The sequence below is a fragment of the Lichenostomus cassidix genome, chromosome 1Aa (assembly GCF_008360975.1).
Source record: "Lichenostomus cassidix isolate B80296 chromosome 1Aa, HeHo_3.0, whole genome shotgun sequence".
NCBI lineage: Eukaryota > Metazoa > Chordata > Aves > Passeriformes > Meliphagidae > Lichenostomus > Lichenostomus cassidix.
The window spans coordinates 28,530,645-28,674,823 of record NC_139480.1 but is presented as its reverse complement, the minus strand read 5'-3'; the positions used below and the strand labels follow the sequence as shown (position 1 = coordinate 28,674,823).

The window sequence follows — 144,179 nt, the reverse complement described above, 5'->3', positions numbered from 1 at the left end:
TTTTTTTTCTTGCAGGAAAGGAGTTTCAGGAAGGAGATATGGAGTTCTTCTTCTAGGAGTCAGAATGTGCTTCTGTTTCAGCACTGGATGTCTGTCGCTGTTGAGCAGCTAGCAGAGTAATGAATGCATCGGTTCTCAGTGGCAAGAAGGAATGACCTTTATTGTTTTGATTTCATCACATTTATAGAGTTCTCAAAAGTCACCCAGATTGGTCAGTCAGAAGCCTTCCCCCAGGCCTGATCGGCCAGGCCTGCACTACCCAAGTTCTGGGACACTGTTCCAAAAACATCCAAACTTTATCTTTATTTACAAAACACAAGAAAACTTCTCATGGGAAAAACTGTGCTAGCCACAGCTCCCCCTTTTTGTTTAAGAACAGAAGGCATTGCTTGTGAGCCCCAGTGGATCAGCATGAAGGATCTGTTTCGTAATGGCCAGTTGCCAAACAGAGCCTGGTTGAAACTCAAGGGGTCTGTCCGGAGGTGGCCAGCCACCGAACAGAACCCGAACCAGATGCTGATTAAGATGGTCAAAGAGGCCCCATGCAATACCCTAGATAAAGTATATATAAACCTAAATCTACATATAAATCTGTAATTCAACAAAACATGCTTTCAAAGTCCTTGCTTTCTGACTCCATGAATGAGTTTCAGTCTCTGCTTGTGGATGGACCGGCTTCTTGGTCATCATCAGCAGGATCACTCGGTTGGTGTCCGGTATTCTGGTTGTTATTTTGAGGTTGCTGGTTCTGTCTCGGGAGCCGCAGATCAGGGCGGACGCATTTTGCAGGCAGCCATCGTACCCCAGTATCTGTGGAGACGCAAGCATACCCTCGACCCCAAGCAATAAGCTCATGAGGGCCTTCCCAGGTGTTAGTAAGTAGGTTCCGTACCCATACCTTCGCCCGGGGCAAACGCAACTCGCCTGATGACTGCAATGAGAGAAAGTGGTTCAAAATCACAGGATTATTCGAGTTTGGTGGCACCGTAAGATGATTGATTGTGTACAAAGCTTTCTCCAATCGACTCTGTGGTGTTTCCCCATGCAGATGTCTGTGGGTTCCAAGGGCAACTGCAACTCTGATTAGTCCTGACACTCCTTGTGCCAGATTCCCTCTGTCCTGCCTGTGGTGTTCCCCAAGGAACTGCCCAATACCTGGGGCTGGGCCTGGCCCAGTGCAGGCTCTGGCCATGTCATGAACAGACAAAAGATTTTCTCTTCTTAAAACTCTGGTTTCAACATGCATGATTTATGATGCGTGCTGCAGCCAGACCATATAATGAATCTCAACACTTCCTTTGTAAAGCCACTTTCTTTTACACCTTGGAAATAATGCTTTTTAACTAAATGGTTGACAAATTATTAAACTGTGTAATTTAAAAAATCCTGAAAAACTACAGGGCAGAGTTCACCACTTCACACTGTCTGTAAGCCCTAAATCTTGGCTAGACACCTGAAACAGATAGTGCTTATCTTCTACCAGCATGTCCAAGGCAAAGAGCAGTTTTCTGTTTCACATTTTCACAGAAACACACACCTCGGGCAGTTTAGTAATGCCTCAAGCAGCCCATCAGTTGCTTTTTGACCCAGGATAATGTATGATATTATGTTAGTGTGAATGAACTCGTCTGTCTGTTTTTCCAAGGGAAAAAACCAACATACTCCATCAAATTATAAAGCTGTCTTAAAGATTGAAAGTAATTTACCTCTCCTTTACTCAGAGAGCTTCTCACAGCAAAGCTAGGGAAGTACATCTTGGGATGTGTAAAAAAGATAATTTTCTAGATAAAAAGGAACTTTTGGGGTGGATGCTTTCAACAACTCTTTTAAGAGAAGTGTGAAGGAGAGATATTTTGGAGGATGGGGTGACTGCTATATGAAAAGAGGTTATTGAGAAGATTGATGCTCTGTGGACTGGTGTTGGGAAAGGCGGGAATGGGGAGAGAGAGATGATCTGAGAAGGAGACAGTGCTTGTAAAAAGAATTGTATTGGGAAATGAGTAATACAGGAGAAGAAAGTCAATAAGAGATAAGAAATTATATATCTGTGTAAATTGCCATTGCCCCATTTCACTTAATATTTCTCAGCATATGTTCAGTGTGTCAGTTGAGAGTGTGATTTGTACTCACCCACTACGTTTGCTTGAAAGAAGTAAACCAGTCAGTTTCTGAAATAGCAGTTCTGTTAAAAGCTGGGTGGAGATGTTTGTCAGCTTGACTGACAGGAGCCAGCTGAGATACTTCAAGGAATATATAGTACAGTGGTGTGTGGGCTTTCAAGGAACACGCTGATTAAAGGGCAGTTTAAAATAAAATATAATCAAATGGAGAAAAAGCATGATTTTGGTCTGTCTCACAGGAAGTGGAGACTCAGTGTGATTATAGTACTCAAATTGGCTCTAAGATTTTTTATGCTCCTTGTTTTCAAAAGAAGCCAAAGGTTGTGTTCTGCTATTAGTTTATAGCTGCTCTTTAGTATTTTTTAATCAGTAAATAGGAGAAAAATATCAACCTTTCTCTTCTCTCCACGTCGTGCATTTTTGTGTTATTTTACTCTTTTATTTAACCCTGACTTCTTAATTTCTCCGTTTGTTTGAAGCCATTCCTCTCTCTGATGCTGAGAACCATCTTTATCATAGGAGCAGCAAATAACTTGTGCCCCACTAAGCCAGAACTGTGACCTTTTAATGTTAACCATCCCAGTCAGAGGACCTGCCATGGTCCTTCAGTGCCCACTCCTGCCTGTCCCTGCCCTGGGGACTGCCATTTAGCTGTACTGACATTTCTTTCCCTTCTTGCTGGTACAGAAAGAGCTGTGTAAAGTAAAACTGCAGGACAGAGGTTCAGTTTCACTGTAGGGACATAGGTTCAGAAAGTCACTGCCTCATTTTCTTATTGAGCTCAGCCCTTCAATTCCTTGAGAGCTCTCCAATAGAGGCTCGAGAGTGTCAGACAGAGCTAGCAGAGACCCAGTCACACCCAGAGCTTGTCCTACTTGAATTTACCCAGCAAAGACCTTAGCAAACATAAGAAAAATAATCTTGCAGAAGGCTGGTATATTGTCTTTGGCAAAGCAGCTGGCCTACAGCTGATACTTTTTCTCTGAGTACCTTTTTGATGCTGAATCCATTCAGGAACTGTGAAGTGATTTGTTATCTTCAAAGGAGAGGTTCGTCTTTAGTGCTTTTAAGGCTTAGTTGGGCAAACGGATGAAGTGCTGTTCCTAAAATGCAGTAAAAAGTGGTGCTCTGCTCAGAATATAAAAAATTCTAATGAATTGAAAAATGAGAATCAGGTGAATGTGAAAACTTTTCATCTTTGAAAACTTCTTTCTTCTGCCCCATGTATTAAAGCAATGCAGATGTAGAAGGTAAATCCCTCACTGTGTGGTACAACTATGTTTTATGCTGTAGTCTCTTAAGCTAACATCAGGAAATAATTGTAAAAATACTGTATCAAAGGTCTTTGCTTTGTCACATGCAGTGTTTTCTTTTTAACATAATTTTCCTCCAATGCTATAATGCTGAGAAAGAATACCTGAAAAGAAAGGATTAGCAGTTCCACTGTCAAAAGTTCAGCTCTCACTGGTATTTGCTAGACCCTTTTATGTTCTGCACTGTAATATATGAACAATTTTCTGTGCCTTACAACACTCCTGTTTTCAGACAGAAATTTGTGCAGGTAGAGGAATTCATAAGAGAGTTTATTATCATAATTGTCCATCAGAGGTAAAAACATGACAAGAAATTTGATTCTAGGATTTAAATTGCTTTTAGGCATTAGGAGATTTCCAGCCTATCATATTTTTAGCAATTGCGTAAAGAATAAAATAGCATATTGTTGAGGTTCTTGCTGAAAGACCATCATGTGGCTGTGAAGGAATGTTGAGGTAAAATCAGAGCCAGACAGACAAATTCATGAAAAGTATGTGTGTGGGAAGGGCATTTGATTTTATGTGCCATAGAATCTAACCAGAAAGGTTATGAGAGAGACCCATGTAGGCACGAAGTGCACTGAAACAAGGTGTTCAGTCAAAAGAATTGCTACTTTCCAGAGATACACATATGGAGGAGATACTGAAAATTGTGTCACGTTCCTGGTGTTCTGTGTTTTAAAAAGCACATTGGCACATGTTTGCTATGCATTCCTTACTCCTAGAACATTGGATTGATACAATTCATACAAATCAGATTCCGGTAGAGGCTGCACATACAGGCATACCTGCACATGCACACTTCAGAGGATCTCTCTGACCCATCTTTTGTTCCCCAGAACATCTGAGGCAGAAGAACTTCTGCAGAGCTCTTTTTTAGCTCTTCGTGGCAAGATGTCTGCGTTGGATCCCTACATTCATGTGGAGCTGCTTATCTCAACTACAGACAGATCATTCTACTGGAGTGTAACAATTTGCATGACAGTACTAATAGAAATCAGAATGTGGGCATAATTTACTGCAGTTTTTTTCTTCCTTTTAATGGCTTAATTATCTACTTAAAAACAGTCATACAGAGTTGAAATAAACACAAATCTATATTAATAGACGTTAGAAATAAATATGCTTCTTTTCAGGGTCACAGTTAGTACATCATACAACTTTATTCCACAGATGTTTCTTTTGTATCTCTTAGTAAGCACAATAGACTAAACAGAATTTACTAGATTTATTAGATTACTCTGGTACATTTTAGTGGGAAATGTACAAAAGACTATCTTACAGGGTTTTAGATATGATATAATTTAATGGATAAAGGGTGAGTTTCCAGGGCAAAAACCTAGTAGGAATAGCAACAGACAAAATAGAGAATACTTCCCTTTAAAAGCTGAGGCATTCCTGTTATTTCAAAACTGCTCCTGAAAATTAGGCCTGCCTGAAAGCCATCCATGGAGCTGGCTGCAGAGATGTCCCAAAGGAAAAGAAGGCTAGGATGTTCTAGATGCTTTAGAGTAGAGCCAAGCTCTCTTTTACCCTGTTCATGAGGGTCAGGTTATTCTGAGCCAAGCACACATACAGCCCCATCCACTAGCAGATACCCTGGGGCTGGCTTTTTCCAAGTAGTTTTAATGTTCTCAGCCAAGCTGCAACAGAGTCCACAGCAGATAATATGGGCAGTCCAGGCATGGCTTTCCCAGCCTTCAGCCTGTTCTTAATCCTGCTGTGTATGTAGAGAGGCTATGTGTGGACCTAATTTGCAATGCCACATTAAAGAATATTTTGGGTCTGTGCCTGTTTTTCTTGAAACCCTAGGAAATTGCTGGCTAGAAAGTGAATAAAAGAATATTATGGTAGCAAGAAAGATACTGGAACTGAAATTCCCTGTGCAACCTCAATTCAATCTTCTTCTGTGTTTCTGTTATTGCACAGCCCTTTATTAATTATTTTCCCACAGGAAATGTGAAGGATGGATAGAGTTCTGAGGAAGACTAGGAATTATGTAGTGAAAGAGGCTTTGTGTTGTGATCTGTTCTTATGATGGAGGGATCCATAGAGAAAGGAAAAATGGTCTTTTGTTTCAGGCAGTTGAATACAGGATTGTAAAATGTGGAATTGCAGCAGCTGAGTTCTGTGGGACTAGCTTCTGTCCTTGCCTCCAGTATAAAATTCCTGTGTAGTATTTGTCAAGGCATTTACCCACAGATTTTTTACAAATATGTTCTCATTTTTTAAGGAAAACTTTTTTGAGACCATATCTTCTGCAAAGTGTAAGCCATGAACTGTAATTGAAAGTAACAATACCCTGACTTTACTTTTTTTGAAAATTCAATGGTAAGGATCAGATTTTTTTCTCCAAATCAAATTGAGAATGTTTCCTTTAATTTCTGCCCCCCACTTGGAGATAAATGATTCTTTCATTTTCTGAAGTGTTTGAGAAAAAATTATTTACTGTTTGTGAGGCATGTATGGTACTATATAAGGATATATTCACAAGGAAATCAAAACATCTTCAGAGCAGGGCTTTAACTCTTTCATGGAGCCTAGAGCTGTGCACTGAATGGTAAATGTCAAAGGACACTTTCCATAGCTGTCTGTCTGGTGTTAATGGCTGTTCTATCCCTTGTGTGAGATTACAGACTCATGGGAAGAGAGTATATTACAAAATTATTAAAGTTATTTCCTAACACATTGTCACAATGGTATTTGGTGGCATTTTCTAACTCTGAATGCTTGACCTTAAGATTTCTGATGCATCTTTTGAACAAGCATTGATAGTCACAGTACCTTAACTTATAAATAAAACATCCTAAGGCATCTAAATAGTGCAACTCTTTTGCATATATGATCTCTTTTCAGCAGTAGCCCCAAAGGAGGAATTTATTTTGATTGAACAAGCATTTGTTACTCAGAAATAGTCTGAGAACCTGATCTAATCACCACTGATATCAGTGTTAAGTATTACATTTGTTCACAAAAGGTGAGGGAGCTGACTGCTATTATGTGGCCCTCAGTTCACAGTTTAATTTGTCTGAATGTATATAGTAATTATCTCAGACAAAGAACATGCAGTCATAAGATGCCAACATTCATTTACTGCCGATTTGAACACAAAATCCAACAAATACACTGAAATTTCTGTATTTTTCCATTGTTCTGTAATTTTTAAGCACCTGCAATATCTGTTTAGATGTGCTTCAAATTGTGAGAGATAATTGAATGGAAGTGACAGAAGCAATGGGAGCTAAATGCAGAATTCTGAAGGTAAAAACACTCTGCCCTTGGTCTTTTGATCCAAATTGTGTCTTTGTCAAGCAGAAGGTGATTCAAGAGAATAAGAACTCCTGATTTGACTAAATTATAAGATAAAATGAAACAGCAGGTGAGGAAACCTCCATCGTTATGAAAACAATACCATTCCTTTTGTGTACACTACAGCTGTCTAAATCTCCAAATGAAGGTATTAACTCAGATCAAAGATATTCATACAAATGGAAAAGGAAGGCCAAAACTCAAAGTAATAAAGCAGGTAACTGTAGGCATTGACAGCACAGTGGTTTGCATTTAGATCAGCAATAGCACTGGAATCATGTTTCTGGGGGTTATAGCACCATTCTTTCAAAAGGATTTTCTGAAATATCCAGAAAGGAATAATTTCGAGTGGTTGAGCCACTGGAAGGCTGACATAAGGGTGCAGCACCCAGCGTGCAGCAGGGTGCCAGGTTGCCCTGATACAGCCTTCTTTGAAACCCATCCTGTTCTGTGAGATACAGAAAGGATGAACTGCAGGTTTGCACTGGCACTTAGGAGATGCACGTTCCTGAGCGTTACTGCTGTGACCTTTGGCAGCTCTCCTAAGTCTCTCTCAGTGCCCAGCATTTAATCTTTTAGCACCTGTGTTTCCTCTTCTTCTGTGTTTCAGAGGTAATAGAAAGCCTGTTCTCTTCACAAGGTGGAAAAGATGGAAAATAGAATCAACATGAAACTTCAATCCGTTTAGCATTAAGGAGTGCTCAAGCCACAAACCCTGTGATTTGCATAAGGTGGTCATTCTGAAGTGGAAAGTCAAACTAACAGTAGCTGCCTGTGAAAAGAAAGAAAAAGGCGAGAAAAGACAGACAAAATATTGAATACCAGCCTGATGGTTAATGAACATGTTGTCAGTTCTCTGGTTTGTGTGCCATTAGATCTGAGAAAACACTGCAACTTTTTGAAGGAGAAGGAAATTGTGGCTGACTGAGCAAGCCCCTGATTCAAAAGTGAATGATGAAGTAAACTGTGCATCTTAATGTAGATGACTCAGAAGATACAGCAGCATTGACTGGTGCTTGACAAATTACTTTGTTAATGCAAACTATTTCTTATGGATAACCTTGAACTCATTTGATAATAAGTTGATACTATTTTCCATTTTCTGATTATTAAGAGTAATACAGATGATAGTGAGCACTGTGGGACTTCACAACACAGACCAGTTGTGCCTGAGTGAGCCCTTGGAGCACCATATGCCCTGCCAGAGGACAATCAAGTATCTCAAAATGAGGTCCATGGAAAGCAAAACTAGAAGTGTTTGGAAGATCCATGTCCTTTGGTAATTTTGGTACCTGATTTGGGGCTGTAAGGTGACATGCTGGGCTTGACTTTATTGTCTATACTCTGTGTAACTTCTATCAGCTGCCTACATGGCTCCTTTAAAACTCATGGATCGGCCATTCCTTTCCTTAAGACACTTAAGAAGTGTGTTAAAAACACAGAAGACAAAGAAATGACCTAATATATTTGTCCTCAGCTTGAGACCATTCAGTTCTGGAATTCCCCTCTGCTAATTACTGTGGGGTGGATTTATCCTCTGTTTCTTTGTGAAACAATGCCACTCTGCTAATAAAGAATTCACAATTCATTGTAGTAATGTATGGCAGCAAGAGTGAGCACATTTTTGTAGATTGATGACAAGATATTCCTCTGGAAGAGAGGATACCTGCTAAAAAGCTTGCTTCTTAATTTCACCAAGGGATTATTTAATTACAAACAAAATTTATTATCTTATGCAGAGTGTGGGAAGTAAAGCAAGGGGATAGGAGCTATCAGATTAAGGTCACTGGTTTGATGACTTGTTTAGCTGCAGTGATGGGAATGGACTAGTTTATCATCCAACAGGATTAAAGGGAGACAAAATAATGCAGAAGAAAATGTAGAAAGTAAATTTAGGAATAAAAAATAAATCATTGTCTGGTCAGAAAGATGTTAGAAGTCAGTTTTCTTTGGCATTTACTTAATGTGAACCCGTTACTTTGTGGAGGGAGTAGGCGTAGGTTAAAGCCTAGCAAGTTCTATTCCCATGTAAACTTAGAGCAAGATAATAGAAATCACATATTACAATTCTTTTACTAGAACAAAACCCTTCTTAATTTCATGGCAATGGCCATGGTGTTACATTATTGGAGGAATTATTCTTTCTAAGTAAAGTACTTGGCTTCCAGTGCCTGGCAGTCCAATACCAGGGCATCAAGGCACCCTGCCAAAGCATCAGCACACTTCAGCCTGGCTAAGCCTGAATCAAAGACACACTGCAACAGAAGACCTTTTGACCCTGTCTGCCTGCCAGTGCTGCAGTAGGTAGTTGATAAAAGGTCTGGCTTCAAGTCAGCCTTTGGCTTTGCCTTTGGTATCACCATTATCTAGGCAACATATTGAGAAACTGTTAGGAAGATGTCCTAGCATCCATCAAGGAAATGTGTTTTAACTCAGCAGTCTGAGAACTTGAGCACAAGATGATTATATCCTCTTATGTCTGAATTTGAATTCTTGTATCTGGCTCTGAAAAACTACATTTGTGTCTGGGGTTTTACACTGTAAAACACAAAGATTCCCAGAGAAGATACTCAAACCAGAAATGGCACTAAAATTACATGGTAGGAATGCATAGCAAAAGACCGATATTGCTGAAATGGTAAATAGATAGAGGGATATTAAACTGCTGCAGAGGGCATGGAATGAGATTTCTAGATTGCAAGATATAGCAAGTATGTACTTCAAACAACCATCCACAGAGCTGTGATGTTTGTGCAGAAAGTGATCTGCTTGTGAGGCAGTTTCTTGTAAGAGTTTTGGATTTAATTAGGAGTGCAAAGAGCAGCTGAAAGATTTGCACATACAAAGTACTCCTGCAGAAATAGAATGGAAAATAAAAATAGAATTATTTTAAAACCATGGAAATCTTGGAAAGATTAAAAGTATGAGATAGCAGTGATCATAAGCAAATACTGCAGGCAGCTGCAAAGATTTCTAAATCAGAAACTAGGAAAATGCATTCTAATTCTGCAGAACTGAAGAGAGTTTCAGTCAATTTACCTTCATGATGTCAATATTAATATATTAATATATTTTTTGTACCTATAAAACTTCATGAAAACTGCCTGTTTTGGTAGCTCAGATGCTATGTGGTCTCCACCCTTGCAATAAATGTCTGCATTGGGGTAGAAACAATTTGTGGGTCAGGATATCCCTTGACAAAGATACCTTTTTCTTCTTTTGCCTCAATCGAGATGTGTTTGCTTTGTTCACTTTCCCTGGAGGAGCTAGAGACTTTTATCATCAGAAACATGTTGTGGCACCAAGTCCTCTAGCTCCATGAAGCTGTAAGCAGTGTGAAAAATGACCTTGTTTATTGTGAGCCTCTCTCCCTCGTTTGAGGCCTCATTGTTCTGTGCTGGAAAAAGCAGCAGTAATTCCCTATTCACCTTATCTAGGCCTCTTAAAGTTTTGTAGTCCATATCCATATCAATCCTTGGTCATGTCCAATCTGAAAGTTTTTGTCTGCCTAGTTGTTTCCCATAAGAAAGTTGTCCAACAGCTTTGAAGATCTTTGTTATTCTTCTATGACCCTTTCTTATTTCAGTCTAGTCTGAGCAGAGCTACTTGTCTCCGACTGGCTTTGATTCATCAAGAAAACAAAAATTAGCTGTTGCTATTCACTGCGGATCTAAATATCTAAAAAGAAAGGATTTCTACTCCCTTTTCCTGCCTTTTCATATAGGCATTCAGCCATCATTGTTGTTATGAAAATAATTAGTTGCTTTCTAACCAGTTAAAAAAAAAATCCAGTTGGTATTTACAACTGCTTCCCAGTCATCTGTTCCAGAGGAAGTCAGCTGTCACCAACCATAAAACATCATAATTTACTTTTATTGTTTTTCAAGTTATATATTTTACTGTATTGCAATAAAATTTACTAATCAGCATTAAAAAATACAGTAAAACAATATACAATAGCAGGAAAATTGTTAAATCCCAAATATTTTTTCTGTATTTCAGCAGAAATGAAACTAACTTTTCCAATGGCCTTCTTGAAAGGCTGTAACTCATAATTTTTTAAGATTCTGCATCAGGATGCCATATAAAAGGCCATGAACCTCCTCCTTTTGGCTTTAATTTTTTTAATTCCTAAAAAAATGGCTACCTCCCCTTCTCTGCTTCAAGCATCAGAAGCACCAGGGTGGTGTCTCTGGAGTGTCCATGGTGCAGCCAGGGCTAAGGTCCTGGAAGAAAGGCAGCAGAGGGATGGAGGCACCACTTTGCATATTTTGATGTTGCTCTGTGTTGCCTCTGACAGGACCAAGGGTCCAACTCACCAACCTGAATTGCACTCTGGGAAGCAGATGCTGAAACCTAGTGATAGCAAAGTTAGCAGCTGAGAAGTTTTCTCACAGTTCAATGTCCAAGTTCCTTTTTGGATCTAGCTCTCTCCTAGCATATAGAGTGCAGGGTAACACTTACCACATTCATCCACAGAGGCTTTGATGTATGTCTTGCATCTTGCTTAACAAAGGACAGGGAGTGGGAGGCTGCCTGGCCTTAAAGGCTTTTGAACTATCTCCATTTTTAACTCTTTTTTTTTTTTTTTTTAAAAATTAATGTCCAGGTATGAACGATCACCAAAAAACAAAAACAAGACAAAAAACCACACATTAAAAAAAAAACCCCAAAACCCAAAGAATTCTATTATCTTAAAAGAAAGGATAAAAAATTGCAATTCATTATTTCAACAGATGAAAAATACTGGCAAGCAAAGAACAGACTCAATTTTGCGTAATGTTAATGTTCTTTTCCTCTGATACTGCCTTTAACTGTTCATATATCATGCCTCTGAGGAAAGGTGGTATTGCAGCTGCTGGTAGTAATTATTAGATAAAGGTTGCAATTGTGTGCTTACTTTCCTCCCCCCTCCCCAAAAGGGCCTGATTTTTAAAACATTCTCTGAAGAAGCTGTTTCAAGCTTTTCTGCCATGCTAGACTTCATCTGTGGTGATTAGCAGCCTCCTTCCTTTGAAGATTTAGTGCAAGCAAACTATACTTCTGTGACCTTTCATTTATGTTCTGAACTCTGAAAATTCTTGCTTAGCACAAAAGAAGAAATGCACATGCCAGCCTGACAAAAGGAAAAGAGCTTTCTGAAATGGAAAGATATAAATCAGGAGGCAATTCCTTATCCTTGCCTATTTAGATATTCACTTTTTCTTTTTCTAGCCCAGGGAATATAATTTATCTTTAGAAATTGCCATTCAGAGTTTGCCCTCCAAGTTGAGCTTTGGGCATGACACAACAGAAATTTATTTTCAGTTTGTGGCTCTGATTTAGATGTGCTGTACAGCCTTGGCAAGTGACTGGCGACCAGAGAAATCAGTCCTAGCAGAGAGCAAAAGATTGACTTTTAAATCTGAGTGAGTCACTGTCAGGCTGCTAATCTGAATGGGACGCTCTTTATAGGTACAGAATCATTTTCTCATTATGCAGACAGCTAGAATAGATCAGATGAGTTGCCTTGTGACAGTGCTTATTTATCTACAGTCCATATTCCCCATGGAGGGACGGCAAGGTGACTTAGCAGTGGCCTTTTAAAAATAAACCTTTTGGTGAAGACTCCTACTTAAAATCTCTCCAGTGCTATCTGTAAAAATGATGATAGTACCTTTCTATTCTTTGTTTGCTTTTTCTTTTCAAATAGGACTGTATTGGTGAAAAATATTGTGGTGCCTGGCATGGCTGGAGGGTGGAGGGGAAACAGATTGAGGCAGGGTTCTTACTTCTCAAAAAATACAAATAATAAGCCATGGCCACAGACTTTAATGGAAATAACATTTTCGAATATGATGCATTACAAAGACATTTGTAGTATTGTTAAAGGGTACCAGGAAAGATCACAATTCTCCAGAAAAAAATCCTTATGGCTGAGAACTTTAAATACTAAACCTTTGGAAACCTTAAGAGTTCATCAGTAAGATTTGTGTCCCTTTGTTTTTCTGAGGTCAGAAAACTGACCTAACACCAAATATATCACTGGAGAGCAGTTGATGAAATTAGATTTTTGATTTCCAGGATACAGTTACTGGAAATGTAGGAGAATTACTCAGTTGAAATGAGCTTACCTCTTGCCATAGGTAATCCATAACCAGCTCTCTGAAAATACCCTGCCATCTCTGGTGGGCAACCAGAGTTATTCAGTAATTATTTTCCTTTTGGGATATCTTTGTTTATGGCAAAATATTTACAAATGTCTACTTCACTTTTTTGAGGTCTTGTTCATTTGCCATAAAATGTTGAATCCATTTCTGGTGATTTTGTACAGCTTTCCGTTAATAATTTTTTCCCATTAACCTGCGTAAGTCTTGTTACCAATCTCCAGTTTTGGAATGAATTTAATTTTTCACAACTACTTGCCAAAATAGTTTTATTTTCTATTCTCTCTGGTGGTTTATAAATATTTCACAACTGCCTGGTGAGATGCCTGCTGCTATCTACATTTTTCCTTATGGAGAACAAGCGGAATACTACAGTTAATGAGTTTTCTTTGACACTATTAATAAACTGATAAATCATATAAATTAAATCCATCTGACTGTCTCTCATCTAAGAGAAAGCATAAGGCATAACTCAAAATATTTGTAGACAATTAAGAGAGTGAAGTTACTGAAGTTCAAACACTTCTGCTGTTTGCCTCCATTATAGAGTTGAGTTTAACTGGTCCAGGCCAGTCCTGGTAGAAATAGTGTGTGAGAACATGCAGGGTGGTTGGTTAATGTGGTTTGATAGAAAATATGCCTTCCTCTCAACAACAGACGTTGTCCTTTCTTTCCTAAAACTTCACTCTCAGAAAATAAAATGCTGTGGAATGATAATTCTGGTCCAGCAGGAGATGCTTGCTCATGATGTTGCAGCTGATGCAGAAACAGTCATTTTGACAAAAGAAGAGCTCTGGGAAAAGAATTTCAGCTGGTAAAGAGGGAGAAGTTTTTTTAAAAAACAAAAAACAAAACCAAGAGATAGAAATGGAGAAAGAGAAGGTAGAGAAAAAATTAACACTAATGTTCGGGAGTGGAGTGACATAGAAAGGAAAGGACCAAAAAAAATGAGCTAAAGGGAGAGCAAAACATAAAAGTTAATATGTAAATATTTTGAAAGGCTTTTCAGAGGGAAGACATGGAAAATAAAAATACAAATGAATAAAGGAGATTGAACCATGTGTTCTGAGGTATTTAGAGGTCATAGTTTCATGCGATATGATGGAAACCCTTTATTTAGAACAGCACACTCTGCCATCACTTAAATAAGTCTGAGCTGATTCCATTGACATCAGTAGCTTTCCATGCAAAAATTTTCAAATTAGAAAAGTCAGAAAAGTCAGATGACTCCCCTGAAATTCATGGGATATGCAACCATATGAACTAAGAGCAGAATTTAGCAAAGTAATTTGAGTCAGTGCCAGTAATAATAATTTGCTTTGCTACTTTGGAATTAGTGTCATAAAGACATGAGGTTTGTTCAAACCTTACTTTGTGGTGTTACTTTCAATATCCTAAGAGGTATATTTTTTTAAAAAATTGTAAAAATGCAAAAAATAAACCCAAGTCTGTCAATTTCTGTTAATTATGTTAGTAAAACAATCTAATATGCACTTACTAGATAAACATTTATTAATCATTTCTCACTCAGCTAGTTATATACATGCATATTTGAAGATATAAGCTACTTTTTTCTTCACATTTTTAAAAAATACTACTCATAAAAGATTTTCATTTGTGCTTTTCCCAAGTTTTTCTTCTGGAATCAATTGTGCCCTGAGGATTACTGTGCTCAATTTGTCTTTCTTGCTGGAGGTTGCTGCAGGTCCTAGAGACCATCCCTCTGAAGTGGGAACAAAGGCAACACTTGAGCATATCCTTTCTAATTGAAACAAAACAGTGGGAAAGAAAATTGCAGGCTGTGGGACTGGGGTGAGAGGCTGGAGTGTAGAAAGAGTGTAAACTTCTCTTTACATTCTTTGATACTCAGAACAGAATAAATAAAGAACAGCTATTGTCCAACAGATGTACTCTGAGCTAAGCCTTTATCAATCCAATCATCATTGCATTAATGAAGTGGGATAAAGAGATTGCCCCCAAAAAAGTGACATAAGTCACTTTTCCCAGCTCCCTAATAATTTCCTTCCTTGGTTTTCTTTTATTGCAGTGTCCCTATTATTAGCTGCCAAAAGTTCAGAGGATTTGGCAGGCTGCTGCTATCATGTGGAAACCCCCTTTGGTGCGGGTAGATACGTTGTGGGTTTACATTGTGTATGTCCTTTCCACATGCTTGAATCAGAGGACCCTTTTTATCCCATATAATGCTGAAACATTGCCACAAAACTGCAGCTGGAGCTGTAAAGAACACCATCAGCTTGAAGGGCAGCCCTCAGAGCAACTTTATTGGGCAACAAGGCAAGAGTTTAAAAAGAAAGGAACTAAAAATGGCAACAAGCATAGCAGGCTTTTTGATTCCATTTATCAAAAGTGGAGTTTTCCAGTGGGGTTGCAGATTTCATTTACCAGTGTGCTTTGATATTTTGCCAATGGCAAGCACCTGAAATACCTGCAATGTGACTATTAGAGGTTCTATTCAGTATGTGTCAGATTCTATTACTGTAAGAGAAGATGGAATCAGCTGTTCTCCAGACCCTGCTTGGAGGGATAATTTGACTGTTTGCAGTAAAGTGACAAATCACATCCATCAACTGTAAAATCTTCAAGTGAGGGATCTTCCGTCTTACAGCATATCTGTTAAAAAAAACCCCAGGAAACTAATAAAGGAAAGCACTAGGAAAATAATAAAAACCTATTCATACATTTAGTAATAGAAATACTTAAAAAGCTGAGGGCAGCAGGGTGTACAAATCCTTCTCTCAAAGACAATGTATTTATACTTTAAATGAAGTTGATAGACAAATCCAGCTGTGAGCATGGATAGATTCTTATTTATTCTATTATCATCTAGAGAATAAGATACTTTCTGTCAGAATTAATTTAATGGATGACTGGAATCCTCTATTTTCATCTCTACAGTTATTATTAATTTAATCTTTCCTAAAATTAAAAATAGATCTGTTTGCAGCTGTGTTGTACTGGAAGAGGACTTTTGAAAAAAATGATTTTTACCTAAATGAAAGTCTTTTTTGTCCTTATGATGTCATTACATTTCTTCAGTCTTGTTCTCTTCGTACCTGAGAAATTCAGTAAATTCAGTTTCCTACAGGCATGAAATCAATGAGTTTGCTGTAGCACAGTCAGGTAATTGCATTCTCTCACTTTCTTTCTGGAATAAACAGCAACTAAAGGCAGACTGCAAATTTGAACACAGGCTGAAGGTGTACAAAGTCAGATTTTAAGAGGAAAAGTATAAATTAAATTACAATGCTATAATTGTTATAATACAAAAATATGTGATATTAAACATTATTTCAGAGCACTCCCAGTGATCGAATCAGCTTGACTCAGCAGATTTTTGAGTGTCACAAGCAAACATTTGACACTGGCAAATATTTCTGCAACAGGAGTTATTATGTCAGATCTATTTTTGAGGTGCCCATGTCATAGAACTGAACTGTACCCCTACAAATGTTCTATTAAAAAATACCTGGGTAGATAACTACTCAACAGATTTAATTCTGCCTATTTTTTTTCTGAATCCTATTTATGCTGAGGATACACAGAACTTACTGCTTTACAAACTTTTACAAAATTCTCACTTTTAGATTCTGTCACAGCTAAAGTATGGTCAAATTTTATGAGTAAATATTTCTCTTTTTCCCTTTAATATAAATGAGTTTAAGATGTCATGCCTGCAATGTGCTGGTAGCTTTCAACTCTCTCTAAAGTAGAAAGAAGTCTCACTCTGAAGGAGTGGAGTCAGAATAGCTGAACATAAGCTCTGGAAGCTCAGTCTAAGAAGATGATGGGATGGACTCGAACCTTCATTAAACTAGTTCTGTCCTTTACAGAGTCATGACTGAGATCAGAGTCTGACCTGCAGACTAAGGAAAACACCATCTCTCCTGGTGGGAGCTGCTTGGCTAGAGGGAAGTTGTCTACACTGGCAATAAAAGGGAAGTGGCCAAGAAAAAGCATAGTTGCCAGGATTAAAAAGGTTTCAGAAAGGGCTAGAAAAACCTATGGGGTTGATAGATTTTGAGATAAAGCCAGAATGTGCCCTGGTGTTTTCTACTATAATAAGAGATGATGGAGGTCTACAGTCTGACTAAAGGTGTGCCTGAAGAATCTGGACTTGAAACACTTATTTTCACACAGTAGGAGAGGATCCTATCCAAGAAGGAAAACTCTGTGGGCTTTCCTTCGTTCTCCTTAGTTACCACAATAGAGATGATGTGATCCTTCTTCTCCTCACACCTAGGATCACCTTGTGTTTGTGGTGGAAATATAAGTGAAAGTGGATTTTCTTCTTCCCCTTCTTGGAAAGGTTTGTAGAGTAGCTTGCAAGCTGATGAAAGACATGCAGATTGCTATTCACAGAAAAGCAGAAGAACATCAGGATAGCACCTACAAAATACTGAACTACCAGAATTCCCTAAAAAATGCTGAACAAGATCTGGAGGCACTTTTCAAAGTGATCATCTTTTATTTTTCTTCTGCTTTAGGAAAAGAAAGAACTAAAAACTCCAGGCTTCTATATTCCCTCCCTTCAAGTCACTCTAAGACTCCCAGTCTTGTGGTTAACCTGGACACCCTGTACATAGGGAGGTCCAGGATGGTAGGGTAGCCAAAACCAGTATGATGTGTCTAACAATCAAGGATCATGCAGGAAAAAAATTGAAAAATTGATTAAAAAACAATAGAGGCTTAAGGAGACCAGTTAGAACTATGAGTGTGTGACCCAAGTCACCAACAGAAGAGCACAATTTATATTTTCAGCCACTAACAGATGCCAGTTGAGATTTTATCTTATAAAAATTTTAGCTTACCTTAAAACTAAACATAGAGAACTGCATTATGAAAGTCCAGAAAAAGAATACAAAATGACAGAATTGTTTGCTCTGTGAAGTGCACTGTAACAGATAAATAGGAGAGTATTTATTCAGTGTCTTTCAAAGCCCTTCAAAGACCCCATAATAAAGAGCCAGCCTAAACAATTTCTGGAAATTGAGATTCCCTTGTATCTGACTTGCCATCTGACTCTACAGAAGTTCAGCTAGAATAAGAGTAGATTCTGACGTTTATATTGCGTGGTGTCTCTTTGAGTTCACTATGAATTAATTCTCATTTTTTACTTTCAGTGCAAGCTTAGATGGTAATGTGAAACATATTGAGGGGAAAACCTGCATGAGTTGTACAAGCATAGGAGCTATCTAGAAGCTTGGAGCTCAGAATTAAAATAAAGTTCAATACATCATATAAAAATTCCTTGATTTATTTGAAGTCTGTTATTGTTATTGTTAGTATTACTTATTTGAAAGGGTAACTGCATGCTTGATATTGCAGAATATGTAAATTGAATATTAGTGAGAGATGTGACACTGATATAACACTTCCTAATTATTTCCTGATGACATGTTGTTGTGATATCTGAAATAGTCATTATTTGTATGTGTTTGGAAAGGACATACCTCAGCAATACTACAAACAGTGAATTGATGTTGTGTTTTGCTGGCAATAACCCCCAAATTTTCCAAGGATGCTCACTGGTAATTGCAGTAATTGTTTATTCTGGAATCTCATTCACCTAGGCTACTGTTTTTAAAATGCCAAATTACAGCAATGTGGAGGCAAAAGTTCCACTAATCACCTATTTATAGAAACCTTAACAGAGAATTAATTGGAAATAGGGATTTTCTGGAACTGAATGGTGGAAGAAAAGGTCTAGAGTCTTGTGTGCTGGAACAAAGGAGTTTGGGGACAAACTGTGTGAGACAGAACTAGTAGCTGAGGATGAAAGAGAGGAGATGAAGGAGAAATAGAAGGACTTGAGAAGGAATTTCTCAGCACAAGGCTGGAAGGAAGACAGTTAGAATAGTAGGAAATGACTGGGAGTCTGGGCATTGTTCTTCAGTCAGCTCACCACCACCATGGTCCCAATAAAGCTCCTCCTGAAGATCACCAAGAGGTAGGCACAGGAAATTTCCAACCAAATCTTCCTCAAATTGTTGATCTGGAAAGCAGCTGTAAGTCACAGGTGTGTTCCAGAATGATCCTCAGGATGGATCCTTCTTGTTCATTTTGAGTCAAAATCCAGTCTTATCCCTTTCAATTCACCAGGACATTTCTACCTTTGGGTTTTGAGGACACTGAGTGAAAAGAGCAATTGCTTCTGACTTGTTTCCTCAGGCACTGTTGGGCACAGAGATATCCAAAAGGAGACTATTTTTTTTTTTTGTGATCTTGTCAGAGCTGAATCCTTGGGTCCACTCACCCTCCTCTTCATAGTTGGCCCTGATTGCCCCTCTAGGAGTGGGGATTTTCTGCAATGTGGCGACCAAATACAGATAAAACACAACAGATGCAAAGCCATGTAATTCCTCAGTGTAACCTTCCTGAAAAAAAATGTAATAATCTGTGTACCAGTAAATATTTTAAGTCAAATCCTGGCCTTGTTGAAAAGAGAAAATCCCTGGTGAATTCATGAAGCCAGAATTTTTCATCCTTATGTTGTCTTATGGGGGCATAATATAAGGAGAATTAATTTACTGCCATAGAGTTCAGAATAGGTCTTAACATGATTCGAGTTAAAATTATTAAAAGAAAGGGAAAGGAATTCTTCCCCTTTTTTTTCCTTACATTTCAACCAATCTGGCAATTTAATAAGCCAGATAATTTTGATTTAAGAAAATAATCTGTTTTAAATAACAGCTCATGTATTTTTTAATAATAAATGGGGTAATTTACCATCTGAAGACACTAAAAATACACTGCAAAGTCTGTCAAATGGAATGACCCAAACCTCCAGAAGTCTGGAAACTGTTGTTAGCATGCAAAGCTGTGTTCGTGAAAGTATTTTTTTATACTTGCCTGGAGTTTTAGTGTATGTAATACTCATCCATGGAACAGTAAAGAATTTAGTTAACAATTTGTGTTAAATTGAAACAATGTGTATATAAAAAACTTGCACATTCAGTCACTAAGAAATACAACCAACCACTTTCAAAAACTGGCATTTCAGTCATACTTGGAGTTTAAAGTTTGGAAACTGTTCCACGCGACTTTATTATCTGCAATGCCATTCTTTGCTAATAGTTTGGCTCTGTTTTGCTGTAGCAGATCTGCTCAGGTGAAGAACTGATTGGCACTGATTTACATTACCTGTAGTAAACATGAAGCAAGGGAGTGCTGAATGTGAACAGCTTTAAGCAGAATTGGATTGGTATTTGAAAACCAACTGGGGTGAAATGTATGGAAACTTGGTTACTGTGCAGCATATTTTGCCATTTCATTGTAATCAACTGTACATCCTTTTTCACTTTTCTTTGAAAGACTTGGTAAAAAATACAAATAAGGAAGACAATCTCTGATTTAAAAAAATAAGGCCTTGAAAAAGAATAATTAAAAGACACCTGAGAACATAAAAGAGCAAAAAGGGTGTTGTCAGGATAGATCAAACATTGTTGCATTTTGCTTCATTTAAAAGATCTGTGTCCTGTTCAGTGAGAGCTGCTGTCTTTCAGGTCACAGCCCTCTGTTATCCTATCCCTCACATAGGTTTTGGTTCATAACCAAACTCTTCAGACATGGGCAAACGTTGATAAAACATAATCTCTTGCTATCAGTAGCACTTGCTAGCTTGCTATCTCATTAACTCTGGCCTATAATGATATTTACTTATATTTCTCTACAGTACGTAAGTGAATATCAAACCACTGAGACAAGTAATTACCTCAAGAAGAGCTGTATATCTGACTTGCAAGAGACTATCAATTGCTTCTGCCATATCATCACCACCCATGCTTTAAGTACATTTCAGAAGGGCTGCTTCTTCCACAAAAATGCAATGGCAACATTGACAGCAAGAAACAGGAATTCTGGTCATATCCTCTTGGCTTATCTTTTCTGTATCTTTTGCAGTCATGAAAGTCTTGCAGTAGAAGCATAAATAGTGTTTGTCACCTTCTTTGCATGTGCTGTTAGAGCTGAATAATTTCAGAAAAGAACTGAAGAAAATCTAAATCTGTCAGAGGAATGAAAGACTGAACTGTCAAAACTGAATGACATGACAGCTGTGAAGTTCAGTAAGCACCATGAAAATAAACTGTTCTCAGGAAGTACTAAGTGCTGTTTCCAGAAATTAGTACTGTTAGAGCATATCAATATAAGTCTATGTTCCTTTAGGTCAGCAAAAAACAGAGACTCTAGAATAAATCAAAATAATACTAGCAGAACTGAAAGTGATGTCACCAGAAGCAGAACTGTCTGCATTTCTTAGAAACTGCTGAGATTAGTGAAGGCTGGGAATAAGGACAATTTCTTGGAAATGGCAACAGTAAAGAGAGCTACAGCCAAGAGTCAGTAGATTTGGTAACCTATCAGAAAAAGGGCTCTGCTCTGTCCCCTGATTTTCTTTGCAAACTGCATTGCAGTGTAATGGATCAAAGTCTCTGTTGCACTGTAGCTTCACTCAACCAGAAACACAAGGGACATTTCCATGCCAGTACAAGTCCCAACTGCTGCAAAGCCAAGAGCTGCTCTAAAGCCTGACAACTTCCAAAAGCTTTACGGGAGCAAGGCTGGCTGCAGCAAAACATGCCTTCTTCTCTGTGGAACAGTGTGTGTCCAGCTGTGTGATCAAGCTCAGACTGCAATTCAGTTAAATGTAGTTTAGAAAGGGCATCAATTTTTCTGAGCATGCAGACAGCTCTAATACACTAAAGTATTGCGTTAGTGAATGAGTGAATGACGGGGGAAGATGAAGGAAACAACACTTCCTCCTGCACACACATGCCTCTCATATCAAAAGAGACAAACCCATTTTTGTTCAGTTCTGCACAACTTAGGTTTCCACACCTTTTTCACAACAGCTTTAAACATTATAAACATTTTAAGCATTTTCACCTAGAGGGTTAAAAAATGTTTTCACTTTTCTGCTGTAACTTAATTAGCATATACATGTTGCTTTGACAGCCCTGAAGAATGAATTCTGATCATCTCCAGAACAGGTACAGCACAGTCAGAAATGCTGCATTTTTTTTTCCACATTGCTGTGCCAATAAATTTCAGCTGCTGTTCAAACAGAGTACTTCTAGGAACAAAAGGACAGTTTAATCTCCATGTTCATTCAGTTTTTGGCCTCTGTAAAGAGACTGCCAAAAAAGTTGCCAATTAGTGCTAATTGTGGAGAAGGTTTTTGTGATGTGTGATGTGCGATGTGCACCCTTCTCCACTGAAAATTGGATTACAACCATCAAACTCATTTCCTATGCTGCTGATATATTTTATTCAGGTCATCAGCATTTCTGCCGTTAGCCTTTTTAAAAGTAGTGCCTGATCAGACACAAAGAGAACAGAGGTTGGAAACTCATCATTATAGTTAAGTCTCTTTTCTCTCAATGTGTTAGATTTATTTGGGGGGTTATGTTAGTTGAATTTTCTCAACCACAATACACAAAACAAAATAAGACTTCAAGAGTCTTTCAGTTCTCATGTGGTTATGTAATAATACATTAATATAAAGGATTTCCATTTTTAGACATCAAACCCCTGACAGATGTTTTTGGATCTAGTTGCATTTAGTTAGTCTTCATTGTTATGGCACACTTTGATCTGGAGAATTCCTTGTCTGTGATCAAATGTAAAATGAACTTAGATTCATTCCCTTTCATCTCATGTGAGCAAGACGTGTGAACCATTTACTTAGCCCTGTGACTCTGTATGATGAGTATTGTCTTTTTCACTGGTTCCTGGTGAGATTTTTTTCTTTTTCTGGTAGATGAACCAGCTCCTTTATATGATCTTACAAAAGACACAGGCAGAATGTCACTTCACATTTGTCAAGAGCAAGCCCCACAACCTCTTTAACAAGTGATGTTTTACAATGTCTTGCAGGAGATTTTTACAAACTGATGTTAATTAGCCCAGTAAAAAAAATATATAGCAATTAAGGCATCAAAACTGTCTTTGGAAAATCTGAAAGGTTTTACTCAGCCTTGGAGAGGTAGATATTATGAAAGCTAACATGACAAAAGACCCCTTAACTCATCTCCTTACAACTAAGCATTGTAGTAATCAGACAAGAAAGATTACCCTTGTTTAGGAGCCTTTGCTGCCACTATTAAGGCTCCACAAAGTGTGCTGAAAGAGTTTTTCAGTAATATTAGTTTCTTTGTTTTCACAGGTTTGCACCATGTCATTATCAGAGCTGTGTGTTATTGTTATTACATATATTGTTATTACAAAGAATATGGAAAAGGCAAACAGGTAAAACAAAAGTACTTTTCCCCTCACACTTTTACCATCAGTAGTGTAAAATAAAGTTTTACCATATGTATTGGACACTGTATGTCAACCATGTAAATTCTGAACTCTCAATTTGCCCATAATATTTTCTTTAACCTATTAGAAAAACTAATGCTCCTAGAAGCTTTGCAGAACAGGTTCTTCTGTATTTATTTTGTACATATGATTTTCGTTACCCATTTCTTTATAAAATTATTTCACAACTGACTCTTTTGCCTTAAGCCAACATCTCTAAAAGTGAGATACTATCATGGACTAAAATTCTCCAAGCATGTAAGAGTGCACATAATTCAGGAATTTAAATAGTCCCCTACACAACATAAGGGGTGCCTGCACGGCACTCGCAGGAGAGACATCTTTAGGCAGAACAGGATAGTTTTAAATTAGCAGTCCTTGGTTCTGCAAGCAGTTCAGCTTCATCTGAGACTGATCTCAGTAGCCAAAGCTGAGCCTGGCACTGCATGGCACCTTTGTCATTGTGGATTTCCCAAGGGGGTTTGGTTATGTCCTTTCCATGATTGTCTTGCTTACAAGGTGCTCCTTCAGCACAGGCTGTCAGCCCAGTCCTCAACTCTGCAGTGCTCCTTTGAAATCGGCATCTCTGCCAAGCCTGTGGAGTGTAAATGGCAACAATAAAAGCTCCCACATCTGCCCATCACCAGGCACCCTCATGCCCCTGGCTCATGCCCCCAAGGTGGATGACTCCCTATTTGAGCTGAATCTCTTAAACTGAGCTTTAGATGACCCTAGACTGTTGGAACTGTATTTTGCACTTCTGGGATTGAGCTATTGCAGTATGCCAAATATCAGTACCAAAATGGAGTATAATTTCAACTTTAAGATTCATTTTTTCCCAAATTATTAACCCTTAATTTAGAAGTATCAAATAAAAAGGATTACCTTCTTACTGATAGTAGCAGTTATTTACTTGAACATCTATACAATGTTTTAGCTTTAGTCCCAACCTATGTTTATGACATCATTGCTTGTTTTTATTGTCAGTTTAGTGCATTTGAAATACTTCTTCAAGGAAAGCTACTTTATTGCCATATTATATTGTAGGTTAGAAAGGAGAAGTAAAGTTTATTAAATTCTTGAAAAGGTCAGTGAAAGCAATAATTGCTGAATTGATGCAGTAGAAAAAGCCTGTGGAAGGCTAACCTCATTTTTTCAGCCCTTTTATATATGTGAGGAGCCTGCTTCCTTAACAGAAAAATTGCTGGACAGTCTTCTAGAGTGAAAAGATTTAAAAAGTAATTGTCACAGCTGACTAGACTGCACAAGCAGAGGCCAGGGGTGCATTGTGAGGGAGAAGAAGCAGTTTCTGTAAATACACTACTAAATAGAAAAATGTGAGTTTCCTTTCACAAGTAGAAAGATAAAAATAATATAAGCTCTCTTTTGCTGTCCTTTTGGTTGATTGGAAAGGGCAAACAAACTTCCAGTCTGAGTGAGACGAGACAACAACTATGGAGAATTCTGTTAAGTTTTGAAAATCTGTTGTTTTTTCAAAATAGGTGGTTAAAAATACAATGCAAAGGAGCTGATAAAATCACCATTTTCCTACTATGCTCCAAGAAAGCTCCCACAGTGTATAGTTGTTGCTCATCTTACATGGAAATATATCAAGCCATGGTAGCTGTGTCCCTTGCAAATGCATGGGTTTCCAGTATCTGTCCAAGGAAAAGCTGTATGGTCTCTTTCTTACTATTTTATAAAACTTTCTTCTGTTTTGGCAGGAATTCAATTCTGTGAGTCCTTCTCCCCAGGCTAACATTTCAGCAGGGGCGCTGAACAGCACACATTATATGTAGGGTAGTGTGCAGCTAATACTGATGGCAATACTTAAGCATAAAGGAATAAAAAGATGCATGTGGTATGTATGACCTGAAGCTCTCATTGGCATGACTGAAATACCTTTCATAGGCTCTTATTTATTTCAGTTAAGTGAGCTGGTAAAATCTTAATGTGAAACCACCTTAATCTTATCATTGACTTTGTAGCCATTTTCTGTTAGAATGAAAATTCCATATGTCCAACACATTCCATCATTTCTATATGCTTTCTGATTGGCTGAAAAGCCTTGGCTGATTTTATTCTTCAAACTTTTTTGGTCTCTAAGGTGGGGTTTACAAGTACTTGATATGAGTAATAATATTAATGTTGGTAATTGATTAATGCCTCTGGATGGCAGTAAAGAGGCTGATGTTAGGGAGACTTTTTCATGTAGGATATTTGCATGCCACATTGTACTGAACATTACATCAGGCACTTTGAATTCCCACATGTTGCAGTTCTGGGATAATAGGAAGGCAAGGAATCTCTGTCTCAAACTGAAATGTTCCAGCCTTCAAGAATTATTTCTGGCCCAAATTTTCTCCCCATAAATCACAACCTTTCTGGCTTGCACACAATTCCTAGGTTATAGCCAAAAGATTTAACACCACTTGAAATCACTTAAATGTCATGCATGCTTTCTACAGCAGTACGTGTACAGAATAAATTGAAACAACCTGAAAATTAGCCCCTGAAATGGTGGATATGCCTACTATATCTTATAGCTTAGGTAACTAATGGGATATTTCAACAATCAAATTAATGATCCAAGAGATCAATCATTTAAATTAAAAATGAGTTCTGCATTTTGAGTAGCATAACATCCTGGAGAAATGAATACACAAAGGCTACTTTGCAGCTGCGGAAAAGATTGCAAATAGTTTCGTTCTGCCAGCAACTGCCAGCCAGAAAGGGCATGCAGTGTTACTGGTTCTTGTTCTGCATGGCCATGGTGAAATTTTTTTGTGCATAACAATAAAGCGTTATGCTTGTACACAAATTTCATTCAAAATAGTAGGGCCCACAGAGGGCCCATAGTTTCATCTCATAAAGGGGGATAACAAGAACTGTGGGGCAGGCAGACAAGGAGCCTTTTGGTGCTCATGAGCATATTGGAATTAATTTCCTATTTTCTTTCAGTTTCAGGATGTTGGGATTTCCCCTTCCTTGCATTTTATGGGGAAGAAGGAAGTTCAGTGACTGTCAAGTTTTATCAGATTAACCAAGGAGACCCCCAGAGAGCATCAGGGCTGTTGTGTTGAGACTAGAAACAGTGAAGTGTGCAGCTTCTTCAGAGATACCTGCAAGAGGCAATGTCAAAGGCCTCTCAGGGATCCTGCTAAGCTTGAAGAGAGAGTTGTAGCAGGCAGGCATCTTACATTTCTGTGTTACAAATCTCTAACAGCAAACCTCTGTTCCCGATGGGAGGAATGATGCATCAGCTACTGCCAGTGAGTAATTGTCTGATAGCATCAGCCATCCAAGCATCCACTGCACTGCACAGTGTAGGGATTCAAAAGGCAGTCTGGGATCTATCTCAGTGTTGTTATTGAAGTAATTTCTACCCAGGAGAAATTACTGGAAAATTCTTCCAAAGAGCACATTTCAGAGAAATCTCAAAATTTTTACAAATAGTATGCAGAACTAGACTTGTCTTCTACTTAGAATTACAGCTAGGCAACCCTTCATTTCTTGTTGGTTGGCTTTGGGAGAGCTTGCCTTTTAGAAAAAACCCAAATCAAACTAGGGAGAAATACATGTAAGCTGAAGAAATTCTCTGATCCTCGTTTTTGCAAATCTGTTTATATTACTGTGTAATCCCCAGCAGCCATGCTTCATAATCTTGCTAAGAAGGCCCTATGGAAGAAGGTTATTGTCCCTATTTTCTTTAGGCCTGGTCTGGGTTCACCTGTGATGTGTGTGTGTACATAGTCATACATTAATCTTTTTCCAGATGGTATATCTGTGATGGGATGTAGTAAGCAGTTTCTCTACAGTCACCTGTGAAGATTGGTTCATTAGTTGTCAGTGTCTGCACGAAGGAAAAATTGGGAAATGGTTTTGTCTGTTTACTCAATGATGTACTCAATACATCAGTACTGAATTTGAATTTACTTAATATGAGCTTCTGACACAATTTCCAGAATTACTTTCTTTCATAAAAATTGAGAGTGCATCAAACACATACAAACATTTTCAGTATGGCAACTTCCTGAGTTTATTCACTGTTACTGGTTCCTGCTGCAAACATTGCCAGGACAAGATAACTCTTAAGTGCTGTTGGAGTGGGATCATTATTTCAATTCAATATAGTGTTCTTTGTCTATTCCATTTTATCTTTCTGCTGCCACAATGTGGGCAGCATGATCTCTCTTATATGGATGCCTCATGACAAGGAGGGGAAACATGAGCATATGCCAGTGTCTTCTGGTCAGTCCCTTAAAATAATGGTATAGGAAAGGTGTGACAAGGTATCTCATGCTTATATAGGCAAGTCTGGTTATACTATTGCCATTAGAAAAATGTGGAAATTCTACCAGAATTCCAAGTACTTTCCCAATGTTTTAGTCTCCAGCATTTCAGTCCTCAGCTTTTCAGAGTCTCTTAACATTTACTCTTTCCTAATGGGAGCAGCTACTCAGATGAAGTAACAGCTACTTGGAAAAGAAAAGGCTTTGGGGGGGTCATAATTGCAGCCTTCCAGTACCTGAAGGGAGTCTACAAGATAGAGGGAGGGAGACAATTTACAAGAGCAGCTTGTAACAGGACAAGGGGGCAATGGCTTTAATCTGAAAGAAAATAGGTTTAGATTAGATATTAGGGGGAAATTCTTGACTGTGAGGGTGGTGAGACAAAGATAGCACAGAGAAGGTATGATGCCCCATCCCTGGAAGTGTTCAAGGCCAGGCTAGAATGGAGCTCTGAGCAACCTGGTCCACTGAAAGGTGTTCTTGCCCATTGCAGGGGGATTGCAAGTAGATGATCTTTAAGGTCTCTTCCAAATCAAGCCATTCTATGATTTTATGATAACAGAATTCAGACAATGATACTTCAGGACTGGAAACTCATATTTGTTCTGAAAGTCATTAAATAAAGCACAACATCTCTGGTAATTGAAGAATACTTCTTTTACATATGCCTATTTCTAGGCAAATTGAAGCACATTGTTAGTCAGGAAAGAAAATGAAAGCAGCACACTATGACCCCTCTGAGTGTTTAGACAGCATGACATTTTGACTAGTCTTGGGTATTTTTCAACAGAAACACTTCAGGATTAAATGAACTGTCTTGCTACGGGTTTTATCCTCTGCATTTGGAAGATGTAACTAACTTTGTACCCGTCATACTGGAACACAGAATTACAACCATAAAAATCACGGGTTTAGATCTCACTGAAGCACATTCCTCCCCATCATGCGTGCCCCACATAACCTCTGGCACATTCAGGGGGGTGTGAAAGTGGTCTTGCTCAGGCTGGAGGTACAAACTAATACATCTCTCTAAAGAATGTAAAACCACATACTTAATTCCTTCTTTAACACCATTTCTAAGATCCATGCACACTGTGGTAAGTGATATAGTAACAAGGTGTTGATGATTTCGCTAAAGACATTTGTGGGAAAGGTATGTTCATCTTATGTTCAAAGTCTCCAACCATGTGAACAGTGTTCTCTTGCAGGCCACATAGCATACGAACAGTAAGGCTTCAAATTGGGAGTTTAAATTAAGTTTGAAGTTCTAGACAAAGATCAAATGCAAAAGCATGTTGCATTTAAAGTGTAAGACTTTAGACTGACAGTTTAAAATGTGAAGTCCTCATATCTAGACACATTTCATGGCTCTGCTATGGATTTCTTGAGTGGAGCTAAGCAAGTAATTTAAATAATGAAATGTTACAGTGTTTTCATCTCTGAAATAAGGATAATGACACCTGTTCATCAGGAAGGTTGTGATGATTAATATTTCACTGAGCCATTTTGGAATCTCTGGATGGAACTTGATATATAAATATGCAGTGTGATTACTGTTGTAGCTGGGTAATTTATTTACTCTCAGGGCATGCTACAGTTATCGTTTAGGTACTACTTTTTACCTTGTGTCTTTGTTTGCAGTGGCTTTTCCTGATTATTTTGGACTGCAAACCCTATCTACCTTAACACAGAAGTTTGAAGGAATGCCATTCAGCTGTTATCAGAATACTTTTTAAAAAAGATTCTTTCAGCTGTTGGAGAAATTGAGCAGGAGTATTTGGCACTTGGCTTCTAGTATGTATGTGCAGTAACTGCCACCATGAACTGCTCCTTTGTTAAAAGTAGTTTAAGATCCAAATTCAGTTATCTTTTTCATAACAAAGCATATTCTCCTTACCTAAAGGGATAGAAGATGTAATGTACACATGCATTCGAAAAACTAACAATACATGAGCACCTGCTGTGGAAATATATTAAAAACGTAGAGGTAACAGTGAAGAAAATCGGGTAAAAATAAGACACACTGAGTCTTTTATGTAGTAAATTTTAAACTACAGCCATTGTGAGAGCCAGAAGTCCTAAATCTTTATCAGCTGTCTGCTTCCCTTAAGATTTTCCTTAGAGGGTGAGTGTATCTCAGTCTATGGATGTCTTGGCATTACACTGTTTTTACTCCAAGTTTCTAAAAATGGAAAGGAAGTAGGGTTAGAGCAGGTCTGTGATTTGGCATCTTTAAGTGATGCCTTTGCAGACATCAACAACTCTACCCAAGAGGGATAGATATTTTCAAAGAAAGGTACTTTTATTCTAAAAACAAACAAACAAAAGAGAAAGAGAGGGGGGAAAAGGAAAAGGAAAAGGAAAAGGAAAAGGAAAAGGAAAAAGAAAAAGAACAAGAAAAAGAAAAAGAAAAAGAAAAAAGAAAAAGAGAAAAAGAAAAAAAAAGAAAAAAGAAAAAGAAAAAGGAAAATGAAAAGAAAACAAGAGTTGTTTGAGTTTTTTTTTGTTTTTATTCAAAAGTTATTTTCACATCACAAGCTATAACAGTATAAGTTTGCTCACTAGCATTATCTTTTTTTCATATTTCCTATGTCTACTCTGTTGCTTAGGTGAGGCACCAGCAGACAAAGGTCAGTCCCAGCAGTCAAACTGAATACTGATATATACAGCTTTTCAGTGCCTTGTTCTTGACAGATCAAATCAGTCTTTTGGTTTGTGAAGATAAAAAAAGAGACAGGTCTGGCTTTTATGTCCTCTCATAAGAAGTGGAAAAGAACCAGCTAGTACAAGTTTAAGAAAAAAATACAGACAGCCATGCCTTCTTTTTTTTCTTTTTCCCTAGAGCTTCTGTCAATCTAAAGTTCCAAAGTATCAAATACTTCTTTACTTACTTTCTGGTAATGTATGCAGCTGTGGTAGGTAGACCTTCTATGACTGCTTAGTATTGAGATTGTTCAAGGCAAGCTTTGCAGGATCCTGTTGCCATTGTTCTTAATTTTACCAGACTTTGGGCTGATTATATTTGAAAAAGTTAAAAAAAAACATTGTATCCATCTCTGATAATTTGATTTTAATAGAAAAAAACTCAGGTCTCTTAGGAATTATCAATTCAAATTGGAATGACTGTAAGAAATTCTCTTCACAATGTAAGGTGATTTTTCCTAGTCCTGGTTTCTGCACCACTTGGGTGTGCAAATTCCAGTCAGGCTCACGTGGGATGAGGCAGTTTGGGTCTGCTCTCTGCAGCAAGCAGTGGCTGGATCAGTATTTATCCAGAAAAGTGGGTTCAATCAAGTTAAGGAGTTATATCCTCTGTCACAGGGATCAGCAGCCTCTCTCTAGCATAGAGTCTGCTGCATGAGTGCAGGGATGGGGAATGCTGCCTGATCTCTGTTTCTACAACTCTCTTATGATTCTAAGGCCTAACAAGCCAACACCAGTGTTTGACAGTTCTTCACAGACGTCAGCATCCTGTGCAGAGCTCCTATACCTTCAGCTGAAGGCACCAATGGAGATGCACAGGACTGCCAGGGATTATAAAAGCAGCCAAATACATCCTGCCAGTGTTAGGGAGTCTGAAACCAGACTGGAGCATAGGAGAGAGTGTCTCTGGTGCAGTTCCCTGACGGCAGAGGGTCCCTGTTGTCTGCTGGCCAACAGATCTGATGCAGGAACTTCTGTAGCTCTTCATCTGGCTCTGCTCTGAAATTCTTCCTCCTTTCTCTTTCTTCTTTTGCCCTTTCCAGAGACACAAGTAACTTGCTCCTGGATTTTTAGGTGGCAAAATTTAATTTTGCTTCAAAATTGTAAAAATATTTGAGCTGTTTTCTCCTGCTCCAGGAGAATAGGAAAATTTAAAAAATTAATAAGATTAGAACAAAGCATGTATCACTAATTAAAGACTTAGCCACATTTTAAAAAGCAGAATATTTGTAATGAATGCTCTTATGCATTTATCCTAATATATTTCAACACTTCTAGTTTATGAAAACCAGTTTTAGTAGATTTGGTGGTTAATTAAAAATCATAGGTTGTATAATTTCATCTTTTCTACAGTGCTGCAAGTAATTTTATGTCTTACCCATGCTTTTTTGTGTCAATCAAAATGACAACAAATAGATGTTTTAAAATAAGAGATATGCTTCAATAATCAAGTTTTAGCAGCTTTGGAAGTCCATTTTAAGCAAGTGTAAAGTTATGTTCTGGCACTTCTTCAGGACACTGTTTCTTCTTGATAGTGTTTTATTTTACAGAAGTGTAAAAGAAGTGACAGGTTATTGTGTACATAATCATGGCTAATTTTTAACTTCAAACACTTCTCTGTGATCTTAAAAGCTTTTCATTTGTTCATAGGCACAGGTTTGTACAAGCCCTGTGCAACATCTGTATGCTGTTTTAACAAATAGCTGTAGTGGTGGCTCTCGCTCTCAAAAAGTTTAATTAGATCTGAAAAGTAGTTTAAGCTCTTATATGACTTTAACATGTATGAGCACCATCACAAATGTTCCCACTTTAAATTGCAAGGTGTGTTGGCTTTCACAGAAAAATGCTGCATCCCCAAATCCTGCTGAGATGGGTAGGTTTCAAGGTAAGCAGCATCTCAGATGTGGTCAGTTGAACAGGGAGTACCTGGGAATTTGGAAGTCTAACAGGTAAACCTCTCATGCACCCTGGTGCACTTGGTGAATTTTGTGCTCAGATACTTAGCTGATACTTGAATGATATTCAAGATCAAGAGAACAGAAAAACGTCATTGTGCAGGACCTTGTTACCAAACACATATTCCCCATTACCACAATGTTCTCTATATCACAGATACTCCTCCTCTGGAGGTATTTTTCATTAAAAAACCCTAAACTCTTTTACTAAGAATGTCATACACATCATCACAGATGAAATGTATTGTAATGTCTATATATTATCATGCGTACAAAGTAATTTACTTTTCATTCAACATAGATAACTAAATAAGACTAAAATTAATTGCATTCATCAGTAGTATTTTAACTTTGTGGTCAGCTTAATGACATTTGAAGAAGCCATAGATCTATTTTAAAGTAATTTAAAATTTGGTAAAATATATTATTTAAAAATATATATTAAAATACCAATTTTTAGAAATTCATGTAAAATTCCATGCCTTCAAAAACACCTTGAAGTAATAAACCTATTCCTTTGTATTTAATATTTAAACCAGTAGTATGATTTTAAAGAGTTCATGATGTACAATTTTGATAATTACATTTACACCGTGGTAACTAATTTAACATCTTTGTAAGAGCCTATTTTGAAACAATTCTATTTTCAAAATTTATATCAGAAGTAAGCATAGGGTAGTTAGTAAGAACAGAGTTAATTTTAAACAATGATAAAAATTTACTGCTTCAGTGAAACTATACCTACTTATGTCAATTGGTAAATTTGATACTCAGTCTGTTCAAGCAGAATTAGATTATCACTCTGAAAAACATGTGAATGTTTTTAGGATTCTTTCCCACTTAATTCAATCCCATAGTCCATTATGTTAGTTGTAGAACTGCTGCTGTGCCAGTAGCAGCACTTAGCCCATAAAATTTCTTTTTGTGTGGCTTCTTGTTCAGATCTGTCCCACCCAAAGCACAGAGCAAGGGGTGAGGCTTACAGTAATGCCTATTTATAGTTCCTGCTTGCTCTGTGAGAGAGCAAGCAGAGAGTGAAATGGGATACATCTGTTGTAACCTTTAAATGAGACAAAGTGAGCATTGCCTGGGCTATTGAGAGGGACACAGTGCTTGAGTCTCCAACAGACCACCTGAAATGAGATGGGGACTCCTTGCAGTCCACACCCACTGCCCACTGTCACTTGATGTTTCACATTTATTCAGTCTTTTGAACTGGTAGGAGTATGGCAGTTTTTGATAAAATGTTTAATTTCCAAGTTTTTTCTTTCATCTCCCCTTACTCAAGTGCTTTTTGGCAAATTCCAAAAGGAGCAGTCTTGCAGATCAATTTTACTGCAGATGAGCCACTACCAAAGGTACAACAACTATGATAATCTCCCTCCCTGCACTAAAAGGCTAGGTAAAAGCAGATATTAAAAAAGTAGTGGTTTAATGTCTATTTTATATGGTATAGCTCTCTTGTGATTGGAAGTCTATAATTTAAAAAACCTTTCAGTGATTTAGGAAAATGCACTTATTCAACATACATGAAGATCATCTTATCAATATTTCTTCCTAGATGCTGAGACAAGTCTTGTCATTCTTCTACAAGTCCTATAGAATATCTGAGGGAATTGTAATGATGTTCTTTGGCTATGCTGTGAGTCATGACACTATGCACCAACCTAAAACTGACTTGATTAAACAACATATATCCCCTCTGGTAGGATCTCATGGCTGTTGCTCACTGTTGCTGCTTTTAGTTGGCACTATAGCTTGCTGTCTCTCATGCCTTTCTGCGCACCGAGAGTAATATGTCATACTGCAATCCTTCTGGCTGCTGCTCTTTTTGGTGGCATTAGATTGAAGATCCCCCAGCATCAGTGTTTTCCCCCTCCATTTTTGTGTATATAGGAGGATGTTTGAGAGGAGAACAAAGTCCTTCAGTTTGGCATGACTGTGGAATTAAGTGCACCCAGTAGAGACAGTTGCATGTCACTCCTCTATCTTGATATCTAAAGAGAGAGCTTTCAAAGTGCCAGTGGGAGTTTTTTTAAGGGCAAAAATAACTCTGAGTATTTTCTTTGATGCATGCTCATTGCTCACTCACTTTGCATGAAGGATTTCACCACCAGAGACTTACTTTTCTGCCTATTTCCCCACGGCAAATCAAGGAAGTTCCAAATGAGAAAAAAGTGCACACATTGAATTCAAGTATCTGAGAATTTGGAAAGAAATATTCACTGCATTCAGCCTTCTCTGCCTTCTAATAAGGGCAAGAACAGTATCCTGTTGTCCTGCCTGGCCTCCTGCCTTCTTGTCTCTGACATGGATGGCCATTGGCTCTGTGCCTCATTTTCACCTCCACCCTGATGCCAATCCACCTTACCAGCCTTCTGTCAGGTCACTGGGGTAACTGCTGATCCCTCTAATCTCCTGCCAGGCTATTTTCTTGGCAAGAACCCATACTGGATACATGACATTTGGTCTACTTTTACTTTTAAACTGCTCTTAAAAGGACACCACTTTGCAATCCTCTAACTTCAGGATCATTCTTTTTCGTTGAAATTTGAAGCCTTCTGCTGCAACCTCCATTTTTATGACATCCAATTATATAACAAGCACATTAACTGAGGTCCAGAGTATTTAATACAATAAAGCTACCTAACATAGTTTAAAAAGAAATTTCACATAATTTATTTTTTCATAAAGTTTTTGTTTTATTTTATATCTTGATGTGTTATTCAAATATAAAACCATTACAATATAAAAAAATGGCTATACTGTGGTGAATGTAACTTGCCAGTGTACAGGCAGAGGCATTTTCAGAAACAGGAAGATTTTATAACAGAAAATGGAAAACTACAGGAAGTGAGTTGAGTAAAGCTGAAGCAACATGATCCATAATACTATACTGTCGCTGTTGAGCCGCTAGCAGAGTAAGAAAACCTGAGTTCAAAAGGTGGCATCCAGAAGAAGATTTTATTATTTAATTCCATCTTATATAGACTTTTCAAAGGTCACCCAGATTGGTCAGTTCAAAGCCTCCCCCTAGGCCTGACTGGCCAGGCCTGAACTGTCCACATTGGAGAAACTGTTTTTTAATAACATCCAAACTTTATCTTTGTTTATAAAACACAGAAAGAAGAGAGAAAAAGTTCCCATGGGAAAGGTCTGTGTTAGCCACACTATACTGCTATGTGTATGATGAACAGTTCTTATGCATAATTACTATACCATATGAGATTTCCTAATATATCCAGATGTATCTGCTGCCCTGTAGACTTCCCAGTGGTTACAGAGATCATGTTCTAGCTATTGTATTGCTTACTAGAAGGAATGACCCAAGTGAGGTAGATTTCTGATTGTCTAACTGTCTGTCACAGTCAGTCTTGACAGCTAATAGTTTCCACCTCTAAGACACTGTAATAAGGTTACAGATAATTATATTTAAGTGTTCCTCTGCAAGGTATCAGATATCTGTCTGTAAATGAAAATTATGTCAGACAAAGGCAGGTCTTAGATCACTAGGCAGGTATGGTACAATTCACAGAAAGGTTTAGTCCTGTGTGTTCTTTAAATGTATAAGGAGATAAATATTTTCCAAATAGGAATAAGATGCAGTAATAATAGCAGCATTATGCAAGCAACACGGTTTAGTTTCTACTTCAAGATCGATAATGTGCTTGCCATATTCCTGAATGAGTCTTTTACTACACCTGAAATATTATATAATGCATTATTGAGTGAAGACAAGAGCATATTGTTAGGGCATTCACTGATGCAAGCTATCTATGTCCAAGCACAGTGCTAAAATGTCCAGAAAATGTTTCCATGTATTATCAAAAATGATCTTTTAGCAACTGAAGAGAAAAATTCTCCATAGTATGCTTTTGCAAAAATTGGATGCAAAATGTTTCAAAAATCAGAATGACAATTTATGAGTAAAAGAAAATCAAATACTCAACATAGTGTACAGCCTTGAGTCAGCTATGAGAACAATGTGTGTGTGTGTGCTTGCTAAAAAACCACTAAGAAGAGTACATTTGTCAGCAAAATCCTTTAGAAACAGAAGTTTAAAGGAAATTCATTATTGAAAACTAAGTTACTTTTTTGGAAAATGCATTATATATAAAGAACTCATAGAGATAAACCTATTGCATTTAAAAGACCTGTTTATTTGTATATTTACTGAAGTACATGAGTATTTATCTTAGTACATGAACTGCAAGAAAGGAGAAAAATATAAATAAATATAAAATAAATTCATATAAATATAAATAATAAACTAGTGTAAGTATAAAATTGTTTAGTAAAAGGGTATGACAGAGCAAATGACATTACTTCATTGAAGAAATATGATTGGAAATTTTAAAGTAAAATTATCTTGTAGCAATGCATGTAGGAAGACGAGAGTTACCAGCATGGTTCTCTATGGCAATCTGAAAGCAGAAAAATTTGCAGGCACAGACAGTACATGCACACAGATCCAGTAAATCTAATGACAGAACAATCACGGGTTAATGGTCATTAGGCAGTATTTATGCTAATTTTAAAGAGCAAGTCATAGTTTGAATATTAGGAAAAAATCCTAAGGAAAGTAGGTAAATAACACTGATATGTATAGTGACAACTCTATGAATTAGGATTGCTCCCTCACTTGTATATTTTTGAGGCACCATAGCTAGTTAAATTATTTGTGAAATAACTTACTAAAACACAAGCTGAAGAGGAATGGTATTTTTCTCTGTTAGTGGTAAACTCTCTGATGAGGACAATTTGCTTTTTATGAAAATTCTGACTGATGCCACCACCTGCTAACTCGGGATCATTGTATCAGATGATTTCCTTCTACCACCTGCTGTATGGAATAGAGATGGAATCCAGCTGATGTTTTGACATACTGGTGACAAGATTGTAACTGTCTCTGTAGCTGGTGTTTTAATCTAGGCATTTCCCTGGAATATTCTTCTAATTTGAATTAGTTCTACATGCTGCAATTATGAATTTTAAAAAATGGAATCTGATGACTCTGGTTTAAAGAATTATGCTTTTGTTACTTATAATTCAGTTTGGTTCCATACCACATCCAAATACTGAATTTACTTTCAATCTTTTACTTTTTTTACTCAATTTGTACTTGTTTTGTATAGGGTTAATTACCAATAAGTTGCCAAGCCATGGAGGATGGCAGAGTTTCTCTAATAATAATATCTCATTGTGTATAAATTAGGATGTAGGTTGTTCACGTCTTCTAGAAACAGAAAGAAGCAGTCATTCAGAAATTACTGTAAGTACTATTTTTGCCTGAACAGTTTCAAAGGAATGCAAACATGGCAGAGCCATGTGTAATTTCTCCCTGTGAGCCCTGATTTGATGTTGACAGTTTTAAAGAATGGCTAATTTCCAGGTAATTCATTTTATACACTTATCTACAGTTTCTCACTTTATAGCAACACTTTTCAGGAGGAAATGTGCATGTGAGCAAAGTACACATTTTCCTGTAAGAGGTCTGACAGCCACTTTAGCCCCTTTGAGGCCTCCAGGTTATTCTGTGCCTTGGGAACAGTCTTACAATTTCATTAAAAATCAATTAAGAATATTCATTATTGTCTCAAAGTGTAATGAGAACTTATTTTTATACATGTGTGGGAGACGTTAAAATTACAGTGGAACTAAGAGTTTCTCATTCTTCAGTAGTAAATGCATTACTGAGTACAGAAGTTTAATACTTCTCTGGTTTTTGAAATACAAATCCTTAAAAAAAGAGGAAACTAGTCTTGGAAAGATAAAATGGGGAATGAAACTGTCTTGTTGACTCAAATTCAGAGTACTTTTGTTTAAATTATTGTTATTTAAATATTGTCCATCTTGTGACTCTCCAAGATCTGAAATCAAATGGCCAGATGATTTTGCTTCAGTGTTTAGCAAACAGGGTCTAGAACACAACATCCTTTGCTTGACAGGAAAGTCTTGGGATTGTTAATGATGGTTATTTGGATTTTACTAGTAACATTAAAGTTTGCGTTCTAGGTTACAGAAAGCACACACATGCTCTCTCAACGCTGGTTTTAGACAGATGCCTCAGTTTTGTAACTCTTGCTGGAAGTTGCTTCATGGGTCTTACATGAAGTGAAACAGTGGCATCTCAGGAAACTCTTATTAAATCAGTTTTTGAAGCACTGAGGAAAATATCCTTGTACTGCTACACCGAATTCCCACAACTTATAAATGACTTGGTGACCTGTCCATTCAGCAGTCTGAACTTCAAATCTGTTTAGGACAGTAAGTACACAAGACATATTTTAGGTCCTGCTTGGCACTATATAAAGTTATTACCTTTTTGTTCCATGGCTAAACCCATTTTTTATTTTAGTTCTTTTGTTCAAACCTAATCAAATTTTTTTTTCCTCAAAAGTTTTGCGTAGAGGATGTAAAAGAGTTGGAAAAGCTTTCAGCTTGATGCTATTTCTTTCAAGCTCATGAAGTTTTGCCCCATAACTCTGACTTGGAGACCTCAAGAAGAATGATGCGGGATCCTTGTGTTCATTTTCTTTTGGTGTCTTAATGAGATAAGAAGCCATGCATCAGAAAGCTGGTCTAACTGTTACACATCTGTATATATCTGTTAGACAGATTTTCTGATAGGGAAATAGCAAGTTTGCAGTGTATAGAGGAACATCATCAAGAAACAGAGTAACAAGCATGCCCAGTTTACTCTATGGAAACACAAGTTCAAATTTTCTTTGGAAGAAATAGAATTAAACATGGATTTTCTTCTGAAGGAATTCTGTAAAACTGCTGGAGGGCATAAAACGACCCTCCTTAATTAGTTTTGTGAATCTAAAACTAAATTCAGATGAAATCTCCTGAACTTGTATTTATTTATTAGAATAACAATTTCTCTGTAATCTCCTTGTGTAGTTAGGGCAGCACTATTTTCTGAAAAGTTAGCATGTTCATTTTGGCTATCAGGAGGTAATCTTTCAGAGTTACTAAAGATGGAGACAGAACATAGTTCTTTACATATAGCTTTGTATTGCTTTGCCATGAAAGTCCTCATCCATCCATCATATTGGTGATCAATTTGGTATTTTTCTTGTGAGTGTCCCAGCTGGGAAAAATAGTGTCTGAAGGAAGACAAAAAAATCCCATAAATGAGAAAAAACCCAAAATTAAGATGATAGTCTCTGGAATGCTAATTCAGTGACTATCAGGTAGCAGAGAGCTGACAACTCTTTTTCTAGAAGTTCCTTGCAAGACATGAAGCATATACTCTCTCCAGGAACAGCGTGTTAATACTATAAGTGATTCCCCTCTCCTTTTGTCTTCAGTAATTTCATAGTCAGAGTTATGAATTCTTACACAAGAATAGTGTTCTAACAATGAACAAGAATATTTGGTCCAGTAAGATATTGAAATGATCCCTGAATTTGTGATGTTCTCACATTTGTGAGAACAAATAATAATATCAGAACAGTGAAGTTAGCGCAAAACAAACATCTCCTTTTGAAACACAGCACTGGGATATGAGGATGTCTTATGATGCTAGTGTGGTGCTCTAAGGAATCCTTTTCATCCTGCTACAGAACCACATCTAGCAGAGTGATTGGAGTTCAGATGCCTCTGGATTCTCCTGGTCTTTGTGCAGTTCACCACATGGACATACACTTTAATGCAAATCTCTGGTTTGAGGAGTTTAATTCCTGCTAAAGCCAGCTTTTCTAAATGGCACAGCACAACACTAGGCAAACACAGATTTGAGTTAGCACAATTAGGAACCATTTCACTTGCTATTAATAATTTGATGCTCAATTTTATGACTGCTGTTAGTGTCCTGGAATGTTAAATTTATATTCTCTTGTGGGCTAATTTTAGATACTACCCAGACTGGGACTCTGAAAAAGGTTGGTAGCTAGGAGAGTGCTATGTGATCCAAACTATCCTTGGCATAACTAACAGTGTTGATATGAGAGATGAATTGGGCCCTATGTCTCTTTACTTTCTCTCCAGCCAGAATAACAGCTGCAGTGTGCTTGTGACTTTAAAAAAAAAAAAGCATACTTTTTGGCAGTGAGAGCACATGCCTTTGTCTTCACACTACAGTAATTCTTATTTTTCTGAATTATTTGTATGGAATCACTTGTACATCTCAGGTTAGAGGGTTTTTTCTCTTGTGCATGCTTCTCTAAGAGTTCGTGCTGGCCTACATTTGCCTCTCCTTGAAATTCCCCCATCCAATACAACAGGTGCTCTGTGCTGATGGAGCACAAAGACAGGGTGAAGTTCAGTGCAGAATTCCTGACCCAGGGTGAGCAGAAGGCACAAATCAGTCTGCTTCTGTCCTGGGACACTGAGCCGCAGTACATCCATGGCACTTGCTTGCACAATGCTGGCTGTTAATACCTTGTAGCTAGCATAAGTCTCTTGGCTTTCCCTCCCAGGGAATTTGTGAGGATATCAAGTGCTTGTCTTCACTTATAACACAAAGGAATAATATTAATCAATCACAAGCTTTTAAATTAGTAGTTATGACTGCCTGGTATATGTCTGTCTGCAAATAATACTTTTTACCAATTAGTATTTGATAGACAATACTACAAAATTATTCATATAAAAATAAGACAGAATGTCAATAAAACTAAGTGAAGCAAGTTTCAATTACATGGTAAGGTATTCAGTATCTTTCACTGTCTATGTAAACCTATATTTCACAGGATAAAACTTGGCAAACAACTTCATGTTAAATAATATAAAAGTAATGAACCTTCTGTTACTTTTGATTAAGGAAAGAATAAATGTACAGACATTAATCTTAGAGTAAGTCACCCTTGTTGAAAATCTACTATAGTATGAATGGAGTTAGTAGCAGAAATGTATACATACTGTGGAGAAAAAAATTATCTTTTTTCCCCCCTAGCAGTGTGTATCAAAATCACATGGCTGGTCATGCAGGAACAGCCCAGCTGCCAACACACAGAATACTGACTGACCCACGCAGACACCTCTCTCCAAAACCCCAGCTCCCACAGCTCACTGCAGATGGAGCTGTGCAGGAGGCATGGTGGGGCACAGATGGGAAGGGCTATGGGATAGACATCGAGCCAGGCTCACTGCAAGGCTCAGAGTCTGGACAAGGCCAGCCTGCTCCTGACAACAGTAGCCTTGAGCAACAGGAACTCAGGCCACTCTCAACCCTGTGCTGGAGGGCAGGTGGCTCCATGGTGTGTATATACATATGGTATAAATGTCAGGTTAAGGGTGAGACAAGTGGATGAATAAGAGAAGTGACTGCAAACTGGGCAGATTTGTGTAATGTGCTTGGTGTCCTGACAAGACCAGTAAATAAGAGCCAGAAGGTCTGGTTTAAGTAGTGTTTCACAAAACAGAAAAATGCCAAGATATAATAATAAAGAAGTAAAATATATATTTCATGCAGTCTCCTTTTTAAAATAAAATTTGTTCATAAGTTTTACTTTTTATAACAATTTCACTTACTTGGGCAATATTGTCTTTGTCTTTTCTGAATGACTGACTTTTATAACTCTATTTTCCACTTTGTGATTCTTAGACAAAACCACTTACAAAAGACCTCTTAAATAAAAAAACGGAGCCAAAAACAGGTGAAAGGATTTAATAGCTCATCTGTGGTCCTAAGGAAGAAATGTCTTAATTTTTCAGTATGCATTTTTACAAATCCTAGTGTTTTAGCTGGTAAGCCTTATGTCCTGTAGCATGTTAAGTGCACAATGCAAATATTTGAGTAATCATGACCTAATTGCAATTCATTTTGTTTATGAAATACTAGAGAAACCCCAAAGAAGACAAGTGATTTCACTATCCTTCTATTTCATTGACTTGCAAAGTAACTGGTTCAACATACTTCATTCCAAACATATCCACTGAAAGAGATAAGTGAAAAGAAGAAATACTGTAAATAGATGGATTTATTGCACTAATGTAGGAGGCATTTTAAAGACAAGTATTCAATAGCAAGCTTTAATGTCAATGCAGATTTAATGAAGTCAGAATACATTATATCTCTGAGGACTGCATTTACAGATGCAAACCAGCATAGTTCCACTGCCTTAGCTCAAGCTTTACCAGTCAAAAATTTCTAGCGTTGAAAAATCTTATTAAATATTCTCAGTTGTTGTCTCCATTCTTCTGTTTCTTTGCTTCTCTTTCTCCACTTCAGTCTTTTCAGCTTTCTCCAAGAACCTTTTTTTTTTTTTTTTTTTTTGCTTTATTTCATAGAATCATAGAATAATCTGGGCTGGAAGGAAGCTCTGGAGTCACCTAGGCCAACCTACTACTCAAAGCAGACTAATTACAAAGTTAATTCAGGTTGCTCAGGGCTTCCTGACCAGATGAGTTTTGAGTATCTACAGGGATGGAGACTGCAAAACCTCTTTGTGTCCTTGTTTCTGAACTTACCCCTTTTTTAAAATTTAATTTTAATATTTCATTTTGGGTTTTTTGCAGTTCTTCTCCTTTGAACAGATTCCATAATTATTCATCTTCATTTCATCCTTATGCCTGTCTCTACCCTTCTACGTCTAAAAGTTGTAGCAAACATACTATTTCCATAGTTTCTGAATTTTCTGATGTACTTATAATTCTTTGTAATAGAAATATACCTCTTCCTTTGATATACAGAGTTGTATTTGCTCCTCACAAGATTCAAACTGATGCCATATGGGTAGAGGTCAAATGACTGACTGCAGCTTATTGCCCAAAGCCATTCACGTAACATGAATACTACTAGAACTGCCTTAACCCCTCACCTTATTGCCCTTTGCTCCTGCACAGTTAACCCATCTTGAATTTGAAAATCAGACTTGTGCCTAATACCTGTAGAGCTTCAGCGGTTTTTGAAGGAATAGCGGCTGCTAAGTATAAAAAGGCGTTAAACAATCAGGCCTCACATTGCCTGAATCACCAGAGTCATGCTTGGAAATTTACTTTTTGTCTCAGTTGCAAATTTGGAAAAGAGGGAGATTAGCTGGCACTGGTTTTTGTCCATGGCACTGACAGGAGCTACTGGAACATCTGTCAATCTAAATGAAGGTTGTCAATTTTAAATTGTTTTAAACAGTCGGTCTTCAGGGAGAGGTAAACCTTCGATGTTTACCATAGAAGAGCTGGTGTTCAATTCTCATGAAAAATGCAGTGAAAGTTAAACATGCAATTTTATTAAAATATGATTTAATAAAAGTAATTTTATTGCTTTTTAAATGTTTGCATTTGAAGTAGGTGTTGTCTTTCCTAAAAAACTGAAAATACATGCATTGTTTAAAAAATTGAGTCATCTTGCTATATTTGTTTTGAAGTGGTCTACAACAAAGCTTTGTGCTTGAATTGGGAACACTGAAACTTTGACTTTCCTGATGCTTAGTGTTTCTGTTTATTTTTAGAACAAGTAATTTTGCAAGTCATAAACAAGTGAAACATCACATCTGAATCAGATATTTGCTTACATTTAATGAAGTAGTGCCCATTTGCTTCATCACTGACTACCAGTTAAGTTGACTGAGAAGAAGATAACTTGATGCACTGTGATTACTGCTTCAATGAGTAAGATCCAAGAAAAGGGAAAATTCTCATTTGCTGGAGAAATCTAAAGCCTGTGCAACAATTTTTCCTCTCATTTTAATGTCTTACTATTGCTTGTACAATTTTACACCAATATAATCAAAGCCTTTATCCTTTAACTTTGCTCTACTTTTGCTCTACTCCACTTTTCCCATGTGTTTTCTGCAACATCTAAGGGCACTGAAAGGAGTCTTGTATCTTCATACTTCTGTGGTGGGGAGAATGGACCTCTCTCCTCCCACCTCCTATTTTTTCTTGCACCCAGAACTGGAGTTTTGTTTACCTATCATGATCCGTCTTCTCTAGTGGATGCAGTTTAAAAGAAATAGTTCGGAATTCTGGCTTCTTGTTGGATTTTCTTTTGATATTCATGTTATTTGGAGACATAAACTTTCTGATTGCTTTCACTTAGCAAAACTCTTCAGATTTCAAGTATTTATTTTCATATGACTGGGCTTATCAGTGACCCCACACAGAGAAAACAGTTTTATGTGCATCTGAGCACTTCCATCTTCTGAGTATTCAAGAAGAAATTCAGTATTCCCAACAAGACTCAATATTCTCAAGATTAGGTTGAATACCAATGCACATTGGAACAACCCAGATATTCCTTCTATGATCCTGGACTCTGACAGGGAATGTATGATTTTACACTAGCACTGAGGGCTGTTCCAGTACAACACAGCTTCACTCAAAGCCCGATTAGCCCATTCCCTCATTTCAGGAGAAAAGTATCATCTCCTTAACCTGCTTTCAAGTAAAACAGATAATCCACACGCTCCACGCGAGGGATGCCGGGCTCCCTGAGTGCTGGGAGAAGCAGACAGAACAACCGAAAGAAGGGGACCCGGAGCTAGAACAAGTCCTGTCCGTCGACACCGCGGTGTCAGGCTCTGCCTGGACATCCCCTTCCTTCGAAGCTGCGTGGGGAAACGGCTTCACCCCAGAGCTGAGGTGATCGGCGGGGACTCGTGTGGGTGACACTGAACCTGTGGGACACTGACACCCGTGGATTTCACGGCGCGGCCTCTGCCGTTCCCCGTGGGAATGCCAGGCTTCTCGGCAGTCCGTATTTCTGCTGGAGCGGCACCTCTCGCATACGGTAACGCCGCCCGCACCCGGGGCGAGGGGCTGCGGGACAGGGCCGAGACCCCCGGGCCACCCCTGTGCACCCCGGGGCGGCGGGGCTGCGGGACTGCCCTCCGCCATTGGCCAAGCTGCTCGTGCCCCGGGGCGGGCCGGGCCGGGTCTGCGCCCGCTGAGAAGTGCGGGGATGGCCCCGCCTGGGGGCAGCGGGCACCTCCGCACCGCCCCGCCGGCCGCGGGGGCAGCGGCACGGGAGGCGGAGGCACGGACGGGAGGGGAAGGGCCGCCCTCGCCCACCCCGGCGGCGGAGAGCGAGCTGGGGGAGCGGAGGCGAGGGGCGGGAGGAGAGGCAGCGCGGGGCGGCTTCCCGCGGGGGCGCGGAGGCGGCGGGACGCGAGGAGCGGCGCGGGGCGCATGGAGGAGCGGCGCGGCGCGGCGCCGGCCCGGGCCGCCGGCGGGCGCTGAGGCAGCGGCGGCCCGGGGGCGCTGCGGGCACGGCCGCCGCGGAGCGAGCCATGCGGGGGGCGAGGCGGCTGGCGGATCTACTGTGCCCCCTCTCCCTGCTCGTCACCGCGTCGTGGGGAGTCCGCTTCCACCCCGGACAAGGTAAGCGAGCGGCAACAAAAGCGGCGACCGGCCCGGGGGTCCCGGCCCTGCGGCGGGCGCCGTGCCCTCCGGGGCAGCCGCCGCTTCCCGGCGGGCGGGAGAGGGGAGCGCTCCCTCCCGGGGGCAGCGGGGCGGCCCCGGGCCGGCGGGTGGCGGGGCCGGGCGGCCGCCGCGGGGTCTCGCCGGGCGTGCTGGCGGCAGCCCCCCGCCCCCGCCTGTCACCGGACCCCGGGCTGGCGCCACGAGCGCCGTGCCAGGAGCCGTGCGGATGCCAGCGACGGGTTGCTGCTGTGCTGCTGCGTCGGGCTGAGCCTCCTGCCTTCTGTTGCAGAGACCTTAGTGAAGCAGCTCTCCTCGTATGAAATCATCACACCTGTCCGAGTGAATGAGTTTGGAGAAGCTTTCCCGCACACGCATCACTTCAGAAGGAGGAAAAGGAGTTTGGAGGCACCGCTGGAGCCCGCTGCTTTCCGAACGCATTACCAACTCAGTGCATACGGGCAGGTCTTCCAGCTCAACCTGAGCGCTGATGCGGGCTTCGTAGCCGCTCAGTACACGGTGGTGCACGTCGGGGCCCCGCAGACGCAGTCCTCCGCTGACTTGCGCCACTGCTTCTACCGCGGGCATGTCAATGCCCAGGAGGCGCACATGGCTGTCTTCAGCATCTGTGGTGGCTTGGTAAGCATGTTGGTCACTGCTTCCTGTCTCCATTCATGTTCTTCTCGCTGGAAGAAATGTAGTGCGATGCCTTTGCTGGAGAGTTAAGTTGGAAATTCTTGGGCGTCACTCCAAGTAGTTGGTCATGAAATATCTTGGCATCAGCAGTGTGCAGTCATGATGATACTGTTCTGGTGGGATATACAAATGCTGCTTTCAAAGGATCTGTTGCTGGCCAGTAATACGGTTGGTTGATGTAGCTCATGACACCAAGAGCATTATAATGGAGGAAAAAGGATGCCTTAGAAATACAGTAAGCTATTGATTTGATAAAATGATGCTGTCAGTTGGCATCAGTTATGTGTTTGTAGTTTAACAGATATGTGAGTGGGGAATAACGGTAGTTGAGATGATGAGAAAGGAGCTGGTGTTGATCAATTTCTTCTTCAGCTTTCAGCAATGTTGTAGACATATGTTATATTCTAAAGAGTGTGTAGGTGTGCTCTCTAAACACATTTCTCTTGAAAGGGAATAGGAAGCTTCCTAACTTCAGTGGGACAGTGTCTGTGAAACCCTTCTTTTAAGAACTGAATTGAGCAAACAAATCAAAACTCCAATGATACGCATTCTGTTCTTATCCCTTGATAGCATTTGTTATGTCTTCCAGAGTCATAATGGAGAAATAGTATCACACAACTGTCTATGGAAACAGTTGTACTGTGTTGCTAAATTTTATAGTTTTGTGCCTAGAAGCTTGAAGACTGGTACCTCGTGCTTTATCACATTGCTGCTTAGTGAAATGCCAAGAAAAAGTTGTGTGACATGCCCACTGTAGAAATGCAGCATTGTAAATATTACTGTGAATTTAAGCTGGGGTTTTTCCCATCTTTTTTGGTAGTCACTCAGGAAAGTAAAGTGCAAGAGATTTTTGAGACCTCAGACCTCTGTTATTTTTGAGACCTCAGAAAAATCCAACTTCATATACTAGGCTCTTTCTAGTAGCCTACAGAAAATAGAATGGAATTGGCTGGATGGATTTAGGACTGTTTAGTGTGTATTAAAAGAAGGCGATAAACATGATGGAAAAGAGAACCAGAAATAACTGCTACTTGAGACAGACACTTCTTGTGCTTCTTGGATATTTAGATGTATACCATCTTGTCTTTGGGTTGATGTGTGTAGACTTCAGGTAATACTTGGAAATTGCTGGAGAAGCAAGCATTTGAAAACAGTAATTCTGTATTCATCCTAAGTTTTGTCTATGTATCTTGCTTTACGAACAACCATTTTTGGTTCTTGACTACATTATCAAAAAGCCAATTCAAAACTCTACCAAATACCTTGATCTGTTTACTGACTCACAGATGGAGTACGAAAGATGAGGGATCACAGATATGGTTGGTTTTATTTTATTTCTGCTATGTTTCAGTAGATGCTCAAATACCATGTCATTGAGAATAGTGGCATACTTTAAGCAGAATAAATACAAGAAGTTTTAAAAAATTCTGCTTTCATAACCTTTGTTGCCTGTTTAAATTCTATTCCTGTAAACCATTGCATTGCATTACTTGAAGGGACCGTGTGCATTGAAAATAACTTTTCCGCAAAACATGTACTTACTGCTGTTAAAAGTTGTTTCAACTACCTTATTTATCAGTTCTCAAATTCTTCATCACCAGACCATCTTCTTTCCTGTAACAAGCTGAATGTCTCACTTTTTGTTTCTCTCCCCCTTCCTCCTTACTGGTACATTACTGTATCATTGTGTATTTGTATGGTCAGAAATCCCTGAGTGCCTTAAAATTAGGCCTTTGCCTCTTCTGGATGAGCCTTGTGAACTTTCACTGTAGCTTCCAGCTGTACTTCATGTCCTCAGTCGTTGCATGGATGACAGAGTGCCCAGTCTAAACCACCAGCGAAGACCTTTCTGTCCTGGTGCTCTCAGGACCTTCTCTCACCCCTCATTTCACCTTGTGCCCAGGCAGACACAGCCTTGGAGGGTTTGCAGCATAGCCAGTGTTGTGTCTGCTTTCCCCTCAGTGGTGGAGGTTTTCAGAAGAGGAAGCAGAAACTCCATGGATGCTGTTGCACTTCTGTGGGATATGCTTATAGCTTGCCAGGGAGGGATTGTGTGGTGGTCATAGCCAGCTGCTTGCTTTTAACTGCACAGAGTGTCCTCCAACCTGACTCAGAACCTTCAATATGGTGTTCTTCCTCATCCTCATGGATTCAAAGAAAATGTTTTCTCCCTTGTGTGACTGCCAAAGGAGAAAACTTTTTTGGAGTTTAGAGAAGAATGGATGTGAAAATAGCGAACCACAGACCAGGTGGAATTGTCCTGTGACATCTTGTCCTCTCTGAATGCATTCTGCATTCCTAGATGGGACTACCCTCAAAAATTAGTAAAAAGATGTTTTTATTCTCAAAGTTTTTAAAATTTCATGGGTTTGTGCATTCAACAAATGTACCTGCAAAAATATATTGGTCAGTTATTATTCTTTTACTGAACAGTCCCATGCTTCATGAGCGCATCCAAACATTTAAACTCTGCTGCTGAGGTAAGATACTGTTTATTATGAGCAAGACAGTAGAAACCAAACTAGTAGCCCTGTAGCCTTGCATTATATTTATTTTAAGTAAAGTCCTTTCTCTTTGTAGGATCGTTGAACTTGAGCTTAGTGTATGGAAGTTAAAAAGATACTGCTTTGAACTATTAGAATAGTTCAGAATTTTGTCTTTCAGCTTTGCATATATAAGACAATTGCTTATATTTGACCAATGCTGTAAAAGCTAGGGAGGAAAAAAATGACTTGTACTTAGGTATAAAGGTACAGGAGGTGTAACAATGGAATTTTTAAAATTGCTCTGGATATGTGCCTGAGTCAGGTGAAGTGAAACCAGGTACTTATGTTCACTTTATCCTGTAGGCATCTATCCCCAAGATCTGACTGTATTCATTCGCAGCTTCGTTCCTCCTTCTCAAGTTTCTCCTTTTCTTTTTTTGCATTTTCAAGTGTGTTCTGCCCCTCCACTCTGCTTTGCCATTTCACCCTCAGTTAAACCTTTTCCTGTGTGTGCTAAGAGCACGTACAATGCAGAGTACCCATGGAGCATTGCTTAATGGCTCCTGACACCCTGTATGCAGTTTTGTTGTGTTACATTTCAGAGCATGCCCTGGGTTCAGGGGTGCAAATGGCCCAGGGAGGTTAGGAGGTCAGCGGGGAGTCTGTAGTAATTGCAAGGAGGGAGTGTATAATTAGGGAACTTTGGGATCCATCAAAGGCAGAAGGTCATTTGGAGTGATGGCCAGGGTGCCTAACTCAACATCTGATCACATACAGGCATATTTCTTGCATCTTTAGAGTAGTTTTTGAGATTTCATGCTTTATTTCACTTTATTTTCTTAAGTTCTATCTTGTTTACTTTTACTGCATTAGTCAATTATAGCTGTCTACAAACATGGGAAATGAGATCTGCTCAGGATGTCCCTGGATGCATGTAGTCTAAAGAGACCTTTCAAAAGTTATCCAGACATCAAAATCAAAGAGGTAAAACCCCAAACACTTAAAAGTCATTTAACTTTTGAGAACATACAGCTTACAAATTTAATGACAAATATAAGCAAATACCAGTGAATGAAGTATCTTAGAAATGATTATGGCTTCCATACTTTAACTAGAATGCACCTGCAATTCCTAGCAGGACCCCGTCTAAACAAAGGAGCTTTATTTATTTTTTTTCATCCTGAATGAATGCTGTAAAAACAGTTTGTTTAGTCTTTTGACAAGCCTGGTATTCTTTCTCAGGGGTTAGGAGGGTGTTGACTGATGATGAGAATAGTTAAAATCACTTTTTGTGAGCTAGAAGAATGCCTAAGTGCCAAAGATGTTTTATGTGACTACTGTGAGAGAGGAAAAGGTAAGAAAGAAGGAGAGAATACATTCTTTTGGGTGTATGGTCTCTGGTGTGTAGAGCAATTTCACATGGTCACTGACTAGCAGAATTTAGGAGTAGAAAAGTACATATGAATCTCTTTTTGCCTGGATTTGCCAGCTGTCAGCTGCCTGTAGTTCAGGAAGGCGGGACTGCTTTCCTCTAGTGTAGCTTTAGGAGTGTGACAAGTTTCTTCTTCAGCAGCTCAAGGAAGCCCTTTGGTAACACTCCCTTACTGCACATCAGACTTACTTTTGTCTGGAGAATGACAAGAGTATGAACCTAAGTGTGGATCTTCACAATCCTCAGTACAGGAGGTTGTGTTTATTTTTTAGTAATACGGGTCAGTGAATCACCTTTCTGAGAGGTTTTGAAAACAGCTCTCTATGCTGCTGTGGATGGGGGTAGAGTGGCACCTTTTGAAGAGAAGTAGGCAATCCTGGAATTTGTCTTTAAAAAATGTGATTTTTAATTATTTCGTTAAAAACCCAACAATCCAAGGCCCAAAAACTTGCTAGAAGCTACTGCTACTGTAGCCAGCATCTAGTCTCTTGTGGAGATCTAGTGCAGGTAACGGACTCCAGATATTTGCTCCCTGGTTTTGGGCTCCTTAGTACTAACAACTTCAATGAGTGAAACTACATTATTTTTTCCAAAAAACTTTAACACTTGTAACTGGAAAATATGCTTACCTTGATTTAATTTAATGCTTTAACTTCTAAGGTGTCACTTCAAAAAAGTTACTTTCTAAATCTGGAAAGCACAATAGTTTCAGCATTCAGGTTACATTTTTAACGCCATGAGCATTGATAAGACACACACTGGGTTTCACAGTTTATCCTAATGTACTGATTCCATCATAAGCTAGGGAAAAAATCCTATTAAAATACCAACTCAAGGCAGTTGATCCTTGTTTGAGCAAACAAAGTCTTATTGCTACTGGCTGGGTGATGTGAAGACTTGCATTTAGTAGTTCTGGTTTCTCTTGTCATATGCGTGTATAAGGTGAGACTCCAGCTCTGCAAAGCAGGAAAAATTTCAGTGCTTCCAGTATAACCCTTTGTATTTGCTCTGTCTCTGATCAGCGCAAAGTGGTTTTAAGTAAAAATACTTGCTTTGCAAGTTTAATATAAAATGTTCTCTCTTTTTCCCTTGTTATAAAATCGTAAGACAATTTAGATCCCCCCTACAGCTGTTCCAAAACCCTGAAACTTCTCCAGTATGTTTTCCTCAGGCTCTTTACATCTCTGCTTTTCCTGAAAATATTTCTGCAGGTGCTATACCTTCACATATGGGCCAGCACAGATCAGCAAACACAGGTAGTAATTGCAGTTGTAAACGGAGATAATACATGGAGTTGTGGGGTGTGCAGCTGAAGGTCTGTCACAGAACATGTTTTAGCAGTAGGGCCTGGGTATGTGTCTACCTGTTCACCATCAATTCTGCAGGACTTATCCTTTAGACAGACTGGGACATGCCTGTGTTGTGTTTTATGTCAAGGGTGCTCAGCCATTGCTGGCCTGCCTTCTGCCCATGTACTGTGTCTAGCTGCCTTCCTCCTGGTGTCTGCTTGGGCACGTTCTGTTTGCCAAATAAATTGTTTTGATGGCTGCAGCATGTTCTTAACTGCTACCTTTATTGTTTGGATCTGTGTGAGACAGTGAATTTGCTGGAATGCTGTGGGCAGCCAAAGGAGCTTTGATTTACTTTCATTTGTGTGTATGTACACACACGCACACACGCACACACGCACACACACACACACACACACACACACACACACATACATGTTCATTAAACTTCGAGGAAGTACACAGAAGTTTCTGTGCATGAGTGTGAGTGATAGAGTGTCAGGGGAGGGCAGAGTACACAACATATGGCCCTTTACTGTCACTAGGTAAGCTAAATTACTGGTGTGCAAACAGATGGCTTTTTCTGTTTGTTTGTTTTTTGTTGTTGTTGTTGATGTTTTTTGTCTGAACTTAACGTTTCCAGCCACAGATGACAGTCAACAGCTGTCATGGATCTCAGGAAACTTTGTACTTTTGGGGAATAGATAGGCGTCCCACATGAGATAGTGTATCTGCAATAGTCTCAATTCTCATTCCATTTCAGACGTACCCTCATGTAGAAAATGGCAAGATTATGGTAGCAAAGCCAGACACTGAGAACAGTTAATACCTTCTGGGAATGCACATATTGACAGAAGTACTCAAGGTAGGTTACTGTGTGGCTGACTAAGGTGAAAATCTAGCCATAGCTTGTGTGCTCTTGAGTGATAACTGTCTGTGATGGTGCTTATGAGGTCAAAAGGACTGTATGGAGCTATTCATCTCCCAGTGAGAGAAAAAGGTGCTTCAGCATCTATTAAAGACATCAAAACTAGGAGGTTCTCTTTAAACAGAGATAAGTTGCAAGTGTAAATTTGCTTGACATTTTCTGAAACAGGCAAGATGATATGATGAAGTTTCTTCCAAGATAAAGTGTACAGGTCCCCTAGGTCTGTGTTCTGTCAGAAAACTTATCTTGATGATAGTTTAGGTATAAAAACCAAATCCCCTAAAAACCAAAACTGAAAGCCAACAACCTACTCCCTCCCAAAGTAACCCCTAAACAAACAAGAAAATCCCTTTATGTATACATACATTTTATTTTGCCAGTTTCAACTGGCATTGCAGGATAACTGCCTTTCTGTAATGTAATCTCCGTGTATATATCTATTAAAAAAAGTTGTTATGCACATTCTTAGTTGACTTGTCTAGCTTGTTCACTGTGAATTGTATATAAAGGTAAAATAAATAAATGACCCCTTTCTCTTCCTTCCACTCCAATGAATCTTGCTAATTTCCATGATTCTCCTCTTACCAGATGGCTTTGAGGTTGTTAAAAAGCATTCTCACAAGTTGTCTGCTGTTTAGTCCCTCTGGTTTTGCTACAAATTTTATTTAGAAATTCCTGGAATACACTTTTCACCAGACTTCAGCCAGACTTTCTTGCATAGAATAGCTTCACAAAGTAATCCTCAGGGTACCTAGTGCTGGATTTTATACTTCCTGCAAGAATAATTTTTCCCCTGAATGTTCCTTGTTCCTGAGTGGAAGTAGCTTGGCAGTAAGCCCACTGGATCCAGTGCTGTGGTTTATTCTATGGTTATTGGTAAGGTGTGGTCTAAACATACAAATAGGTAAAATCCCTTTAAACATTTTGCATGGAACTTAAATTTCAATCTGGAATTAAGGAATTTTATCTAACCAATTATTAGGTGTCTTTGCAGATCAGGACACCTCCAAGCATAGGCCAATGCCCCATCAATTCTTTTAATGGTGTGATTGCTGTCAGCTCATGCAATCTTAGCATCAAAGAATTTGTAAGAAGTAATTAGATGCCTTTTACAAACTTACAGCATTTTATTCTCTTTCTAAGAACTTCAAATGTAATGCTGCTTTCAATCACTTCTAGAAAGGTGTTCTACCAGAAAATACTCATTTCTAGATATTTCTTCCCTGCTGCTTAGCTGGTGTTATTATTTATGATTTTATTATGTATTAGCTCTGATCTTAATACACTAGCTTGAACCACTCTTTCTTATTGTGTTTCTAGCTGAATTACCTTCTAGTAGAAATACTTTTTCCAGGTGTTGGCAGTGTACCATCATCACTCTAATACTTTTTTCTTTAATTAAGCAATGTGTCTTAAGTCTTTCATTACAAATATTGTAACAGTGAAGCAGAAGGAAAAAGGTGAAGGGCTTCTTATGTGATTCAAGAGCTTTGAATAAAGGGGGAGGGATAGGAGAGGGGAAGAGAATAATATAAAAGGAAGGGATTTTGTAGTTTACTTTTACCATTAAAGTCTTCTTGCTGTAAACCACTTACAGGTTTCTAAGTGAATTGAGAAGCCATACCTTCAGGGCATGAGAAGTACTTGAGCACAGAAGTGGAGCTTACCTGGGAGGGAGTCTGCCAGTTTAGAGTCAAGCCAGACTTCAGTTCTTTTAGAGTTTTTATGAAACCATTCCAAATGTGCTGTTGGTCATATTAAGATTAATTTTTCATTTCTGAAACTTGCTATATTTACCTTATTTTTACATGTGTTCTACAAACTTTATAGACAAAGATGTAATTTGTGTATGGGTATGGTACATTCTTTAACCACAATTCTGCAATATTTATTTCTATAATTCTTGCAATAGAGTTAATATTGGTTAAGACTACGCAGTTTTAAGCCACTTTAAACCACTAAGTCATACCATATAGTGACAAGCTGTGTTGATCCCCTGAACTTTGATGTAATATAAAGTGCCTAGATCATCCATAATATTTTGAATCCAAAAAATAAATTATCATTCTCATGTGGGTTTTCTCCTATTTTCTTAAATCTATGCATATGCATAGTTCTGGGTAATGCTCCCTCTTTGGACCACTTATTTATGATGTGCAAGAGACTGTTTTCAATTTTGTACTCCTCTTCTGCTGAAGAGATCTTTTAAATGTATGTTTATCTCTTTATCTGAGAACAGAAATAGAATGTTTCAGGCAGATTTCTTGTTAGATTATTTGAGAGGCATCTATAGATGATAAGTAAATCCAGTTCATTTCTGATTTAATTTCCTACAAATACTTGGGCTCCTGTTTTAGTACCTGCCTCTGCACACCTAAGTGACTTTTCTTTATTTCATTTTACCAAAAGTATTTTTCATTCGATTCTCACAGCTCTTTTCCTTGGGCATCCAAGATGCAGCAATAGCTTCACTTGTATCAGCAGAATCTCACCACATGAAGTATCACTTTCCTGACTGAAGGGCTATTAACAGACAGTGTAACTGGTGACTGAATTTTTGTAGCTGCATGCATTAGGAAAATGAGGAGCTAACCATGTGTTTTTGTAGTGAATTTAAGGATTGGAATGGATGGCTTCAAGTTCAATGTCTTCTTGAGCTTTGAATGACAAATATCAATTACCTTTCTTAAGATAGAGCACTGCTTGCATCTCTTAAATTTTGCTCTTTCTGATATACAACACAGTGAGGTTTTTTCAACTGAGATAGATGTGCAAAAATTTGTCATAGACTACTGATGGGAGGCCTTCATAACTGCTCAGTGGTAGTAATTGCTTCTTTACCCATACATACTTGAAGAGGGGAGAATTCATTGAAGAAAGAATGAAAGCTTGTTGCGTTACAGATTTTTGCTTGGCTATTTCTTGTATATCTAAGCAGGCCATGTGTCCTGGGATACTGTGTGGTGAGAATCAGTGGACCAAAAGTGAGCAAGAGAGAGGAAGCTTGATTCCATTTTTCTAAAATGGTTATCCCAAATATCTGTAAAGGTGGACTCTCCAGTCTTAAGGACATGATTGTACCATCTTGTGTTAATCTTTTGATTTAAAAGAAAAACCTAAGAATAATTCTGAGACCATGAATCATGATACACTATTCTTCCAGCTGTCTGTCCTAACATTTTGGCCTGTAAGTTTGTGGTCTGTTACTACAAATTTTTCAAAGAGAAGAGATTCAGTGCAAAACATCTTAGTGTTTGGAGTGAGGTTTTTTGGTTGGTTTGCCTTGAGGCTTTTTTTTTTCTTTTTTAAGAATGAAATTGTACAAAAATAATATAGCCTTATTCTTGCAGTTAATCTTTTCCAATGGAAGTCTGATATTCTGGAAGTTGAGTTTATTTTAAAATGTAGTATGAACTCTTTCCTTATTAATTCTGGGGTATTGTTCTCATAATCTCTGTGTTATAACTGAAACCATTCCTTTGTAAAATCAAAAGTCTGTTTGTTGAGAAAGCCACCAAAGAAACAAATTCAGAATATCTACTCTACCTGTTTGAAAGAATAGGAGGGAATTAAAATGTATGTGTGAAATAAAAGAGGAACAATAAAATTCTTGCTTAAATCTAGAAGATACTTTAAATATCTATTATTTAGAAATAGGGTTTATGGTATATCAGGAGAAAAGAATTAATTAGCATGTTAGTGTTCACAAATAGTATGAGGTCAGATTTATGCTATTTTGTTAACTGGGACTTTAATAATATGTGTATTAAAACATGAATCTTAACAGCAAGAATTGATGCTTTGTCTCTGAGTGACAGGTTCTTGTCTGTCCCTGTCATTTACCCAAAAGGTCGTGCCTTAAGACTAACTGACAAGCTGTGGCATGTCTGTTTTCCTGAGGCCCTTTCCAGGGAGACACAAGTGTTCTTGGTACACTCAATCTGCTGTCCTCTATAAATTACATGCCCTGGAAACCCTGGATGTGAGAAGGCTAAACTGAGTGCATAAAGGATCCAGCTTGAAGACTACTTGCAAAGAATTTAAATTAAACTGAGGGAGAAAAGTGCTTCTGCGAGTTATACAGTCTTGAAATTAAAAAACTATTTAACTGTGTCTTTTTTCATTCTGTGACAAAGGTAGTGCAGAGGATCCATCCACAGTGTGTTGACAATAGCTTTAATAATGTTATGTATCAGGCAAGATTGCAGATAGGCTTCAGGCATGTGTCAGACTAACAGACTCTTAAACAAAGACAACTGATAACTGCTTAGAAGGATCCCAAATTCAAGGGGATATTATCACTCCAGTACAATACCCTGGACATTAAGGTAGTTTAAAAGACTTAGTAGGTTGTTTGAAAAAGCCCTATTGCTTGTGTTCTCATTTATCCTGCTCTGCTGCTCTCTCTATAACCCTGAGTTTCAAGGTTGACATGAATACTTAATCTCTTAAACCATGTTATGTAGATTATTGATATTATCTTATTGGTCAATCTTATGCCTTACTGGCAAAATATCTATCAGGATGCAGTGTCCTTACTTACTCGATGTGCTTAATTGTCTGAAGTGAAATGTTGTAAAAAGTTTGAAAATAATTAAATGAAATTCTTACATGTTTTTTCCTCCTCATAATCTCCTGAGGTGAAGTACTTAAGACGTAGGAAATTATGAATTTGTTTAGAAGTGCAGTGAGAAATAAGAATGTTTCAGGATTTCATAATTGAAAGGATTATGGGGCAGGGGGCTAGGGGAAAGGAGCTTAATTTTTGTTCTTTGTGTATGTGCCAGTGCTTTTGTTAGTAATCAAGTTACTTTGGTTCCCATTACATAGTTACCCATGTGTGTTTGTGATGGCTGGGGATGTGGGATGTGTTGGGGGAATCAAGGAGAAAAACTTTTTAATGTTGTCAAAATTGAATTCCTGGTACTCCTTTCAAAAATCTTTTAAAAGAGTATCATATTATCACTGTTTCTAATCTGTGAGGAAAATGCAATTTTAGAAGAAGTTATATAAATTGTGCTAAGGACAGAAGGCAACAAATCAGTCCAGAATTTGGACAGCACTCAAATTCTGAAGTTCTTGATGGTCTCTGCTCTCCTTTGCACAGCTCCGTACTGGTCCTGCTTGGTCATACCTAGTTTCTCTTTATTTTTGTAATTTTCTTAGTTTCATAACTTTTACCGTGGTTACCTTTGATACATTGTTAATATGCAAAGTAAGCTGAGTTATTCTGATGAGGCAAGTCTCTGAAAGCAAATTTCTCTTGCCTTACCTTCCAGCTTCCACTGAAGTTTCCCCCGTCTCATGTGCATATGTATGATCATTGACTTCAAAATATTATCATAAATAGTTTTTATTTCAATGGAAATTATTTATATATCAGTATGTTTATTGGAAAATAAATCAATTACTTCTCTTACTCTCAGATGGGCACCTTTAAGGCACATGATGGTGAATACATTTTAGAACCTCTGATGAAAGCGGATGGAGGTGAACATGAAGATGAGCATAAAAAACCACATCTTATATACAGGCATGATGAGCTTAAAAAGAAGTATCAGAAATACCATAAACCTTGTGAAGTTTCAGGTATAGTCATACTTTAAATTCCATTGTGTCTTTTTTTCAAATGTCAGATGTACTAAAGAAAAAAAAAAAATTAATTTAATAAATAATTTTTCTCCACAGTGTTCCATTAGAACCTATGAATTTCTTTCACATAGGCTTGTCAGATGTTCCTTTGGTTTTGTGACGGTGGCAAATTCAAAAGTAGGACAGAACGTGCATGCAAAAAACCCAAAATCTATGATATTGCAAGAACTTTGATGTGCATTTGCTTTTATACCTACACTGTCCTGTGTGTAAACACTGAAAGAGTAGATCCACAGGGGTTGTTGCATATATTCACAAAAGATAATGAACTTACTGCAAGCCTAGCAGATAATACATGTCATCTGTCTTCTATAATAATGGAAGTATCTATTAACTTATTATAATCTAACCTTGCCCATTAATGTAGATGTTTGTCCTTAGGAGTATTTTAATAATTTGTTCACACTACATATTAATAATATTTAGTTTTGTTTAAGGTTAAAGTAGGGGTGTCAACAGAACCTCTGCCTTGGACTTTCAGAGGGAGGACTTTGGCCTGTTTGGAGCACTGGTTCAAAGTATCCTTGGGAAACAATCCTTTATAACAAAGGGGTCCAGGAAAGCTGGACATAATTTAAGAAAGAAATTTTAGAGGTTCAGGAATAGGCCATCCCTATGTGCTGAGAGATGAGCCAGCATGGAAGACCAGCTCCTTGATCAGTTCCCTGGCTGAGCAGGGAAGTTTTGCTGGAGCTCATCTTGAAGAATAACTGTCCAGATGTTTAAAAATACAAAGATAAAGTGTAGCATGGGTGACTAGTGTTATTAACTTTGGAAAATTCTTAAAATGCATTTTATACTCTGAGCCATTATTTTTTAAATTCTCCTTTTCCGTAGATACTACGTTAAACTCCATATTTATTTAAATACAATGTTATGTGAATTTAAAAGTCAGTAGATGCTTGAATTCAGGAGCTGGACCTAGTTTGTTTTTATTTGTTTTGCTGGTGCCAATAGTTTGCTTGTAAAGATTTGTTTTGTTTAACTGACTTGCTTCCTTTGCTGTACTGATTACGCTGTAGTGCTTATCTCCTTCCAGCCTTCCTGTTTGGATTTTACACCATTCTAGGAATTGTGTAATATTGCTGTCTCTTAACTAATTTGTAACAAAGAGACCATTTATGATAGAACTATATAATAATATACAAGACATCTCATATGATGTTCCTATTGCAGTCATCTGTGTTTCATTTTTATTTATTTTATTTATTTTTTTAGTTCTTGCACTGTTTCTCTTGGAAATAAGATCATAAATATAAATTTGTCTGTTTTCGACAGCCTTTTTGCCTTTTTCTGTTCAGCAACTGCATTCAACTGTAAATCTTTTTTTTACTTTACAGAAAAGGAGTTGAAGAAGAGCACTTTATTACATCCAACCTTCAGCAGTTTAAATGAAGAGAGCAGCATTTTACAGAAGTCTCTCAGTTTAAAGTATGCTTTAAATAACCGCTCTGTAGAGGATGGTGGCAATCCACATTCCAGGAAAAAACGTTTTCTTTCCTATCCAAGATATGTAGAAGTGATGGTCACAGCTGACACGAAAATGGTTCGTCACCATGGACAGAATTTGCAGCACTATGTACTAACACTGATGTCAATAGTAAGTAAGTTCTTAAGTATTAGCAATTTTAATTATTTCTGTTCTGTTTTCTTTTCTGCAACTTTTCCGTCTTCTGGTTTGATCAAATTCTGTATTAAAAAAAAAATAAGAGAGAGATTCCATAAACATAAATAAAAAAAGTTGGGCCAAAATTTCAGATTATGGATCTTTTCAGTTTAATGCAGTGTAAGGTGTGTAGGTGAAATTATATGACGCATTTCCTGATTTTCTGTTGCTTTAGAAGAATTCTTAAGGTTCAGTGAGTGAAACATATGGATTAATTACAGCAGACAGATGTTAAATGGCATTGTGGAAAAAATAAATGCTTGGTTATAGTAATCCTAGTTCTTCAAATTTTCAAGAAATTTAAGATTAATATGGGTCAGACTTTGAGTTGGTATCATTTATTTGTGATCTTTATATGGTAAATTCTTTCCTGAACCAGAATTCATTACTTGTATTGATTCAGAATATAGTACAGTAAGCTCTAAATTCAAAAAGTTTACCATGACACCTGTTGAACCATCTGTTAGGAAAAGGCATGCTAACATATTCTGCATTGTAATAATTTCTAGATTTCTGTCCTTACATTTATTCAGGAAGCTTTATCTGTATGAAACTGCATCTAGCTTGGGGGCTAGCAAATTAAAACATCTAAGATGTATACCTTGCGTCTTTTGGCAGCTCTTATTCCAATTATATTTATATTTGCAGAAGGTAATCCTGAAACAAAAGTTTTTTAAGATGTTATTTTTAGCGATGTTGAGCTTTTATAAATACAGATATAAAAAACATGAATTCAGATCTTAATTTTAAAAGATTTTCTTTAAAGTTCAGTTAATTCCACACACCCTTCTTCCCCTACCCCCATTTCCCCCAAAGAATACATACTGCAGCTCATATCCCCTCTCCTTGAAGCATTTCAGCAATGTCTTGGAATCACAGAACAATTGGAAGTCATCTGGTCCAGCCCTGTCTTGACATATATATGATTTGTCAAACAAATCAAATAATACATATGAATATACAGCCTTAACTCTCTCCTTCGCCATTCAGTAAACTAGTGAAAAAAATTGTGAAGCATAGGAAAACAAATGACTACCATTCTTTGCTATGTAATCTGCATTAGAATTTGTCACTATGCTGGAGGGTCATTTCTTGACCCACAGCCACTTAGTATTTGAAATAGAACCATTATTAGTCTTCATTGATTTCCCATAAAGGTAAGAAATTAAACTTTTAAATTTTATCCTTTCTGCCATTTTGCAGATAGCTTTGATTATTAAATTTAACTGGTACTTGTGTCTGGTCAGGCAACTTCTTCTGTTATCAGAAATCGTCAGGTTGCTGGCCTTCTAAGTGAATCAAGCATTGTACATTACTCTTGTAATAATTCTGAAACTTTTAAGGTTATTCAGTTCTGGCTTAAATTTTAAAGAAACCTAAAAACTTTAAGCCTATAAATCGCATTAAATTTAAATGAAACTTAGACATCTAGCTCCCAGAAGAACCTTTGAAATCCTGGCCCATTTTTCTTTTAGTTTCTTTGGGGCTTTTTTTAGCATCAACAAAGCCACCAAAGTAAACTTGCTGCTGTTTTATGAGTGGAAAATAAGAAGTAAAATATACTGCTAAATATTTTTAGGGTTTTAAGTGTCTTGTCACTCATCCAATTCAACCTGAAAAGGCTTAGCTCTCAGCATGCAAGTAATCCCATTGAACTGGAACTGGAATGCATTTTCTCATTTCTTTAAAACTGCATAAATGTTGGCAATATGAGTATTCACATTATTTACATTATGTCTTGGAAATACTTACCATTCTGATTGAAAAATGTACTTCAAGATAGAAGGAATACTTTTGAAATAGGATTTTATGAAAAACTTTGTGTTGAAAGACAGTAAAAAGTGGCATTATTTAAAGTGAAACAATAAAATAACAAAGAATGCTATAATTGCTTAACTTGCACTGTTTCTTCTTGCTCCTCCAAGCATTGTATCAGCAGTGCAAGCAGTAGGCACTACCTGAATAGATTTAGTAACTGGAGGACTTCATCTTAGACTTCTTAAAGTTCAAAGCCCCAAACATGAAGGTTTGATCTTAGCAACGGAAGTAATTCATTATGACAGTGGAGTTTACTGTAAAATTCAAAACCACCTCAATTTTGGTTCTATGTGACATTTTGAGGTACTATCCTAATTTTCTAGATCAAGTACCTGATTATTGGCATACTTTTAAGTACTATACTGCTTATATAGTTAGTTTGGTAGTAAAAAAACTACTTGGTATGTTCTTAGTCTGCTTGCAGCAAGAACTTTGTAATCTTGCCTTTCTGAAAAGAAATCACGACATGTAAAACCACCTGTGGTAGGGCTATGATGGCCAGCTCAGATTGTGACCTTGGCTGACTGCCTAGTCATGTGAGTGCTAAAGATGGAGCATGGGAGGCGATGCAGCAGCCCTGCATTCAAGGAGAGGGTTGAGACAGCATCAATTTAGATCATTTAACTTGCATTGAGACTGTGAAACCATAAAGTAGTGTTGTGTCATGGTGAAACAGTACTACTATAATATGGTGTTAAAAACTGGTGGTTTTGTTTTCATCAAGATGAGTTCCTGACTTGGACTGCTCATGATTGGCTTTGACTCTTGTTTTGTTCTTTGAGTAGTCTTTCAGATCTGTGCAAATCAAGCTGCCATCCAAGTACCTTAAAACAGTTACTGTCACTTTACTAAAGTTTTGCGGCTACAATAATTTGCTGACATGTGAAATGGAAGCTAGTGAGTAGTATATCTTAACAGCAAAAAATTTCTCTATTTATAGTCGTTTGTTCTTTTTTTTCTATTGTGACAGGTCATCATCAGCATTGATCATGTAATATTTTCTATATAGAAAGATCATGTGCACCAATGTGGTGCCCCCTCATTAAAACCAAACAAATTATTTTATCCTGATATGTATAGGGTGAATTTAAAGAATGCTTTTATACTTTCTTTGCAGTTTATACTGTACAATAGTTAACAGTTCATCTTTTCATAACACACTGGGAAAACATAGATGCGTCCAGACCTTTAGGAATGTTTGGCATTACCGATTCTGCCTGTAGTCATCATTTAATAATAGTCAGTAGACTTAAATAGTTTGTAGGTTAATAATTTAATTTGTATGACTACCATCTGAAAGGCAATGAATATTGTTACATTCAAAATTTAGAGATTAATACATTGTTTCTTGTATCTGTTCCTTAGACTGCTGAGGTTCTATTTTGCCCCTGTTTCATTCAGATCAATGTATTAGTACTAATGCTACAGGAATGTTCAGTGCTTTTTATCTTTTATCCAGTAAAATCAAGAAAGCCAGCACAAGGCATTTTTTTTCTTGGCATAAACCAAGAATATATCTTATTATGTTTCTTCTGTGTCTATAAAACCCCATGATGTTGTGCATTTGACATGGTTAAAATGAAAGTGGGTATTTGTTTATGCACTGATGGATATACATAGCTGGAAACAATTATTTTCAAAGTATCATTCATATAAATTCTCTGAGCTAGCCTTCTTACTTATCTTGACATATAGGTATCTGTAGGGGTATAAAAGCCTACTATTTTTTTTTAATTGTGACTCCTTGTATTGCAACTCTAGGGTGCCTGTATATTAAATGCCATAAGAATACCTCACTACATCTTGAGGTCCACCAACTAATACAGAGGTGTTAGTGTGCCAAGGTAGCCAAGACGGCAAATAACATCCTGTCCTGTGTTAGAAATAATGTAGCCAGCAGGACCAGGGCAGTGATTGTACTTTCTTGTTTATTAGCACCTTTTCTAAATAGGGCATTTTGCCACTATTCACAGTCACCCTTCAATGGACAGTTGCAACAGGTATGTCAAGAGAAACTAAACTTTGTGACCAAGTTGCTTCCAGTCAACTGGCAGCCACAGCTGTGGTGATAACAAGGTCTGACTTAATCTTTGAGAATTCCATGAAAATAAAAGCTGTGATCCTTCCACTAAAGGGTATCATTTATATATTTTTCCCCCTTCTTTGTTGGTGTACTCTGGTGCAGAGGCTGGCTTTAAGAGTTTGAAAAATCTCTTGAAACTAATTTCACTTTGTCTTGGCTATTACCTCTGACTTCTCTGAAGCCTGTATTTAGATCACTGTAAAGCAAGTAGATCTGGAAATTGCAAAGAAGTTGTGTATTCTATTAAATTCCTATCCCATTTCATCATCCTTTTTCATGAATGCTTTCAATATGAGATGATTGAGAGAGGTATCCTTAGAATACAGGAGCAGGGAGTACTTACCCCTTAATTTTTTTTCACTAAAAATAAGAATATTGTGTTCAAGATATTTCAAGTCTCGGTGGATTATTTTAGTCTGCCCAGTGTCTGAGGTAAATCTTCGAGTTTGGTTTGTGGTTGTCAGCTCTCAGGATATTTCTCTTCACATGTGTTCAATCAGGCTGAGAATATACTGAACTTTTCTGGTAAGGGCATCTTGTTATCAGCATAGAGTCTTGCTCTTTGATTTTTTGAAGGCAGTGGTAATAACTTAATGTTTGGAGGCCATGAAAGTGCTCATGAAGCAAAGGATCCGTACTTTGTCTCAAACATAGGGTTAATGAGAGCAGTGTTATTTTATATTCAGCATGAACTTACTTTCTCTCATAGTGGAAACAGGTATGATTCAGATTTTGGCAGATTTTTGCTGACTTCTGGCATCTACATGACATTATTTCAGTCCTCAGATATTCTCTAGAGAGATAATCAGTAGATAATTCAGATGGTGATAGATATGGTGTTGATAGTCCTGCAATAAATTCTCTTCAGGCGTGCAATAAGATATTCTTCTCTCATATACTTCACTCAGTCTGATGCATCTCCTCTGGGATATGAGTAACTAGTATTCGGTTTTGAAGATATGCTTTTGCTCGAATATTTTAAATGGACATTGGGTCAACAGACAGGAAAGAGGATTCTTGACTCTGTGTTTTGTGTTGGTTTCTTTGCCTCCTCTGTGTTTCCAGATTTTGTTAGCAGGATAACAACAGAAAGCAGTTGCACAGCAGTAAAATTTTTTTCAAGGGACTGTTAATGTATATGAGGGAACATCCATCAACTACAGTGTAAGTACTACTGCAAGCATGAACTAGAGCTGCTAAGTTTTAATTACAAGAAGGTTCCAGCCTCAGCTCCTTGGCTGTATGATTCTAATCACCGAAGGTCAGAAATTATTTCTACTATAGTAGAGGAGGCATTTAAGAAACTTAAGGCTAATTTTGCACTGAAGATTGAAAGTCACATTTTAGGCTCTCAGGTATTGTCTGGTGTTAGCTGAACCTAGTTGACTCTCCCATTCAGTTCTCAATCTCTTTGCCTATTCTACCTGATTTATAGCCTTACAGTACTGGACAAATCTTGTATTGGTTTTTGTTGATTATGTCATTACCTCAGCTCTCTACTTGACAGACAATAAAATGCATCTGTTTCCTGAGTTTCTGAGCTTTCTGTTCCAAAACCAGACATTAACTAGACTGATTTACAAGTTAATTGGGAGATGTTTCTGACTAATCTAGTGGCATTGTATGATGGAATAACTGCATGAGGGACAAGGAAAGAGCTCTACCTGGTCATCTGTAAAGCCTTTGATACAGTCCCCCAGTACAATCTGGCCTGCAGAGTGGAAAGATACGGGTTTGATGCATGTTGGATGGACTGTTGGATGGATAAGAAATTGACGGGATGGCCAGTCCAAGGAGTTATCAGCTGTGGCTAGCACAGGTCTTTCCCATGAGAACTTCTTCTGTGTTTTATAAACAAAGATAAAGTTTGGATGTTATTAAAAACAGTGTCTCGAGATTTGGACAGTTCAGGCCTGGCCAATCAGGCCTGGGGGAAGGTTTCTGACTGACCAATCTGGGTGACCTCTGAAAAGTCTATACAAGCTGAAATCAAAATAATAAAGTCCTCTTTTCTTGCCACACTGAGAACCCGGGTCCTTTTCTCTGCTAGCAGCTCAACAGCGACAATCATCAATGAGTCAATGTCCAAATGGAAAACCAGTAATGAGTGTTGTCCCTCAAGGGTCCATATTGGGACTAATACATTTTAATATCTTCATCAATGACACTGACAGTGGAATTGTGTGCACCTTCAGCAAGTTTGCAGATGACAGCAAGCTCAGTGATTCAGCTGAGTTGCTTGAGGGAAGGGATGCCACCCAGAGTGACATTGACACAGCTTGAGGACCTGTGTGAATTTCAAGGCCAAATGCAGCAACCATGTCTAGTGAAAGATGGTTCTGTTAATGCTATACACATGTAATCTTCTTGTATAAGTTTATGCTGTAACAAATTCTCAGTTGTAAGTGGCTCTTATATCAGCTTAAATGGTATGAGAATAAATCCTTGGAACAAGCATCTTCCAATCCTTGGAATAAGCCAAAAATGCTCACAGATCTCATTTCAGATTCCTTGCTGACATGATTTTGGAATACCATATGAACCCATCTTCATATGGTATTCTTGAAAAACTTGAAAGGGCTGGGCTGGAATTAATCTGCCTTATCCTCATACATCTGAAAATTAGACATCTTGTCTCCTTCCATAGTAAAGGGAGGAAGAAATGAAAGAAACTGCTCTTACTGTCTTGTATGAAAATACATGTTTAAATACATAGCTTTAGATACTCACATCTACAGAACAGTTCGTTCCTTTCTCCTTCTCAATTGACCATTGAAGGAATTTGCGCACTGTTAGTTACATGAGCCGAGATGGATGTGATAATGGTGTCTTCTTATTGTAAGACAGTGTTTCCTACAAGAACATACTTTGTGGGGAATATAAACATCCAGAAATATCCTTTCTAAGTTTATCAAAGTGGATCTCAAAGTATAAGAACACATTATGAGCTTGACTGTGGTAATTTTGATATTAGAAAAATTATAGTTTATTCCACTCCAGTTCTGCCTAATTGTGCTTGAGCATTTCAGATACCTTTTCTTTTATAAAGGATTCTGAGTTTGTCCATGCCCCATGGATTCAGCTCTTCAGTGAGTATTTGAGAGATGTTCCTTATTCCCACCTTTAACTAATTGGACACTTGCTGGTTAGTAACCAAGAAAGGAGTCGAAATGGAAAGAAGCAAACAATAGCCGTACTGCTCTGAAATGTGTTCTCCAGATGGGTTCTGAAAGTCTGGCTTCTTCCCCACCCTTATTGAATACTTTACTTCCAGCTTGTTTGTCAACAAACGAATGAAGGACCGTGCTGGACATTGTGTTCTCTCCAGTTTAGAGAAAGGTGGGGCATGAGTTGGGAACCAGTGCTCTGTCAGTTCCAAGTTTTAGCAGGATAACTTGATCTCAGGTAAATAGAATTTATATACTACAAGGCTGTGGTTTCACAAGCAATTTGAGCCAGTTCAAGTGTCTCAAAAGCATTTTAAAAGAAGTCTGTTCTTCTTCCCCTTTTCTTCTGTCAGCACTTGTGTTGGAGACTGCACCAGAAATTACATCATATTGTTCAGTATAAAATGATTAAAATTTTTTTTTTTTTGCAGCTGGATCAGTTTCTTGATCACTTTTGTAGCCTTGCAGCCTTAGCACAAGCTTGAAGGGAGGAAAGCCAGTACTTCTGTGTTTGGTGGCAACTCTTATTTACATAAAGCTGTCATTTAACAACTGCTTTAAGCCAGAATTCATATGGGTGAGATATCTGAAGCTGTTACTGAGAGTGCATAAACTGTTTTACTGCTTTTATGTAGAATAACTTTCAGAGTAGTTCACTTTGGTGTATGGAATTGACTCAGGATTTTTACTGTCTGTCTGCAAGACTGTATAAAAATGCCTGCTGGGTATATAAATAGAAATTTTATGGGTGAGGAAAGATACTTTGTATGTGTCGTGTGTATTTTCAATACAGTTTTACAACTCAGTCCAGCCTCCATTAAAAGCAAGGCAAAAACTTACTCGTTCAAAGTTGCTTTTTAAAACTCTCTAATATTTTAGGTATTGATTCTACAAATCACCCACATAAACCAGCCTCACAGTCACCATAATGTTACTTTTTTCTTTCTTCAATATTTATCGGTAAACAGTGTATAATAAGTGTACTTCTTACATTTGCATTTCAACATGGTGTCTGTGTGTTTGAAAGTGAATATAAAATTGAAGCTATTTGGGTATTAAAAACTGAGCAACTCTTTTTCTTTTTTGTCATGGTGTCCTTGAGTAGAATGTACACTTGGATGCGTGAGATGCTTATTTTGTAGTGGCTTGGGTTTCTTTGGTAATTTGTTTGTTTCATTAAAAAAGATGTGGTTTACAAGATGAGTTTAATATTCTAATCATCTTTTTTTCTCTTTAGGTTGCAGCGATCTATAAAGATTCAACTATTGGAAATCTTATAAATATAGTTATTGTTAAATTAATTGTAATTCACAATGAACAGGTAAGAAAAAGCATTATTTAAAATATTTCATTCTTATATAAGAAACAAAATGCATGAATTTGCATTGTAACTACAAAGTTAATTTTTTTTTGTTTAAACACAAAATATTTTCTCTAACTATGTCATTTTGTTATGAAATAGGAAACTAAATGTCAAATGGAAGCTTAACTTCAGGGCCTGCATTTATGCCTGTGTTTTCCTGTCTATTAGCACATCCAGTTGACCTATATTACATAAATCAGACAGCATATGAAAGCTTATGGAAGCATTACCCAAAGTGTGGTTATGCTCATGGAAATGTGACAGGAAAATGAGTTTTTATTGAGGGCTTTGATGGAAGTCTTTCAGCCCTAATAACTGTAATATTTTAAGATTGTAAGGAAGTACGTGCTTTTCAAATACATGAGTTTTATATTTATTTATCATAAATGTCTTGTCACTATATTTTTCTACTATTTAATACATGGTAAGTGATCACATACATTGTTTAGAATAAGGGGTTCTTATGACTTGTAGCTAAATTCAGATCTGATCCTTCAAACAAATCTGCTGAGGGAAGTCTTATGTGGAGTCCTGATGACTTCCTTTCCATGCTCAAGTCATTACTTTGCAGATTAGCAGCAGAAATGATAATGCAATAAATGCAAGTGCATGAAAATTAAAGCCCTTACTTGATGTTTGTGGCCATTTCTTGCTTAGGAAGGACCAGCTATCACTTTTAATGCAGCTACCACTCTTCGTAATTTTTGCTTATGGCAGCAAGCACAAAACACTTTGGATGATACTCACCCTTCTCATCACGATACTGCTGTTCTCATCACTAGGTACAGTATCTAAAATAGCTGCAATTACTGAGCTAGGTGAGACAAATGCTTCATTTTTGTTTTTACAATGCCATCTCTTAACTGTTCCATGGACATTGTTCATAGGTAACTGAAATGAATAATGCTGTCTTGCACTCCCAAACCACTGATTATCAATATGTGAGCCATTACTCTGACATTGCTGTGTCATCAGATAAGCATCTGATGATCCTTCCATTAAAAATGATAGAAATTAATTAAACCTGAAATTGTTGCAAGGAAATGAAGTCTTTAGCTATAGTACATACATGTGATAGGGGTGGAGTGTTGTACATAATGGAGTCAGCTGAAGGATGCAATGACAGTCAGCTCTTGATGGCCCTGACATAATCAGAACTGTCGAAAGTTTAAAAGTGAAACCAAATAAATATTAGTATGTATTCTTCCTGTACACCAATCACCTCAGTGAGGGTTCTGATGTTCCATTATTGGAATAGTCTCTTTTCCACTCTTCTGTTTCACTAATTTTTCCCCTCAGTGTTAAAGTTTAAAGTATACTGCAATTTGCATGTTTTTCAGCATTCTTTCACACCATCTGCTTTGTAGAGAAAGAACATAATAAAATTTATTCTTTGCATGCTAGATCGAAAGCAGTACTGTGAGCTTTGTCTGGTGAATTTAAATTACTTCTTTCACAAGAATACAAATTGTTTGAAGTGCCTGTAACATTAAAAATTGAGAATGAGAATTGCAATTGCTCTTAACTAGTATAGCAACAGTGAAATACTTTGAAAATATTCTTTTATATGCTGTAATGATTTGAATTAATCTTTTCCTTCAAGGGAAGATATCTGCAGAGCTAGAGAGAAGTGTGATACTCTTGGTGAGTTATTCTTTTATTATCAGTATGATTTTATAATAGAAAATACATGAGAATATCACTGTAGGGAGAACAATCTGTTAGCAATAAGTCAGAAAATAGATACAAAATTCAAGCCACAGACAAAAATAGTGGTTTCTCATTTCTTATTGCTGTTCTCTCCTGGCATGTACTTTGGTGCCAGCGGGTTGTTTATTTTGTGTAAATTTGCTGCATACTTGAGGCACGACTTCCAACTTGAGTACCATAGTATTCACTGTAATACTTGGCACTACTTGAAAATTCAATCTCTTAAGCTTTTATATAAGGATTCAATTTTGCAGGTTTAGCAGAGCTAGGTACAATGTGCGACCCACTACGCAGCTGTTCTGTAAGTGAAGAAAATGGATTGAGTGCTGCTTTTACTATAGCACATGAACTTGGACATGTGTAAGTACCTATTTCCTGGCAAGTAATTTTTTTCTAAAATTTTCTTTTAAATATGACCAATTTTCAGCAGTGGGCTTTGCATTTCTAAGAGGGCGCAGTCTCATACGTCCTTTTAGAAGAGTCATTATTTTTGCCCCTTGCAGTGAGCCAGATACAGAATTTGTGAATTTTATAACTTGGTTGGTATTCTGAATTTTAGGAAAAACTGTCCAAAGAGATGGTTTCCATCCTTTTGTCATATGAACTGGTTGGGACACTGGGACTTATCCTAGATAGGGCTACATAGTCCTGTTAACTCCAGCTGCATTCTAGCCCTGTTAGGAATTTACCTTTAAGAAAAGACAATTGTTAATGTAACACAGAAATATTCTTCCTTGTGTTTGATCCTTTCAGAATACAGTAGAGTAACACAAAGAGAAATACTTTACACTGAAAAATAAGAGGAGATGACAGCATTTTATTTTATGAAGCATACCTCATCAGTGATGGCAGAAAGGTGCTATACTCTAGCTCCATGAGCATGCCACAGTGTAGGTAACAACGACGTTACAGAGCTCAGTAGCTAGCTTGTTCATTTTCATGTGCCTGCAAGTTCACTTAGACACGTGTTATTTGTCATGGTACTTGAACTGAGATAATAAAATAAGATGATGTGTTAGCTGCATTAAGTGTGACATTGATATGCTCTGGTAGTTTTTGTTACTGAATAGTAAGAGTTATGATGTGAGTATTGGGGTTGCATGTTGTGGACAGACCAGCCTGTATATTCAGTTGAGGCGATGGGTCGTTCCTTTAAAGTGGCATACTCCTAAAACTGCAATTTCTCTGGTAAGCTGAAGAATTACATGAATTGTAAAATTCTTCCTGTACCCAGCACTATACAACTAGGAGCATTTGGATAAGGAGATAATTACATAAGGCATTTTAAAGATACCTGTTGTCATAATGTCAGATAGATGTATTAAGTGAGTCCCATTAAATTTTAAGGCATTTTCAAACTCAAAATTCAAGCATTTGCTACAGCAAAGAGAGTTTCACTTAATTATTGCTGAATTTGTTTTGGAGTCTATCTGTTTTGCTTTTTAGGTTTAATGTGCCTCATGATGACAGTTTTAAATGTAAAGAAGCTGGAATTAAAAATCAGTATCATGTGATGGCTCCAACTTTAAATTATCATACAAGTCCATGGACCTGGTCAAAATGCAGTCAAAAATATATCACTGAATTCCTTGAGTGAGTGTCAATATAATGCTATGGTTTGGAGTGAGGGGTTTTTTTTGTTTTTTGTTTTGTTTGTTTGGGTTTTTTCCCAAATTCCATTTATTTCTTAGAAATATTTTACATGTATTGCTTAAATAGAGTTTTTGTGTTGTTCTTACGTTTAACCACTGACTTGTAGGGCTTCAGTCCTCCATAAAAATACATGTATTTAAATCTTTTGATGATTTATGACTTCTTTAAAGTTGCACTGAACATGCAAAGCCTAGAAGATTTTTTTTTTAAACATAGCGGTATTGTTTATTGAAAATACCTTTAGTATTATTTTAGTAGGTAAGAATAAGCACCCTTTATTTTCTAAAGGTTTTATGTAAAAAATAAGTGATGGGTGTAATTTAGGCAGTACCATTTTTCTTTTCCTTTTTTAAAAAGTGAGAAATATCTGTCAGAAAAAAAATTAATTTAATTTTCTTTGGTGGATCTTAATGTAAAATACAAAAAAGGAAAATCAAGTGACCTGGTTAATTTCATTATTCAGTAATTTCAATTAAAGTCATTATATAGGCAAGTAGGCATGCAAACCCATAACTCCGCTGAGATTAGTGTTTCAAGTGTAAGTATTGTGTGAGTATTGAGAAGGTTCCCAATTAATTAGGAATGATTTATTCACATTTTGTTCCTGTTTTACAACAGTACTGGTTATGGTGAATGCCTCCTAGACAAACCTAGTGGAGGAATGTATGATCTTTCCTCTCAGCTGCCTGGGTCAATGTATGATGTCAACAAGCAGTGTGAGCTTACGTTTGGTGTTGGGTCACAAGTATGCCCTTATCTGGTGAGTGAAAACCAAACAGAAAAAACCATTCTTAATCTGTACTAAAAAAAGAAATCACTGAAAATTACTGGTTTGGGAATATTTTTTTCCTGAAATAAGTAAAATTTTAGATTATATTATTTTGAAGGGGGAATAGTTCAGTAGACAGCATTGCAATTTCACATGTGAGAAATCTATAGCAATAGAAAGTAGGATACATTCATTTTGATTTCTGTATCTGTGAATGGGGTAATTGCTTTAAAATATCTAAAGCTGCATAAACTAAGTTTTCCTGCAACAGTTAAAAGGAGATTATTTCAACACTTCCTGCAAATGTTTTCACATTATAGGTCATATCTTATATTAGCAGGTCTTGCTTCTCTACTTAGTTTAATATTTTTTAGAAAGTTATAGCGTAAAAATAAATATGCTATCTCAAACATTTGTTACAAATGTTTGTTGCAGCAAGTAGATTGCCTCTACTTTGTCAGAGTCAAAAAATATTTTCGTGCCTGACAAGAGTGTATATTTTGTATACAAAACTGAGATATGGAAAGAAAACTTGATCAATATTGAAACTTCAGTTGTATTTTGAAAACCTAATGTGGCCATTGCAATATAAACACAAATTCAACATTATGACTTTATTATTGCTGTCAGGATGTCATGTAGAGTTAGATTTTGGACCAGCTTGTAAAATACCTCTACCGGTATTGTATATCATGTTGGAGCTGTTTACAGAAGACCATTTAAGATCAGATTCTGACTGAATTAAGTGGAGCTTTTGGTGAGGTAAAATTTTGTTTTGGAGGAGTCAGGATTTATGAGACTATTATAGGACAGGAAAAGGGGGCTTCAAAGACCAGAAGATGGTGTTACTGAAGACTACTTTGTAAATTTTGTAATCCCTAAGGGTTATTTGTTGGTTAAGACTCCTTTAGTAATTTGAAAATGAGGCTTTCTGCATAATTTTGTCAGTGCATTTAATTCTTTTTAAATTCAGTTAGAGTCTTTTTCTGGACCATTTTATGGAAACTGTGCTGCTTAGTATTAACCGTAACCTCTTACGTATTTTTAAATTAAATTTTCTACTGAAATAGATAATGAAGTTATCTGTTAATCTGATGGGATCAGTTTCAAATATTCCACATTCCTGCTTGGCCTTAAGCAAAATCCATTTTGGTTTTGTGAGGTTTTATCTGTGAAAAATGGTAGCATAATAGCATACACAAAGCCTGCACAGCGTGAGAAAATGCAAATATCACAGTTAATGTCTAAAATGGTATTGCAGGTGCAACAAAAGTAATCTGGTTTTCTTTTTAGAAACAATGCAAGCGCTTATGGTGCACAAGCACAGAAGGTGTTCACAAGGGCTGTCGTACCCAGCACATGCCTTTGGCTGATGGAACAGTTTGTGGTGTAGGAATGGTAAGCCTTGACTTGTTTCTCAGTACTTGCTACTTTGGAAGTGGGTAAGAAAGATCAGTGCTTGCTGTGTGGCAATACTGTGCCTTTAGAATACTGGTTGTGTGAAGTGTGTCTACCTGACCTTACCTGTAGTTTCTCTTAGTTCTGTAATGTTATGACATAAAAAACCACAGTTTGTCTTTTCAGAGTACTTATTAAAGTTTACAGATGCCATGCTGTTTAAAAATAGGTGAAAGAAGTCACGGGAAAGTTGACATCTTTCCTTCTGTTTGAAATGTTCAGATCACGCAAAGTAAGTTGTTTTTTTCCTCATCGGTAGTGTCCAAGGTTGAATTATCTGAAATACGACATCCCTAAAGCGTGTTTCCCCCAGTTTGTCTTGTTGAGGCTGTTTATTGAACCAGAAAAAATGAAGTATGAGTCACTTAGGTACAGGTGTATGCTTTTTTGAAAAGAGGTAGTCTTTGGATTACTGTCTAGTCTCAGTAATTATTTGTATTTGCCTTGTATCTACTTCAGAGAAAAGATGAAATTATGTGTCAGTACCTCTTCACCTACTCCCGGAAGTGTGTTAACCACGCATAACTTGTGTTCATTTTCTGTCTTGCCTATTGTAGCATAATTCAGGATACTTGGATCTGTTCAGTGCTAAAAACAGGAGCACTTCTCACTTAAACTCTAATGTGTAAGACTGCCTGGCTGCTTGAAGATTGAATGCTTTGACAAATAAAAAAAAGCAGGGGAAGCTGCGTTTCCTATATTCTGCTCATTGGTTTATTTGGTAGAGAGTGTTTGGGTGATGAGGTGACAGCTCACAGCTTCCTCATTTGCAAGTTGTGTTTGAGTGCAGATCTTGATCTGTAAACTTGGACAGTGTAACCTTTCTTGGGCTTTCCATAAGGGCCATGAATATCTAGTTAATAGACACAGCCAGGGCACTTACAGAACTTTGGCACAAACAGAAGTAGTGCTGGAGGCTAGTTGTATCCAGTTCCCAGTGAAGATTTGAGGCTTTTAGTTTTGGATATGCATGTCATTTTGGAAGTGAACAGAAATTAGGTGCTGAAGTTCTTTACTGGTGTAGTATTTGGCTTCTTCATGTCTCAGTTCACCACCAGCAAACAAATGGTTTCTTACTTGTCAGGGTATTGTGAGAATAAATATTTTTGAGACTTTTTACATGCTCACGTATGACAGTGATTATCTGAAGCATGGGTGGTTCATTATGTTGAGCTGCTTTTATATAGTAGTGTGTTTTGGCAGCTTCAGGGGCTGTGGGAACATTGTTAATTTTTTTTTATGATTTTATATGTTCAAAGATTATTAAAAACTCTAGTTTAATTTCTTTGTGTAATAAGCTGTTATATTTCACTCAGTTATTTCTAAATTACCCCCAATAATGTTTAATCTGTGTTTGGTAAAACAGTATTAGTGAGGAATTTGAACATAGGGTCTTAATGGATAACAAATGTAGTGGGTAGACTGTCTCAAATGGCTTCTTTCTGTCTTGTAAGATTAGAAAAAATATTTGAAGGTTGCAGTGGAAGCTTCATTTGATTATAGCCTATGTCTGCTGGTGGTGCTACAATATTTAACCCATTTTTCAGTCAGTCACTCATCAGAAAAGTTCATATTTTATGTAAACTTCATATGTAATCTTCAGCCAACATCAGAGGATTTCTTTTATATAAGAATACAAAAACCTATTTTATGTAATTAGTGCAGTGAAACCATTTTTCTCTAGGAAGCAAAGAGCTAATTACAGTCATTACCTCTGAAAGATGTAAGAAAGAACAGCAATTAATTAATCAATCTGACAAATTATCATCTGTTGCTGACTAAGGGACAGCTCTTTTCAAGCTCAGTCTTCAAGTTACTGCTGATGTTAATGGGCATAAGACATGGTGAGTGGTAATTGTAATTAATATTTGCCAGCAAGCTAAATCTATTTGTATTTGGCATTTGTGACATTATTGCTGTGATGGATACAGAAAAGATTCATTTGAGGAATTTGTTATTTTAGTATCAACTGTTTAGGCTGAGATTTCAAATGTCATGTGTCTGATTAGTGGATCTTGCTCTAACAGTTGGAATTAGTGATGCACATCTGAACCAAAAAAAAAACCCACCTCCAAAGAAGAAAAGTTGTTGAAACCATCTATCTTCTAGGAGTGGCATTCTCAGAACAAATCTATGTTGCTATGAAAATAACATCAAAAATGCCCAATGAAGTGTGAGTGGTTTATAATTATTTTTCGAGGCACTTCAAAGGGTTGCACTCTGATCCTTCCTGGATTCTTGAGGAATATAGAAATATGCCCATATTCCACTGATTGCTTGTGCACTGGAATGGAGAGGTAGGAGGTAGCTATATGATTCTGATGCAGACTTTTCCATGTCCTGGCAATATCCCAGTGTTCTGCATAATGCCAGTTTTCTACTTAAACATTGAAAAAAACCAAATGTCACAGAAGTTTGGAAAAATCTGTTTAACAGCAAGAAGGAATTCACATGACACAAGTAACAGTTTGATTGGAAAGCATGCGCCTTTGTGTGTTTTAGAGACATGTTAGTCAATTCTGTTCCCTGTAGATATAAAATGTATATTGCGCTAGTATCTAAAAATATCTAGAATAACTATGAAGTAAATTAAGATTTCATCCTAGTCCTTTTGACATAACAGACAGGGATGTGGGAATGACTGAGAATGGGGATGCAGAGCAATGAAGAAGTGCTTTGAATAGTAAAAGAAGTACCTGTCTAATTCTGGGGTATGTTTGCTGTTCTTCAGTTGTAGATTACTACCCATTTATTGATTACTATTAAAAATTGTTGCATAGCTTGACTACCTCATGAATGTAATACATGAAGATACTTAATCTGAAAGAATAAATCATTTTGTGTGTATATATGTAAAGTAAGTATAAAAAAATCAGATGGATTTTTATCAGGATTGGGTGATAGGGGGATATGTTCACCATCTGGAAAGCAGCAGTGTATCTTTTGAACTATAACTGTAAAATTTGGGCTCAAACCATAAATTTTTTCTATAAACTGGGATTTCTGTGAAATACTTTTCTATGGGATATAATTTCAGGAAAAAAAGTTTCAAGGGAGAAATAAAGTGTGAAGAAAGAAGACAAAAAGAAGAAAAAAATGAAGACATTGAAAAAATTCAAATATTGTGGGTTTTGTAGATAATGTCATTTGAGTAATAAATGTGGACTTATCTGAGCATTCATGCTACAGTGATAAAGACCTGAGATGCCATGGTTATACCTTCAGTTAGACATCTTTCCAAGCTCCATTTCTTCTGCCTTGCATGCTCCTTTTATTAACTACTGTGGTTTTGCTCCTTTTGTGTGCTGTAGGGTCCTGCTTTTCATCTTGGTTCTTTGAGCACTGTGCTTTCTGGACTGTGTGTACTATAGGAGGTAGATGGAGAGCAGGCATAGGTCTGATGTACAGCAAGAGGTTTCCTTACCTCCATTTGTAGCTGGCAGGACAGGCCTATAGTAGTACATTCATCCAAGGGAGTGAACAGGAACTCCGTTCACAAGCCAACAAGAGCAGGAGTTTAACATTCGTCTGAGTGGGTGTTCTTATCTTCTCTCCCTGCTCATAGGGTTGTGTTCTGAAGCTGTGTAACTTCTAAGATTCATATTCCTTTCCCAGCTCTCCGTGATTGGAATCTGCTGTGAGATAGTTCATGCTCATTCTTCAGCTACAGGCCAGATGTGTTACAGTGCATCTTGTGCTGCGGCACTTTTCAGTGTTTTTCTGTTTTGTGGTTCCAGCTATGCCCATTTTCCTTTTCTTCATTCAATCCAGTAGAAATTTCTCTTCTTGTGCTATTCACAGTCATTCTCAGGGCACTTTTTAGATTGTATTTTATAATGCAAAAAAAATTTCAGAACAATAAAATTGATTTTTGACATGCAAAATACAGACCATGGTGTTCTCTTTTGCAACACTGTCTTTCTCATTTTCTCATCATACTGAAGTGTTCAGTCATCTTGTTTCCTTTTAGAAGCACCAGCAGCTACGAGTAACGTCCATGAAAACATTTTGGTGTCTGGAAACAGGCACAGGAAAAGCTGTTCATCTCTTTTTCTGCAAAGTTGTTAGGGACTTCCATGCATGAAATTGTGTCCTCAGACACTGAGCATCAATGTTTCAGTCTTTGCTCAAGATCTTCAAAAACCATGCGTACCTCTGGGGGCTGCCTGGAAAATACAGGCAATAAGAGTGAGCTTGGAGTCCTTTTCCAGGCTGTGTGGGAAGTACTTGATTTCAGATGAGCTCTAGTTCTGTTCTGCATGCATCTACCACTCTCCTTGATTCAGTCAAAATTGAGCATAGCCTGGCAAGTAATACTTTAATAATTTCTTTCAAGGTTGCTTTCCTGGAAATTTAGCAAGTTCAGTAAAGGATAAATTGGAGGTGCGCAAAATCAATTTATTAAGTCATAGGGTTGGTCCATAGGAAAGATGCAAAGCATATAAGCAGATTATTAATAAAAATAAATTTGGGTGCCCATAAGTTTATTGATTCAAAATTTGAACTATTAACCCTCCCTCTCATCTCTGAAGATATAATAATTTGATGTGGATTTGGGTCAGAATTTCTAGATTTTTTGACAGAAAACCAACTGTTGATCTTGGCTAGAGCAGCATTGTCACTTACTGCAATCTGTATTTTTTAAATTATGTGTGATACTTTACATGATGCATATGTTATATTTGCCATAAAAATGTAGGAAAAAATTATTAGCAATTATATTTAAGTTTATGAAAGCTCTGTATATCATAGTATTCTCAGTGAAGCAATGATTCAAGCAAGCGCAGAGGAACATCTGGAACATGTCTAGAGTTTTCTACCATGACTTCATCATGTTGCTTCTGTAGGAATGCAGCAGAATAATAGCTGAGACAAGTTTGTTGAATAAGCTATTAGAATCCCAGATGTGAACATGTGCTTTGCATTTCTATGGATCAAAATAATACTGTTGTGGATATAAAATTTCATTTTACGACTCTTTCCTTGAAATCTCCCTTCAAGTTATTGTCAGTGTTTTTCTGTATGGAAGAAGAACCTAAATGGTAGGTCTCTGTCCCATAATAGAATGCAGTGTTCATTTTGTGAAGGGGAATTTAGACTCTTTAGCCTATCATGTAAAATATTATTTCCTAAGATGCTAAGGACAGTTCTTGGAAAGGCAAGTTCTTACTGTTCCTCATTTACCTTATGGCTGCACTATGTAGAAAGTCTGCTTTTGATTGCTAGGGATTTGAAGTTAGGTACTAGAAGGTTTGGATGTAAAGGTGCCCTAAGGCCATCTTGAAAAAAAAAATTTACAAACAGTAAACACTCCAGTGAGAAATCACACTAAGATATGCAGTGAAATAATGGTGTCATTTTGGTTTTAAGTTAAATCATTAGTCTTAGCATCACGTAAGCGATGATCTAGCCAATTGACTGGATCACTTACACAGTTGCCAATACAGCTTTTGTTCTGTGTTTGCTTTGGGTTTAAGACTCACCTGGAATGATCACATTCTTAGGGGAAGGCATTCGGAGCTGAAAAGGTATGGCTTATATGCAGGGGTTGGTGTGATGAGGAATTATGCAGGTAGGCAAATTTTATCATCAAATTGGATTAGGAACTCAGGCAGAAGCCAGAAAAGAGAATCTAATACTGTTACAAATTTGCATTTTTAGTACAAAATGGCTGATAGCTTAAGTATCAATATAACAAAAGTGTATACTAATTAGGAAAAATATCATCTAGGAATTATTTTGGGCAGTGATAAAACCACTGAAAAAGGTTTAAGTTTTGTGCCAGTCACCTGTATTCAGAACGATTGCACACAGTTTTTGTGTGTTCAGCAAAATTTATGTAAATTTATAGTTTCTACAATAAATTTGTAATAACTCTTGAGAAATCCTATGTAACATTTAAATTAATTGTAAAAAAAAGTGGAGGAATGCTTGAGTTATTTTATCTTTTGTGTATCAGAGGGTTCTTAAATTGTTTTATGTGCCAGAGACTTTATTTATCAATATCCTTTTAGACTTAAGGTAATTCAAGGCTGTTTTGTATTGCAGAGACGCAAAGCCTAAGCTTTAGAAATAACAAGCAATTGAGTTGATATAACATGCTCTGATGATTCTAGTGACTGATCCATATACTGTACTTAGTGCAGTGAAAGATAGAATGAGCCACTCCTGTCAATACGCCTAGGAGAATCCCTCCTGACAACAAACCCAGTTCATGACCAGTCTAATCCTGAGTCTGCGAACAGGCATCTAAAATAAAGAATTCTCTCTATTATGTATGAGCACTGACTGCCTGTATTTAGTCCTGGCCAGTGTCTTGTCTCCAGATGTGGGCAGTTTTTGATGCCTCAGAAGGTGTTAGGAGTCAAGGACAAAGTTGACATGTTATCCATACAGAAGTCAGCAGGATATATAGCGCTGAAATTATTGTATCTTGTAAATATTCTATTTTAGTATGTAAACTATTCCACTATGCTGTGATCAAACGTACTACATGGGATTTTCTGAAGGATATAAGTGAATTAGAATTCCACCTGCCATAAGTCATCAGTAGGATTAGTGCTGATAATTCCTGTAGGTTCTTTGGAAAAATCACACATGCACCAATCATAAGATTCTTATTTAGACTTTTTAGTCATTTACTTACTGAATAACCACTGAAGTGGATACATATTTACGTTCAGGAACAGGGATAGTAAATACTTACAAGCAAGAGATTGATGCTTTTGGAAAAAAGAGGTAATTACTTTCTATAGATAGTAATAGTTTACAGTTATGGTGTGGTGAAGTCTTAGAACTGACATGACAACAACAAAATAATCTTGCAATATTTGTCTTAATAATGTGAATCCCAACAGATGAAATGAAAATTCCTTCTTTATGTAAATTTTTAGTTGGAAATAGGTAGATCTTGACCAAGAATAAGATCTAAAGTAACAGAATAGGCATTGCAGTGTAGTATCTTGCTCTAAGAATTATTATTTCTTTAACTGTTAGGTTTTTTTAAATTTAATTATTCATTCAATTTTAATGGCAATAGCTTTCTTTGTTAAATTAGTAGTAAATAAAAAAAATACAGTGAAATAGAAATAAATTAAAATATTTCGCACCTTTTGTTACAGGTGTGAGAGTTTGAGCTCAAAAATGAATCTATAGCATCATCTTGCTTTACATAATCAATGTCTTAAATGCGTGTCTGCTTTTCCCAAACAATCACACTAGATAGTTAGCTTTTGAGATGTTCAAAGCATCCTCATTTTCTTGGTGGTTTGTTATAACTTTTCATTTTTTGTATCAGCACAAATTCCAAATTAAACTGAACAATCTCATGCATAAAAAACAGTTATAAATCTATTGTTGAAGTTTATGCATGAAAACATATCAGGAATTCAAGCTCTTTTAGATGTATTTGGATAAAATGACAAGACTTACATATATATATTCAGCATCCAGTAGATCTCCTAGCAATCAAAGAACTCTAGACAGCATTTTTAAAAACATGACTGCAGGGTAGGTTGTATTAAAGGAAATTGGACATTTTAGAAAATATCCAGATCCGGATAAAAGTAGGGAGCTCTTAAATTTTACTCTTTTTGTGCCTAAAATATACAGTAAACTTTTGCTTGAATTATAAATTTAATTTTGTTTGTCAACTGTGCAGCACTGCCGCCATGGAATTTGTGTGAGCAGAGAAATGGAGATGCGTCCTGTAGATGGAGAATGGGGAGCATGGGGACCTTACAGCTCATGTTCACGAACTTGTGGAGGTGGAATCAAGAGCAGCACCAGGCTGTGTAATCGACCAGAGTATGTTTTTTATTGTGTTTTACATTAGTGCATAATGAAGATAATTAAGAAATTACGGATTGGTTCAAAATTAAATGGAGGTGTAGTGAGCTGTGCAAATTAGTTTGAAGCACCAGTAACAAAATGCTTGCTTCAGCCATGTTTGGAGATAAGTCTACAGACTAGCATGCAGAGGACTTTTAGATTGCTGTTGTCTTTCAACAATATTATCCATTCTTCGAGATGTTTCTAAAAACTTTTTTTGGCAGGGTCTTTTTTTTCTAGGTTTACTCTAAGTTTTGAGGTTTCTTTTAACATTAGATGCTTTCTTTGGAGTAAGAACTGCAAAAATAAATATATGTATTCCTTACTAATCTCTGTAGTGAAACACTTGATTTGCTTTGATTTAAGGCTTTTCCACAGCATCACCACCAGTAACATCCCACAAGGAGCTTTGGCTATAGCAGAGTCATTTAAAACTTAGCTTTATAACTAGAAAATTACATTGACTGTATAATTCTGTGTGGGTTCAGTTCTCTGTAATAAAAGTCAAGGAGAACTTTACCCTTAACTTGTCCAGAAGCAGAACCACAGCTGGTGCCTCAGTAGATTCAGGATTTTTCCAGGAAATCATGTCAGCTTGATATTATCAGTAGGATAAATGATCTTCAATCAAATGGCCCCAGGTTATTTTATTTTCTCTGATGAGTAAGAGGCAGTAGACTAGATTGCCATTGGATATGCCTCTTTCAGTCTGTAGTAATTGATGCTATCAGTATGCTGTTCATTTATTCTTTTTTTCTTCCCCAAAAATGTAATACTGAATTATTTTGTGTCAGGGTTCATAGCTGTTAAAATGTATTTTAGACATTACAGTAAATGGGATATTTTCTGCAATTTTCCCTTTTTATTCTTTTGCTCCCCAAAGTGAAACCAATATTAGGACTACAGAAAAGACTGTGCCAGCTCTTAATTGTCTTCTTTCTTCATTACTCTGTAAAATAATAATTTCAAATCACTGAGGGAAGTGCTGCTTGTGTAAAAATAGGACTACAATCTCAGCTAAATTGATAAAAGCATTAAAATTAATATTGCTTTTTCCCAATATAACTATTCTGCAAAATAGTTACAGCTATAAGAGAAGTAAAAATAATAATGCATAAGTAAGCATCAGTAGCGAGAGTGCCACTTACCTCAGCAATAGTATTCTACAAGGGTTGGGTTTATTTTGGGTATAAATGAATGCATGGTGCAATAGAAGTTGGATGTGTGTATGTGTAAGTCAGTAACAGCTAACAGAATGCTGTGTGATATTTTCCCATTTAGATCAGTGGCTGGGACCACTTTCAATGGAAAATACCAATTTTAGAAAATGAGTGTGTTTTACATTTACACTTTTTTTAGGCCAAGAAATGGAGGGAAGTACTGTGTTGGTCGCAGGATGAAATTTCGGTCATGTAACACTGATTCATGTCCAAAAGGCAAAAAAGATTTTCGGGAACAACAGTGCTCTGAATTTGATGGCAAACACTTCAATATCAACGGTCTTACCTCTGCAGTTCGCTGGCTTCCAAAATACAGTGGTAGTAAGTAATTATGCATCTTTTCAATTAACACAATGAAAATGTTACTTTAAATAAAGTTTTAAAACAGACAAGAAACCTCTTGGATTTTCTTTCCAGTTTCTATGAAAGATCGCTGTAAACTTTTTTGCCGAGTTTCTGGAACAACTTCCTACTATCAGCTGAAGGACAGAGTTGCTGATGGTACTCCCTGTGGAGCAGAAACCAATGACCTTTGTGTTCAAGGCTTATGCAGGGTATTTAAATCTAAACTTATTAATTATTAAAATCAATTTAACAGGTGGTAAAATAGATATTAAATATTAATACAAATAAACATTACTGAAAATATGATGTTCTGAGTTTGCTTAGCCTAATTTTATCTATCAGATTAAAGATCTGGGAATGGAGGCAATTAAGTGAAGAGCATATAGTTGAATGTGAGGACCCACAGTCTTGGCTCATTAAGCTTCGTATGCAAAAATGTTAGTATTGTCCAAGTGAGCAGTGAGAAACTGATCCAAAATTAGCATAAAGGGAGGAAAGAAGCATGCTGTGTGATTATTAACATTGTATTTCTGCTGCCAAAGAAGTAACTCGTAGAAAATCCAAGGGTAGATAGATTATGTAATGATTATTATATTGCAAAATCAGGAAGAACTGACCCTTGAATCAATTCAGCTTAACAGCAACTATGGTACATTGCCACAAAATTTTTTTGGGAGAAGTAAGGTGCTATATTTTAAGAACTCTAGACTCTTGTCAAGCCAGGTTGAAGTTTTGCTGATTGTAGTGAAACTGAGTAAATTCAGGATAAGGAGAAAAGACAGCTTATTTTTATACTGTTGAATAAGGGGGAAAATTCCAGAGAATTATCCTGTTTATCACAGTTCAAAAAAACTCCAGAAGTTTAAGTAAAGATACATAAACAAAAAATTGTGCTTATGTTAGTTTAACCAGCATAGTCTATGTGTATCCCTTTGTGTTTTTTGCAGTAATGACAGACTTTAAATGAATTGGTGACCATGTACACATACATACTGCTTTTAGGATTCCAAGAATTTTAATGTAAATATAAATTAAAATTTTTACACTGTGTTGACTTTTTTGTACAAAATCTTTACTTACTGTTACGTATTCTTACACAATTCTTGACATATTAGGTATATTTGGATTGCACCATTATGTTTTGCCCTTACTTTGCAGAATCCAAAACCATTAAAGGCAGTTAATGTATTGCCAAGGAAGACTAGATATATACAGTAAACAAGAATATTTTGGGGTAGTAGGAAGCTTACATTATTTGTTTTCATTGTTTTCTATTGAGCTAAATGACGCAGGATGTTTTTTTATTATTATTTTTTGTAGCAAGCAGGCTGTGATCACGTTTTGAATTCAAAGGCAAGGAGAGACAAATGTGGAATCTGTGGTGGTGATAATTCTTCATGTAAGACACTTGCAGGTACTTTCAACAGTGCTCATTATGGTAAGTTTGTTTTGCTGTTTTTTTAGTCTTAATGCACGCTTCAGTATGGCTTAGAAATTATTCTTTACATTTAAGGAAGCAGGATTTCAGTGTATATTCTTTAGGACCTCTGTCAACAAAAAATATCTTTGATTTTCAGTCACACTCCCTCTCAAGGATGCAGGGGCAAACACTATGACATACTAACCCATTAAAGTGAAAAAAAATCAATCTGTCCAAAAGGCCAAAGCAAATGACAAGAATAAAAGAAACAAGGAGGGTAAAAGTACTTTAAAAGGAAGAATGCTTCCTGCTTTGTACTTTGCATTCTCTTATCTGAAACTTGCGCCTGAAGGACATACGTATTCCAATGTCTTGTTTTGGTTGTGTAAAGAGATAGCAAGAAGTTTGTGTTGTGAGCAGCTGATGAGGTTCCTTTTCTCCTAGAGAGTGAAAAATATAGCCTGTGAAATGTGAGCCTTCTCCTTCCAGAGAACAGGGCTGACAATATTAATGTGTTTTCCTCCTTATTGACAGGTAGTGAATGAGAAACTTCTGAATGATCCTGGTATTTCCTATTTATTTTAGTTTCTCTAATAGAGCTACTGATAGTTCTTCTATATGTAGTCTTTTTTGGGAAGTATGGAGAGACTGCTGTATGTGTGTATCAGTGCAGTTAAGTAGTTAGAGCAGAGAACATGAGGACAGAAGTCTGCAGGTTAATGTCAGCCTAGAGGCTCCTTCATGCCACTTCACTGGTTGAAAGAGACCACAGGCGAAGTGAAAATGATACCTGGAGAGCTGCCAAATAGGATCTTCATAGAACAAAGGCATTGCTGCTGAAGAGGAAAGTATGCCAAGTTGGATTTTCTTTTCCCTGGGCAGAGGGGTCACACCAATCGAAAATTACCAAAAATCTGAAATTATAAAGCCTCCCCTCCCATACAAATACATGTATTTTTTCTTGTGTCTGTCCTAGGAAGTTGCTTACAGATAGCACATGAATTTTGTCACACATACTTTTGTTACACGTCAAGTGACCATGATGTGAAACTGCCTTTTTGCAAATATGGTCGGGACTGTCACTCTCTACTATTTAATGAGTTTCCATTGTCACAGACTTATTTGCTTCAAATTTAAGTTGGAGGGGAAAAAAACACCTGTGCTTTGGGATGAGGAAAACCTTGACATTATTCGGCTTTATACTTAGTTGAATATTTTAATTTATGTTCAAATTCTTGAAATGATAGCATATAAAAGATAATACTGATTTATACCAAGGAACAGTATGCTGAACATTTGCAGTTATTACTCAGGTGTGCTCAAGTAGGAATACAGCCATGCAAACAAGAAGTTGTACTTAGCTGGTCACTAAAATTTCAGTGTCCATGGGAGGTCTAAGACATCCCTAGGCTAATGTCTGAATGCATTGTCTGAGGAAATATTATTTTCCAAAAAAATCCTGAATTAGGATCACAAGCTGAGTATGCCAATGTGCACTTGATCTTTTTCTTTTAACTTCATTTGGTTCCCTTTCAAACTGAAATGAGTAATTTTACTGAAGCAGAATTTGGAATCGACAGTAGCAGCCTGTGTTTTGTGCTTATATTCTTGCAGTTATGATGTTTTCAGTAACTGTGTAAACAATAGTGAAGCAATAATCAAAAATTTGTTACAGCAAAGTACTAATTTACTTGGGTTCCATTTTAGGAGATGGTAATCTAATTATGTACACATTATTACTATGTTGGCTATTATTATTGCATCAAATTAGGGTATCTGAGGATTTCCTGGGCAATGGTCATTCTCAGTGTCCTAGTGTGTGATTTATTCTCTTTGTGTATCCTTGACAACATGCTATGCGGTTTTGTTTATAGTTTCCTCCCATATTTTGTCTTCTTTCATTCTGTTACCACAAGGTTTTCAGTGTGTGAGATGAGGGGCTTTTTCAGCTGTGGTTTTGGTTTTCTTCCCAGTGTTTTGAAAGATTGACCAAAGTGTATTATCCAGAGCACGCAGCTTGTCAGTTTGCAATTGCAGTGCTGCCCCCAGCTGGTAAATGTGATGGACCTGTAATTAGATTAAATCTTCATTTAAATGCAAGGCATAGTTTTAAGAGATTAAAAGCACTTGGAAGTTAATGAATTATGCAATTTGTCATGGCTTAACCCCAGCTGGAACCACACACCCAGTCACTCACTCACTGCCTCCCAGTCTGTTGGGGGAGAGAACTGAAAGAATAAAAGTGAAAAAAGGCATGGCTTTAGATAAAGACAGTTTAATATGTAAAGCAAAAGCCCCACACACAAAGCAAAGTGAGAATTTGTTCGTCACTTCCCATGGGCAGGCAGGTGTCCAGCCAGGAAAGCAGGGCTCTGTCATGCATAACAGTGAATTAGGAAGACAAATGCCATCACTTTAAACATCCTACTTCCTTCTTTTCCTAGCTCTGTGTGCCCAGCATGATGCCATATGGTCTGGGATATCCCTGTGGTCATCTGGGGTCTGTGTGTGTCCCCTCACAACTCCTTGTGCACCCCCAGCCTCCTCACTGGTGAAGTGGGGTGAGAGGCAGAAAAGGCCTTGACTCTGTGTGAGCTCTGTTCAGCAATAACTAGAACATCCCTGAATTATCAACATTTTCCAGCACAGATCCAAAACACAGCCCCATACCAGCTACTGTGAAGAAAATTAACCCTAGTCCAGTTAAACCCAGTGCAAAATGAAAAGGACATTACCATTTAAATTTTTATCCACAGAGCTGCATCAACTAAAGTTGTCACAGTAATATTTTTGAACACAGTGAAATAGGTGGGAAAATAATAAAAATTTATATTAATGCTTCAGATTGCATGTTTTTATTTATTATTTGTTTCCAATATTTGCCATACTCAGTTTTTCTCAGCCGCGAGTATCCCTTTCAATTTGTGATAAGCATCTGTGAGAAACAAGTTTGGATTTTTTAACCTGTGCTTATGGGCAGAGCGACATTTTTAAAAAGTAGATCTTGATGCACCTTATTTTGTTACCTGATGACAAAGCTACAGTAATAGTACTTGGAGACATTACAAGAAATTGTGACTCATTTGTGAAGCATTTGTGTTTTGAAGGGCATGCACTCAACATTTTAAGCAGGAGAAGGTGGATCAGGTATGATTCGTTTAACAGTTATATCTACCTGTTGCAGCCTGCAACAGTACAATATTTTTGTATTTAAAACTGGTTCTCTAGTGTGTTGTCTTGAAATATTCTTGTGAGAAAAAAGCTACCTCAACTGTATGAAAAGGGAATGGAGATATTTCAAGATAAGTGACTTACTCAGATTTGTGTAAAAGTTTTGTGGCTAAATTTTGAGAAGTCACAATGTGTCCTTAGTCCCTCTTTATATGCTTCACTGCTTTCTAGAGTAGTGCTGCTCTCTAGAGATTTTTCTGAGTAGACTGAACTCATGTTAGGGGTAAAGAATTGAATTCACATTTCTGAGCACAGAACCTAACACATGAAGGCATTCAGCATCAGTTGTCTCTGGTGCATGGCAAGGTTTTGCGAATGAAGTTAAAATATGTTTTCATATTTACTAGTATTTGACTGTTTTTGTATATAATTAATTTCTGAATAACTACATTGCAGGTTACAATGTTGTAGTAAATATTCCCAAAGGAGCAACAAACATTGATATTCAACAGCACAGCTACTCAGGGAAACCAGAAGATGACAACTACCTCGGTAAAAACCTCCTGTGTACAATATTGATGGATAGGTTTCGTGCTCTTGATAGAGATTTGCACTGGATGTATATTATGAGAAGTCTGATAAAGACTGTGGAGGAAATATCCAATTATTTTTTATCTTCATTTGCCTGAGTCTCTCTGTAGGTACTAGTTTTTAGAAAACATCAGTGAGATGTTGTTAGGGTTTCTAATTCTTAGATGAGTGTGTTCATTTGTCAGAGAATAAGAATTATGGCACCTTGCATCATTTTGTCAATTTTTTTACTATGATGTTGTCATAATGTTAATTGAGATGCCACAAGTGAACTCAGGAATAATGCAGGTATTTGTTATTTTAAGTCTTGGAAGCAAGCACTTTGTTTATGTTCAAGCAATCTGACTACCAGCAAACTTAGCAGTTGTCTCATATTTCTCTTTTTTTATTATGTCTGGGACATAAAGATTATAAAGGTTATTACATGCTGATAGATTTGCAAGTGTATGTAGGTAACAAAGAATTCACACAAAATCAACCCTCACCGACATTAGCTACCATTTCAAATGTAGTAATGCCTGAATTACTACATAAGATAAAATCATACTACAAATTTTACCTTATTTTAAAAAATTTTAACTAGTCATTCATCTTCATTATTGCAAATTGGTCATTGTATTAAATTGCTGTCATAAATGCTTAGTAATTGATTTCTATTTTAAAGTTTACTTTTAAAACCCACTTCACTAGAAGTAGATGTAACAAATACATGGATACAAATATGGATAATTATTGTTTCCTTCTATGCTAGCAGAACCTCACCAAATTTAAAAGTCATTACTTTAGTCAGCCCTTCAGCAAAATATTAATAAATTACTATGATGCAGAGACAATCCACGGCTGAGAAAATCCATGACAACTGCTCAGGTGAAAGTTACTGAAGATTAGGATTGAATTCACTAATTTGAAGCTGTTTGATATGACTTTTTACATGGACTGAAATAAAGCTACATGTTGATGAGAAGATACATTATTAAGAGATTTTGTTGATAGAACCTTTTAACTAAATAGATTTCCAATATTTTTTTCACTTACAGCTTTATCAGATACCCACGGAAATTTTATCTTGAATGGAAATTTTGTTGTAAGCATGTCAAAAAGAGAAATCAATATACAAGGAGCCATTTTTGAGTACAGTGGTTCAAACAATACAATAGAACGAATTAACAGCACTGATAGAGTTGAAGAAGAACTAACCTTACAGGTGCTCGTTTACTTTTTTAATAAGTTTGGAAATGTCATACATGATCATTTTGTTCATAATTTCATGTTCAAATTCACTGAAAAACAGCTATCATTTTATCTCAATCAAGGTTTTGTGTGTAGGGAATTTATACAACCCTGATGTGCGTTATTCATTCAATATCCCAATAGAAGATGGAAGTGATCTGTTTACATGGGATCCTTATGGACCCTGGCAGGACTGCAGCAGGATGTGCCAAGGTACTGTGAAGTATTTTTTTCACCACAACCAAAGACCTGGTGGCATTTAGGAAGGGACTCATCTTAAGTTCTCTGACTTTTCACCCTTACTTGTAAAAATAATTTCTTATCATTGGGAAACTTTAAGTGCACAGAGCCTTTAAAAACAGAAGAGCTTCTGATTTTTGTTTTTGCTGTTCTTAGTACTTATGCAGTATGACTCTATATTCAAACCTACATATGGAGACACAGGAGCAGTATTGAAAAATGGTTGAATCAAATCTAAGTCCTTAGAAAGTGGTGTTGTATGTCTACTAATATGTATTAGGCTTCTATTATACTATTTCGAGATGGTCACTGATTTGTCTGGTATCTTTCTTTTTTTTTTTTTTTTTGTGATTCTCTGCTTCATGGGATGAAGCTGTTTAGAGATATATTTTACTATTTTAAACTGTTACTCTGTGGGCCATTCCAGTATAAAAATAAGGCCACACCATTTATGAAATGTGTATATATAAAAGTGTATGCACACAAATTTTTGACAAATACTCTTATTAGTGGGTGCTAGAAAAGCCTGAAAATATGTGATGGTGAGTTCCTTCTGCGTTTGAATCAGGCTGTAGACATGTTCATGTGCTAGAGAGGCAGAGCAGCTATCAACTGTGGTATTTCTCCAAGAACTCCAGATCTTTTAGGTGCCCTGTGATCAAATTTTCTGCTTCCTTAAGGGAAAGGATCACAGTGTCTAAGTTAGCATTGTGGTTTGGAAATACATTAATTAGCAGGACGTACATGATGCACTTGGAATACTTAGCCTGATGAGTAAACGGACTGTTGCACTTTTGTAGTTCTCTGGAAGCTGATGTCTTGTGACACCACTGTAGGACAGCTGGGAGGTGGAAAAGGTGACTGGGAAAAAGTTGTTTGCTACCTGGAATGTAGTCAGCTGCACAAAGCACCATGTTTGTGCAGAATGTGCTATATACAGCAATTTGTATTAATGGAGTATCTCAGTTAAATTCCTAAATTATGAATGGAATCCATAAGGCACTCTTATTTTAGCCGTTTATTTACTTCTTTTGGTGCTTTTTCAAGGTATTCGAAGAAGAAGAATGACATGTATACGTAAAAGTGATCATGTGGTAGTGTCTGATCAAAGATGTGAACTTATACCCACTGTACCAAGTGTCTTTGAGGAGTGTAATACAGAGTGTGAATTAAGGTAAAAAAAGGTTCCTAACTGATGGAGTTACTGTGGTCTTACATGTTTTTATTTATTGACATTGAAACAAAGTAATTCAGATGCTTTATCTTCTGTCCCTCCGACCCTCTCTACCTCCTTCATCCTTCCCATCTCTCCTTGGTTTCCTCAAATCTGTAGGTGTAACAGCTTTATACATTATATTTATTCCTCTGATTCCACATAGAACTGGGGTACTTCCCCAGTTTTTATTAGCAAAGTATGAAGTCTCTTGTTAGAATTGTGAATATGTTGTATATATTCTTCCACAAAAACTTGTATTGCTTGGTGTATTGCTTGGTGAAATTTTCCACCAGAATTGTGCCCACACCTGGAACTAATTTAAAACAGGTTTTTGTGTTTGCAGTCCGAGAAAGCCAACACTGAAGTATTCAGAGGATGAAGAGTTAGAATTATAGCTTACATTTTTCAGTCACCTAGGAGATTAAGGCAAAAGATCCTTTAAATTAAAAAAGTTATTTTAAGCCTGTGAGTCAAATTCTTTTACATTGCTTTGAAAATTCCAGTTATGAGATAGGGTTTACAGTTTTATCTGTTCCCTAAAATGTACTTCTATATTTACATTATAATTCTTGCTACATTCTCTGAGTGCTTTAATTGCCATGGTCTTATTTTTTAAAACATAGTTAGCTTTCTACAACAGTTTGTCATTGTAGGTGGCACAGTGTTGGCAAAAGTGACTGTACATCAAAGTGTGGCCCAGGACATCGGTCTGTTGAGATCCTCTGCATGAAGTACTCTCTTGCAAGAGGACTCAGTGCTCCAGTGGATGATAAGTACTGTGCTGATCAGCAGAAACCACCAGCCAGAGAGCCCTGCCATGGTGACTGTATGTTAAGGAGTTGGCACTACACAGAATGGTCAGAGGTAGAGATTTAAAACTTTATAATTGTAATATTATAGGTCTGGTTAGCATTCATACCCAGTTTTTATTTCTCTATATTTTTATTTAGTTTAATAACTAAAAGGAAACAATGTTTGACAAATACAGATTTGTAGGATCAGCCAATACCCACCTTTATATTTCAGCAACTTCCTTGTGTGTTTGTAAGAAATGGTAGCTTGTTTGCAGCTTGGTTTTGGAAGTCAGCAGCAGAGGTATGGTAATTACAGGTGTATATTTTATTTACAGTCCTAATAATTTAGCTCTATACAATTTTGGCTTTATTCTTCCTTAGGGTTTTATCTTGGAACTATTATACAATGTTCTGAATTTATTTGAAATGAACATATTAGCAGTCTGTAAAGCAGACACTTTCATCTGGCATGATCATTACTGTCTTTTACCTTTAAGACTGATAATTATTTTGACCTAGTTTTATTGTGTTCTGTTTTCTGTTTCATAACTATACACCACAGTGTTCTAGGAGCTGCGCAAGAGGTGTCAGAACCAGAGATGCTTTTTGTATGAACAACTTGGGTCGTCATCTTCCTGACAGAGAATGCCAGGAGCTTCCAAGAGTAGCAACACAGAGTTGCAATGAATTCTTATGTCCAAGCTGGTCGGTTACTGACTGGAGCGAGGTAATGAAACCGCGTGAAAGTTAAGGTACATTTGGTCCAGATCATCGATTTTAAAATAAGCTGCCTTAAGCGTTACAGGTTTTATTTTATTTTGGGCCATGCACTTATAAAAGTTCTGAATTTCTATGATTTGGCTGATACACACCACAGATCTACAAATGGCAGGAGAACTTCTGTAAAACACTCCTAGTATTAATTTTTCTCCTTACTTTTTTTTACATAAAAATGAGGTAGTGAAGATGCGTAAAGTAAATCTGTTTGCAGTAATTTGCATACTTTCCTTTTTTATGAAGCAATGAGAACTATACAGCCAACTGTATAAGGGAATTATATTAATTTTATTATAGATTAGATGGATAGGAAAGAATCATGGGTAATTTAAACATTTTTCCAGTGAAAGCTGTGATATATGCACTATTATTTAAACAAGTATTCTTTATTCTATTGGAAATAAATGAAACACAGTAGATAGTATTCATATTTTGTAGCTATAGAATCTTAATAATGAGGTCTTTGTATTAGCGTTTGAATTGAAGTTAACAGGAAATTGAGAGTTCATTAAAATAATTAGGTTAAATTATATAAATATTTTGGACTACTTACATTCATGGAATTTTTTGTTATTTATGTTACTTCTAAAATCCCACAAGTTGCGAAAAGAAATCGAAGCCATTAATGCAGATTTGTGTCTCTGCAAACTGATGGTTCTAATAATTTTACAGTGTCCTGTGACATGTGGCAAAGGAATGAAGCATCGTCAAGTCTGGTGCCAATTTAATGATGAAAAACTGAGAGATGATTTCTGTAACCCAAATGACAGACCAGAATCAGTAGCACTGTGTGAACTTCCTGAATGTGCATCTTGGCAAGTAGGGCCTTGGGGATCAGTGAGTACATAAGGATTCCTGGCTTCTCATTTTATAGTTCAGGCTATGAGCAATGACAAAATAATACTTTTGAACCATTTTAGTTGAATGTTAAGCAGTTGTCTTAGTTGAATTGATTCACATATTTGTTTGCAGGATTCTATTGGCTATCTAACTTGTAATTTAGGAGCGCCCATACATAAGTTAAATGTCTAAATTAGTAATTAATCCTGAGTCTTAATATCAAAGGTGCTTTTGCACATCAATATATTACATCACCAGAAAAGGAAAATTAGGATAGCAAACTGTTCAGATGAATGAGACAGGTAAAAGATCAAATATTTATAGGTGAGTAGGCATATTCAAATGGTAGCTTCAATTACGATAATAGAAATGTATATGCTAATAATAGCAGGGAAAGAGACTTAGCATTTTATGGTTACATTTTGTTTTCACCTTCAGTGATAAAAGATCTGTCATTTCTCTATGTGAAAGTGCTGTTGGAGGAAGTGCTGTTGGAAAATATGTTCCTTTCTGATGCTCATCTAATGTAAACCAGACTGGATTTAAAACTCGAGAAAAAAGTGAATTAATCTGTGAAGGAAACTTTTGTTATCAAATAGATGAGAATTAATTAAAAAGAAATTAATCCATTTCAGGGGGCTTTTAGAAGGTCAGTTTATTCAAACCAATGGAAGTGTTGGATTATTCAGTGTTTCTTGAATGTTAGTGGGAATTCATAACTGAACAGCAGCTAATATTTATTTTTTTACATATAACCTAATTTTAAAATACAGAATAAATATACCTTTGGAAATTAAATATATTTTAAACTTAAATTTTATTTTTTTACCTTAGAGACAACCATACTATTGTCTAACATAATGTAGAATTCCTTTTGATCACAAGGTGATAACTTTCCATTCCTACAAGCTAAATGCAAAAATTAAATAAAAAATTTATTCAGTCCCACGATGGAATTCTTATTAATAAAAAATAGTTTTCTGAAATAGCTTGGAAAAGCAATTTACCAATCTTTGTCACTACAGCAGAGCTTTTCATTCCAGTTTTTCCACTTTACCATCTGGTAATAGCCATTCACAACTGGATTTTTATCATTACTTGTGCTGAAACCACAACATTTATAGGGATAGGATTTGTGTCATAATATTTTCAGTGATCTAATGTTTTAGGTAGCTTCTTTGAGTGCACTGTAGTCAAACTCTACAGTGAAGGAAAAGACATTTAACAGCTGCAGCTAGTGATTCATTTGTAATCTACTCCTTAATCCCCCTTTCCCCCCCTCCTCTACTTTCTCTACACCAGTTTTTATTGCTGGGCATGACATTATATAGCGTGGATTGTCCCTTAGGTCGGGTCAGCTGGTGTGGCAGTGTTCCTTCCCAGTCTCCTGCCCACCTTCAACCTGCTCACTGCAGTGGGTAGAATGGGGGAAAGAGAAAGCCTTTGTCCTGCACAAGCACTGCATTGGTGTACTATGGACGCTGGTTAAGTACCTGATGGTCTGCCACAGAGAAAGTTAACACCATCTCAGTAGCCATTCCTGTTCATTCTGGAAAGTGTTTTAAAGTGGAAAATGTAATTGAAAATGAAATTTGATTATAAATAGTGCTATTTCAAGTGTATGAAATTCCTGACTTGAACAGTGTGCTGTAACATGTGGACGTGGATACCAGATGCGTGCAGTCAAATGTGTTACTGGGACATACCGTGTTATTCTGAACGATGACAGGGAGTGCAATGCTGCCACTCGTCCTAGAGATAGTCAGGTAAGTTAAAAAATACCTCTCTGCTTCCCTGTTAAAAGTGTCTAAATACAACTGCTGTCTACTGACTCTGTGAGACAACTTGGAGGAAATCTCTTCTAAAATGAGAAAAATGTATTGAAACCTTGCTTTTTTTCACAAACATCAAATTTTACTTAGGGAATTAAATAAAAGAATTCTAATTTCAAGACTGGGTGTTTGAAAATTGGTAGGTAATTGAAGGGTTAGGGTATATGATTTCAAGGGATCCAAAGGCCTTTTATTATATGGCAGTGGGGAAAGCTCCAACATGTAGAATATTATAACAACACTGCTTGCCATGCTGCTTAATGAATAATAGTACCCAACTGGTTTCTTTGATAAGCTTATAAATGTAAAATCCAGTTAATTGGTATAATTTATTTCCACTTAGATGTGAAAACACGGGGTTTGAGTGTCCTTTGCATTTTGTATTGTGGTGCCTGTTTGGCTACTGACTGAAACTGGGCAAATTTGTGTTCCTGGTAGCTAAAGGTATAAAGCACAGGACAGCACAGCCACTGTCTTGTTTGGTCCTTCTGTGCTGCCTGTGGCTCTGATGCAGGACCCTATAATGTCAATGCTCCTTGTCCCCAGCAAGTTGGCCAAAACTGTTCTTTCTCAAAGTGCCAGTATTATTAGCTATTACTAATGCAGTTTTAAGATCAAACAAATTTTCTTTGACACTTGATCTAAAACAAAACAATTCAATGAAAAGTCGTTGAATAATTCCAGGGAAAATTTAAAAGATGACGTTTACATGTTAATTAAGGCTGACTTATTGTAATGGTAGGATCTAACCATTTGCTTTACATTTGGCTCTTCCAAAATGCGTATTTTAAAAGATTTTTTTTTCCCTCAACCCCACAGGAATGTGAATTACCCTCTTGTCCAGAAAATACTAAGTTATGGACTACTTCACATCCTCTAGTTCATGTGGGGAAGGTGACCCAATGGAGATATGGATCATGGACCCCAGTATGTAATGTAGCAGTCACACCTTGCTGAGCAGTCCTCCACTCATTACCCCTTTTTTCCATAAAGCTCTCATTAACATATTTGTCAGACTGAAATCTGCTTGGGATAGATTGAAAAGGAATTCTAGTATTTTTTTAAGAAAATAAACTGTTTCTTAAGGAGCAAGCTTTGTGCTTCAAATCCCACAAGGAAAATAAGAGGGGAACAACAGAGTCTAGGAGCTGGGGTTCTGAGCACAACAGTTTTCATGTGTTTAACAGTGTGCTAGGAAGTGTTTTTTAAAAGTAATTGATCAGTTTCTGAGTATGGAGAATATCTTTGATTTTAAAATGTGATTTAAATCTTTTATGGGAATAGTGATAAACAATTGGGATCTTTAAAGGTCTAATCTGACATTTTTTGTAAAATAAGTGTTATTAAAATGGTTCCTACGCAAATTATTTTCAGTGGAAGTTTTTTATTTTGATAATGTTGAAAATTAGTTTTACTTGACAGCAGTTGGAAAATTTAAAATTATCTATAAAATGTGGGTGTGTCTGATAATCCCTTGAGATATTTGACAAAGGATATAACGCAGTTATATATTTGCACAGCTGTTTTAACTAAATAGCAGTAAAGGGTGCATAAACTGAGGCTACTCAGCAGTTCTTTGTTAAATCCACCTTGAACTTCTCAGCTATAAAGGCATCAAAAGGGGCTCAATGGAATATGTTAATAGAAATCATAGTGGCAAATGGATTGTTAATATCTGTTTTTATTTAAACAGTTGATATAAATATTGCATCATTGTGTAATAACTAAAACATTCTGAAACTTACTGATGTTTCTACTGTTAATAAATGAAAAACTGCCTTTGCATCTGTATAATTATTCCATGTTATAGTTTAAATGCTGTCTTCTTATATATGCTGAAATGCTTCATGAGAATTAAGGCCATGCAATTCAGTTCCAGGTCAACAGAAATTCTTAAGGCCTAAACAAAACAGCAATATTTCACTGTCCTTTCTGAATACATGGCTCTGTTAGTGTGAAATGGAAATCTGATGTAATTCTAAAGTCAAGCAATGTTAGTATTTTAGATACTTGCATAATCTTGTTTTAGTCTCCTAAAGTGTGATGACCTTGGATTGTTCTCTGACAGTGTTCTGCATCCTGTGGGAAGGGTGATCGTGCTCGCTATGTGAGTTGTAGAGATGCTCATGGAGAAATAGCAGATGAATCTTTGTGTGCCCATTTACCACGACCAGCTGAAATTTCAAGCTGCTTTAGCCCATGTGGAGAGTGGAAAGTTGGAAATTGGTCCCCTGTAAGTATTAATTGTAACTTTTTTTTGGGATGTGTTTATTTAGATCATTGGCCAAAGACTCTCTTTAGAAATTGAGAGTTCATATTTTGAGCAAGTGTGATTGAAATTGCATCTGTTGAAAAACTAAAATATATGTTTATGCTTGTCAAAAGTAAATATAAATGTATTTGTTTATTAATTTATTAATTATCAGTGTTCTGTGACACTGTGTTAATCTTCTGGTCAGTGCTCAGTTACATGTGATCGTGGAATAGCAACAAGACAAGTCATCTGTGTCAACTATCATCAGCAAATCAATGAGAATGACTGTGATCCTGAGGGCCGACCTCCTGAGGAGCAAGAATGTAACATGCCGCCATGTCCACCGGTTTATCATCATATTCCGAAAGTACACGACCATCCAAGCCATTTCCCAGACACAGGTTACCTCCCTATACACCCTCCACAAAACAGTTTAAACCAGTGGAACCATCCTTCTGTGGGAGGATATCAATGGAGAACTGGACCCTGGGGAGCAGTAAGAAATTTTTTTAGAAATTTTTAGTAATTTTGTTCTCTCACATGTATGTTAAAATTTCTAGAAAGGCTATTGCAGTACAGATTTGATTGAAAGAGGTGCACATGCATTTTAAAAAATACTGTTATTCTGGTTCTTACTGTTATTCAGAATATATTAAATTCTAAATGTAATTTTTCTGTGATTTCAAATTTAAAATACTTCTATTTGCAAATAGAATACTTTTATTTGGAAATTTCAGCTTTAAAAGTTGAGGTTTAAAACCAAGTTGTTTTGACTGACATCTTTTACCTTTTTCTGATCATGCAATGGCAAAATGTATGTTTACCTGTTTTGGTAGTGCTCTAGTACTTGTGCAGGTGGATTTCACCGTCGAGTTGTAGTATGTCAAGATGACGAAGGAAGAAGTGCCAATAATTGTGATGAGGCAACAAAACCTTCAGAGTCGAGATACTGTGATTCTGGACCCTGCCCACGGTGGAACTTTGGGAACTGGGGAGAAGTAAGAGCATTTCACTTACGAAGGGGAACATTGTTTATTACATAAGCTTAGAAGCAGAAACATAATTATGTGACTGTGAGTGGAACTGAACACCTTATTTTAGTTACTTAATATAGTTTAAAATTTAACAATTTAAAAATAATGAGTTTCAAACTGTTTATCTAAAGTGTTCTTTGATCAAATGCAGAGCTGTAGAGGAAAAAAATACAACATTGGTATAAATATGCAGTCAAAAGAAGTAAGTATTGTGTGAGCCTAAGGATATATAGCATAAGCAAATCATATAGTTGTTGTACAACATATATCTTGAGACATACAAAATTATATTCTATTACCAAAAGCTGGATTGTGTGCAGAATAACCTCAGTGTAATAGCTAAAAAATAATATAGAAAGAAATGAGCGCAAGAGGCTGTAGAGAAACTTTACTCCATCATATTTCATAGGTACTAACAATAGTAACTGCAAGAAGTAGTAGCTACTAGGTTGTAGTTACAAATTAGAAGTATGAAGATAGGATCATGCATCTAAAAAATGTGCCTGCATTAGAACATTTTGATGAAGCATTTTATGACATTATTGGACAAAGAAAAGTTTCTCCATGCTCTGTGTTGTCATATCTTCACCATGCATTCTTGCTCAAGCACTACAGAAATAGTTAAAGCTGATTATTTTTGCATTTATTCTAATCTAGCCTCTTGTGATTTTTGCTCACTTTTCTTATTTTTGATAAATCAATGACTGGAATTGAAAAAAGACGAAAAACTGGTTGAGTGACTTTTTTATTTTACCTTTTTTCCCCCCCTCATTTTGGCCAGAATAAGCCATTCAGTTCTCAAGGTCAGTCTAAATGTCATATTTTTTTTGTTCATAACCACAGACTTGGAATACAGTTCATGCAGATGCTGCAGTTTTTTTCTAATTTAGAATTCTTGAGAATACAGTAAAAAGCTTTAAACTATTATAGATTGGTTTTAAGAGCTCATTAGGAATGAGAACTGGTATTGAAGAATTGCAGGCAAACTGAAACCCAGAAAACATCCTATAAGTATTTTACACTTAGTCTGTATAAATTAGATTGTATAAAACTCTGCCCAGTGTCTGACTTTCTGCCCACTGTCTGGCATGTAAAACTAGTTTTAAGACAAATTTCCATCTTTTCCTCTTACTAAAGAGAGAGATACATGCACATTTTTTTCCCCAGATGTTTCCTTCTCCTTGATGGAGTCTCTGTAACTGAGACTTTCTGTAGAAAATCACTTGATAAACCATAAAAATGTAGTTCAGTAAATGCTTTGGTGAGAGAATTACAAGAGATTAGACTTTAGGTCCTTATTCTTGAATAGAGTGTCCAGGGAATATGGAAACAGACATAGTAAATAATATGATATAGAGATAGTTACTGTATCTTTTGGTTTGATGGTATGTGATGTCTGTTAATAAAATTATTGCATATAAAACTCTGTGTTTCAGTGTACACAGACTTGTGGAGATGGAATAAAGACAAGATTGGTGATCTGTCAGCTTCCCACTGGCCAAATGTTGGGTGATCAAAACTGTGAAATTCTAGACAAGCCACCTAACATGGCGCAATGTAATGTGCATTCTTGCCCTGGTGATGTTTCTTGGCATCGGGGACCGTGGAAATCGGTACGATAGCATTCGCTAATATTTTTTGCTTTCATGTTCTTTCTGTCACTCTATTTCCCCTTGTCTTTTAAGTGTTATATGTTTATTTTATTTGATAACAGCGAAATAATAATGCATGTGGAATATAGTCTATGTAGTTTCATTAAGAAATTGTTCCTGCAGTCATTGAATTAAATGAGAAGCAGCCATTTCCTTCAGTGGGAACAGTATCTTGCTCTTTAAAACTTCATAGGGAATATTTTGAAAATTACCAGAAATCATCATAGCTGATAACACTGCATAATAGGTGCTCCATTTTGAAGGGTTACAATTTGGTATGTGTTTAAATTTAAAAGTTTATGCTGTAAGTTATGCTCTAGTATTAGCTACGTATTTATGTTTGCAAAAACACCCAAACTTTTTAGTGCATAACTTTTTTCCTATAGTATATTTAAGTATAAAATAACTGACACGCATGTATATTATACTCTGTCATCAAACATTTTACTCCATATTACCTGTACATTTGTGTATAAAAGTTTATATTAGTGTTTTTAAAACAGGGACTAATTAAAGCTATCTATGTATAATTATGTATGTAACTATAATATGTTATTGTCTACATGTCACTGTCTATTAATATGTAAAAATGCCTACTGTAATCACCATTAATCTTTAAAATTTCCACTAGCAGATAATTAATGTACTGAAGTAATTATAGCAACCTCTGCAATATAGAGCACATTGTATTTCCTAAGCTTTGAAATTGACGACAATATTGATTATTGTGCTAAATTCTAAGGAGAATAATGGCAATCAAAGGAGGTTGGGATCCAATTCTGGTTCCATCAAAATCAGGAAAAAAACTGTCATTAACATCCCTGGCAGATGGTCTGGGACAACAGTTGTTTGGGTTTATTGATAAAATTATGTAATTTGTCTCTTTGAATTAATATGGCAGCATTTAAAAAATATTGTCTGATTTCAACTGTAACAATTGCTAATGTTTATATAGTCTATTCTAATTTATTGCAAAGAGACTGTAAAATGTAAGTTTGAGTTAATGGTTTACCACAGTTACCTCTTTCTTCCACTACGCGAAACAGAGTTTTGGATTTGTGTTTAGCAGACATCACAGTATCTTATTTAGCCATTAGGCAAATAATTAGTGGTGACTTGCTAATTAATGCATGTACATTGAGGGCTGAGAAGACAAGCAGGGTTCAGCACACAGCTGCCTTTGAACTCAGTGTTTGCTTTCCTTTTTGATCAAGAATTATTCAAAACCTGTTCATTCCCTGAGTAATGCAGTTTGCCCTGCATTAATAGAATGCCTGTAAGATCTTTTATTGTACGTGTTGTAGATAGCTTACTTATATAAAGATTTTCATGGTTGTTTATATCTCAAGTGACATAAAAAGCCATTTTAATCCTTCAAGAACGAAGTTTAGAATGGATTCTATTTATCAGAGAGAGAGTTTGCGGCCTCTTTTATATATGATTGCAAGCTCTATGGTTAAGCCATAAAAATCTAAATTTCCTCACACTATCTCATGCTGCAGAAACAAACGTAGCAGATTCAGGAAACAAAAGCAGGCTCACATATTGAATATGCTGTCACATTTTAATAATTTCAAATGCTAGTTTCAAAACTGCCAACGCACAGACTTCATTGTTTTTGTTGCTGTTTAAGTAGAGCAAAATTTATTCATGAGGATGACTATTAGGAAGGAGCAGTAAAAGCTCTAGTCATAGAATGCTCTTTTAGCCTAGCACAAACAGTTTTGTTTGGCCATTGTTGGCTACTGATTTGTTAGTTTGGCAACAGATCATGGCCCTGCCTACCTTACACATTTCTGGCATATAATATGCTCTAGTATAGGGAACTGTTAATGACTGGATGCTCTCTGGCTGCTGAAGTCCTCGAGCCTGTCACATGTACACTTACCCCCTTCTCTATATACTCTGACAATGATCTTTTTAGAATGTTGCATAAGTCTTCTGTCCTCTTATCTTCGTGCAAGTTTCTAAGGGAATTTTCTTTAATGAGAACTGAATCATCCTCATACTTTTTTTTCATTTTTAATTTTTTAATTGCCTTTTTACCAAAATACATAGGGAAGGGACTGGGTTTATGCCAAGCCCATTCATCTTGAAGGACTCTGCCTTTTCTTTTTAAAGAATATTGTGTCAATTTTTAATGTAATTGAGATTGATAAGTATTATACCAACATTCCTAAATTCAAGTGTTTCACAATTTGAAACGTGATTTCAAGATTTCATTGCTGAATTGTCATGAATTTAAGTACACCACCGTTTTTTTAATGTATAGAAATGACAATTCAGGTTTATATATTTTATTGCATATATATTTGTAATGTATTTGTAAGTTAAATAATATTTGGGCTAAGTATAGCTGCCTATTTTAATGTAGTTGCACTACCCATAAATTTGGCTCATATATCTTGGATATTTTTCCACTACTCTACTCTAGTTTCATTGGTGAAGGCAATGTTCCAAAACTTCATGAAAGAAAGAAGAAATTACAAGCTAAAAAGTATGGAAACCATATGTCACATTATATAATGTCAAGAAAAATTGTATAGTGTTCCGACAGCTAGCTAGGCAAACTTTGTTCTAGTATAGATTTTTATTTTATCTTCTTTCCAGAGTGTGTCGTTAGGTTTTTTTGTTTAGTCCATGCAGTAAGACTTCTATTTTGTTGAATTAATTTCCATCAGAGTGGTTCTGGTTTTCTTACCCTAATGATGACAAGTTGTGTTTTAATTAAACCATGAAAAGAGAGAGTATTACAAATTTACAGATGCCAGAAGGTTTTAAATTGAATCATAATTAGTAGATTAAAAAATTTTGTGCTAGAAGAGTTGTAGAATAATCTCTCTTGAGTTCAAGAATGATGCTTTACTACTTTCAATACTAAGCTTTTTTTTCTTTGACCAGTGTTCCCCTTATCCACACATTTGAGTATTCTTAGCCAAACAATTGTCTGTAACCTGACAAAAAGTTTTGTGGGAATGCAATCAAATCAGATGTCGGTTGGATCAATGGTTTTATTTAAATACAACAAATTTGCAAATACATAGAGCAGATATATTTACAGTCCTGAAAAGCTTTCATGTTTAGCATGCTAGAGAATAAAATACTACTTTTACCAGTACTTGCAGGGAAATAATTTGACACACAGCAGCAAATCAGGAGATTTCCTGTGCCAAAGTCCTCGCCTGGTCCCTGGGCAAAATGTGTGATGTGAACATGATTTTTGTTTTACTCTTTTTTCTGCTGTTTGAGAAGTAATAACTCTTCTACTCATCTAGTATGCTTTTCTTAAAGGAGGTTTTTTATGGTGTCTTCACATCAAGGATTGTATTTGACTGCTAACTGAAGTATCCCCTTTTCGTCAGTTTCCTTGATGGTTTTTGTTTTTATCTCTTGGTTAAATGGCCGTGTCTTCCTTTCTAGTCTCTTTTTCTATGCCATATAGTTTGTTGCCTGCACAATAGAGAACAGTGTAACTTTCTCAAAATTCCAGATGTATTCTTTTTCCTGTGCTATGTACCTTTAATTTTTATATATTTTTCTAAAGACTTTAGGAAACTTGGGCCTAATTTACACTGGAGGAATAGAATAAGCTATTCATATATGGGAAGACAATACCTTCAGGCTTTGCATTGTGAGGAAAGTTTTTTCACATTTTTGGACAAAAAGAATTTTTATATATTTAAGAACTTTTTTAAAGGCCCCCTGTACTTTTCAGTGCTTGCAAAAACCCTTGAAGATCTAAGCAGCCAAACAGTAAGGTTTCTGCTTAGGCAGTTGGTAGCAGCAGTTGATGTTACCTTGGAAGCTTTATATTTCATTTGAGCATTCATTTTTTTTATGAGTGTAGGTAGCTACCTAAATTTTATCATAAAAATTTTAACCAGGTGTCACAACTTGAAATATGTTTGCTTCTCATCCTTTCTTGTTCCTTTAGAAAGGAACATACATGGCTACGTAAGATAAGTATATTTTGTTTCTCTGAAATGCTTATAAAATAAAGATTTTAACTTTTTTTGTTTTCCTCATTCTTAGAATTTGTATGTAATTCATAGGTATTACTTGTGATTTCAGAGAAAATAGGCCTAAAAATTATGGATTCTTTTCAAAGTTACCCTGAAGTGTCAGAAATGTCTTACTGCTATTATTTACTGCCCTTCAGACACATAATGTAGTTTTTTTCTGTTTTTATAGTGCTTGTTTTCTACTTGCTTGCTCTAGAATAATTTAGATGTAATTCTGTCTTTGCAGTAGTGGAAGAAATCTACTATTACTTTTAATGAATATTAATCTATTTTTTAAAAACAGTCCCAGTTCACTTCCAGCGTTGTTACTGCCAGGCATCCCATTGACTTCTCCAGGAGCAGAAGCAGGCCAAACTTGCATAAGTAAAATACTTACTTGTTTTCATTTTAATGCAAAAATTCTTGATATGTATGATAAGTGCCTTCATTCACTTTTTCTAATGTGTAAAAAGTATTTATATTTTTTAAAATAATCTTTTATATTAAAAGGGAATTCAAAACCAATGAACTTGGTTTTCAAAACCAGCTTCAGTTTTTTACCTCTACTTCTGCTGCTGCCTGATGTCCAGCTTCAAAATACCTCATTGCCAATATAGCACATTAAATAAATATCCCATTGCTTGAAATCTTGATGTTAGCATCTGCTATTCATTTTTTAAAACTTTGGAAATGGGAGGGGGACCTTATCAGAGATAACTGATAACATATGTCACTGCCCAAATAATGTTATAAAACAGACTTGGGCTAGTGAATTTCATTTAGGGTCATTCTGATAAAAATGAAAGAAAATACTTGTTTCCAAAATGCAAAAACAAAATATTTGTGTAATGTTCATCAAGTTTAGAGGAAATTTCTCCTGTTTGGTGCTATGTTGCCTGTATAGCTTGAAATAATAAATAAGTTATAATGTATGTGTAATAATTTAATTTAATGACTCTGACTTGTGTCTGTGAAATACAGTTGCATTTTAACCCTTCTTTTTCATGCATGTTGTATGGCTCTGTGTTTATATTTATTAAGAAATGTTAATGTTTAAAGTCCTTAAGAATAAATTAAAGGGCAGCACAGTTACTAACCACTTTTGCTGAAAGTGAGGGTTTTCTTTAACCTTTGTGTTGAAATCAACTTCATTTGCTGCTTTAGTGACTTTGTTTTCATGGGGAAATCTCTTATACTTGAACAGAAAAAAAAAAATTCTGATAAAAGCAGCTGTTGATGCCATTGATCAGCTGGACTCAAATAGGTGGTTGGCACATGGCCTTTGATGGTAAAGCTTAAAGATCCTAGATCCTGAATGTTTTGCTGGAGCTGTAATTTTATGGCCCAGTCCTGCTCCCACTTAGCAACAAAACACATAGAAGAATGAGGATCAAAACATAATGCTCAACTCGTAATCTCAGACATCACATGATTTTTTTACATTTCTAAAAAACTTCTGCAGGAAGAGCTTTGCAGAACTTTCAGACCCTCCGTTTAGAAAGAGGACAAGTAAGAGTGGGACACAGACAAAATAGAAACAATAAATAATAATAAAACCACACACACACACACATAACCCCAAACACAAAAACCCAACAACCAGAATATAATGAAAGGGGAAAAGACACAGGTGATCCTTAATACCATGCCTAAATACATACAGCCATTTAATGAGAGTGAAAGGAATGTGAAGCTACTGGTGTATTTATTAGAACTTTCAGAAAAGCTGAAGGGTTCAAGGTGGTCAGATCCTTGTGAAAATCATTCTGAGCTGCCTGTATGCATGTGGCAGCTTCAGAAACCCCAGTCAGAACTCACAAATGTTGGTTCAAAGCAGATTTGGGAGCCAGATTTAAAAGTTATTAAACACATATTAAAGTATTAGCATTTCCAAATATTTTTGAGGGTCAATATACGAATATTTTTATTGCTTGGCATGGGTTAGTAAAGGAACAATATGTTCTGTAGTTCTGTATTGCAGGAGTTCTAGTCCTTTCTTTGAAAGCCAGTCTTTGTGGGAGACTGGTGACTGCACTGAGACAGGCTGCTCTATTGATCAGTGTGTGTTCTAGCATGCATCTATCTACAGCCCTTTCACTTCAGTGAGTGCAGGATTAAACACTTAGATTTCCTGCTGAATCAGTCCATCAGAAGCTTCATGCCTGCTCATATTTATGTACCTGAAATGTAATGGTGGAAATATTGATTGTTAGCAAATTGAAAATACACAGAAAAGTGGCTTAGGTTTAAAGGAAACTGGATTTCAACACGTGAAGGTGGGTAAAATGTCGCATTTCTCATCTAAAGTATGTTCATGTTTTCATGCTAAGTTAATATTTAATGTAAATTGGGGGAGTGTTAATTCTTTAGGTGATATTTAGTTAAGTGCCATAAAAAAGGTAATGTTTTGTATGCTTCTGAAAATTTTTTTTTAAATTCTGACAATACTATAATGTTTCAGCATATATTGCTTTGTATTTCTAGGTTTTTTTCAAGTTCAAATACAAAATTTTAGATTTTAATCAAATTTAAAAAGTGATGTGATATGAAGTAACAATTTTTACAGAGCAGAGACACACAGAGCTCATGTATTTGTCATTCCTTTAATTTCTGAGCTACTGTTTTGTTGTTGCTAACATGAATAAAAATGATAAATCAGAGCTTGCACTCACTGAGATCCAGCATTTCTTTTGCTCATGTTTAGATTTTTGCAAACTCAGCTGAAACTAATTAATCTGCTGTTGTAAGACTATATTATGTATTTATTACTTTTGTAATTGGTTAATTGAAAAGACCCTGTCTCATAAGATAATAAAATGAAGTCTTGAATAGAGAAAATCTACAAGAAAATGCTCTTTAATTATGCAACCCCTTTGTGCAAATGTAGCTTCCATAACGGAGATCCTCCATCATATTAAAAATGTGTTCCAAGTTTCACTGTGAAGACCTGTGAACACAATGTCCCTCTCAAGGGGCCAAAGTTACTTTTCAGTGAGAGTGCAGATTATGTCAATCCCGTGCATTTGTTCAGTTTTCCCCAGCTTCACAGGAGGCTGGAGGCTAACCTACCTGTGCTACAGTCTGTTAAACTGTGTCCCGCTTTTGGAAGCAATAAATGGATTAATTTTGGGTTGCTGTTTGGTTTTCATGGAGGTTTATGGACGCAGATACATCTGTTGTTCTCTATTTGAAAAATGTGTCTGGAAATGTATCCATTTATTTGAAGCAGAGAGAAAGCCCCTGCAATTTTTTTTCTCACAGTGGATTTCCTTAAGGTCTCCTATCTCCATTTCTGCCACCCTTCTTTCTGATGCTTGCACTTTACTCACCATCTCCAGTGCTGCTGCCTTCATGTAATTGCTTAAAAATGTTACTAGTGTTATATGACTGTGGGGTACGGAAAGATGAGACTAGCTGAAGTCTGGCCAAGTCAGCAATTTGATGTCTGCGATGCAGTAATGACAAAAGTACCCATATGAAGCTCTTGCAGAAGGTATCAAAGGCACAGAGTAGGACTGCAATTTTGTAAATTTGACACAAATTTATACTTGTAGATTAGATTTTCAAAAAGACGTAGTGAGAGTCTAGCTCTGTTCCTGATTGCCACTGATTTCAGAAGGAAAGGTAAGGCAAAGTTGTTTGTTTGGGATTTTGGTTTTTTGGTTTTGTTTTTTTATTTACTAATGTTTCTCTACTTTTAATTGTGATTTGCCTCTGCCATCTGTGTGTTGTATATATCATTCAACTGAAAGATGATAAAAATTACGTACGCATACCAGATATGTTGCTGCAGGAATGCTGGCTGAACAGTTTAGTTTATCTGTTCTCTCACTTCCAGCTATTAATAAGCTGATCATACTTTTCATTGCTTTAATATATACTGTCTATTCATACTGTATGAATACCTGTATGTATTAACTGTGTTAATGTTGCTTGAATGAGGGCTGATGGTGAAGTTCCTAGCAGATATACATGCAGAACCTTCAGTGACAAATTTAAGACTATACATGAGGTAGCTGAGCCTCCCAAATGGCTGCTGAAAAGAGACAGAAATACCCCTTGGTTTCTTGATTCTCAGGTGGTAACCAGACAAAGCAGACTCAAATCAAGAGCAAGTAAGGCAGGAAGAATAACTATACAATTCAATTTGTATTGTAATTGAGAGATGAAATGGAAGATATAAAGGAAGAGGTAAATGAGATAGCAAATACGGTATGTCATCACTGTTGAATGAGAACTCATGAAATTATGATTATTATTTTTAAATTTGCACCCACATTAACATCTCCATAATCTGTTGTTCTTCTGTTCTTGTAATAGCTAAAAGCTTGTTTGAAAGTCTGATTGTGTTACATGACTCATGTAGGTAAAAAAGAGAGAAGGTTGCTGACTGGAAATGCTTAGTCTCATTTCTGAGATACACATAAACAGAGTGGGAATACACACCACAGTGAAGCTTGTCTGAGTATCACAGTAGATGGGGACCTGAGCATGGTAACTTGTGGGGAGTTAGTCTGCCTATGAGCATGCTCTGGTTTTCAAATGCTCTGTCGTTGGCATCAAGAAGGATGTCAGGCATTAGGCAGTGATGGGAAACAGTGGTGTTCATCCTGAGGGGGAGCAACATGACAGGGCATTCAAAGAAGGACCTGGTCATCTGTTTATTTGTTCTGAACTTGAGGAAATGGATAGTGCTTTGAGATGTTGGAAAGGTAGGCCAAATTATGACTTACTCACAAATCTAACTAATGAATAAAAGATACTCTGTAGATGATCATTAAGTGGAATCTCAAGGGTTCTGGTTTTGATTTTTCCAACAGCTGCAAAGAGTATGGTTGTTCCTCTGACATCCAGGCAGATTGCCATTTTTTGTCATTAAGGATACTGCCAGCTGCCTGGACAAAAGAATTCAGACCATGTGGTGTCAGCTTAAAAAATATCTAAAATTTCTCAGCATCATCAGCAGAGTGTGGCTTCTTCAGATGTGAAATCCTTTTACCTTCAGTGTATGTGGTGATGGTTCTTACTTTGTTTTAATCAGGATGTCTTTATTTTTAAGAGGAATAGTACATTCCTAGTAGATGCTAGATATATCCTCTCATAGCAGTTTTTCCTTCCTGTTATCCACATCAGTTCTCAAATTTGTCTTTAATCCTCTTTATACCTCTGTAATTCCTACTTTTTCTGTATTTGTATGTAGATCAATGTAGCTTCTCATTCATGTCCATCTGTTAAATAGATATGCTGCAGCATGCTTGGAAAATGGTTATTCAGGAGTTTTTTGTTACCCTTTAGATGAAAGTTGAAACAATGTGCTAATTGCACAAGCATTTGTACTTGCTTTAATGAAGAAGTACTGACTCTGAATCAAAGAATTGAGTAGGACCTAATTACAGAGTCTGTGTTGCTTCTTAACAGTAGTCAACATACTTAATGGAAAGAATAACTCTTCGAATGCTTTTAGCTGAAAAATACATATTGTGCGCAAGCATCACAAAAATCCCTGGGGAGATGCAGTGAGCAGAGGAGGCAGTTAACAAAAAGAGCTAGTTCCAATATAGCACATGAAAAGTTGAAAGTAGTTCTCAACTAAGCAATGCTCAAAGTGTTTTATTAGTGTCTTGTGCAGTTGTGATCCAAGTCTACTTATAGAATATTAGAAGAGTCCGGACAGGCTTGTGGGTTAACTAGTGATCATCAAAATGCAGTTTGCCAGACAACTCAAGGAACGACCATGTTTAATCGTGTTTTAAACTGATCTTCCTGATCCGTCACAGAAGTTCCTGACTAAAAAAAGGCAGACAAGAAGAAAATACCTTTTAACATTTGTAATATGTTTTATCCTTTTTCAGTGCTGCTGTTGTGGCTTAACCCCAGTAGGCATTGAACCCCACACGGCCACTCACTCCCTCCCCCTTGGTGGGTTGGGGGAGAGAGTTGGAAGGGTAAAAGTGGGAGAACTCATGGGTTAAGAAGAGTAATTTTCATAGGTAAAGCAAAAGCTGCACCAACAAAGCAAAACAAGGAATTCATTCACCACTTCCCACGGACAGGCAGGTGTTCAGCCATCCCCAGAAAAATGTGGCTACATCATGTGTGATCATTTCTTGGGAAGAGAAACGCCATCACTCCACATACCTCTCCTTCCTCCCTCTTCCCCATGGCTTTTATTTCTGACATCACTTGGTCTGGACTGTGCCCCCTCAAAATCACTTTTACACCTCCAGCCTCCTTGCTGGCCTTGATGCTGTGTGACGCTGTTCAGCAGTAACTAAAGTATCCAGGTGTTTTCAACACTCTTTTGGTCATAAATCAATAAGCTTGCACTATACTAGCTACTATGAAGAAAATTACCTCTATGCTCTTCTCACAACTAATGTATATTTCAAGTCTCTGTGTATCTGAGTACAAAAAGGAACTGTTATATACTTTCCATTTACTGGTCTGTTTTTCAGTACCCAGTACCCACTGGGCTACCAGCTAAACTACACAAAACACTTCCTTTAAAGGAAAGGTTAAGGAAATTTGGTACAGAATCCACCAAATAATACAAAGTCTTCAACTTTTCAATGAAATAATAGCAAAAGAATCAAAAGTATTTTGTTGAAGTTGCATGTCTGCTGCAGAAAGAGCCCTAATTTGGCAGGAATTGATGATGGCATGCCTGTCTGAAAGTCCATCTGTGCCACAGAAAGCACCAAGGGTTTTCTCAGGCTGATCCCTACAGAACTTTATGGCTATGAAGAAAACATAAACAGATGAATCCTAGTTACCAGTGTTATGGAATGACTTTGAACAATAGTAATGAAGTCCAGCTTTTTACTGCAGATTTATGTTTTTGAAAGAACGTGACATATGGGAGATATTACTTTAGCCAGTGTTGAGACAAGAGCTAGAATATCTGTGTAAAACAGTTACTGGTTTTTTTCCAGTTTGCATTTTTTTGAGGAAATGTTCATATTTCTTGTGAGATTTAATGTTCGTATGGATTTTTCCCCCCTAAACGTTTAATCTGCAGAAAATAGATGGAAAAATGTGCTTTCTCCATAAACCTCCAATTGTGTGGAATGTCATACAAATGAAACCATGTTATAGACAAATTGAGCTGTAAGGACCATGCTCAAGTAGTCAAGGGCCATGTTCAAGTTTGAGTGGAGGGAGATCAAGCAGCCAGAATTACATGCAGTTGTACTTTCCCCAGACAGGAGAGTTAAGCCTTGGGAAGATCACCGCCACAGCAGGGTGGGCACCAAGCGGTGAGAGGACCATATTCCTCTCAACACAACACTACACAAGCTCAGAGAGGGTGAATTTCAGCCATGTAAGAAATGCGCTATGGGCTCGGTGCACTAAAAGGACAGGCGTAGCTTCCTGAGCACGGAACAAGGCTTTGCTTCTGTATCAGTGAGAATTTGACACTTCTTACTGATGTTACAGAGCTGAGGGAAAGCCAGTCAGGCAGGTGTCTTAGGTCAGTGTTCAGTATGCAGTTCTCTAAAGAAAACACTAACTGGTGGGGATACAGGTCAGTGCAAGACATCTCCCTGTAAGCTGAATTCAGATGCCTTTAGGCACTTGGAAGTCCCACTCGGGCATCTTCTACGGAATCTATATTTTCATTCAAAGAATTGAGCAGGAGCTATGCTTTGACCTTACAGAGATGTTAAGTCGTTCCCCACTTGATATTGATGAAAGGTTTTGATTTAGCATTTGAGTGATTTGATGTTCTGTCTTTGCTATCTATTCTCTGTAGTGGAGGTCAGGCAACACTTACCTACCTGTCAGGAGTCTCCCATGAGAAGTGTATTGAATTGAAGTTCTTCATTTCTCTTGCTGGAGGTGTGTCACTATGCGTAAAGAACACAGCTGAGCCTGCCTGCATCTGATACCAAAGCACTTTGGGAGGAAGCAATACTTCTAAGAACTCCTTTTTTAATATATTATCTAAGGAATGAAGGCAGAATATGCCAAATTTCAGGAGAATACAGTACATACAGGGTAGTATAGCCTCTTGAACTTTCCTTCAATGATCCTGGATCTTCTACATCCATGTCAAATGTGTTAGTTTTTCATGTGTTATAAAATAAAACTGGGAGCATTTCTTTTTCTTCAGTTGCACTAAATATCATCTATCACTGTGTTTTTTAGTGTGCTTCATTCATCTGCTGTGCACTCAGTGTACACCTAGAGCAATTGCTTTCTTTAACTTGTTATTAGAAATAGAGGAAAGTCTGTTTTCAGGATGTTGATTGTCCTTATGGGCATGTAAAGCACTGAGCTATCCAATCTGTTAAAAACATTGTGCATGCATATAGAATTAGACTACTCGTTAGCACTTTTTAGGAGAACTTTCTTAAGGTCCTTGGCTGTGACTCAGGGCAGTCTATGTGCTTCTGTAACTGATATGTTTGCAAGGCATTAAGAATAACAATCCCCAAATTAGTTGTCTAAATTTTATTGGGGTCCCATTGAAATTGTAAAGGATCTGGTCCTTAGAGATATTTAGGTTCCTATTCCTCACACTGTGATTTTTGGAAGATTGTCACTGCAGCAGATGTAAGAATCTGGCACTGTGGAGCCACTCTGAAGTGGGCTGGAGCAGCTCCATGAAATTCTAGGAGATGCAGTACCCCAAGCACTTGATTCTGGCAAAGCTGCTTGGAGGTACATCTTAGTTTAGCAATTTATTTGTTTTGGCAATTGTATTTAAGCAGAAGTTTACAGATGCTTAATGTCTGTTTGGTCTTTTAGCTTTTAAAAGCATCAGGAGTTTCATTCCTTCAGAGCAAAACCACATTACCATAATTGAATAAACATCAGTGTTCTTTAATGAATTAAGTATAGAAACCCCAACCAAAACATAAAACAAAACCAAAAACAAACAAACAAAAAAAAATCCCCAGTTGAAGAGCTCTTAAATTGAAACCCATAACAGGATATAAGTGAATCACTTCTTGCACAGTGAAGGGTTGTGGCTAGCACAGTTTTTCCCATGGGAAGTTTTCTTGTGTTTTTGTAAATAAAGATAAAGTTTGGATGTTTTGGAACAGTGTCCCAGAACTTGGACAGTGCAGGCCTGGCCAATCAGGCCTGGGGGAAGGCTTCTGACTGACCAATCTGGGTGACTTTTGAGAACTCTATAAATGTGATGAAATCAAAACAATAAAGGTCATTCCTTCTTGCCACTGAGAACCGATGCATTCATTACTCTGCTAGCTGCTCAACAGCGACAAAGGGTCTATTCAACAGGTTTGGATACATGTAAACAGAGAATCAGATCTTGATGAATATGGAAAAGAATAAGCAAATATATATGCAGAAGTGTTGTCTCTATACACTTTTTAAGGATTTCATGCATTTAAGGTTTTTTGATATAATCCCAACCTGTTGAACATGTCTTTTTAAGTTTTAAACAAAACGTTAAATTTACATGGAGTGAAAATTCTCCCTGGGAAAAGTTATTTAAATGTGGATATTTTCATGGTATGTGTTGACAATATTCTGTAACTTATTGTCTCTTACAGAAAAGAAAAAATAAATCAGATTATTTTTACAAAGTTACATCACTGAAAAAATAAACTATATTCCTATAATTTTTTTTTTAAATACAAACATTCTAAAATAATTGAGAGTAACTTCTGCTCACAGATTTTAGGTATCTTCCGTCTGTGTTTCTGCATTATTACGTTAAGATACCTAGGTTTCAATTACTTTTAGTCATCAAAGCTAAACTGTAGTGGAGTGAAATATTTGAAATAACTGTTCATAAAGCCTCTGTTATTTTTAACATTAAACTGGTATATTCCTTTTTGAACTCCCTCTTCAGCTTCCCATCTAATATGATTGAAAACAATGTGGATTCTCTTAACTCCTGCATAATTGTATTCTAATTACAAAATTAGGTAGAGCATCTTTATGAAAGAGAAGCAGGCATTGCTCTGGAACTGCTAATAATACCTTCTAATAAATAAACACACAAATCTTTAGTTTCTTTCTTAAAAATAAGTAATACTACAAATTATAGAGATCCAATTAGGGCATTTAAATATAACAGTATTTTTGTTTTCATGCACACAAGTTATCATGCCTGCTTTGGTATATAAATCCTCTGAATTCAGAGCTAAGTTTTCTGGAAGGGTTTTATAATTATATGGTTTGCAGAGCTTTACGTTTTCTGGCCTACATTATTCATATATTAAAATTTCAGGTAATTTTTTATTTTCCTGTCCTAAAGTAATTTCCAAATTAATAAAACATAAATTGTAAAACTACATGAATAGTATTTTAAGAAGATAAATTGGACGTTTTGCTGAGAGCAAAATCATTTAATTGAGAAACCAGCATTCTTTTCATGGAGATTTTAGAGCAAACATGAAAAAGGCAAATTGTGGCCAAATCAGTGCTCTTATCTTTTTTGTAAGTAGTTGAATAAGAGAAACATGCCACCCATTGTATTGTGTGATAAATGTGTTGCTTCATTCTGCAAAGATTTCATTTTAAACACAGTGGCAGTTTCAATTAAAACTTTAAGATTACACATATAAATGTTTAAAGACATAGAAATCCCTGCGATATTGAGAACAACTGAGATTCTGTTTAACGTTGTTTTTATTACGAAAAATGTTTCTTACCTAGCAGGTTAATTTATTACAGCTGCTTGTTCTGTATTTTAAAACCTTTCATCCAGCTGTTGTTCTCAGGCAAGTATTTGCCAGGTTTTGCACTGAAAGCTGAATGACCTGAATTTAATTTCCTGAAAATAGAAGACATATGTATTCAAAAATGCTTTGTTAAGTTAGCGTGTAATGCTAACAATGTAGATGATGATGATGATATAACATAAAGGAAAGAGAAAAATCTTCATTACTTTTGAAGAAAGCCTATATTTAAATATTTTTTCCATATCCACTAAAAATTCGATTTTTATTCGGCCATTAATTCTCTACCTGAATTAATTATCTTCCTGAAGGAAATGTTTTCTCAAGCATGAAATAAAGTATGGATGAAATCCTGGAACAAATTAAGCATGTTCCCTTCCAGACAGAAAAAAATTGTCTCTATTGATCTAAACTTTTTAATAGGATGATTTAAAATAGGATTAATTACAAGATTTAAGAAGAAAATACTAGAGTACTTATATTCACAATGTTCATGGTTCCAGAGAAGTCAGCTGAGTAGCCACCTAATTTGGAAGTAGTTCAGATGTTTGACTTCCTTGTTTGACTGAAAACTCCCTAGGTCCTGCAGCCCTGCTCTGTAGGTGTCCAGGAGAGCCCTGATGTGAAGAATTCAAATCAAACCTCACTGAAGTCTGACAGAAGTCCAGCAATTTAGCAGAGAAATGGCCCTTTCTCCGGAAGAGCCTGACCTGTCAGACACTGTAGTCTCAGCCAGGGCACACTGCCAGGATGGGTTTCACAGGATGAACCTGCAGCCCCATCAGTTTTACAGTGGAGGAAGGAAGGCAAGTCTTAGAGCCAGTTGTGTATATTGTAGCAGCTTTATGGAGAAAATGGGATACTGGGGTAGCAGGGCAAGTCCATGCCTCCAAGGACTGAACCTAAACTGGTGGTGTCTACTTCACACCTCTTCTCTTGCCTCTTTGCCACATACCACAAGGTACCCAAAGCTCCTGGAAGGGAGTTGCCAAGCAAACCAGACTTTGCAGCCTAATAGCTGGAAACACGCATAGCCATGAATTTGCATTTTCCTTTCTTTGGTGCTTTTGATAAGCATCATGCTCATATGAAAATAGCAGTGCACATGCTGGAAACAGGCAGCTGCTAGAGCACATCCTTGTGAGATCACAGTATCAAGCTGTCTCCTGCATGGATATGGATGGCTGAGCTCAGGTATTTGTCAATGATGACATCAATGAATGAACAAGACATGAGAGATATTTGGCACCTGATCAGCAATGCTCAGTATGAGAGAGATTACAGAGAAATTTCAGACATGTACAGCAGATGTTGTAATACAGAAACATATTCCTATAATCACTGAGTCCATTTTGGGTGAGGCTACAGGTTCTTCTGATTTTCTTACTACTCTGAGATTGTTAGCAAAGTAGTGAAATAACACTTCTCTTTTCAGTGTTCTGTTTCCTGTGGAAAAGGTTTGAAGTTTCGTGATGTGCATTGTATTAACAGCTTGCAAGTGAAAATAGAAGAAGACAACTGCAAATATTTGAAAAAACCACGAACATACAAAATATGTAGAGCTGGAAGGTGTCCTTCTTGGAAGGCCAGCAGATGGAAAGAGGTATGTAAAAGCTGCCATAATTATGTTCTGTATAAGAATACTAGACAAGATCATATTCACAACACGGCACTTCAGTGGAAATAATTGTCAGGAAGTTTTGTATACATACATCACAATGAAATCTACAAATTAGCAAGTACTTCATTATAATTTCTTTTTCTTCCTTTTAAGAGTAATGAACAATAAAGTCTGTGAGAACTGAAAGTATTTTCTAATCTGAATTTTGTACTGAATAGGTGGTTAGGACTTTCCCCATCTTACCTTGTAAATTCAAATTAAGAGTAAACTTTTAAATTTTACTTCTTCTGAGATGAATTCAGTGGTATCACTGTGTTTGCTATCTTAGTCTTAATAGTGAAATGAAGCCAGGTTGTGAGAAGAGGAGAAGAAAAAGGACTTTGGGGCACAAATACTGGCCTTTTCCTGGTATGGTCTTATAAAACATCTCTCTCATCATAAAATTGTGTGTAACTGAGCACATTGCAATATTTTGCATTTAACTCACACTTTCAACATATGATTCCCCACATTGATAAAGACATGGTACCACTCTCCACGTTTTGGCCACACTTGACAGAGGAATGTGAACTTTATGATTAAGCTTGGGCCTTTAGGTAGTCTTTGGGACATAGTCATGCTTCTGCATGGGGTAAAAAGGGGCTATTTATCTCAGCAAGCATTAGTGGTATAGTCAAATTCCTTTGGCCAGGAAGAAGGAAAAGAAGCATCTGGCGTTTAAGCTCTTCAGGGCTCAAAAAGATCCTTAGTGCTACCTGTAGAAGATAGAGAAGTGTCCTCAGAATATTGCACCTTTTGCAAGATTTTCTAACCTGAAACACTGACTTTTTTTTTCTTTCATTGTAATATTCGTATTTTAAACAACAAGGTGTGAACTCAGAGCCTAAACTGTTGATCTTGCAAAAATGTAAACTTTTGGTTTGCATAGGCCTATAGTGATTGTCCCTACTGAGAATTAAAGTAAGCAGAGAGCTCAGTTAGGTAACTCAGATGCAATTATCTTCTGCATTTTTAAAATGTTTTTATTTTAATTGTAGATTTACATTTTCAACTTAAATTTCAACATAAATTCCGTCAGGTATGATATTCACATTGCAAGGGCTGTGAAGTATATTTTAAATAATATCCTGAGAACTTCTAATGACAACTGTACTCCCTTCTGGGGACTGTGTCATTTCACACTGACACAACTAATTTTGATCAATTGTAGTGTTCTGTGTCCTGTGGAGTGGGGATTCAGCAGAGGGATATCTCCTGTCAGGTGACAGGCCTGGGGCGAGTGAGTGACGCGATGTGCAGGCGTGACCTGCGCCCTGCTGGCGCGAGGCACTGCCGCCTGCCCGCCTGCCGCCCCTACCAGTGGCTGGCACACCAGTGGGGAAATGTAAGTATGACAGAAATTAGTTATGTCGTATGTCATAATAAGGTTTTTATCCTTTTTTTTTTTTTTTACCCCCCACATTTGTGTGCATTTCTAGTAGCTGTTATGCTGCGGAATAACAAATGACTGTGCTGGAAATTTTGAAGGTCAAGCTTGCAAAACTTAAAAAGTGACAAAAAATTTTGAAGGCTTTATTTATACTCTCTATTAATAATCTCTACAGGATTTGCTTGTCTATTGTTGTAGACAAAAGCTCTGGTGGAGCTCAGAGCAGGTACCTATTGATAGGACTGTCTCTACATTTCTACATAGTGTGTAAGAGATTTAATAAATCCTTATTATAAAATACCATTTTTAAAAGTAGCTTTTTAAGAACAGAAACGCAAAAAGAAGTGTCATGTGGAAGTAAACACCTTGGAGGTAAGATCTTTGGACAAGAGTGTTTTTAAGAAGTTCTGTATGGAAAATTTAAAGCATCTTAAAAACTTGAAGCATCTTTTCTTGTCAAAGCGAAGATAAGCAAAATAAAACTCGCTATTCTCCTACCAAAAAGGAAGCAAGATAAGAAAATAAAACTCAGCATTCTCTTACCAAATGTGTCTTCGTATTTAAGAAAATCTACGGATACCTTCAGGAGAGAGCTGTCATTTCTAAAGATGTGATTACTATTTTCTACATGCTAAAATTTTAATAACTTTTCTTATTTATGCAAACATGCAAACATGCAAACATATAAAGATGGGGGAAAGAGAAAAAACAAAAACTAGGTATAGTACCTGAACTGGTATACAGAAGTGCCTGTCTTTTACTGCAACATTAAACAAAATTTTAATATCTATTTTGTGCATTTGTATCATATTAATAATCTGGCATGCTAAATTTCCTAGGGCAACCCCCCTTGAATATGAAGACTCAAAAGTCTCAGGGACACAGTGCTATAGAAGTGATAACTGTTAATATATAAAACATTTGCTGGTTCTCTGCAAAACCTAGATTATATTAACACAATTCAGACATATATATTCCTCTCTTAAGCTATACTGAGGGAAAGCTGACAAATATATATTTGTTCCAAGTGTTCTCTTGTCATATGTAGCTGTCAAAATCGGGAATTGGTGGAAGTGGCTCAGAATGTGCTTTAGCACAAATATACACTTCCAAAGAATGAGGGTGAATTTTCCTTTGCCAGCAAACATTTGTGTATTCCAGCAGGGTATTTGGAGTTCTCCACTACAAATGCACTGTGTTTCACTACATTCTCCAGCTATTTCATAAGTTCTTCCACATGTATATTGCTGTTTCCTTCAAATTCCTGTGTTCTGTTCCCTTCTCTCACCACATTCACATACAGCCCTGTACATGTAGTATTAATAGTTCAAGTGTTCATCTGTATTCCACTCCCTGTGCAGGATGTCTTCCACCAAACTCATAATGGTTTGCCCAACTCTCTTAGCTCTGGGTGCTTGTATGTCATTTCCTCACTTCACCAGTCACAGCACAGCAGAAATATATCCAGATCTAACATTTCTCCAGTTGGCAGCCAGAATAAAGCATTTTTATCCTAGGGAGAAAAATGCCTTCAAGGCTAAGGTATAAGGCATTGTGAAAAGAACCCTTCTGGCTGTCCCCATTACCTTGTTACTGGATCATCCTTTTCATGCCTAATATTCTGAGTAGCTCCGTGCCATTAAAAGTTCACTTAGTCCAGGTACCCAGAGCTGGGGATGTGCTGTTGATATGTATTACTTAGCTTGTACTTCCACTTTTCTGGGTTCTGGTGGCAGCAAGGTTATTATCCTGTTCTGGCAGAGCTGTGATGATTCACCATCCCACCGGCTTGCCATGGGGAGAGGTCTGAGGACCCTCAGGGCAAAGGCACAGGCTCATCAACTACTGGTGCTCAAAGCTAACACTGGCTTGATTAATAGGCAGTTCCCTCTCCCTCTCCCTCTTGTTTTCAAGACCGACTTATTCCTTTTATATTTCACTGAAATCCTTTTCTGTCTCTTCCCTTTTTATACAGAAGGGCTTTTGAAAAACAGATTTTTTCAATCTCTTGTCTTGGTTTGACATTTTCATTTTCTCCTCTCTCTCACTCAACAGTTACAGTGTTGTGTTATTATATGCTGTTGTTTTTCTCCAGCTGATTAGAAGTACCTGAACTTTGAAAACAAAGTAAAGGGCTCTGATTCAGTGAGTAATTTAGTCTGACATTGATAGCAGATGTCAAAAGATACTGATGTCTGGGTTTTACTGGTGTGAGGCAATAAGTAGATAACTTAGTTCTGTAGATGGCTAGTTAAACTGATTGATTTTCTCACTTTTAGTGCTCAGCATCATCTAGAAGAAAGGAAATATACCGGAAGGTTAAATGTGTGAATGAAAACCAGATCCAAGTGGATGAAAGCTTCTGTGATCCTGCCACAAAGCCTCCATCATCCAAAACCTGCAGGTTATCTCCCTCTAAATATATTGTGCTCACAGGAGAGCTGTCACAGGTACACTGATTATACTGCTCACACATCTTTTATATATCTTTACATTTAAGAATGTTATATTGTTCTAGAATGTACTTTATATTTGTGGAGGAAAAAAAAAAGGAAACATATTTTCATTTGAACATGGCTGTCTAAACTTTCTCCACATTGACCCTCCAAATCAGCCATGATTTATTGTAGAGGATGTTATCAGTCCTCTGTTAACCACCCAGGACCTATGATCACCATTTAGAGGAGAGCTGTCCCTACCACAGGATTCCTTTGCTGGTTCCCAGGAAACTCTCTTGCAAGCTGACCTGGCTGAAGTAACTAAAAAACTTTTCCTTGGTTTCAGTGAAGTGATAAATCAGTGCTTTGTTTCCCTTGCACACCTGCACTGCCTGTGTGTGCATGTCTGACAATGGATCACAGCTGAGAGGGAATGGCTCTGGAACCTCTGAGGAAAGGGGTCTAAAACTCTCTAAGTGGGGCTTTGTGGCTCCTTGCATGTGTAACTACTGCAGACCTTCCCTTCTGCACACTGATATTCCAGCCCAAGGTGGCACTCCTCCAATGGCAGGCTTTTGCCAGAGCAAGGATCAGAGCTGACTTTCCTGTAATGCAATTCTGCAGAAAGGTGCATTTTCACAGAAATAATGTCTGTGCTCGGGGATTTTATTTCAGTGCTCGGCGAGCTGTGGGTTTGGTTCCCAGCAGAGGATCACATACTGCGTTGGAATCCATTCTGTTCAAAGCCGGCACGTCCATGGCCTGCGGGCTGCAGCGTACCGAGAGTGCCCAGTAGAGCCATCCCCCCACATCTATAGATGTAACGTCAGAGGATGTTCACAAGCAGCTACGTGGAGAGTGGGGAAGTGGACCAAAGTGAGTACAGATGTGCAAGATCATTTTTGTAGCTGCCGCTAACATAAATGAATGCCAAGACTCATTTGCTGACACGGTGATGTTAATTATTTGCATCTTTCTAAACTCACTCTTAATGGCTGTCTATGTCTAGTGCTCAGCATCTTGTGGAGTGGGGATAAAGGAGAGAACAGTAGAGTGTATGACTGAAAATGGCTTGTCCAGCAACTTGTGCCTACCACGTTTAAAACCAGATGCCAGAAAGATCTGCCATGAGAAAGAATGTAAGTGACAGCTGTAATATTTTGCAGCTAATGTTTTCCCAGGTTACTTATATTAAAGTTATAAATATATTTAGAGTGCAATTATGCAAAATTAAGTTCTAAAACCAAGCTCTGTTCCTGAAATATTAATATGATTTAATCATTCATTTTAAAGGTGAAATTCTTACCACCTGCAAAGATATGCAGATTAAAAAAGGGATTAGAAAGGATGGTGAATACCTACTTAACATTAAGGGAAGGATGATAAAGGTACTGTTAATATTTATGAGTTTTTATGAGTACCTATGTTTATGAAATAACACTTTTCTAATAAAGATTTTGCTAAAGGGTTGTATTTTCTCTTCCAGATTTATTGCTCAGGCATGCATTTAGAGAATCCCAAAGAATATTTGACATTGGTAAAAGGTGAAGCAGACAATTTTTCTGAAGTATATGGATTCAGGTACAGATGTGGTTTTGTAACTTTATGAAGTGCATTTAATCCTTCAAAAATAAAAGAATAGAATAATACTTAATTTTTGTGAGAAAGATGAATAGGGGTTTTTTTTCCTTGATTTTCTGTTTTAAATATCCAGGCATATGAGCACACATACAGAAATGTGGATACTTCCAGGCTGAAATTATCTTAGTTGCACTAAATGATTATAATGTTTTTTATCTTGACTTCAGTAGAAATGGCTTTGATCCACATCAGTGTTTCAGTTGAGCCAAGATTAAAAGCTGTACTTCTTGTTCAGTAAAGGTTGCTTAATATTTCTATGTAGCATAGTGCAGTACACTTATTTTTCTCTGTGATATTATGTTAAGGAGAAATCTCAAAAGGAAAACTAAATCTTTGCTATTCTTTAGGCTGCAGAATCCATATGAATGTCCTTTCAATGGAAGCAGAAGGCAAGACTGTGCCTGTCGAAATGATTACCTTGCAGCTGGCTTCACGGTTTTTAGCAAAATAAGATTTGATGTAGCTTCCATGCAAATTAAAAGTAAGCATTTTGTCAGTTTTAGCCAATTTGAGCATTCTGCTGAAATTGTATGTGGTCACAATTCCCAAATTACCATTTTGACCTACTTACAGATCCAGCTGTACCATCTCAGGGCAAACAAAATTCTTATTTAATTTAAGAATTCAATGGTAATTTCAAAGGGGAAAAAAAAAAAAAACCCAATACCACTCCTTACCTTGTTAATTGGTCCCAAGTGGCCAAGTGGCATGAATCTCACAGGTTAATATTTTATATGTGAACTACCTTCATTTTCTAAGGTTTTGTTCCCATTATTTCACTATTGTGGAAGTCTTCCTTTCTGTGCTCTACTTAGTCCTTTCTCAGACCCTGGCAGACAATAAATAAATGGACAAGGAATCTTGCAGTGCTTTCAAGCCCCTGCCTGAAGCTGGCAAGCTGGCTCACAATCAGCTCACTTTGTGCAGTGTCCAGGTGAACATCCATCTTCCTCCTAGCTCACTCCTATCTCAGAAAGAAATCTGGGCTTGTAGGTTGGACTAGTGGTGCAATAACCACAATTCAAACCATAGTTTCTCAAAACACTCAATCGTCCCTTTCAAATAAACAACAAACAAAAAACCCCACCCAAAGCAAGCAATAAAACACCCATGTTCACACTTTTCACACTGTTTTCCTCTGAACTTCAAATGCAGCAGTTTGTGTTGAGTAATTTTCTGTTTTCTAGCCACAGATTTTCTTTTTGCTCAGACTATACTTGGGAGAGCAGTACCATTTGCTACAGCTGGAGATTGCTACAGTGCAGCCAGATGTCCACAGGTATTTATGATTTCTTACCCCCTTGAAATATTCACATAAGAGGAGAAAAAAAAATATGTGTGATTTGTTTAGATCTCTTAGGTTCTAAACCAATTTCCTATTCTGTGTAGTCAGTGTACAACAATAATAAGCATTTATTTCTTACTCTCTTCTCTCCTATTCCACCATCCTCCCCTCATAGTTTCTTCCTCAAATTGTTTAACACACCTTTTCCCTGTGGGCTCCATGTATGTGTATCCAGGTTTCTGTGTGTTTCATGTATTGCTCTCCCTCCCTCTGGATGTGATGTATTCTTTGTTTCCACTTGTTTCCCCTAACGTCTTCTCATTCTTTGTTCTCCCCTAGTGACTTTTCTATAATCCTGCATAATTTTTCTTATCTTTTCTCTGTTTCTCTTCTCATGCTTCATGTCTTTGAAGACTACCAGAGGAAATCAATCTTGTTTAGCAGTATAATTTAAAATTTCTCCATGCATTTTTTTTGTCTGCATTAGTGTTTAGGTTTGTATTGGGTGGTGCTTTTTAGATTAATCTCTGTATGGCTCCAGTTTACTGTTTGTTGGTTCACATCACAGAGTAGTTTTGAAAGACATGAACAGGATGCCTTCTGGATGAAGCTAAATCAAACTATGAGCTCCAGAGGAAGGATATTAATAAACTCGAATGCTAATGAGGATCCAGTGCATGGGACTAGGGGAGAGTTAGTCCAAAACAAACCCCTGATTGGTACACTGTCTAGAGATATTGAACTCTCTGGCCCAGTTTTTACCACACAGGTCTGCTGATACTGCAGTGTCCTTGATGATGCAGACATAGCCCCAGTCTGAACTAGTCAGCCTTTGGAGCCCATTGGCAGAAATAGGATTCCTTAAGAAAAAACACTTTAGCTTGTCTTACTATATTAGACAATTTAGGATGAGCTCAACTATCCTCTGGAAGTGAATTTCTTTTCACTGATTATAAAGAACTTAAGACTGTCTCACACTTGCTCAGAAGTGAATCCCTGTTGTCCATCTATCCTGGTTGCCTGAATGTAAGCTATGTGGGTGGACACAGCCAAGGGCAGCTAGAGACAATTTATGTGCAATTTACGTACAAATGAAGTGTCTAGGTTTGGCAGACTTAAACCCCTGACAAGAAAACAGTTGAAGTTCATTACAGTATTGGATGCCTTCAACCTGCAAATCCTTTTGCAGTACAATACAAATCTGTTTGTGAGGTGTAGCTTCTGTTAGGAGGTCATTCTGCTTTCATGGCTTGGCACTGACACATTTCCATCTATAAGTCCTGACTGAAGCTAACACATTTGATGCAGTCAAAAGGCTTTCATTCCTGTATTCTCAGTCCTTGAAATCTGTTCCTGGCCTTGCATATGATGCATGATATGTCAGACAGCTCTTGAGCTGCCATGGTAATTATACATAGCACTCCTCATTTATTTTTGCAAAATTATGTCACTGTGAAAGAAGTTATCTGGGCCCATTGATTGTAGAAAACATTCCACATAATTTTTATAAATTTCCCCTTTCATTAAATGGAAGTATTTCTTTTTGTGGATACTTGAAAACAACCCACCCTATCCATATGAATTTTTGTTAGCTCATCCTGAGTAACGAGTGCTATAAGCACAACAATTTTACATAAAAGTGCTCTCAAAATAAATCTGCCATACTGAGCAACATAACTGAATTTTTGCAAAGGAATTTTAGTGAATCATCATAATAAAAGCTATATATATATATATATGTTTATGTATGTATGACATTATTAAGCAATAAAACACAGAAGCTACCATTTGCAATAAACAATTACTAGGTCTGAAAACAGAAATCCAGGCTTTCAGTGAACAATGCAGAGGTGTGCAGTTTTCTGACTGTAGTGCTGCCTGAACTAATCATTAGGCTCTTTGTGGAGGTAGTACTTCATTGTAACATATTGCACTTCTCTGTGAATGCAGTTCAATAATATTCTGTATCCCAGTTCGTTTGCCAAGGGAGTGCAATTTGTTACTTCTAATATATTTCCTATTCTCATAGGAACTGATGGGTTTAAAGCTAGTTTTCAGAGCCTGTGTAGGCAAATGTTTTAGAATCAATAGCTTCTATAGCTGTTATGAATGGTTTGTATTCCAAAACATTCAATTTAAAAATATAGTTATTTATTTTAACATCCACTTATGTTCTTGTTCAGTTATGTTTTTTGTTACACTGAAAAAGCAATGGAAGACGATAAGATGATGATGCTTAGACAGTGTACAAAAATTTGAAAATCAGATGTCTAAGAAGTAATTTGTCTTTACAGACAGCAGCATGTTTTGACCAAGTTATTTCCAAAAACTTCAGAAACTTTAAAAAAATAGTCTTTCAAGAAAACCACCTTCATTCTTGCCTTTTTCAAGTCTGTACTTATTGTAAATTAAAATTTTGTATGTAGGAGGGCAGAAATAATTTCATTTATCTAATGTTAGTTTTGTCTTCATACTCAGATGCTACAGATCAGCTGATGCACAGGTGGTGCTTATTGCAGAATAACTTGGTTTTCTGTTGTGAATATCCATAGAAAGGGCAACATGCAGTGTGACCAGCCCAAACTTTGTACACATCTTTGAGTACTTAATGTTCAGACATATCCTAAGTGATATGTGCAAGTATGCCAATGTAAAGTGTTTAAGTGTTTTGAACTCTATCAGCTCTATATTTTCCTTTGTTTTCCTTTTCCTTGTATTTTTTTTTCTCTTTCCCCAGGGACAGTTCAGCATTAACTTGGCTGGTACAGGTCTGAGATTATCCAGTACAGTGAGGTGGATTGCTCAGGGCAACTATGCTACTGCAGACATACACAAATCCCACGTAAGTCAGTGCTGGTTTCCTTTACCTGCTCTTACAGCTTGGACAAGAAGTACAAGTGATAAATGTAGGGAAAGCTATGGTGATTTTTGTAAATCAAAAATATCATTTAAGGTCTCTGACCCATTTGAGTTTTCTTCCAGATGTAATGCAGAAACTATGTTTAATCACACTGCCCAGTATCTAATTCAGACCAGCACTGCCTGCCTACACTTCCCTTAAATGATTTTAAGAGCCTATTGTTATATTAATCTGGCTTATTAGATGCCCAATTAAAAAACCCCAAACACAGCACCCAACCCTCCACATTTTGCTTTAGATCATCATACTACAGATGATCCTTTTTGTTGCTTATCTCCAATTTGATTAGCATAGGAAACCAAAAGACCAGTTAACCAAGAACAGGAAGCATGCAGAGTTTATGACAACATTGGATGGTAAGCCAGTGAACAAGGTGTAGAGCAATATTGATAAAGGCGCTCTGTTCCCATTTTGCTAATGTTGCTGTCTCTTGATTTGGTGTTAGTAGGTATGATTTGTCAAAAGGTCTGTTGTGTGCAAATCTCAAGAAGCCTTTTGTGCAACTGTGATTTCAATCACTCTTCTTGATTGACTCTTCTCTTTGTCTAATTCTCAGGATGGTACTAAAATATATGGAAGATGTGGAGGATTTTGTGGAAAATGTGTTCCTAACACAATTATTGGTCTCCAACTTCAAGTACAGTGAGAACTCTGATGTACTAAGAGCATCAAAGCAGGGACATTTGTCATTTAGCTTCAAAATGTAGGTGCTCTGTAGATATGTTTTTTTAATTTTTTCATGTCTGTAGTCATCATTACTGTAGTGCTCACTAATAAGAATTCCTGTATTCTTCAGGGTTTACTCAAAGTTGTATTATCTGTTCATGGGCTAGCAATTGCATAAACCACAATCAGAAACCTTCAGGTCATAAAGGAGAGGCATTTATTCAAAGTACACTATATATTAACATGTAAATTGCTCTGAGATTACTACCATGGGTAACACTCTAAATTTTACCATAATTGTAATTCTTTACCTGCAACTAATCAGTATAATACTTTATGCAGTATTCAGTAAAATTTGTACTCTATTGGTCTTTTTGATCAATTGTGCTAAAATATAGAAAGGAAAGCTTTATTGTTATACAAAGAAGACAGGTAATAATTTTGAGTTCTTCCAATTTTGTGCAAACTTGTAGGGTTTATCTGTCAATACCTTACAGCAGAAAAGTACATAACCAAAATGCTTGAGATAGTTTTATAGATCTGTGTGTTTCTCTGTCAGTGAATTTTTTCCCCATCCCTTTCATTATATTCTTTGTGGTGCTCAAATCCTAGCAGTAATACTGAGAAGTGTGATTTAATCTCTGTAGTCTCTGTAGCACATATTAAACATCAGGTCTTAGGTTTGCTGTGGTTACAGGAAAAGAAAATAAGGAAACAAATTGCTTTGAAAACTGATTTTAAATCCCTGCCTCTCATTCAGGTATACTGAGAAAGCAGTGTATTCTGTTTACCACAGGATCTTGTGTATAATTGCACAAATATGTGTTTGCTTAAACACTTTCCATGTATGCCTTACTCCTTTACCCTAGCCAAAGGCATGTTAGTAAAGGCTGCAGTGTGCATCCTTCATAGTCCTATTCAACAGAATTTTCAATAACCTCAGTGAAGAATTTGGACAGAGGCAGCGTCAATCCCCACGGTGGTTTTGGTGTCCATCTTTGACTCAGTTTGATTTTTCAATGTTTGTAATACAGTTCTAACATCTGCTATTTAAAATTATTTCTTTGAGAAAAGTAAGTGTATGAAAGAGTTACAATGTTTAAAAAATTATCTAGCCCTTTGATTTGTTGTTTTATATTACTTTACAGTCCAGAACTGTAGAAATATATGCATGTAAAGATAATGCATTTTAAGGCCAACTCTCAGGTATTCAGAATAAAATTTTCTACCTGCATAATAACATATATTATGTACCAGATAACTATACATGCTTTTTCTGACAATATACATTCTGTAAACCAAATATTTATTTTCCATGACAGTACAATTGGTAGATCAAATGGCAGCTATATCATATTTTTACCCACAAAGAGTTAGCCATGAATTAGCAATATGTATTAATTAAAAACAATACTGTACCACAGAAGTGTATACAACTACTTTTTAGATAACACGTCGGTAATTATTTTGTGGTCTCTGCATCAGAAATGTATTTTTGCACTATGTGCCTTATAATAGTTGTAAACATTAATAAGACTATAAAACATTATTTTCCTAGAAGTGTTTACATTTGCAATTAAAATATTGTAATTTATAAAATATTTATATAATAAATATGCTTGTGTGAATGGTACCAGGGCACTTTTCTTTGGGTTCTTTTTGGTATTGTACTCTAAGTACAAAATGTTGCAAAAACATTTCAACTTCTTTATGCACAGATTGATTACATTGTTAATGCTTCTTTATGGTGGTGTACATTGACTTGTACTGGAATAACTGCCACACAAAGAGGTTATAGTCAGAGGAATAATCTCTATGGAAGCAAATGCTTCAGTGAGAAGAACTCCATGTCTGTCTCCTCCTTCCAGTCATCCTCCCACATTTAGTTATACCTTTCTTGGGGATTGCCCTGTAAACTGTTAACTGAAATAATGTAGAAATCTGAAATAATATTTCCTCTCTATGTGCTAACTCAAGCCAATGCCTTTATAGCATTGTCCCTTGACTGTGGCTTTGGCAGAAGGGGAACTGCAGTTTGCCTCTATCCCTAAGAGGACCTTTTTCTTTTCAGCCCATTTACAGGCTATAAAGTGTTCAGCTATGTTGCCACAAAATCACTCTGAAAATCCACTACCAAACAAAGTGACTTCTAATGCAGTATTCAGTACATCATGTTTTTCTTGGGTAGGAAAAATTATTTCTGAGTAAAAATGTATTTCCTATATTTATAGCATAACGTGGCACAATTGCAACTTCTGCATAGAACAGCACTGTATTGTATTGTAGTTTTTTGCATCTTTTCTTTCTTCTACCCTTGGTGTAGAGTTTCAGCCCTACTGTAAGGAAAAAGTAATCGAATGTTCTGGCACTTTATGACTTCCCTGTGTTAGAATTTTTATTTTGTTGAGGAAAAAGAGCTTTATCAATAGTCCAAATTTCAACTTTCTAACTTTTTATCATTAGGGCAATTTAAGAAAAACGTGAGCCTCATGATCAGCTCTGAAGAAATTGGAGACTTGATGATGCTGACATGTTAGGAGGCCATGAAAAAAAAATAGAATCATGGTTTGTACCTGCAGTAAGATGTTTCCATGTCTTTTAGTTGAAATTGCTCTGAATTTCCACCCCACTGGGCAGCTGAGATGCCTGCCAGAGTGGCAGGGTGCTCCATGACAGTGCTGTGAGCTCCTCCTTCTGGGTCTGCATGTGCTGAGCTGCCCATGGCTGCTCACAGTCACACAGCTCTCCAGCTTGGGTTCATGCTTAGGAAATTAAATTCTTAACTGCCCCATCACTGTTCCAGAGAGAAAAAAACAATGTTAATAGCTAAAGATTGTTAATGCATTGTTAGATGGCTTCTGGGATCTTTTCAATTCCATCAGTGGCAGCATCACATATTAGGTGACACAACTGCACTTAACTTGCCTGTGTGTGCATGCACGTTTAATGCTTCTCTGAATACTAAGTGCCAAAAAGGGACTAGATGTGAAAAACCTTGTTTCTCACACTTACCTAACAAAATGACACTTGATGTGTTGTGTGATAGTACCTGTGACTTCTCTAGAAGAATTCGTCCCCTAGATGTCTTCTACATGTATTTCCCCAAAGATTGTATGTGGGACGTAGGTGAGGAGATGGAAACTCTGGCTCTGGGTACTCTAACAGATCTCTGTTCTAGCAGAATTCATCCTAGCATGATCTGTTGTGCCACTCTCCCTCTACAGAGAAGCAGGATGTGCCCAGGTGTTTGATCTGAAGCACATGGGTTGTACAATCAATCCTACATTCATGGGCACAGCTGTCTACGTGTCTACGCAGGTTTCTCATGGATGGTCATGTATTTTTCTTATCTGACTAAAAGGCTGTAATATCCAAGACATACTTGACAAGATGAAGGAAAGGTTTAGGGTTTTCTTCCACTTCTGTAACCTGGAATATGTTCAGTATAACTTCTCTGTTTTGTTGGCAATTTGAAATGAAAATTGCATTTAGCAGGGAGGGGGTTTGTGTCCTTGCAGTTTCATTGCAGTAAAACGTGAGATTCCTGGGAAATTCAGAATCCAAATAAAATATTACTGACTTGCAAGTGCTTTTTACATCTTGCAGGTCTTTAAATAAGATTAGGAAGGAGTGTGAGGGGTTGTTTTTAATAGTTGTTTCCATAAAGAAACAAATAGATTTGTGAAAGTTGATATTATGTGGCTATCAAAACTGAACTTGAATTATAAGTGGATCAAAAATATGCTGCAATATTTTAACTTTACCATAAAAAAATAAAGGAAAACTATTTACAAAAACAGCTTGAAGCAAGATAACTAAATATTTAAATAAGGAACATTAAAATGAGCATCGTTTATAAACATTGCAGCTGAGATTTCAAAGTAATCCATGTTGGCAGTTAATCCATGTTGGCCTTATTTATAAATTGAAGCAATTTCCTACTGCACACCAAAGAGGCCTGTCAAAGCATTTTTCTAGAATTAATTTTCATGATATGATAGACTTCCATATTTCTGCTTTTGTAGAAATTGAACCATGAAATACTAATGGTTGCACTTAAATGCCTTGAACAGTTGTGTGGTGTCTTACTTGATGCAGGTATGGTATGACTGGAGGGTCACCATGGCAGAACCAACATGAGATAATGTCCTCTAAAGGCTAGAAAATGGCAATTCTGGGGTAGTATTTGTATCCTATGGACCTGCTTATGGTCTCTCTTGTATGGCCTGTTCTGCTCTCCTGTAGTACTTGGCCATCATTTCCTGAGCGTTTTATGATTTTTTCAGGATGATCTCACTGTATCTAATCTTTAAAACATTGAGGGGGTCCTCATCAGTGTTCCCCTCTCTCTGGTGTGCTTTTAAAATAGGCTGTATAGATCACAGGAAAAAAAAAAGGTACTGCTTTTATAGGGTGTTCCTGCTTCACTATACTGGCTTTCCTTCAGACAGAGCAGAACTGTGATGATAGTAGGGGTAAAATACCTGCATTTTGTTCAAACAGAGGTACAAGCTATCTGACTTGGAGTTGGATCTGACATTTAATATTCCCATCCACAGAAGTTGGTTGCTTTTGCACAATTAAGTTTATTTTGCAATACCATAGCTTGAGAGGCTTTTCTGGGCTTTGTTTATCCTGGCTTTAAAGAAGCAATCTGTGCTCTGTTTCTGATAAATTTCTCCTTGTGTTCAGTTATGATAGATATTCCTTTGAGTTGATTGTATAAAAATATTGGAGCAGCAGAGCAGAGCAAAGATCTAAATGTATTTATGTCTATATTCTGCCTTTAAACATGAACAGCTGTGCACAGACTAATCTGTCTCATGTCTGACTCTGTGCTGCCATCCAGAACCTTTTCCTTTTTAATAAACAAATGTTTCCCTCTTTAATCTGTGTGTGTGTGTTTTATCTCTGTTCCTGCAGTAAAACTTCCTTGTCCACATATGCTTTTCAAATCTTATTTGCATAATTAAACAAAGCATGCAACATGGAGCATCTGAGCTGTAGATGGTAGTGAATGACTCTGAAGAGCTGAAATAAAACAAGTTATTTCTGTCTTGCTCATCATTACTATTTTGTTTTGGAAAGCAAAACCCCTTATTTATGAATACTGAAAGACTTTTTTTGAAATAACTGTATGGTCTAATTTTGCACTCTGGTTTATGGAAGCAAGAAACATTCAAGGAGAGCTCATGAATTTTCTATATGCAGAAGACTGGAGTGATTCATAGCAGCAGCATATATTTACACCTTGTAGGATGAAATAATTTTTTGCACTTCAGCTGTCTCTGACAGTCATTTCTTGATCATGGTAATGACATTCTTGGTCAGTTCATCATTCCCCATGAGTTTTTTGATTTACTTTTGGAAGATGGAATAATTAAAAATGTGGTTGCACAGAACACAAATTGAAATTTGGGCTTGTGAAATCATAGAGCAGAAATTTTCTTTTTAGTTCTTTGTATTTAAAACATCTTGCAGAAAGGTTTGTTTTAAAAACATTTATTTAACACCTCACTAAAGAAAACAGCAGCCCTGTTAGCATTTGTATTCCTGGAAGCTCCGAAAATCAGACAGGGCTAAGGCAGCTGCCACCAGTAGTCCCTTTCATCAGGGTTTACAAGGTATTTACCTAAGAATTCTTTTGCCCTTCAATTATTGTTTTCTGTCTTGGGTTTATTATTACCTTTGCCAGAAAAGTGTCTCCAGTTCCTTAACTGAATTCCCTCTTCTAACTTCTGAGAAAGAAGGAAAAAGAAGTAAATTCGTAGTTGCTACCTCAAAGGGAAACCACACAACCTGTGTGCTGACATAAAAGCAGAAAGTGCACGGCAAAGAACGACATTATTTTGCTTCTAGAAGCCTCTCTTTTATGTCAGGATTAGAGAGCCATTGCTGTGCTTTTTTTTTTTTTTTTTGAGACAGGTTTCTGGAGAATGCAGATAGGCAGGCATAGAAAAGGGAGATACTCTTTGGGCTGGAAGCTCACCCTCCTGCAATGTGTTTGTCTGACCAGCTGTCGACAGCATTGCTTCACATGAAATTCAATGTTCAGAGTATTTCCCAAGCAGCAAAGAAACTGAACTGTGGAACACCTTTTTCAGCAGTAATTTACACCCTGCTTAAGGAGAGGGAAAGAGAGCAGTTTAATAAGGAAACATGCTTCTGGCTAACTGAAAAGCTTACCTAGCCCATATGCAAGCAACCCCCTCACCATTGTTACCGGTGCTGTGTTGTTACTGCCATATTAAATTATATATAAGCTGTAAGAACTATAAAATTCTAATTTAAAAAATGTATCTACAGGCAATTTTGCAGTGGTCAATGACTTTTTCTCTCTGTTTTGTCCTGTACACTGCAAACGTTATTTTACACTTTGTGAGTGTGCTTGACTTTTCCAACCAAAAAATAATTCTTCTAGAGACATTAGTTTTTAATTTTTTCTTTCTGCTTTACTCACTGAAAAAAGTGAGGTCTCTTATTTTAATGATGTTGCCCCAGAAACATACATTCAAGCAACCAGGTATTTTAGTATTTAAATATTTCTACCCACCTCCACATTTACATTCTTGATCAAGCCACTGGCATTTTCCATATCAAAAGGCAGAAGCCAGCACAAGCATGAGAACCAACTTGGCAAAGTTGTTTGGGTTTCTTTGTAATGCAGTACATTACAAAAAATTTATGTGAATGGCATGACCATTCTTCAGTACAATAAAAGACTTCTGGCTCTGATTCCACAAGTCACCATACCAGGACATATTTCTAGCCCTTCACTGAATCCCAGTAATACCCATGTAATTCTGCACTGGTGCACAGACTTTGTATGAGGATCCAGTTCCCCATGCTTGAGACCTCAGGCTTTGGGGGTTTTTTTGGATGTTTGTCTCTGGCCATGTGCCTTCTAGCACTTTGTTCAGGACAAAGTATGTGATTATTTTTCAAAATTGTTATTTTTCAAAATTTGCTATTGCTGATAAAAATACAGGGTAAATGGTATAACACAGTTATTCTTGTGGTAATTTTTTTAATCAGGAGTTGCTATTTGAAGCTTCTGTCTTATTTGACAGGTTGCCAGTTAAATTCCCCATAGCTACACAAGAATCACTTGTCTTGAAAGCAGGAATTTCATGCAAATCTGAGGCCATATTTTGCTTTAAAGATCCAACTGTATACTGCGCTGCTAATTCACGCTGCCTTTACCATATGAACCAAAGCTAAATGATGTGATCACTGCCATGCCATGTCCTAAAAATACCAGAATAATAAATATAAGGACATTAAAATGACCTCTTGGCATGCAGGAGACAGGCTGTCATCCCTATATAGTCTCAACTAGCAGATGATAGTCTCAAATCTAGATGTTCTTTCTAAAAAGAGGCATGATCCCATTTGCTGAACTACAGTGTATGTCCAAGAATCTCCCTTGCATATATAAAATCCCTGCTCATTCGTCTGGGAAGGGATCCTCACTCAGCTCATTGACCCTGTCCTTTCTTCAGTGATAATGTGCTGATCCTTTGTCATGAGAGCTCGGCTTGGCCATGAGGTGGGAGGGGAGGGAGGGAGGGAACTATTTGCTTCCAGCCTGGGCTTCAGCAGTCAGGTATCATCCTTATCTCTCCTCATAAACAGCAATGCTTAACTGGAACACTAAACTTCCCTGGGTGCATTTTGAAGGGGGAGGATGCTCACTTGATTAAAACATCTCAAATTTTTTAGAAGTTGCAGAAGAGTCTGTAATTCTGGCAGATTGTGGGGGAGAGGGAATTTGTGGTTTTGAATAACACAAAGTGGCGCCAGCTCCTCTACTTTTATTTCAAGGGAAGTTTTATTAATAGTTGGGTAATACAATCTTAGTCCAGATTTCTCTATCACAGGCCTCTCAGATACTGCTGGGCTATCACAACAGCAGCAGGAGGCTGGCTCTGAGGTGGTGTCCATGGGCACAGCTGGCACAGAGGGATTGCCATAGGCATAGGCAGGGGAGCCTGCACAGGCTTGGCAGCTCTCTCTCAAACCCACAGCACAGTGTGTTTGCTACAAATACATTTGGTTGTGCTGGGTGCTGTTCAGTGGCCCTAGAAAGAGGGAGCCTTGTATTTTGGTGGCCAAACACAAGAAGAGAAGTGCTGCAGCACTGAAGGGTGTCTGGTGCAGTGCATTTTCCCAGGCAGCCCTTTGCTGCTGCTGCACAGCTCTCTTGCATTGCCTCAGCATAGAAACCAGGACAGAAGTTCACAAATTAGTATTGGGGAACATCTGGTTCACATTTACCCTGAAAAGTTTGCATCAGACACCAAGTGCTTGGGCCGACTGGGAGAGGGAGCATATTTCTTAAACATCTTCAGACTAGGCACAGTTTCTGAACTTGAAGTAATAAATTAGGGCTTAAGGAAGCCATTTGAAATCAGATGGCTGAAACAGAGACATTCTCTGAGAAGAAATAGCTGTTTATGTTAGCAATCTGATTTCTCTTCCCTCTTTATTGTGCCAACTTTTAGAAGAATCTGCATATAACCTTTGGGAGAAACATTTGGCCTGCAAATAGGAAAGTCTGCTCAGCCGCACAGTAAAGCTACAGAAGCCCTAAAACGCACTTGAAATCATCTGAAATTTTGGAGCATGGTGTGCAAATATTACACCAGTGTACTATTAGAGCAGTCACTTTCTCACCATTTTCTTCAGCACATATTGAACCCACAAGCTGAAATCAGAAGCAAGCCAGATGTTACCCTATTGTCCCACAAGATGGTGACAAAACAATTCTAATAACATAACACTTTGATTTGTGCTATGTACAGACTTAATGACTCCAAATATTTTCTTACCATGCAGTTGCGTTAAATTCTGCTTATATAACATGATTTTAATGGTTTACTCATTTGGCAGACATTAATTCTTTTTAAGTACTTTGTCGATTGTATTTTAAATTAACTTCAGGGATACATAGCAAGTTGTAGTCCTCCCACTTTAGGAGTCACAAGTTCCCTAGATGCTGGAGAAGGAAAAGCACTTTTATTGCTTCTGATCCATCCCTTTGCCAGACTGCTTCCTTTCCCTTCCTCCTTCCTTTCTTTTGTGATTTTTTTTTTTTTTTTTGGTGTGAGGTCTTATGGTCCATAAATGCCTTCCTTTCTGAAGTAAGCATGAAACAGTGGCATGGTACATTAGGCATAAGAAAGGTAGTCACTGCAGAGCAGTGCTCTCCAGAGGCAAGGCCAGGAGAAAATACTGTGGGGAAGAAATGAGGTTCTAGAAAAAGTGAGGTTCTAGGGACGGCTGGAAACCCTCTCCCTTACCCTTAGTCCCCAAACTGTTAGACTTTCTTTTTAATTTTAACTGTGATCAGTCTGGTATAGTTCTTTCTTTGGGCAACCAGCTGGAGAAACCTGAGTGGGGCCTGAACTGCAGAATTTGCATCTTGGAAGTTGTGCCCTCAAACTGGGCACTGGAGATGGAGAAAGCATTCCACATTATTAACTACTGGTCTTTGAAAAGTAAGTGTATTGTCCAGTATTAGAAACAGTTGTTTCCTGGGATCCTATTGTTTTAGAAACAATAAAAATTACATTCTCAAGGAAAAATGAATATCCTGTAAATACAAGCTCTTCATTTTGGTCAAGGCACGAGCTGAGTTTAATAGACTGAATAACCTTGGCCTTTCAGGTGCCTGAAAATGATTGTGAATAAAATACTTTCTCATCTGTACCTGTGGGTTTCTATCAATAGGTGACAAGCTCAGATTAATCCTTTGGCTGAGACTTACAGATACATTTCAGTGACTTGAAAGCCACATGACCAGATTTTCAAAGGTATTCAGTCATCTAATTTCCAGTGATTTAAATATGAACTTGGTGTCTAAACATATTCCATTTTTGGCCAGAAGTACCACTTAAAAATTATTTATGCATTCAGGAGCAAAAGCTTTTGTGCTAAAACAGGGATGTGCAGAGACACCCAGCTTGTTCCAAACAAGCTTGTTTGACTATCAGACATGATGCACCCACGTGAGCCCGTGCAGGAAAATCAGCCCTGCTGAGGCATGTACTTAAATTGCCTCCAGAATCTCACCTCCCACCCTCTGCACTGGAAAGACATTTGCTGTGAATTTCTTCCCTATGGATTTTGGCCACAACCAACACAGGCTGACTGATAGGCTTATTGAGTGATATGCTTATGGTTTCTAACACTACATATGAGTTTCAGTTGGATTTTTTGTAGCAATATGTAACTACTAGACTGGGAGATGGAATGCAGCCAGTTGGAAAAATACAGTTTGATGGCAGTGTAAGTGGCAGTGAGTGCAATGGTTTGAACTTGAGGACAGCCCTGTCCCCAGCAGCAGTAGCTTAGTAGGATTTGGCAGGACTTATCATTTTCCCACTTGAAATCTAATTTTAAAGGTTATTCTTCCTCTCGCTTTCTCTCTCTCCCCTCCTCTCCCTGCATTTCTCTATCTGTTTCTTCAAATACGACATAATCTCTGTCCCATACCTGCTCCATGGCAAGTTCCCACGCAGGTGCATCTTCATGTTGTATATTCCACACCTCTGCTGTTGTTTGATGCTGCATTTGAAACCTGACAGGGGAGGAAATCCTGCCCTCCCCTGTTGGCACAACCACGTTGTTTGAGTTCCTGCTGTCTACACCCACTTTTAGCATGTTTTTGCATATAAGCAAAGCAGATGATCACAAGCATAACCACGCTTGTCTGGAAGTGAGCTATTCACACTTGTGTAATTTTCATATAAGAAGCTAGATGCCTAAACCCATGTTCAACATATAAATAAACATGCCCTATTTTAAGCATCTGCCATTCTCAAGGCCTTTGCAAACAGTATTTAAATATGCAGTCTTTGGCATCCAGCTGGGAAAGTTTTGGCTTATGTTTCCAGAAGCCTGTAAGAAAGCCCTTAATGTGTGCCAAATACAGTGATCTGAAAGCAGGTTTTTGGGCTTGCCATCAATCCTGAGCAAAATATCAGACTTACTGATGAAGAGTTTTCTTCGCAGATCAATGCTATCAGCCATGCCACTTGATATGGCTTTATGGAAAACAGTTCATCAGACTCACATGGAATAATTTTTTCAAGCTATTTTAACACAGAAGGTTTAGCAAAATAAGGTCAGTTGATAAAGGTTTTAATATTGTACATTTATTTAGGCTTCTGTAGCGCATTTAACATGATCATAATGGGATTTTTCATTAGCAGAGGCAAGAAAAATGTAACTGTACAAGGGAAAACATCCACAGATGAGTGGTTTTTGAATGAGGCCCCACAGGGACTAATTCTTGGCCCTATACAACGAGGGGGGAAATCATTAAGATGTGAATGAAAAATGCCAAATAAAATGCAGAGCTCCACCCCTCCATTCCTAGTTGGCTTTCCAGCTAGAACGCCAAGTAGATCAGGTTGCTCAGGATCTCATTGGATATTTGAGTTTTGAATATCTCAGACAATGGAGATTCCACAGTCTCTGGGAACCCTCTTGCAGTGTTTGACTATCCTCTTATTGACAAAAAAGTCTATCTTGCTACCTAATAGGAATTTTTTCTGTTGCAATTTATGTCTGCTGCCTTACACACTTCCAAATAGAGTATGGTTTCTTCTTCTCTATGCTCCCATGAAATTTTTGCAGACAGGGAAAAGGTCCTTCCAAAGACATCTCTTCTCTGGACTGAACAAGCCCAGCTGCTCACCATCCTTAGTCTTGCTGGTCACCATCCAATCAATTTCCATGTATCCTGTAGTTAAAGTGCCTTGCCCATGTCTCACCAGTTTAGCTACAAGGGTACTGTGGAAAGCCTTGCTATAGCCAAAGAAAACAATATGTCCTGCTCTCCCTCTGTCTGATTCCCAGTCACTTCAGTACAGGGGACTACCAGACTGTTCATCACTCACTCCACTCTGGCTATTTCCAAACATTTCCCATCTTTTATGTCCTTTGAAATGGCTTCCAGAAGGAACAGCTCCATAACATTGCAATATTTAAAAGGCAGCTAGGAAGAGGATGGAGGCTCTCTTCACAAGGAGTCACATAGGGAAGATAAGGGAAACCAGGTACAAGATACACCAGGAGATGTTTCATCTTGGTATATGCAAAAATTATTTTAGCGAGAGCAACCATTTACTGGCCTAACCTCTTCAGGATATGGTAGAACCCACGTTCATGGGAGAACTTAAATATGTGATTAGTCAGGGTGATATATAATGTCACCTAGTCTCCCTTTCCCACAAAATGTTGAATCAAATGAGCTTTTGTGGTTCCTTCCAACCTGGGATGTCCTGTGAATCTATGATTCTAATTTAGAGGCATTAAGATGGGCAGATGCAGCAGCAGGGAAAGCGGTTCATGTCCTTCCACTTTCCATCACAGCCTGGGAAAAAGACTAGCCTTCTCCTCACTGGCTGCAGGGTGGGTGTGAAACACAGCCCTCCACGTCACAGCATCCTATGTACCGGGATGGGGACTTGGGCAGGGGAAGGGGATGTAAGGGGACAGAGAGAGGACAAGCTGTGGCCCCTCTGACTGCTCTGGCAGGACCTGGCAGTGCTCTGCTGACACAGTCCTTCAGCATGGCAGAGAGGCTGGCATGGTGTGGCAATGCCATTCCCTCCATGTCCTCTAAACTGAACTCTGTCATCAGTGCTGCTGCCTCCCTCACCTCTCAACTAAAGAAAAAGGCTTCTTTCTGAAATTTCTGGAGCAAGATGTTCTCTGAAAGCTGCCTTTTTCTGATCCCACCCTGAAAACACATAATATTGAGCATTTCAGAACATGAGTGAAGAAGAAAAGCTCAGTGCTGGATTAAAGCCACTTTTGGCACAAGATAAAAGACAGCCTCTGTCTCCCTCTCCCTCTCTCCCTCATGCACACACACACACAGACAAACAGGAAGAAAAGCTCTCAGGGGCACAATCAATTACAGTTCATATCTCTTCTGAGCTGTCAGATATAGTCTCTGGCACAGGCCCTGCTGGAGTGCAAACCCAAAAGGGATTTCAAAAACAAATCCTCAGCTGGTATATACCTTGTATACCAGTATAGCCCACAGCAATTTGTGGAACAGGAGGAAGACGACTAATACATGATGATACATAAGCACAAAGAATATTTTTCTCTTAACTGAATTTCCTCTGGCCTTCTGTAGTGAGCTGACTGAAACAAAGGCTCTGCTGTTTCATGCCACTCATGAAAAGTTTAAGATTTTTAGAAATTTGACTCTGTCCTGACCAGGACAGACATATCTTTACACATAGCTGTATGTATAAATGCAGACACAAATAGGAAATTCTAAAAATATTTAACTTGGAAAATTCAACATCCAATATTAATTGCAGACCTGCTGCCAGTGTATGGGCTTGTCCATTCTGTGGCTTCTTGAAGTGACTGTAAAATTAGCCAGAGTGTGGATAGCAAAGTCAGAGAGATATCCCTCTGGAAGGTATTGGGAAAATGTCACCAGACCTTCCTTGACAGAAATGGCCACACTCATTTCATCAGTTACAGCTGGGTAGCACAACTCCAGTGCAAATATTTGCAACCAACCCAGACTTAAATATTTGTTCTCTTATCAGGGGATCAGCACTAGGTCATCATGACAGCCCTGTAAATCCTGACTAACGTGGCTGACATGAATGATAGGGAGATTTGCTGTGGTTGTGTAGGAAAGTACCTACAAACAAACTCGTTAGACCTTTATACCATAGACCCCAATCACCATGCAGCAACTTGTGAAGGTGTTTGAAAAGGATGCTTTGGGCCCCTGTGGCTGCAGGGTGTCATCTTCTGGTGCTAAATTCAGGTGGAGGCTGTACATGGGGCTGTACATGCTTGAGCAGACCAGGAGAGCACTGAAGTGCTGCTCTGGCTCCTTTTGCTCTCCCTCTGAGGCTTTCCCAGCACTTCAGGCCGTAGTCAGCAGGTAGTTCAGGGCTGTGTGATAGTGCTGTCTGTCTCCAGCAAGCTCCCTCTCCCTTCCCACCCACCCTCTTCTCAAGCCTGATGCAAATATGTTGCTTATTCATTTTGATGTTTCATTCAGTTTATTTTGCACTCTTCTCAAACACTCATTTCTGGCCTTGCTGCAGATTTTTGTGATCCAAGCACAGAAAGGCTGTGTGTGGGTGCAGAAATTAAGAATCCATATAAGGGGACCGCAGGGACAAATCTCACCCAAGGAGCCCTGGGGAGACCCTTTGGTTTTAAGGAGTCCAGGAAGCCTTGGCCAGGATGGTAGAATTGCAGTAATGAATGGGAAAAAAAAACAAAATTAAAAAAAAAAAACAAAATCCAAACAGTTTAAGGCTGCAACAAAGACAAGTTACAACTGTAAATTAGAAGTCTAAATCCTACTCAACAGCTCTTTAGATCTGGGGCAATGATTTGAGCCACATGTCTGACTACAGTAATGGAATGTTTTAGCATTGCTTATAGCTAAGCTTAACCTTCACCGTACTTGGTACCCCAGTGTCTACAAAGGGCTAAAAATCTCTGCATTACAAGCCTGGGCAGCTGGCATGGGCAGAGGAGCCCAAGGATGTTGGTCCAGGGAATGGGGTCACGATCTGACCCTGTGGTTCTGAGCTGGGGCTGAAGGTTTCTGTGATTATAGGAGAAGAGAGAGCTGCTAGAGCAATTAACAGCCTAGTTACTGATGATCAGACCTTTCTGAGTGCTGGGGAGTTGTGCCTGAGCAACCACTCCGAAAGCAACCCAAGTCATGCAGTGCTTGGTGGATCCTGTCACCTGTTTCACCTCTGCTCTGCAGGGTAAGAGGGATTTACCAAGCCCCAGTCAGGAAGCCTCAGCTCTGTGGCTATGAACATGCCTCTGCCTCAAGGAAGAGATTGCAAAACTTCATTCATTCTAATTTTTATTAATTGTTACTGATGGTTAATATACACATGTTTGAAATTCTGCTGGGTGTGGCATCTTCTTGTGTCACTTTTCACGTGATCACCACAAAGTTTGGCAGGAGTTGCTGAATTCAGAGGGGTTATTGAAAAAGAAGTCATCTGAGGAATTAACAGAAGAAGGATTTGGGAGGGGGAAGCACAGTTTTTCTTGATCTGATTTTTTTTTAACTGTTTTTCTAAATATTGTGGAGCATGTTATGGAAAAAAAATTTAGCCATCTGTCTGAAAGATATTAGTTAAGTGGAGACTGTGTTAAAAATAAGGTGCCAGGTTGTCCTCTGCAGAAAGTTAATAAAAAGAAGGAAGTGAAAAAGTGCTCATTATTTTTAATGACTTTGCTTTCCAGCAGAGTGCTTGTATCTCCCAGCCTTTACATTCTGCCTTATTTCAGTTCATTATGGCACATTCGACTGCCCTGGAGAATGATGGCTTTGTTCTAAAATACTGAATATATCAAGAGGCCCCTGGCCTAGCCTGGCTAGGCTGTTAATCACAGCTCCAATGCCAGGAGGAGGATGCTGTGAAGAGCCTGTTGCATGGGAATCCAGCCTGGATGGCTGGGAGCTCTTTGGCAGGGAGAGCTGTGGCAGAGCTGGTGCTGCTGAATGCTCTGTGCAAAGCTGTCAGCAGAATCGATTAAGTGGTGCTTGGTGACTGCCTGGATGTTTTCTGCATGCACATCTCTACATTTGTCTCCCTTGCTGGCTCCACCTGGCACAAACCTCTCGTTCCCTGTCAAAGGATATTTGCTTTATTAACTCTGAAATATAGGATGCATTTTGCAGTTCAGAAGATGAAGATTCATGAGTGTGCAATTCAGGACACAGTCCCAAGCAAACCAGAGCATCCACCTACATCTGCAGGCTCCTTGCAGCCAGCAGGTAGAAAAGCCAAAAGCAGAAACTGCATTTCCAGATTTGAAAACAGCTAGCTTTTCTCAAAATGTTTGCTTGAAAAATCCATCCTGTCATTCACTTAATCTTAAACTTTTCTGATACACCCTTTGATAAATCAAGGCCCATGTTATAGCCAGACTACAATTACAGTGATTTGTTTGGAAACAAGATGTATATTTTCTAGGGCCCAGAGGAATCATCTAAAAGGGGTCCACAGCTAGGCTCCGGGGTTTTTGCAGGTTTTTTTCTTAGTAGCTCTTCCAAACTCATTTGCCAGCAGATTTTGCTGTCATGCTCTGCCTCCTCTTCTTGCATACTGATGGTTGAAGCCCTGTAGCAAAACCTGCATCTTGCATGAAACATGAACACAAAAATTCCAAACACCACGGAGAAGCCACTGCATGGTTTGGGGCAGTAGTAGGGGATGCAGGGAGACCTCACACAGCTGTGCTCACAGCTGGAGTGCCTTCCTGGGTCTTTCCGTTCCTTTCCCGTAGTTGCCACTCCTGGTCTCAGCTGCTGTTCCTGGGGAAGGCTCTGGGAAACTGTAATGGGCAAATTCATAACCCTAAGGGTCTTCCAGAGCAAATGATGCTCTATTGGAACAACTGTCCTCATAACCAACCTGGCAAACAGGAGGATGATTGGATTTTCCTGACATTGCAGCAAGGCTTGGACATGATGTCAAGGAGCCAGTGCTGATCCTCTAAATTCTAGACACATCAAACTGGCAGATATTTTGAATTTGCTTACCTTTTAACACAGAAAAAGGCCAAAACTCATTTATATTGGCTATCCACATTTTTTCTGCCTGTCTTAATCCAGGAAATGAAAACCATGACCAGAAGTTAGTCCCCTTCTCTAAACACTGGCATGCTGGTGTTTATAAAAAAGAGCTCCACCATTATTCTTCCCAGCTGCTAGAGGAATGAAATGAAACTGTCAGCCAGGGAGGAAAAAGAGCTTGTTCCTGCGTGAAAATTTAGCCCAGAGTCAGGCAGAGCATTTTTGGAGGTGGGATAGGTTGGTTGTTTGTTTTCCAGCTCTGCCAGATACCAAACTTGGCTGTAACCTGACAAAATGCTACAGAGGACTCTTCTGTCTGTAAGTTAATGAGAGAAACGTTTGATAAATGGCTACTGGCAAGCTAATTAGAAGAGAAGGGATTCGGTGGATTGTAGGAAAAAAAAGGAAAAGAAAGGGAATCAAAGTGTTCAAGAAGATCATTTAAGGTCCTCATTCTGGGAGAGAGAGAGTAACTGGTTTCACTTCCCAGAGGCTAATCCTGCCCTAATTGACTTATTATTGGAGTCTGAAGGAAAACAATCCATGTGGCTGTGATAGCAGAGCCAGGGAAGGCCTGGTTGTGGCTGCTGAGGGGAACAAGGAGACACAATAGCTGCAGTGTGTGAAGTGACACGGGATAGCATGTGCAGATCCCAGCAGAGTAGGAGCCCTAACTTGGCACACTGTGTAGTGTTACAGGGTGGGTGGGGAGCACTCAGAACAGGCTCAGGATTCATTTCATTTGAAACTCAGCGGTTTCAAACACTTCTGTGAGAAAAAGCTCAACCTCTTCCCAAACCCAGACCAGAAAATGAGGGATTGTATGTTGCCA

The 144,179-nt window shown here is 37.4% G+C and overlaps 1 protein-coding gene across 2 annotated transcripts; it reads left to right on the top strand.

Moving 5' to 3' along the window:
• The first annotated feature begins 45,247 nt into the window (after positions 1-45,247).
• On the top strand, positions 45,248-128,374 carry ADAMTS20 (ADAM metallopeptidase with thrombospondin type 1 motif 20). Of its 2 annotated transcripts, XM_085043553.1 has the most exons (39): positions 45,248-45,427; positions 45,759-46,105; positions 57,724-57,886; positions 59,290-59,549; positions 67,921-68,004; positions 68,704-68,828; positions 69,650-69,690; positions 70,011-70,116; positions 71,203-71,349; positions 72,028-72,169; positions 73,472-73,576; positions 81,297-81,442; positions 82,826-83,007; positions 83,104-83,240; positions 84,352-84,469; positions 88,079-88,174; positions 89,251-89,417; positions 89,527-89,656; positions 90,731-90,857; positions 91,553-91,763; positions 92,256-92,420; positions 93,143-93,307; positions 94,954-95,076; positions 95,962-96,069; positions 97,211-97,375; positions 97,602-97,892; positions 98,233-98,394; positions 99,867-100,043; positions 116,177-116,344; positions 117,573-117,746; positions 120,071-120,241; positions 120,905-121,105; positions 121,239-121,368; positions 121,523-121,617; positions 121,716-121,810; positions 122,218-122,351; positions 123,058-123,149; positions 125,893-125,997; positions 126,632-128,374. In XM_085043553.1, exons 1-39 carry the CDS (start codon positions 45,337-45,339, stop codon positions 126,719-126,721), a joined length of 5,736 nt encoding a protein of 1,911 aa, XP_084899679.1. In that variant the 5' UTR covers positions 45,248-45,336; the 3' UTR covers positions 126,722-128,374. The 2 variants fall into 2 exon arrangements, with proteins under 2 accessions (XP_084899679.1, XP_084899687.1); XM_085043561.1 differs by lacking the exon at positions 95,962-96,069.
• Positions 128,375-144,179: the final 15,805 nt, after the last annotated feature.

Excerpts from the sequence above, each read along its gene's own strand:
- ADAMTS20 (XM_085043553.1), top strand. The coding sequence starts at position 45,337 with ATGCGGGGGGCGAGGCGGCTGGCGGATCTACTGTGCCCCCTCTCCCTG. Across the intron at positions 81,443-82,825 it reads AGGCTGTGTAATCGACCAGA|GCCAAGAAATGGAGGGAAGT; the intron begins GTATGTTTTTTA and ends CACTTTTTTTAG. Across the intron at positions 117,747-120,070 it reads TGGCACACCAGTGGGGAAAT|TGCTCAGCATCATCTAGAAG; the intron begins GTAAGTATGACA and ends TCTCACTTTTAG.